The 144,179-nt window shown below is 45.5% G+C and overlaps 1 long non-coding RNA gene across 2 annotated transcripts; it reads right to left on the bottom strand.

The window, feature by feature from the left end:
• Positions 1–51,001: 51,001 nt before the first annotated feature.
• LOC140699434 (uncharacterized) lies at positions 51,002–115,783 on the bottom strand. 2 transcript variants are annotated; one of them, XR_012077597.1, is made up of 4 exons: positions 115,489–115,783; positions 79,217–79,274; positions 53,621–53,705; positions 51,002–51,286 (listed from the first exon to the last, which is right to left on the bottom strand). It is a non-coding gene; the product is annotated as an uncharacterized lncRNA (long non-coding RNA). The 2 variants fall into 2 exon arrangements; XR_012077596.1 differs by lacking the exon at positions 79,217–79,274.
• Between the last annotated feature and the right edge of the window lie 28,396 nt (positions 115,784–144,179).

Below are 144,179 nucleotides of genomic sequence, written 5' to 3'. Positions count from 1 at the left end.
TCTCAATGTCTGAAAGTGTGGGAGCCGCCATCTTGCAACCATGAGGACAAACTCCAGTGGAGCTAAGGCAAGTGGGACGGAAGGACAGCGATGAGGGGGAGAGGTTGATGAGGCTGTGGAGCAGCTGGACTGTTCGTGAGTGACTCCCTCGGGACCTCTGATGGGTGAGAAAAATATATTGCTGTGTATTTAAGTCACATTTCTTGAGCTTTCTCCTCCATGCAGCCAAGCACAATCTCTAAATGATACTTGGCAGTTGCTATTTCTTCAGGCTGGCAAAACAAGCCCTCGGAAACTTCCTGTGGGACTGACTCAGGTAAGCAGCAGAACACACGCGGAGACAAACCACCCAGGCTCTGATATATCAGGACCTCAGCACCTTTCCCGTATCTGTCATCCGGGTACTTAAGCTTTGTATTTACAGAGGCTGCCTTCCTTATTATTAAATCAGAGCTTCCGGGGAAATGGAGTTAAATTAAGGGAGATCAGAGGAAAGATAGCCACGGCTACTATATAAATACCTGTCTGCATCGTATGAGATACTGGAGGTGATCAACTCCAAGAACAAAGGCAGTGCCTGAGTGAAAACACTGCCCACTGGAGCTGGCTGCAGCCACCCCGCTGAGTGCAGGAAGTCAGTATGGGCCCCAGTAAGCCCCCAGTAATAATGGTAATAAGATTTTAAAAGCTTCGTCTCTAATAACGCAGCCTTTGTTGAATTCTCATCCCCTGAAGAAATAGCCAAGAGTACTGGGCTCATCCAAAGAGACGTAGTGGAAAGTTGGGGGAAGGGCAGGCACGTCTGAGTAAGGTTGGGATGGGGACTCCTTGACCCAGTGGGAGGGCTAAGAAAGAACCTTCTATTGACCCCTGAAGGTCAAGCCACTGGCCCACAGCTCTGGGCAGGGTGGCTTGGAGGCCGCCTCTCCAGCAGAAGAGTGGAGCAAAATGAGTCGCAAATGAGCTAATCACCATTAATGTCTCGGCTGAAACTGCCAGTCTGACATCCCTCCTAATGGCTGACAAATGTCAGGGTGACTCGTGTGCTTTTTTTGTTAATTGAATTGGTTAATTAGGTCCCAGAGGCCTAGCTGCTAATTATGAGCTACAGCCGAATATGAGTTAAAAAAAAAAAGACGCAGGGAAGTTAAAACAAAAGAGAAAACACACACACACACAATTCCTTTGTATTCGTTACAGTCTGTACGCTTACCTTCTCTTAATTTTGGACCTGCCACATGTTACTACTTTCTTGATGTGTTCAAAAAAATTTTAAAAAGAGAGCAAGAAAAACTCGAATTCTGCCTTTTTCCATGAGGAGCATCTGCTCAATCAGTGCCTCGTTCATTAATTTTCTGCCAATTAGCAAGAAAAAAAAGGCAGACAGGCAAGGGGTAGAAAAAAGTCCAGATTTCCAGCCTAATGCGCTACCTTGTGAAGATGAAGTTTTCAGAAGCTACACATCGCCTCCCGTTTGGGTAAGGAGGGGGCAGCGGTCTACCAGACCCAGTGGAGACTTGTCGACACTTAAGAAAACTTTTTCCAGAATTTGGTAGAACAGGCCCCAGACGCAGAGCCATCTACACTATCCCGTCGAGAAACATCCTTCCTTAAAGGTGAATAAAATGCCTTCCAGCTCATGGAGGGCTCTAGAAATTGATCATAGAAGTGAGTGTCCCCGAGAAGTAGCTCTCTTCTCTCACCCGCAAGCTCCTGGCATTGTCTTTAGTTTTTGCTTCCATTTTGGGGAGAACATCGGATGAAGTTGAAAGTTCCAGCTACCTAACTCCAGTCCACGCTGCTCCTGGGAGCAGGCAAACCCCCACGTATCTGAAATGCTGGTGGGCGTCCTTTGGCTGGTGGGGGAGGAGGGCCGAGCAGGGGCAGGGAGGCACACTGAGGTGGGAGGGGGAGGAAAGGAGAGGAAATCAAAGAACACTTGTGGCAGAATCAGATTTTTCTAGCCCCTGAGGCTCAGGCAGAGATATCTGGACAGGGGTAAGCTGCCCAGGAGGGTGCTCCTTACCCTAAATCTTGGACTGGCAGAGCCTGGGATTCTGGAAACATGTGGCCAGAAGCACAGGGACTTGAAGGATGTGTGTAACCAGATACCACGTGGAGCCATCCTCCCCTGGCAGATTTAGGTGCATTTGATTCACACTCCCGATCTTGCAATCTGCTCTCCCAACTCAGCCACCAAGTCCAGGTGCTCCTCTCAGTTTCTTCCAATCCCAGCTGTGGCCTGTAAAGTTCTGTGCCTCTGCTCCCGGGGGTGATGCCTCAGGATGACCCCTTTTGGCTCCTTGATGTTTCCAAGGCCTCCAATCAGAAAGATTCCAACTTTCCTGAAGACTAAAGGGTGGCGGGGAGAGGCGCCCCACACACAGCCTTCTGCCTGGCTCTCCCTCCAACACCTCAGCACCCATCATCACCCCTCTCCCACCCTCTTCTAAGGTTGTTCGGAATTTAGACCGCCTCGCCCACTGGGGCTGACAGTCACCGAGCCACGTGCATGAAAAGCTCGAAGTTAAAAGGAAAGCTGCAGATTTTACAGTGATTCCACTCGAGTCTCTGCATTTTACTAGCAGGTGTGTGCGCACGTGTGTCCACCAGCATGACAACAGCGTTGACTGTTTGCGCTCATCCTGAGCAAAGTATCTCTGAAGGGTCTGCAGGAAACCATGGAAACAATCTCTGGGGACACTTGGTGAGGCTGACTATGCTGGAGGACACAACAGTGCACCTGTAGCGTAGCACCCTGCTTGGCTGTGTGTGGCTCTACACCCTGATGGTCAGGGTCCAAATCCTGGCTTTGACACTTGCTCCTTGCGTGACCCTAGCCCAGCTACTTCAACATCCTTGAGACGCACATTTTCAGCTCTGAAATGCAGATAATAAGATTACCCGTTTCCTGGGGAGATGGGGAGCTGGTGGGAGTAAGGAGGGAAGGTGTGTGAGCAGTGAGCACAGCGCCTGGTGTGCACCATGCCCATGGCAAACACCAGCTCCTGCACTGGCTTTCCTCTCCTCCTCTATTCTCGTAACATCTGGCATACACAGAACATGAGTGACACCTGGAACTTGTCATCAGTATCTTTAACTTGCTTTGCTGATGTTTAAATTATTCTCCAGTTTCTTTTATATGTCTGGTAGCGTGGTTTCTGCTGTTCTTTCTCTAAGAGATAGAACTGTAATGGCTCAAAAACCCAGAGATAGCAAAATTCTCTTCAGGCTTGCCTTGGGAACCGCTTGGCCCCCAGAGGTCTCACGCAAAACTCAAAGGAGAGGTGTGGGATGGAGAAAGGGGTTGTTGTTCTGTTTCACAAAATGTTGAATGGTATGTCCCGTCACACCACTCACACCATCTAGAACTTCCTACAGGACCCCTCCTAGGAAGGACAGAAGAGGAGCCCTTTAAGTCTCAGTTCTCAGAGCAGGGAGCTAGGGTTTCTTTGGGTGTCCCTATTCTTTTCTGCTAGAGAAACTCCGCACGTTTCTTTTGTTTCACCATCAGCTGGAAGGAAGATCATTTGACCACCCTTGCACTTTGCATTTGACCACCACATTTGCAGGGTGAGCAAATGTGGGGGCGGGGGGAGCAGGACAGAGGAGGTTCTGGGGCCCAGGACTTTCAGGACTCAAAGGAGGCACGTCCCAGGAAAACCAGATGAGTTGGTCACCCTGCTGGAAGGCGGGTTTTTAATTGTTTGTTTAGGAGAGTCATCCCAGCTGGGGGAGGCACTAATCCCAACCCACCCCCCAGCAAGTTAACAAACTCAGTAAAATTCCCGGGCCTCTACGTGCATCAACAGAGGCTAAATGTGTGCATGTGGCTTGGGCATTGGTGCTGATGGCGGAAGTTGTCGAAACACAGCATTGCTCAGTTACATAGCACCCAGACTATGGGACTAATGCCCTTGGACACTGAAGTCCCGTGTGGGAACTTGAGAAAATAAAGTCGAGTTAACCAAGCTGCCCCCCCTCAACAGGTTACATTATGGAATACAGAGAGAGAGAGAGGAGATGTTTAAGTGACCATAAAACAAAACCAAAAAACCCCACAGGAGCTGGTGGACATTGCCCACCAGAGGCACGAGCTGAGGAACGTCCACCACGCTCTCCTGACCTGACACCAGCACCTGGAAGGCCTGTCCTGCTCAGCTGAGGGGACTGGCTTGGAATTAGGTGGTTCAGTGTACCTCCTCCAGATCTGCAAAGGATACAGCCAAAAAAGAAAAAAGAAAAAGAAAAAAAGGAGGGTTACATCTTTCCACAGAAGGAAAGAGAGAAAAGAAAACTTAGGGAAGGAGAACTAACGTGCATTGAGCACCTAAAATATGTCGGTCCATGGGGTCAAGCAGTATTTCCATCTAACTCTCAGAGAATCTTGAGAGATTGTTGTTATGATTCAGATTTCACGGCTGAGGAGCCAGAGCTCAGGAAGGAAAGCAAGTGTTCACTCAGCTAAGAAGTGGCAGACCTGGGAATAATAATAATAATAATAATAATAATAATAATAATAATAATAATAATTTTAATAATTTTAATAAAGATAACCAACATAATGGAGCAACAGTTAATATGTATTAAGTGTTTCTTAGGTCCAGGTGCTAGGCTACATATACTCTTTCGTGTTTAATCCCATTTACTTATTTTTATACTTTATTGAAATATAGTTGATTTACAATGTGTTAGGTTCTGGTGTATAGCACAGTGATTCAGTTATATATATATACACACACTCTTATTCATATTCTTTTTCATTATAGGCTTTTAAAAGCTATTAAATACAGTTCCCAGTGCTATATAGTAGGACCTTGTTGTTTATCTATTTTATATCTGCTAGTTTGTATCTTGAAATCCCAAACTCCTAATTTATCCCTCCTTTTGCCCTTTCCCCTTTGCTAACCATAAGTTTGTTTTCTACGTCTGTGAGTCTGTTTCTGTTTTGTCAGTAAGTTCATTCATGTCGCTTTTTAGATTCCATATATATAAGTGATATCATATCATATTTGTCTTTGTCTGACTTAATTCACTTAGTGTGATAATCTCTAGGTCCATCCATGTTGCTGCAAATGGTGTTGCTTCATTCTTTTCTTATGACTGAGTAATATTTCATTGTATATGTGTATGCCACATCTTCTTTATCCAGGCATCTGTCCATGGACATTTAGGTTGCTTCCATGTCTTGGCTATTGTAAATAGTGCTGCTATGAACATTGGGGTGCATGTATCTTTTCAAGCTAGCATTTTCTCTGTATATATGCCCAGCAGTGGGATTGCTGGATCATAGGGTAAATCTATTTTCAGTTTTTTGAGGGATCTTCATACTGTTCTCCACAATGTCTGCACCAAACTACATTCCCATCAACAGTGTAGGAAGGTTCCCTCTTCTCCACACCCTGTCCAGCATTTATTGTTTGTGGACTTTTTAATGATGGCCATACTGACTAGTGCGAGGTGATACCTCATTGTAGTTTTGTTAATCCCATTTAGTCTTGAAATAGCCTTTCAGGTTGGTACCACTATTAAGCCCATTTATCATATGGGTAAACTGAGGATTGGAGAGCTCATATCAACTGCTGGGGGATATCCAGCCAGCAAGTGGCAGAGCTGCAGTTTGAATCTATGTCTGTCCGGCTCCATAAACCATTGCATAAAACACTTGTCCCTTTATAGCTCACAAAAATACTTTTGTACATGTTATCACATTCGACCATTGACACTGATATTTTCTAGATTTAAAAAGTGAGGGCCAAGAGAGTTTCTGACTTGTCCCAACTCATACAGCATTTAAGTGTGGGAGCCTGGCAGAAAACTGACACCAAGTCCCAGTACCCCAGGAGAACCGTGACCCTGTGTGTCCGCTGGGAAAAAGCTATTCTTGCAAAATGCTAGCTTTCTCCTCTCGGCTGCAACAGGAAGTTTCCTCCGTAGCCAGATCGACCCCATAGGGGATCATGGAGTGACTCAGAAAGGGAATGAAGATGGTCGTACTAAGGAAGCAAAGCCAGACAGAGCCTCTGCCGAGGGCAGCCTCCTCCCCCAGACCATGCAGAAAGGCCTGGATCTTGCCCGCACGTGGAATATTGACCCGGTGGTGTCGATGCACCACCTGCAGGGCTGCCTTTGCTTACTGATAACCAATGGCGGTGCCTGAAGTTCAAACACCGCTGGGTGGCTTTCATGTTTGTAAACAGTATTGATGCGCATAAGTAAGGACCCGTCAGACTGCAGGATTAGACAAGGAAGCAGGCAGAGCATTTGGGAGATTAAATCTGGAAGCAGCTAATTAAAACCAGAGCTGGGAACGGAGCCGTAAAGGGTGCCAGTTAATGTCGGCGCCTTCCGATCCCAGACACTGCAGCACCCCATCTCAGCCTTTCCCAAGCTGGTGGCCAGTGAGGCTGCTGCCTTCTCCTCAGGATAAAACTGGTCCAACGCTGCCCTTCATTTATCCCAGACGGAGCCTCGTGGGCCAGCCTCGGTGCAGGAGCGCTGACAGAGCTGTGCTGTCTGAGAAGCCTGGGTGGTCTGAGGTTGAAGACAGACATCTGGCATCACCATTTTGACCCAGCATATTCTGGTGCAGCCTAGGAAACAATGCTTAAAATTTCAATAAAAAAAAAGGCATAATATTAACAAGAAATGTGGAAACAGCAACACTTCCTCTTTGAGCCCAAGAATCTCAGTTTTGAGGACAAGATTGGGCTCAGTGAGGCGGCAAGGCTGAAGGCCACTTGTCATTACTTTTTTAAAAAGATTATTATTTTTAATTGAATTATTTCAATTCAATTACTCAATTATCGTTTTTAGTTGATATAAAATATTATTTAAGTTACAGGTGTACAATATAGTGATTCATAATTTTTAAAGATAATACTCCTTGTTTGTAGTTACGATGAAACACTGGCTACATTCCCCATATTGTGCAACATATCCTTGTAGCTTATTTTATACATAAGAGTTTGTACCACTGAATCCCTTCCCCCCATATTGTTCCTCCTCCTCGTTACTTTTTAATTAAAAAAAAAAAGTGTTTCTGCATTATGATGGCTCAACAGCAAAGAGCCACACTGAAATGACCCCTAACTCAAAGCAGCCCCGTCCAAAGTCCCATGTCACCGTCGGTCAGCCTAGGGGTGTGATGGCAGCTGCCGGCTGTACTTGGGATAGAGAACCCCTTGCCCAGCTGATTGCTCAGGGAAACACCTTAAAGGCTGCAATGATAGGGAGCTAATGCATGTTTGTGTTGGTGCCATGGACTTTCCTCTTCATCATCCTTAGCATGGCCAAAAAAAAAAAATAATGGCCAACATTTATTCAGCATTCACTGTGTGCCAGGCACGATCTTAAGCACGTTACATGCGTGAGCTTGTTTAATTTCCATAACGAGCCTGCGAGAGGAAGCTGAGGCACCAATCATTGATGTTATTGGCACAGTGACTCTGTTTCCCAATCTTGGAGGAAGGGCAAATCATGTTAGTCCCATTTTCGAGATGAAGAACAGAAGCCTAAGGAGTAAAATGACTTGCTCACAGGGAGAGGCAGACACCTAGCAGAAAGCTCTTTGGGGGGCTCCTAGATGCCCTGCTTTGGAAGAAGTGGGATGGCCATGCTTTGCTCCTAGACATCATTTGCCGTCATCACGGGTCAGCCACGACCCAGCAGGCTTCCAGAAGCATTGTATTGGACTTAGGGAAGGATGAGATACTCTCCAACACGGGGCTGTCATGAAGAACAGTGCAGTCAAGTCTCTGAAAGAGCCAAATGCTATAAAAATGCGTTGGGCTATTATTCTGATTAGAGGAGCTTTTTCCTAAGACAGACCCCAAGGCTGCTTTTTTCTTAGCTGGTCCCAGCAAAGATACCCTCTGCTGGCTTAAGTGGCGGGGGATCTGCCTTGTGCAAAAGCACCTAGGATTTGTGGGAGTGAGGGCGGGACGGAGGGAGCAGGCCTGTGAGTGAGCAGGATCATGTTCCTGGTTTTAGGTTAGCTCCAGCACTGGAATGCTTAACTCATGTGGTTTTTTCAAGATTAATCATAAGTTACAACAAGCTCCTCCCCCGCGGGGTATTTCATTTGCATCACTTTCTCTCCCAGAGGGCTGAAGGAAGGAAGAATATCCGCTGCACAGCTTTGGAAATTAGCTGCTTGTCACTCACTCGCTTGGAATGGGATTTGGATCCCATGGCCTTCGCTCCAGAGCTCTGGACGGGCTCCCCATTAAGCAAGACACGTACAACTGGAAAAGACACTGCTGCCAAGGCACTCAGAGTGAGGAGAGCCAGTTGCGGGCAGCTCAGCGGTAACGTGAGCCCCGGCTTCTAAGTGCTATCATTTATCTGCTGGTCCCCCAGCACCTTCTAAACTAGGCATTTGGCCCTCCATGTGCGTTTGAGGACCAGGAGGAAGCCAGCATGCCCCCTTCTCTGAGGAAATGAAAGTACATGGTTAAATCTTGGGGGGGAGGGGCTTCAGATGAGATACTCAGGGTTCTCAGCAGTCCAGGTAGGGCAGCTGACTGGAACGTGATCTGGCTGGAAGGCTGCTGCCTTTTGGGAGGGGGACCCACTGTTTAATTCTGTATTATACAAACTGGCCAAGTGAACCCAGACTTGGTGGAGTCAGTGTCACGGGCACTGGATCTGGGGAGTGGTGCATGTTCCCCAGGCACCAGGTCCACACTGTCTGAAGGAAGACCTGGGCCAGAACCTGGGAGTAGTGGGTCATCAAGGCCCAAGGTATGAGACTCAGTGTTCCAGATTCAGCGTGGTGGGAAACCTGGAAAGGAAATCCAAGGAGGCAGACAGAAGTGTGTCCCATGGGCACGGATTGGGGCAGATGCGGCAAGAGCAGGTTAAGGCTGGGTTCCCCTGCGGCAGGTCTAGGGTAGCACCACTCATAGCAGACCACACCTTCTGGCCAGTCCAAGGCTGAATACTCTGCCTGACTTGGGAGGACTCACTCAGAAATGGAACTGGTGTCAGAATCTGGAGAGATGAATCTGCTCAGATGCCCCCAAGGCCTGTCAACATTCCAAGTGCCACTTCTTAGGGTGCTAATTAAGGTGTCACTGCCAAGTGATGAGACAGAAGTCTATCGAACCAAGTGGCTTCCCCAGGAAGCAATACGTTCAACCGTGTAGCTGGAAGGAGATCTACTTGCTTCACCAAGGCTGACCACTCTAGAAAACTGTTCATTATTTTATCCCTTACTGTTCCAACTTGGGGATTCCCTTTGCTCAGCTAGACTTAGTCCTGAATAATTTTTGACCATTTACAAACTACAAAGCCACCAGAAAATTCTTCATCAGAAAGCTGTAACAGTTTCTGATTGTCAAACATGAAAGCATTTGAGGGGCGAGGGTGTATCTCAGTGGTAGAGCACATGCCTTGCATGCCTGAGGTCCTGGGTTCAATCCCCAGTGCCTCCATTTAAAAAATAAATAACTTAATTACCACCACCCAAAAAAGATGAAAAAATAATAAATAATAAATAAATAAAAATGTAAAAAAATAAAATAGTTGGATAGAACAATTTGAAAAAATGAAAGCATTTGGTGTGAGCCTGTGAATCAAGACCAAGGTTTCCTCTCATGACCTGGCCCCAGCCTTCCTTCTTCTAGCATCTCCTGCCCTACACATGAGCAGAATCAGGACTCAGACACACAAGGTGGGTTCCCACCTTGCTGGTGATAGACCCCATCTGGAGTATCTCTTTTTCCCCACCTCTACTTTTCATTAGCTACTACCTCCATGATCTTAAGAAACTGAGCAGTGTCTTAGGTGTATTTATTAGGGTGGCCATAACAAAGTATCCTGAAGTAGTTGACTTTTAAACAACAAAAAGACATCTGTCTCACACTTCTGGAGGCTAGAAGTCAGAAACAAGGTGTTGACAGGGTTGGTTTCTTCTGAGGCTGTGAGGGGAAGAGCCATTCCAGGCCTCTCTCCTTGGCATGTAGATGTCCATCTTCATGTTCACGTGCCATTCTTCCCAAATGCATGTCTCAATCCAAAGTTCCCCTTTTTATAAGCACACCAGTCATATTGGGTTAGAAGTCACCCTGATTGTCTCATTTTAGCCTGATTCCCTCTATAAAGACCTTATCTCTGAATAAGGTCACATTTTGAGGTGCTTGGGAGCAGGACTTCAACGTGTGAATTTGGCAGGGGGGTGGGAGGGACAATTCAACTCATCGCAAGAGGCATCGATGGTTAAAAGTACACTGCTTTAGTCCATGATCAGAATTACCTGATTTTGTGCTCAGAGAGGGCTAATTAGGGCTACATGAAGAAGAGCAATGTGTGCTAAAATAGAAGCGGAGGCCGCCATTTTCAGGTCATGCAAACTACCTTCTTCAAAGAGAGCAAACTTTTCATGGAGGACAGAAAGTATAGATCTGGTGCATGGTAGAAAATACACCGTATCAGTTAGAATAGGCTAGGTTTTGCTGTGGAAACATACAGCCCCACAATCTCAATGGCTTATTGCCACAAAGGTTTGCTTCTTGCTCAGGCTACATGTCCACTGTAGGACATCTTCTGCTCCATGCTGTCCTCTCCACGGGACCCAGCTGATGCACAGCCTGCAGTGGGAACTTGGCCAACTTTATGGCAGAAGGAAAAGACATGTGGCAAGCCACACAGAGGTCTTAGAGCTTCTTCATGGACAGAGCTCACTTTTCACTGGCCCAGTGAAATCACCTGGCCGAGCTTAAAGTTCAGGTAGGAATGTATACTCTTCCCGCAGGGAGAGACATCGACTGTGGGCAATCTCAGTCCAATCCAGCATGAATATAAACACTATAACATATTGCTGAGAGAACCAGCTTTATGTGACGTTGGGTGGTCATTTTATTTCTCTAGCCCTCAGCTCTTTCATTCAGTAAGTGGGAATTGTAATACTTACCCCCTCTTCCTTACAGGGCCATTGAGAAAATAAACCATAAGGCTAAATATGAACCTGCTTGGTGAATGATTCTTAAAGTGCCCCAGGGACAAAGGGCATAAATTTACCATATTTTGTATGTAAAGTAAATTGCAGTTCATGTCAACTGCAAAGACAAGTGGCCAGGGATAAACCAGGTCTTTCCCCTGAGCTCTTGGAAGCGGGGGGCAGCCTGGTGTGGTCAGCTGGTTCAGCAAGGCAGTGCCCACACACGTGGCCTAGACAGTTTGCAGGACTGGGGAGGGACGGGTCATCCTGCTGAGATGAGTTCACTCACTACAACGGACTCTTTCCTTTAAACAGCTTCCCTCCCACCCCGCACCTCCCTGGTTACCTGGTTAGTGAAGGTCCAAGCACTGATCCACATTAAAGGGATGCAGATGTAATAGGGTTGCTACCTGCATTTTGTAACTGAGGGAAACAGGCTCAGTGGTATTAAGCAACGTGTTCAAGGTCACACAAAAAGGAAACACTTAGCATCTCCTTTAAACACTTTACATACATTGATATTTAATCCTTGCAACAACTATATGAGGCAAGTGTTTTAACTATCCCCATCTCACAGGTGAAGAAATGGAGGCACAAAGAGGTGAAATAATTTTCCCACCATCATACAACTCATAAGTGGTCAGTGTTGGGGGAGCCCGGGGGTTGGGTGCCTTCAGTTGCACATTTTTCTCCCAATACTTTAACATCTCTGAAATTGGGGTGTGTTTTATTTTATTTTATTTTTTATTGGAGTGTGGTTGCTTCACAATGTAAGTTTCAGGTGTACAGCAAAGCAATTCAGGTATACATATACATACATATATATTTTTTCAGATTCTTTTCCATTATGGCTTATTATAAGAAATTGAATATAGTTCCCTGTGATATACAGTAGGTCCTGGTTTATCTATTTTATATATATGGGATGTGTTTTTAACTGATGGCACATCATAGTTGAGGAGTCAGCATTTTTCTTTCTTAGTGGTATATAAAATGTTCGTGCATCTTAAAACTGATGACATCTTACTTATAATCAATGAAATATGAGACCTGATTTCTTCTCCATCCACCTCTCTCCATTTCCCTTCATCAATTTTGAGATTTTAAAATGACTCTTCCCCTGGATGGAGGAGAAACTAGACATAGATTCTGTCATCATGGCTTCTCCATCCCTCTAGCCCTCTGGGTGAAAACGCAGGAGATGCTGACAAAAGGTGGCAGTCAGGGTGCAAGGCAGTAAGTGTGGCTGTGGACTGGTCCTGGGAAGAGAGGGTGTCTGGGAGTGGGGGGCACCGTTCCAGCTGGCATTTTCAGGGGATCAGAGCCCTGGCCGGTGAGCTCAGCACACAGCGTCCATCTGTGGACCCCAGTGCTGCGAGCAAACCCATTCCCTGATGTGCAGAGATGAAGCCAGGAAACACAAGTAGGAACTCAGGGGCAACTGCAGAAGGCACGTCTAATGCACTGCAGTTACTGAACAAGACACGAATCTGTGTCCATTTCTTGGGGGGTAAATACAACCACATGTGCCTAAAACTCTCACATCATTTAGTCTGAGCTGACATGAATCCCTTTGGAAATGTTAGCATTTGGTTAGGTAAACGTTTCCCTTCTCCCTCCCCTCCTCACCTCCCTCGTTCTCCATCAATATCTTGCAGATGTTGGAACAAGCCGATGACGGACTCCTTTCCCACATGGAATGCTGGCCTGGGGAAGGATGCCGCAGAGCTTTCTGGCCGCCTGCGACCCTCGGCTATGACGGGCCTCCTACATTCTCTTACTTGTGCACCAAGCCTTGGGCCGCTTGCTGCCAAGTATTAAGTGCTTGTTCCACAAACCTGGTGTAGATTATCACTTCGCTGTATAGATGTATCTAATAGAATTAAATAGTTGGCTCCTGACCAGTAACAGATGTGCTACATATAATGCAATAATAATGAGATTGAAACCACCATGTAATATCGAGGGAAGAGTGCAGGGGCGACTTGCATTTCTCTAGTTTGGAAGCCAGCTTGAGGGAAAAGGAAACTTGAGAGGGTGGCCATTTATTTGCGCCGAATGAACTGTATCTGTGAGTTTCAGCTCCTCACGAGATGCCTTTCACAGCCATGCACATACCCAGGTCGTGAGAGGCACACAAGGTGGGAACGGGGATGGTTTGTGCTAGAGGTGGGCTCATCCAGCTCAGTGACCACTTGCCCTCCCCCCAACCTGGTGCTGCCTGGCTTTGGGGGGTTGTAATGAGATCATAATGGGATACACTCTTGTAGGCTGCTTCAGGGGGCGGGTAACCCTTGAAACTTGAGCTCAGAGGTCAACTCCGTGGGCAGGGGGAAGACAAAAGTGTAGACAAGGAAAAAGGGAAATCAGGCTGCTGCTGGGCAGCACCCGCTCCTCGGCCCAGTGTTCCCAGGCGGGGATCCCAGTGCTCTCTCCTGATAGATGTGCAGTTCCAGAACTTACCTCAGAATTAGAACGAGCTGGAGACATCTGCTTTCCAGGAGTTCACAACTCTGGTTCCTGGGACTGCTGAACAGGAGACACAGAAGGGAGTACACCTGCATGAAGGGGTAGCCGAGCTTGACCCTGGAGGTCAGAGGGCAGCCAGAGTGTGGAATACCTGCTGTATAGCAGTGCCTAATCTGAATTCAGAGCAAGTGCTTTTTTCTGAGTGCTTTGATCTGCTGCTATACCGCCTGCCTGTCTTCTTTCCCTATTACCCTCCTTTTCTCTATTCTTCAATATTAATATCAGTTAGTTATTGCTGAGTAACAAACAACCCCAAAACTTAAAGTATCTGCTTTTTTTTTCTCACAAGTCTATGGGTCAGATTGGCTGATCTGAGGGGCCTCAACCTTCGACTGGTTATTTGGCTGGGCTTGCTCATGTGTCTGCAGTTGGCTGGCAGACTGGCAGGGGACTGGTTGGTCCAGGCTGGACTTAAGTCCTCCTAGCTCTTACACCTCCAACAGGCTAGCTCTATGATGTTCACCAGGCAGTGTCAGAATTGTAAAGGTGCCCAGCTACACAAGGGGGTTAGCAGAATAGTCATGCACTTTCAAACTTCCATGTGCACCACATTTGCTAACTTCCCATTGGCCAAGCAAGTCTCACGGCTTGGCCAGAATCTGCATGGCAAGGGATTACAAAGTTACAAGGCAAAGGACATGGATTAAGGGAGGCCATTCATGGTACCAGCCAATTAAATTTTTTCAAGTCCACAGATTAGGAACAGTCAACGAAACAGGTGAATGACATGCCCTGGAGATTCAAGTCCTCCAGTCCATCCAAAGAAATGGTCAAGAGGCAGTTAGGCCAGTTTCTGCTGTCTCCACCTGGACTCCCATCTTCTATCTTCCTACACACTGACACTTTGGGATGGCCTGCTTCTTCCCCCACCCCCATACAGATACACACTCAGAACAGACCCAGATCCAGTTTCTGAGGATGCTTCCCACCACAATCCCCAGTCCCTAAAAGAATGAGTAAGACACATGGTTTAGGTGTGAGAGCACAGCACACAGTCCCAGAGAGATCAGGTAGCAGGAGAGGAAGGGTCGAGGAGAAAGACAGACTTGATACTAAGAGGAGACCTAATAGTAACACAGGGCTCCCTCAGGCCCTGGGCTCAGAGGTACAACCAAGGCCAAGACAAGATAGCAGTAAGCAGGCTCACTTTGTCAGGTGGACAAAATCAAGGGTAGCAGAGTCAAGGACCCCTAACAGCATCAAAAGGATCAGGCTAGAAAAGCAAAAGGAAATCTGCTTGGCACGTAATAATAATTGCTCCATGGATATCTGTGGGCTGATTGGCTAGGAAACTGTCTAAGAAACCAACAGAATCTCAAACAAAGTTTTAGGAACAAGGAGAGTCATTGAAGCCTACTTGTAAGGGTGGAAACCCACCAAACGTTCAACAATAGGGTATGATTAAATAATTTATGGCGCCTCTATATACTGGCAGTCATTTAAAATGATGTTTTAAATTAAACTTTTACAACTAGAGGAGAGGTTCACCATGTAATTCGAAGTGAAAAAGCAGGTTGCAAAACTCTACGCAATATGATCCCAAGGAGGCATAAAATAAGTGTGGTTTTAATGGCGGTTTATGGGGGCTTTTTGTATCTTTGCACTTTTTATATTTTCCAGGTTTTCCATAATGAGGCTATATTTTCTTTATGTCGATAAAAATAAGTGAAGTTCTGAAAAGAACTTAGATCTTTATTTTGAAACAGGACCAAGCTGTTAAGTTCTTGTTGTTGTTACATCAGATGCCCTTATACCCTCTCATACATACCCCTGTATTTTCACTGGTACCGCTGACCACCCATTATATGAAGCTGGTGGTCTCTCTTCTCTCTTCTCCAATGGAATGCAGACTGCAAGATTTTATTCACCGATGTGTCCCCAACACTCAGCACAGCCTTATAGAGAGCAGGCTCTCAGGAAATATTTGTTGAGTGAATGAATGAAAGGATGGATGAAACCACTCAGAGGGAATTCCCTTTCCCTTCTACTGCGTCATCTAGGATGTTCTGTTAACCTCTTCTTAGACTGATCTAGAAGAATAACCACCATTCATAGCATTGTTACTATGATAAAACATTCAGTTGACCCTTGAACAACACGGGCGTTAGGAACATTGACCTCCCCCACACCCTGCTGCCCTGTGCTGTTGAAAATCCACCTGTAACTTTTGACTCCCCTGAACCTTAACTACTAATAGCCTACTGTTGACTAGAAACCTTACCAATAATGTGAACAGTTGATTCACCCATATTTTGTATGTTATTTGTGTATCTATATATATTTTATGCATTCATGACATACCTAACTTTTTCTGAATTTTTTGATATTTCTAGGCTACACAGTTCATCTGAATTTGTTTCAAATTGTTGCAAGTCTCCAAAAATTTTCCTGATTAAGTTTATAGAAAAAAATCCACATAGAAGTGGACCCACACAGTTTAAACCCATGTTACTCAAGGGTCCACCGTATTCCTGTTCCAAAGAACCAACACACACACACACACACACACACACACCAGGAACACAGCCTGCTTCTGCTTCTTAGTGGAAGGAAGAGTCAATGTGATCTTTTGTCCTGTGAAAGATTTAAATATGAGTGGCTTCTGGTGACAGATCAATAATCTGCCTCTGCACTAAGGGAAGGTCTTGTCTCCTCCCAGCCACAATGATTGGTCAACAAGGTGAGCCTGTAACGTAAGCTGGGCCAATCAGGTCCTTCCCTAGGATTTAAAAAATAGAAACTGGGAGGGAGTCCTCGTCTGCCTCCTATCTCATCATGGACAGGTTGTGAAAAGGGGGTTGCTGAAGGCTGAGAAAGAAAGAGGGAATGGCCTATTGGAGGTGAGAAGAAGGCCAAGCAGAGAGCAACAGACACTACCAGTGATGGGGAGGAAAGGGGAAGAGGCTGTGAGATAGCTCAGTTGTCCCCAAGCTCCTCTTTCCGTTTTCTGAGCTGCTCTCTTAACTGCTTCCTTCTTTTTACCATTCGGGAAACTGAGCAGGGAGACTGAAGATACACACTCAAGGTTAAGATTAAGCTCATGAAGGAGCCTGGAGCCCAAGTCCCTGACCCCCATAGAGCTCTCCTAAGGACACCCACATGCTCCCCAGGGATGGAGTACAGGAACCCACCGAGGGTGGAGAAGGTGGAAGCAGGGGATGCTCTGTGCCTCTGATTGTGCTCCCTTCGCTGGCCATGCTCCGCGCATGCCCCAGCTCCCCACCTGCTGCCTGCCTGGCTCAGCGGCAACCCAGTTGATGCTTCATTAACCAGATCCACCTGTGGGCACTTTATTTAATTATCGCAATTGGAATGGAGTCAAGATACTGGAGTTAATGTCCTTCCGCTTTCTGAGAGCTAATTATCACCTGTAGCTTGGCCCCAGGCACATTCGGAGAGGGTCACCCACAGCACCGAAATTGTGTTGACTGAGTCGAGAGCGTTCTCTCTCATTCTGGTAGGAGAGGTGAGTTAAACATGACAGGAGGTCAGAAAGCATCTGGTCCCGTGCCTGCCTCCAGAGATTAGAGCCTTGTGCCCCAGGTCGTCCATTTCCATCACCAGCCTGGGCATAAGGAAGTACCCAGAATCCTGGGGCATGCAGACCACAACAGCTTCCTCTCATGGACACTCACTGTGCGCCCAGCCCTCCTGAGCTATTATTGCAAGCTCTCCCAACAGCTCTGAGAGTATCTGTACCTGCCCTTCTGTCTGGGAAGTGTCTGTTGGCTCAAAGAGGTGAAGTGATTTACCTGGAGTTTCATGGGTAGGCAGCTGAGCTAGGATTCAAACTTCAGTCTGGTTAACATTGCAGCCAAATCTTGCCCCCTCTGCCTCATGGTAGGTAATTGATTACCTCCTGTGTGCCAAGCACCATCATCAGTTTGGAAAATAGAAAGATATGTTGACTTTTTATATGTCCCTTTATTTCAAGGAGCTCACATAAGTCTTTTTTTTTTTTTGAGTATTAATTAGACCCTCCTGATACCGTATTAGCAAGATGCCACAAAGACCTCCTCCCCTCCTTAAACGTACGATCTTTGTGAATTACCTGGCCACCCCATCATGGATCATGGGGCATGGAACTCATCCCATCTTCCCTGTTTCATGGGCTCACCAGGGGCTCAAGTCAGAAAACACATGGAAAAACTCTTGTTTACCAGCACACGGCTTTGTTTGTTGTAGGAACTATTATTATTGGATGGGATCCAAGACTGACTTTGCTCCTCAAGGAATCAGAGCCTTGACTGTAGCGTAATTCACAAGCAGGAGATCTCGGCTTATAAAATAGGGCCCAGAAGTGGGAATGAGGTGCCTACTTAGGAATTATTTCTTCTGCCTTGTGCAGATCCAATGGTAAGCAGAAGGAGTCCCTCTGGGCCTTTAAAATGACCTACTGGCTAATAAATAATGAACAAAAATCGTAATTTACTTACAGACTTTCTGGAACTGGAGTTTAAGATGATTTCCTACTGTCTTTGCCTAGAAGATTGTTCCAGGGGAAACTTCCGGTCTCGTTAAACAACAGTAGAATGTGTCATTACGGTTATTTCCTCCTCCATTTGTCATATATCAGGAGGATATTTTTAGGGGGTGCCCTACAGGCAAGAAATAGGATTGCCTTTATTAAACCAACTTGTCGGCTCACCTTATAGAGACAGAGCTACAGACACCAGTTCCTGTTTTTCTGAAAAAGCTCTTGACATAAACACCCAAGGAGGTTTCCCAGAGTTAGAGGCTAACTCTCATACCCAGGGTGAGCAACTTGCCCCAGCTTGTCTGGGCCGTTCCTGGTTTTAGCACTGGGAATCCTGCTTCCCGGGAGCCTCCCCCCGAATCCTGGCACACTGGGACCATTGGTTATCCTACCCACACTTCCCACTTCTCCTCTGGGGCAGACAGCACAGGGGGGCTGAGTTGGCTCTGGTACCCAGCGAGAGCCTCATCCCTTCTGTAGCATGTGGGCCAGGTGTTTAACTTCTCTGAGCCTTAGCTTCTCCATCTGTAAATGGGGAGAACAGCAAAACCTGCCTCATAGATCACTGTGAGGAGAAAACGAACATATCTGGAAAGCTCTCCATACAGTACAGGCACATGGAACCAAATAATGCTTAGTTACTGTCATTGCTTGGTGTTGGCCACAGGAGCTTCCACTCAAGTCAAGGAGGCAGGACAAATACCTTTCAAGGTAGTTTCGTTCCTTCTTCCTCTTCCTTTGGCATCTCTCTTCCTGGTTTTACCTCCTTCATGACTCCCAGCTCCCCAGCTCCGCCCCACTGTTTCTTGTTCCCTCATCCAAGGATGCTCGATGCTGTGGCTTTCACAGCGCATTATTCATTTCCTGGCAGGGAACGCTGTGCTCATAAGAATTAACATTTGGGTTTTATTTACTGGCTTACAAAGTGCCAGAATTGCATGGGGGATTCAGTTGCACAAACTCTCTTGATGGGAAATCAATGACAAATTGAGAAGAAGGGGGTTGGAGGATCAAACAGCAAACCCTTCACAATCCTTGCTTGAAAACTCAGTCCTGGCTGATTTATTGCCAATCCCAAAGTGGCGTGGGGGAGGGACAAGGTCTCTCTCTAGAGTCCCCTCACTGACCACCAAATCGAACAATTAGACCCGTTCCCAGTCTTATATGAAATTAGTCACAGGATATTTCATTTTAAATCCAATGGAATGTTCTCCCAAATCGGACAAGACTCTTTCAATGTTTATGGCTGTTGTGTTGGAATTCTCTTCGGCTCCAGGAGGGATTTGAAAATTAAATACATTTCCTTTTGGTGACCTGGGGCCAAGCTGGAGGGAGAGGGGGCCCCAGGCTCGGGCCAGCAGTAACTTGTCAGGCTTGTTCCAAGAAGTCACTCCCATTGGCCAGTCTTCCTGAGCACCTGCAGCCCACCGCAGGGCCCAGCCAGGCACCTCATCCCTGCTGGCCTTCCTTCCATCACCCGGTCCACTGGTGTACCACGGGAAACTGGAGACACAACACAAATGTTACACAAAATTAAAAAGGTGGTGTGAGCTCAAGCAAAGCATTTGGCAGAGAACGTGGAAAGCTCACATGGGGCTGCTTCTCACATCAGAACTTTCCATTTGCCTGCATAATAGGTAAAAATATAGAATTTTTATCAAAGTAACAGTGCTTGGAGGGGGCAGAATTTTATCTGATTTGGTAGGTGGCCAGTTCACTGGTTCTTAACACAGATGAAGAGATGAAAAGAGAGACAGTCCTAGAGAAATGATGGTGAGATGAGATTAGGAAGAGAGTACGAGACTTATGGGCAATTGCCCAAAACTAATACTCTGTTCTCCAAAGCCTGCCATGGCTTCCCTGGAGATAGATGAAGTCTTAAAGATTTGATTTTCCCATTTTATAATTTCAAGTGGGCTCTGCTTTGATTACTTCTGCTTCTTCCCTTATGTACTTTTAATCTGTGGATCATAGGACCACCTCAGATGAGAAACAATTCAGCTAGAGGCACAGACTGTGAAGCCGAACAACTTCTTGAATTGGAATCTAGCTTCAGTTACTTACTAGCTGGGCGTCCCTGGGCAAGTTACTTAACGTCTCTGTGTCTCAGTTTCCTCAACCATAAAATGTATACACTGGTAGGACCCACCTTGTAGGTTTTTGAGAAGAATAAATAAAAGTGTGTAGACTACTCAGACATGGCCCTGATGCACAGCAAGCTCTGGAAAATGCTTTCTGTTATCAAACCTGACTTAATCCAAAAGGTTACCATCACCCCAATTTGTGTTTCTAATAGGCCTCCATCCACATGAGGATGAGAGCTCCTGGGAGCACTGAGCAGGGCTGTCAGATGAGCAGAGGCTGGGCTTAGGTGAGTATGTTTCCTCTGGGAAAGATCAAAGCCCGCATGAAGCCAATTGGAGGTATAATCATTGAAATCAGTTCCTGGTTCTCTTTTATTAAGTGTGTCTGTTAGGATGTCTTAGGCTACAAATAACAGAAAACTCCATTCAAATGAGCCTGACCATTAAGGAATGTATTACATTTCAAGTGCAGGAAGTTAAGAGGCACCTAGATGTCCAAGTCAGTTCTGGCCAATCAGCTAGATCATCAAGGACCCATGTTCTTTCTGTCTTTCCATCTGGCATCCATGGAGTTGGCGCATCCTAAGGCAAGGCTCTCATCATGATTACAATATGGCTGGCAATGGCCATCGGGTGAAGTGCTTCTCTGCCATATCCCATCAGGAAATAACATAGGGAGACACTCTCTGGAAGCCCTGCCTTCCACTTCTTCTCATATTGCATTGTCTTCAATTGAGTCATGTGTTCAATGTCATTGGCTAGAAGGATGAGACTCCCCAAAGCTGTGGTCAAATCACAAAGAACACTGCTGTTACTCAGGGGAGGAGCAAATAGACACTGGGGAGTCAGCCTCATGGTCCACGATTCTGCAATTTAGGTGCCACCACATTAGATGGTAATTGATGTTCAAGGTTGCATGACTTTCCAGGAGGTCCAGGAAGTTCCATGATGGCAGTTAATTCCATAGAACACTCTGAGTGATGGAATTGCTGGGAATGGAGTTCTGAGATTTTTAAAGACATATAATGGTGAACATGAGATCCACTGCATGTCCTCTCCACACCAAAGACCTCAGCTTTGACCTAAATATTGTCTGGGATTAGGAAGAATATTTCAACACCCTCCCCCAGTTGCTCCTGCGCAATGACCACTGAGAACAGGGATGACTTCTGCCTCATTCACCATTGTATCCATGCTGCCTGGCAAATAGTAAGAATCTGTATTTATTGACAACATGGATTCTTCCCCAAAGTTGGACTCGGTCCTTTTTATTAACTTGCATTCAGGCTCTTTTCCCTTCCTGCCCTCTTTGCCCTAAATGTCCTCTCTCCTTTTCTCTACTTCAGTGGCCTTGAAATGATCACTTCCTCTAGGAATAATAATAGCTTTCATTCGTTTATTGAGCACTTACTGTATGTCCTGCCCAGTACTAAGCACTTCACAAATATTACCTCATTGAATGTTCACAGCATTTTACAAGGTAGGTTTATAGCTGAATAAAATGCCTTATAAAAGGCCACATAATCTATGAACAGAAACAGAACAGAGATTCAAGCCCAGAGGGGTGCTGAAGCCTGACATCCTAACCACCCCCTGGATGTCTTCTCATTCTTCCCATAGAACACTCTTCTAGTGCTGCCCTCTTGGCCGATGCTCTCCTGTGGTTTTCAAGGTTGTGTTTTTATACCACTGGCCCCCCTACACTCGTCCTAGCAGTGATCCCTGTCTTGAGTAGATGTCATTTGAATTAAATTGCATCCAGAACCTCTGGATGGCCCAACGGCAGCCAATGTGTGCAAATTGCTGAGGCTCGCCCTGGTCCAGCCTGTGTGTATTCTATGTCTTGGCCAAGCCAGCTTGAAGCAGGCCACTGCCTCAGATAATCACTCTAGAGTGGAGCATGAAGTCAGCCATGGGGCCCGAGGCCGACTGTCTTGGCTTGGTTCTCTTCAACACAAGCAAGCTCAGGGACCCTGGCTCTGCTGTAGACCACTCTGCCTCATGCTATCCATTAGTCTTTGTCTTTGTAAACAGAGCTCTTCCAGGCTAGAGAGGAGCCCCCAGGCTTTCTGAGAGCACCAGGGCACTGGACTCATCCTCCTCCATTAAAAGAACCGTGAAAACTTTTGACCTCCAGCTGGAGGCACAGGAACAGAACAATTTACAACTCCTTATTATAGGTTGTGTCTCACAGGGCAGGTTTTAAAAGCTTTGGTCTGGGCCACACATATACGCACAATCTGCTCCACACAGCCCTGACCACTTGTCCCCAGAGCCCAGCCAACTTTAGGGCAAGCATGTGGCCACTGGTTTATTGGGCCAGCCCCTGGAGAAGCTAGCAGAATTGTGGACTGGCTGAGTCTTCTGGAAACCAAAAGCAATTGCTGACATCTGGGCACCCTTGTATTGGGTTCCAAGTTCTGGGTCATTCCACAGTCATGGGAGAGAAAAGACGACAGTGAGGGCAAGGACAGAGAGAAAGCCTCCTCTCTTCTTGCTGGTCCTAAAGATTTATAAGGCTGAACTCCCTCTGTCACCAAACCAGAGTACCCAGTAGGTGAATTGAGTTCTACCACTGAGATTGTGAAGCTTGATCTAGCTCTATCTGGTAGATCTCTAAGCCACTTGCTGCCACCTTCTCTACTTGTTGTCCTCTCTGATCTCATCCTTTGTCCTTTCCCCTTAGTAGTGTGTGGGCAAAAAGACCAAGGGAGCAACACCCCATTCTCTTCTTGGCTCAGCACCCAGGTTTTCCGTTCCTATGCTAGATCTCCAGGCCTTAGGTAAATAAAGACATTAGGAGACTCAAGATACAAAGGCCAAAATTTCTGACAGAGGTCAGGGAAGCATCCTGTGTAGTCTTTGTGTGAGATAAAAAGGCAAAAGAATGTTTTCGTTCATCCCTTAGGCTCAATATATAGCAAGTTGGGAAGATAGAAAGATTTAGTTGATGAAAAAACACAAAAGAAAATGGTTTGAATAAATCCAAGCTGCTGAGTGATCACAATAAATGTGAATGGATCAAAGCCATTATATTAAAGGATCAAGACTTTCAAATTAGATTTTAAAAATATCCCAAACTGGCTTTTTGGTACTTAGGAACAATATCTAAAATATAATGACACAAGAAGGTTAAAAATTAAGGGGTGATAAAACAGGCTCCCAAAACAATGGGGAAGTAGGGTTGGAAAACAAAGAGTGGGTGCCAGGCCTGTCCCCAGTCTCCAAGAAACAATATATTTCTCAGATTGCTACAATGACTCATCCATTCATTCTAACAGTTGGATGGTTTTCCAAGGGAAGGGTGAAAGCAAGTAAGACAAAGGGTATGCGGGTTCTTTCATCAATGAGTCCAAAGGGTATGCTGGTCATTTCATCGAAGAGTCATTGTAGGAATCTGAGAGAATACAGAGGAAAGCTCTACCAAGTCAAGCAGCTCTGGGCCCTCTCTGCAGCCTACACATTGACCTTGAAGTCCAGAATGGATTCCCACAGATAGCACAGTCAACAAAGACAACCAGAAATGGGAGAAGGAAAGAAGCCAGGGGTGGAGGTCAAGCACAGCGGATACTGACCCAGTCACTTCCGCTCTGAAAAATCCACATTTTCCAGGACGTCTGAGGCGCCCAGCCTCACCCAACCTACCCAGGCTGCACTGCCAGCCTGGTCAGGAGTTGTATGTGTGGCTCCAGGCTGCAGGCCACTTCTCTATCAAGCCATGGGTGAGTCCTCCATGTGTCCTGGGCACAGAAACTTGGCCCGAGGGGCTGCCAGGCCTGGGGGAGGGGAGTCATGAGATGTGACCCAGCCTTTTGGCAGTTCTTCCCACCCTCTCTACGTCTACACAGAACGGAGGAATGGGCTGACTCTTCAATAAATCAAAACCGGTTTCATTCCTTAAAATTGAAATTTCACAGGTCATCAGCCTACCCCGTGGCCCACTGCCCTTGGAGAGAATGGAAAAATAATTGGAATCATATGAGCCAGTTTGATTAGAAAAGTGAATGTGGTTTGGAGCAAAGGCCTGGAGAGTCTCTGTCCTTGGTGACTAACTTGACCTCGTCTTCCCTAAGCCTAAGCTTTTTTGAGATAAAGCTGCCGTCTTGCCCAGGGACATTATCCCAATTTAAGAGGCAAGAGGTCACCTACTTCCCCAGAGGCCAAGACTGTTCATCACCAGAGCAGACAGTTGAAAAGTGAGACACTCAGCCACATAAGCCACAAAACAGCATGTTTCCAAATCTTTGACAGACAGCTGCCCCCCACCCCTTGCCCCCACCCTCACCCTCACCCCACAGAAGTGACCAGTTGTTTGGGTAGATGCAACTGTAGACAACACAATTTGATCAACCCCAAGGATCAGAGTTTGTTATGAAAAAATATTTCATGTTTACAAAGTACCTCCAGAAATGATGATATGAGAAAAAAGGGAGAGGCTCTGTAAGGGTTTCTTGTTATGCTTCTCTGAACATTTTCTGGGCGATTTGACATGTGGCTCCTAATGTAGCAGTGACTGTGTCGAATCAGGTCTGGATGGCGGGAGCAATTCATTTGCTATGTTCCACTTAACAGTAAATCAAGGACTTAAAACTCCTCAAAATCCATTCTCTGACTAGTTCTTGTACTCTTTTCTTGAACATCCTAAGCTAACGTGCAAAGAAATGTTTACCAGTAGTTAGTGACTGAACCTGGCTCTCCCTTAAATGGATTTCCACCCAGAAGTTTTAGAAATAAGTTATGCTTTGGAAGTTGAGTGACCCTTTAACTTAAGGGGTCTTTTCTAAGTTCTAAAACATTCTCCTCTGCTGCGACTCAGCTAGGAACAAGTGCCCCCATCTCTTGTAAACCTCGAAATCTATCCATATTGTCCTCAGGGCTTGACCGGCAATCTTCCTTCCGGGCCAAGAAAAGGTTCTTCTATGAGACGCTGCGTCTGGTCACACAAAAACAAAGAAATCAAGTCAAGCATCTTCTATGAGTACTTTGCAACCCTCAAACCTCCCTGTTCCAAAACGTAGAGTGGGGAATTGCCTCCAGTTGCCTGAGCTTTCCCCAATAACCTGTTTTGATCCCAGAAGCCAACCCTATAGCCATCTTGAATGCAGACCAGCAATGACCTCCAATAATGCGAACATAAACAGCCATGAGTCAGGAGTGGCTTAAGCCATACATGCATGCAAAATAGAGCTGGTCAATGCTGAAGGGTTTTTATTTTTTAAAAATACCTCTTGTTAAGCATGTTTTTTCCAAGACCTTCAGCTATCTGTTGCTCTTTTTTTTTTTTTTTTCCAGGCTTAGTGAGGTGAACTACCTTTCCCCCATGGACCTCCCCTGCAAATTGCTTTTCAATAATCCCAGCACAACCTGCTGGCAGCCGTATCTACATAACAATGCAGCTCACAAATGCATCACCTGCAATTATAACTCAAGCTTTGATGTAAGCCCAATTTAAAGATAGAGAATCTGGGTCTAATTAAGGCAGCTCAGACTCAGACTGATAAGGGCCACCTTCATTACAGCTCGAGTGAGCTGAAAGCAGTCCCCAAGACTCAGGAATCGGCTGGGAATATTGCCCCAGCATTTCAAAAGCGCACGATGTTACGAAACAGGCTTCTTCTGGTCGCTGTGTTTCCTTTCATGGACTCATTAGCAGAATTTTCCCTTCCTATTTTTGTTTACCCCTGCGAAAAAAAATTGCTCAGTGTTTGAAAGAGACAATGAGACAAAAGGTGGTCCCAGATTGGAAGGTGTTTACCTGGGGTCAATCCAATGATGTCACCCCTACTTAAAACCCTCCAGCGGCCTCCCATTGCTTTAGAATGAAAGACCTGTCGGTCCATCTTATCTCGTTGCCTGTTCCCCTTGGTTTTGGGGTTCAGCCTGCAGGCCTTATTTCTGTTCCTTGACCCCGTGGAACTATTCCTGCCTCTCAGGATTTGTATTTGCTGTTCCCTCTGCCTGGGATCTTGTTCTCTCTGCTCTTGGAATAGCTGGCTCCTTCCCATTGACTGTCTCAGACCCAGCACCACCTCCTAGGAGAGATTTCCTTGACCACTCTATTTCTTCCTGCATCATTCCTTTGGGCCATCTTTTCATTTCCATTCAAAATTGTGGATAGTGGCTCTTTCTCCATGGGAAGTTCCTTGGTATCTGATATGGCACTAGTAGGCACTCAACTGAAAATTTATAAAATGTATAAGATGACAAAAAAAAAAAGCCAATGGTAGTTAGTTAACAGACTGATACATTATACAAAGCTACTGTTCCCACAGCTGCACAGATTGTAGGGATCCGCAGGGAGGGGGCCCAGATGCCACTTGCCATGCTAAAACTCCCTGTCCAAGGTCATAAATGAGTGTCCCCAGCCTCTGCTAGGACACCTCTGGTGACATATATTGTTGGCCATGGGAGCCCGTTTACCACAAAGCTGTTCTGAATCTCCACGAAAAAAAAAACACTGGATAGATGTCTCTCAAAAGCATTCATTGAGTGGTAGCTTACCTGAACCAACTCTCGCAGGCAGTGAGCAGGATCCTGGGAGGGTCGTCATTTTGGTTCCTGGTTCCTTCCACCCAAAGGGCCTTGAGACCACATTTGGAATTGTAATGAAGAATATGGAGCTGCCCCACATTTACTACATACCACGAACCATGCACCGTGTTAAACTGGACATGTCTCATGTCATTCAATCCTCACCACAACCCTGAGATTGTATTATTCCCAATTTGCAATCAGGGAAATCATGCTCAGAGAGGTTAAGTCACTTGCTCTAAGCCACACAGCCAGCTCATGGGTAGTCTAAGTACAGTTCTGACTCTACTTCCTAACTCACTCACCCCTATTTTGTCCCGTGCTTAGTCTGAAGGCCTCGGAAGCCAGGCCTGGATCTCCGTAGTATCAGAAGGAAGATTCCAGAGCCGGAGTGGATGTTTCTGCAAATCTGTGGGCATACAATTAATTTGCAGGCACGAGGCGGTTCCCTGCCCTCCCTCCCAGTGCTGTGCACGCTAATGAACTAAGTCTGAGAGCAGAGGCAACCATTAAGAAGAGCCAACTGGGCCCCAGCTCAGCCTGGGGAGCCCACGGCTGCCCCCGCCGGCACACCGTGTAAATGGTTTCACACTTCGGCGGCCCCATAAATTGGGTGTTTCTCTGCTTAAAAATCACTAGGATAAAATGTTTCCTTCTCTATAGTCAGGGCATGTTCTTGGCCCTTCAGGGAGCCTTTGAACGGGGCTGGTTTTGTATTTAAGAGTAAAGCGTCGCTATCAAGAATTTTTAATACATTCTCCAGCAATTGAGAGATGACACTTGCCTCGGGACCTCCTGAAAGAGATGCCTCTGAAGGGATTTAGAGGCATCCCAGGGAGGAGGAAGGCGGTGTTTCCGGCTCTTGGCTTGAGGAGAGGCAACTCTGGGGTGCGGAGTGATGTCAGAGGTGGGGGAGGCGTGCCTGGTGTTCAGAAAAGTAGGAGGAGGGCAGGGAGCAGGGCAGCAGGGCTCCGAGGGGAGCTCCCGGGGTCCCCGAGGGACAGGAAGCCCAGCTGGGGAAGGCCGGGTGGTCAGCTGACCAGAGGGCCCCTAGGGCACGTTTCGTGGGTGCAGGGAGCAGAGAGCAGAGATGGTGCCGCTTCTGTTCACCTCTGGGACCTAACTGCTCTCAGCACTTCCTTCCTGCCTTCGAGAATGGTTCTCTTGGTCCTGAACCAACGACACGGCATGAACTCCACGGCAACACCAGGATTTCTACCCTGTAGAACTTAGGGGCAGTTGGGCATGTCTGGGATAGGGGAGCATTGTTTTTCTCCAGAGCGTGTATTGAGGTTGGGGAGACAGGCTGGATTTAGTCTTGGGTTCACCAGGGCCACCAGGGGTCAACTCCCCCCTGAAGCATCTTCTTCATGGCCCTCAATGGGAGGGGCCCAACATGGTTGTTCCTGCCAAATTGTCACCTCTTGGTGAGGGCAGCAGGGAAGACAGGGAGAGAGACAGAGAGACAGAAAAAGAGAGAGGGAGCGAGAGGTGTCTGGAGAAATCCATGGCATTTACAGGAAACGTCTAGATGTTCAGTCCTGCCAGGAACTCTGAGACTAACCCACCTGTGTGTAGCTGGGAAAAGCAATCAAATAGCCAGTCAGTTAATGGGGAAGACCCAGACCCAGTCATGATACCCGTCTTTCTGATAATCTAATCAATGCCGTCAAGGTGACTGATGCTCCTTCCCTAAAGGGCTATGGAAAGCAGCAAACTTTGTGGTGTCTCTGTTTCTGGAAGTTTCCCTAGCTATTGTCTTCAGGCGAAGCACAGCATTTCCCCCACACCGAAAGTAAGGACAACTACCCCCTTTATTTTTTAAGAGCACGACTTACAAAAGAGAGGGGTAAAGCCTGTCAAAGTGTCACTGCCCACTTCTGCTCCTTGCTCTCTCTCTAGTCCAAGAAAGAAGCTTCTGGAACCGCTCTAGCTGTCTGCACACTCAGCACAGTTACTTCTCTGATTACAGGTCTCGTGCAGTGATCTGAACCTAAAATAATAGGATCTGATCTGAGGTTAATCATTGAATTGACTGTAATCTTTATTAAGAAGAAAATCGTAGTAATTTCGTATTTCAATAGAGAGTTTTTGAAGAAGATATGACCCATGATGGTTTGAGAAGATGGCAAAATCTAATAAAAAGGCAAAGCTTCAACTACTCACAGTGAATTTTCCAAATGTGCAGCTCAGACATTCGCATGAAAAGTAAAACTTTAATAACACACAGGTGAATAATTATAAGTAAATAAATGAGGGGAAGCAGGTGAAATCATCCGTATCCCAAAGATGGTGGACACTGAGTTGGCACAGGGGCAGGGCTGTGCCTACTCCTACAAAACTGAGCAAACGAGACAACGACCCGCATGGCTGAACCCCACCCGCCCCAGCATTCAGGTAACTGGAGCTACAAAGTGCATTCCCCTAAACAGGCCAGAGGGCTTTGTTCTTGTAGGATCCTAATCTGCCTGACTCCCAGTTACCACCAACTGGCAGAACAATGGGCCAGGACCCCTCCCCCGCAGTCCCCAGGCAGAGGTGGGGGCGGGGGGAGGCGGCCTCAGAAGGTTATTGAGCTTCCTGCCTTCGGTGCACTGGAAAATCTCGTCGGGATTTCTAACGCCTCCTCTCTGAAGAGCGTTAGCTGAGTCTGCAGGTGTATTCAATATTTTGAAATTATGACCAAGTCAATGTCACTGTCCCAGCGTCTTTTCATGTGGAAAACTTACGGATTTGCATCCCATGAAATTCTCCCACCCCAGCCACAGCGTGAAAAATGGAGCCCATAAGGTCTGCTTCATGTTCAAAACCTGCTCTGCACAGGCCACAGTCTGCCCCGGGGAGGGGGTGCTGTGCTGGGAGGGGAGCAGGTGTGTCTCCCTCCCAGTGGTCCCACAGCACTCCTGCTGAGTGTGTGGTGTCGTGGAGACCCCTCAGTCCTGTGCTGGGCAGAAGATTTATTGTGTTTGGTGACATTGAGCACTAGCTGTGTTCACTGAGAACTTGAATTTGAACCAGCTGTCACCTGTCCTGACCCTGAAGTGGTCCTCCACCATGTGACTGCTACTCTGCCCTGAGCTCACTGCTCTGACTGCAAATCTGGGCCTCAGTTTCCCCAACTGTCAAGTACATGGAGAGGCATGGTTTCCATGGCAACCCCAGCATTTCTCTTCTAGCAGACTGTTTTGCTTGCCTAGGGCTGCTGTAACAGATTACCACAAACTGGGTGGCTTGATACAACAGAAATGTATTCTGGAAGCCAGAAGTCCTAAATCAAGGTGTTGGGATGGCAGTGCTCCCTCCGAAGGCCCTCGGGGAGAATCTTCCCTGCTCGTGGTGATTGCGGGAGTCCTCGGCTTGTAACGGCATCACGCCCGCCACTGCTTCTGTCCTTACATGTTCTTCCTCGTTGTGTGTCGATGTGTCTGTCTAGATTTTCCTCTTCTTATAAGGACACCAGTCACTAGATTAGGATTCCCTTAATCCAGTACAACCTCATCATAACTTGATTATATCTGCAAAGACCCTATTTCCAAATAAGGTTATATTCAGAGTTGTTATGGGTTAGGAGCATATCTTTTGGGGGAATACTATTCAATTCAGTACAAAGACTGTACGTTTTCCTTCTATTGCATTGAATTGTGGATTTTGAAGCAGAATTTGGCATTTGTGTTGGCTTCAAGAAGACCTCAAGTAATGTTAAGCACATGCACTTTGTCTTTTAAGCCAAAGGGAAAAGTTAAGCCACCTCTGCAGAGATTCAGGACTTCTGTGCCCCAAACCAGAGGTAGACAAAATCCCCCTTCATCTTTTTTCTAGAATCTTCTTCATTCCCCTGCTTTACACGATGGGAAACCACTTGAGTTTGCATAGCTACAATCAGAGCAGCAGCGTCCCCTAGTGGCCCGGGGCACTGTGCTTCCCGACTTAGCCTCATGCTGGCTGTGTAACCTAGTGCACATTACTTCATCCCGTAAAACTGGGGAGGGTGAAGATACAACAGCCCTTGCCTCATAGTGCTGTGGTGAGGATCAAATGAGGTCATAAACAATAAATGCTCGTGTTGTTGTGCCTGGAACTCAGTAAAGGTCGGACAAAGCTTAATAATTGTCATTAGCAGACACACCCATTGCTGGGTGTGGGGTGGCCTGGGGACCCCAAGCCCCACGCTGGGCAGAAGGTTCTGTTTGTCTCTGTGTTTCAGGGAGGGCACACTGTTGGATCTGGGAGCATGGGTTAGTAGATTTCTACAAAGTTGCAAAGTCAGATTAATGTTATGATCCAAAGACCCATCTAAGAGATTGGGCAGGACCTGCTACCAATGAGATTCTGAACACTTAATGACATTTAATGATCCCCTACCATGTGTCACAGCAGGTACCAAGTGATTTACCTTCCTCACCTTTGTACACGGTGAACCTAAAAGGGAGGGCCTGTTTATGTGCCCATTCTACAGATGAGGAAACTGAGGCCCAGAGCATTTCTGTAACTTGCTTAGGTTACACAGCAGAACTTGGAGCACTAGGCTCTGAATGAACGCAACACTAACTCTTCACCCCTAAGTTCTGCTGTGAGATTCCCCACCCCAGGATCATCTCGTGCAGAAGAACTGGGTCTGCACTGGAGAAATTCTGCCTTAGGGCTCAGGAGATGAGCTGATCATGTTGGGAACATGGGATCCCTGGCCGGACAGACACACACCTGAAGGAGACAGGCCGTTGCCCAGGCTGGCTAGTTTGGCTCACTCCTAGCTGGCGGCTTGCTCTCCAGCCTCTGGGTTAATGGGCCCCACTCTCTATTTTCCCTTTTCCACTCTTCTCAGCCATGGGGGAACCACAATCATTTCCAGACCCTCCTCACATTGCAGGCTCAGGAACACCTGGCAGCAAACAAAAAACCCCCCACCCAAATGAGAGTGACAGCTCCCCTCCTGGAGGCCGGGTCTCTCCTGTTCCCAGGCAGAGACATGCAGAGGTGTAAGCTGAGCCCCCCAGGGTCACAGTTGGCCGCTGGGTAACCCCGGGCCTCATGCCTCACTACCCCCAGCTCTTGCTCTGTGCAAACCTTTGGCCCCGCTGGAGCTAATGGCCCGAGTACCCATCGGGGCCTGGCAGCCAACTCAGGGCTGGACACTGCCACCGCCACTGGGTCATCACCCTCCTCTGTGTGGCTGTCACAGAGCCAAGGAGGTGGGCACTGGCGAGAGGGGGCTGCTGGGCTCCAGCTTCACCCCCAGCCCAGAGACCCCACCACTCCTGGCTGCACACTCTCTCAGCCCCACCGTGCTCCCACATTCTCTTCCTTCCTGCCGGGGTGGAGGCTTGGACTTAACTCTACTCAAATGCTCAGGGTCTCCTGAAGCAGGAAGTTCATTACCAAGGCAACAGGGAGGCACGCCTTCAATCAAGAGGCTGGGCTTCTGCCCAACTTGGTAGCTGTTTTCCTGCTGACTGCGCAAGTGATTAAGCCTTCCTCAAGCATCAGTTTCCTCATCTATTAAATGGGTATAATACGTTCCTCATTGTGTGAGAAGCAAAGGAAAGCAAAGAACTAAAGCACTCAGCACAAAGCCTGCCAGTGCAGCCATGTAATTTGCATCACCCTCAATAGAAGCGGGGTGTTCGTGAACCTGGAAAGAGTATTCAGTGGCAATTTGGGGGAGGGGGATGGAAAACGGCTGGGCCAAGGATTCATGGCTGAAGGATGGTTTCCCATGACTTTCCCCTTCCTGGTCCGGGCTTTGCAGGAATGAGGAGAAAATGACGGGGCGTCCAGACCAGGAAAGGGAGTTGGAGATGATGGGTTTTAGAAGAAAAGAGAAACTGAACTTCCCCAAGGCCTGGCTGGTGCCAGAAGCTGAGCTAGAAACTTAAGATGCTGTTTCAGTAGGCCCTAGCCCAGCCCAGAAAAGCAGGTAAAGTGTTTCCCGTCTTGCAGAAGAGGAAGCTGACATTTGGTGACAGTAAGAGATGTGCCCCAAGTCCCGCAGCTGGCTGTGGTTGTGTTGAGATTTGAACCCAGCTCTGGCCAACCCTCTTAACATGAATGGGAGTTTCACACCATGAGGTGGGCACAAAGCTGGTTGGGAGAAAAGCTACCTCTCTGACCTAAACATTGATCAAGACCAGAACTGGAAAGTATCTTCATCGATGAGTCCCATACTTCTTTTGCAGACGAAGAAACCAGGCTCAGAGAGGTTAAGTAACTGACCCAAAGACACACAGTGGGCTGGTGACAGAATGAGGACTAGAGCTCACAGCTGCAACATCGTGCTGAGTCACTTCAGAGTGGCTTCTGAACTCCTACAGCGCAGAAACACAGACCTGGATTCGGAAGAAAAAGAAGTCTTTAAAATGTATAGGAAGAAAATTCTAAGGGTCTGTCGGTGAGAAGTTTGGGTGAACTGTCCTTTCCAGGCTTCTTTTTCATCCCACATTGGAGGGCGCGCCCTCCCTGTGCTCTCTGTGAGTTTCACAGCCCATGCTGACAATGAAGATGATTTCCTCGTTTCAGTCCTTCTGAGGAGAAAGGATCAAACACCTCACTTTTGAGATTTGTGAACTACTGTCGAAAGGGTAATAGACCCCTGAAAATGTAATTTTTCAAGACATATTTGTGTCTTGAAAATATAGCTTGTGTCAAGAGGCCGCATCATTTGAAAGAACATTCTTGCCAATCTTGAAAGGATTTTGGTGGCTGTTGTTGAGAGCTGTGCCCCACAAAAGGGGTTGGGTTAAATGCGTGTTATTACACTAACCTGAGAGCCCAGCCCTGGTCTGCTTAGCTGCCTTCAATCTGAATTATTATCATCACAATGACAGTGATTGTCTTCGCGACAATGCCTACTTATTGAGTGCTTATCTGTGTATCAGCTATTGTACCAAGTATGTTACAAGATTTCATCTCTCACATGCACCCTCCGCACGCTCCCCCCTGCCAGATGGGGAGTAGAGTTAATATGACCACATTACAGATGGGAAAATTGAGGATCAGAGACGTCAAGTGATTTGTCCCAGGACACACAGAAGTTTAGGAGCCAGATTTCAAACCTGGGACATGTGCCTTCACGCTGTATCCCTAACCATGAAGTCGTTGATGAAAAGATCTCATAGTTCCATGGAAGCATCAGATGTTGACATACCCACCTATTTTCCTATCTCTTACCAGCTCCTTTTCTCAGTCAGTTATGGTCAGTTCTCCTCTCACCCAGGAAATCTAGCCTATCAGAAAGCCTTCATATATTCAGTTAACAAACATCCCCGCTCACTGATGGTCTAACTAGGAGGCAGCCACCGTCCTGTGCTCTGGGGACCCAAGGGAAAGAAGACAATGTTCTGCTTTCAAGGAGCCCATGTCTACTGGATGCGGGAAGCCAGAAACAGGGAAATGACCCCAAATTAGAGCAGAATGAAGGGTGGCAGGATAAAGTGGGGAGCAGCCCCCCGAGAATGTGGCACTGAAGCCCCACCCCTAGGAAACGTGAAGGATGAAGAGGAGTTTGCCAGACACAGAGGGAGGTGCAGGGAAAAGCATTTCATGAGAAAGGCACAGCACAGACAACAGTGCAGAGGTGTGAGAGGATGGGGCAGACTCGAAACCACGAGAAGAGCTGCCGGCGTTGCAGGCATCATGTGACCCGCCACCCCAGAGCTGTCCTGAATCCTCACCTCCTTGTTCCTAATCCCTTCCTTCGATTCCTGGGTATCTCTAGGCTACTGACTCTTCCATAGATTTGAATATGTTCTGCTCAACTGCTTCTCACTGATCAAGATTCTGACTCATGGCATCTCTTGACTTTTATGCTATCAGATTCTAAACTTTGTAAGGCCAGGATGGCTTTTCCATCTATCTTAGGATCCCTGCTCCCAGCACTGTCCTGAACATGTAGTAGAGGCTTAAAATTAATGGCGGCGAAGAGGTCCTGTCCTGTCTGGTTTCTGCTTGGTCCTCTGCAGATGATGCCCATGTGTCCAGTGCACACTCGGGACCGACCCCAAACTCTGCTTCCCGAGCCCACTGTGGCCTAGGTGCTTCCTGCCACCCTCCCGCCCCATCCTTGCCTTGGGCTCGCAGCTTCCAGGCGTACTGTCTCTGCAGCCTGGGCTTCATGAGCCAGTGCCTCTTGAATGGGAAGGAATGACCACTCCAACCACCCTGTGGTCCGGGGTGGCCTTGTCTTGAGGGGTCCAGAGCCCTTGACACAGTATGCGATTTTTCGCTGTGCGTGCATATGTTTATGGAAGCGGTTCAGTATTGTGGTTCAGGGGTCAGGCTCTGGAGCTTGATTACCTGGGCTCAAACTCTAACTTTGCCCCTCACTGTGACAGCTTGATTGGGCTCTCCAAAAAGATATGCTGATGTCCTAACACTCTGCCCCTTGGAATGTGACCTTAGAAATGAAGTCCATGTAGATGTAATTAGTTAAGATTAGTCAATATGACCGGCGACCTTACAAGATTAGGAAAAAGACACAGAAAGAGACATATGGAGAAGAAAGCCAGGGGACAACAGAGGCAGAAGCCAAAGCTATTCAGCTGTAAACCAAGAAACAACAAGAACTGCCAGCAACACCGGAAGCAGAGAGAGAGGCAGGGAACAGTCTCCCTCGCAGCCTTTTCTTAAAGCTCTGCCCTCCTGCCGACACTTTGATCGTGAACTTCTCGTCTCCAAAGCTGTGAGAGAATAAATTTCTGTTGTTTCAAGTCACTTGGGTGTATTTTGTTATTTGCAGCTCTAGGAGGCTGATACACTAAGTGGCCAAGTTAATTTAACTTCCTGTGCCTCAGGATTTGCATTTGGCAACAATAAGTAGTATGTACTTTTAAGGGTTGATAAATTGAGAGTTCAAAATTTGCAGATACTAACTACTATATATAAAATAGATAAATAACAAGTTTTTACTGTATAGCACAGGGAACTATATTCAATATCTTGTAGTAACTTGTAATGAAAAAGAATATGAAAAGGAATATATGTATGTATATGTATGACTGAAACATTATGCTGTATACCAGAAATGGACACAACATTGTAAACTGACTCTACTTTAGTAAGAAAAGAATGCAAAACAAAACAAAACAAACAAAAAAAGATGTGGTATATATATACAATGGAATATTACTCAGCCATAAAAAAGAACAAAGTAATGCCATCTGCTGCAACATGGATGGACCTAGAGATTATATTAAGTGAAGCAAGTCAGACAAAGACATATCATATGATATGACTTACAAGTGGAATCTAAAAAAATGATACAAATGAAATTTTTACAAAATGGAAACAGACTCACAGACATAGAAAACAAACTTATGGTTACCAGGAGGAAAGGGGTGGGTGGAGGGATAAACTGGGAATTTGGGATTAGCAGACAAACTAGTATATATGAAATAGGTAAAAAACAAGGTCCTAATGCATAACACAGGGAATTTTATTCAATATCTTGTAATAACCTATAATGAAAAAAATACATATGTGTGACTGAATCACTATGTTGTACACCAGAAACTAACACAACATTGCAAATCAACTACACTTCAATAAAATTAAAAAAAAAAATCACTGCCCTCGGTCTTTCCACCCAGGTGACTGCAGCAGAGCCCTGGGTCCCTCCCCCCTCCTCCAGCGCCCTCCACCCCATCATTTGTGTGTGGTGTCCTGCCCTGCCCCAGAGGGAAGAGGCTGGAGTCCCTGTGCACACCTCTGCGCCAGAGCGACACTGCTGTTTGTGGTTCACACGTATTGCCTCACTGCCTGCTGACAGCCACGCTGAGAGGCGAGAAAAATCAGCTGCATTTTACAGTTGAAGAAACCAAAGCATCACTCTGTCTTGCTCCCTCCTGCTGGAGATGCCCTATCACCCACGGCTGCCGGGTATACATTTCAGGAGACCACAAACCTGCACTGACTTGAGCAGGTGGCTGAGTAGAGTTGGGGATCCCAAAGCCACAAAACCTTGGGGACAAATTCTCAATGAAGGTCACAGCCTGGCCCCAGAGAGGAGGTAACCTGGTGTTAAATAGAGAGTCCAAAGGGTTCAGGAGGCAGAATTAGACAGGAATCACCCCTCGACTTTTTGTGTGATGATGGAAAATGATGTCACAATCCGCCCAGTTACAGGCTGTTTCTGCTGATTCTTGCTGTTCCCTTGGACTTCTCCATTTCCATCCCTGGCCACTCAGCAGATGAGGCCAATGAATGGGTGAGTTCCGTGCTAGGAGAAGGCAGACACCCTGTCGCCCAGGGTACTTCCTTTTTGGCCACCGCTGCTAAAATTGTCCAGCCCAGGTCATTGCCCAAGTCTGAAAATTTACTCCGCCCTGTTCCTCAAAGCAGCAACTCCTTTCTCACATCCATGAGATAATCTTGGCTTCCCTTTATTTGGGCCGAACATTGTCCTTTAATATATGACCTTCCTCGAGCCATCCAGGAAAAAGCTAGGAACAAACCTTAAATGCACAGAATGAAACTGACCATTAGCTTAAAGTCTTCAAGAGATTGGCGGGGCATGGGCTTTCTCGGACGGCAGAGGCACTCCTGAAGGAGACAGACGGAGTGCAGGCCGCACAATATAAGTGGAAGCATCTCAGCCAAGTGGTGATCCCTTCACCCCGAAGCCCAGGGAAGGTGAGAAGCCACTTCTTCATGCTTAGAGCTTGGCGAGAACGGTGGATTCCTTCTCTAAACTGCTTCCATCCTTTGGACTGATTTTGTGGCTTGGTTCAGTTCCCCAAGAGTCAAAACCTTCTTTTCCAAACGTTGTATTAAAAACAACACCCTTTCTCTGTATTGTCTTAATGATCTGAGTGAGGAAAGGCCCCAACTCATTGAATATACTTACACACATACCAGTGTCTGCACATGTGGATCGGAATGCATCAGAACAAAGATGTGACTGAGCTTTTTAAATATTGGTAAGGATGCTGTCTTATTCTTGAGATGGAAGAAGGGATCTGAGTATGAATCACCCAACCTGGGTTGAAGTCACACCACGTGTGCCTCTCCTTTGTCTCTGTACCTGCCTCGACCTGTGTCAATTTGGGCCAAATCTTGATGAGCCTAGGATTTGGATCTGACAGTTTGGGCACCTTTTCTGGAAACAAAAGAGTCTTGAGAGGAGGTGTTTCAGGAGATGGAATTTCTGCTCCACCTCCGAGGTAACTTTCCTGGGCTATTTTAGCATTTCCTTCCCAGTTGTGAGACAAGATGCCAGTTGTGAGAACAGACCCATCCGCGTCTGGAAAGCATGCTGGCATCAGTGCTCTCCTCGTGGTGGCTGGAGGACAGGTGGTAGAGGCCACATTCAGCTTCCCCAGGTGGCCCAAGGATCCAGGTAGTCAGGCCCGGCGCAGGCCAAGTGGTTGGTGAAGAGGGCAGCAGGCAATGCCGGATAGGTTCCAGCAGCTCTGAGTGCTGAGTGCCCGAGGGCTCTGGTTCGGCTTGGCTGGATGTTTTAAAAAAAAAAAAAAATTCCTGGAAATGTTGGATCCTTTTCTTAGTGTGGCTCCCCAAGTAGCTCCCAACTCAAGTTTGGGGCTGTGGGTCTTTCCTTACAGCTATAGTCTGAGTGTTTGTGTCCCGCTAAAATTCACATGTTGAAATCCTAACCTCCAAAGGTGACGATGTGAGGAGGAGTGGCCTTTGGGAGGTGGTTAAGTCATGAGGGTAGAAGTCTCATGAATGGGGCTAGTGGCTTACAAAAGGGACTCCAGAGAGATCCCTCAGCCCCTTTTGCCATGTGAGGACACAAGAAGTCTGCAACCCCGAAGAGGGCCCTCACCCCCCCACACACTGGTGTTACTGAGTCTAAGCCCTTACTGCTTGCCCCACAACAGGCCAGTAAACTGAGGGAAGAGTTGTTGGGACAAGGAATAGTGACTTTATTTGGAAAGTCAGCAGACTGAGAAGATCTGTACTAGTGTCCCAAAGAACCATCTTGCCTGAGTTGTAATTCAGGCTTCTTATATACTAAAAAGGGAGGGAGTAAATTCAAGCATATCCTGGTTCCGGTCAGCCTCCGGAGGGGCTGTGTTAATTTCTTCCTTCCTGCAGCCATTCCCAGGTGGGCCTGGTCACCATGCGTCCTGTGAGCTAAACAAAGGTATTTTAGCTTAATGCTCATTACCTGGGAGGCGAGGTTCCCAGAGATGGGCCATTAAGTATAATTTAAGCTTCTAGGCAAGATCCCTTTAGTGATTAACAAGCAATCAAATACAAAGGTTAAAGTGAAAGAAACGGACCTAATACGGAGTCAGATTTATTCTTCCCTATGACACTGGCTCTCTGATCTCCAGCTTCCAGCCTCCAAAACTGCAAGAAATAAATTTCTGTTGTTTGCGAGCCACCCAGTCTGGTATTTTGTTACAGCAGCCTGAACGGACTATGTACCGTAATAGCCCACCAAGCTATCACCTCACACTGTGGGCTGGCCACCCATTCAGAGTGTGGGTCCCTCTAACAACCTTCACGTGTACCTGGAACTTAAAACAAAAAACAAACAAACAAACAAAAACCCAAGAGCATTTACACTAAACTTCGAGGAGCCTGAAGAACAGAGTTCTATCCAACAGCTCTCCCATCTCTGGTGGACTCAACAGCTGTACCAGAAAACACAGGCTTCCCACCCAACGTTTAAAAAGCGTGCTTCCAAGTGACAAAAAATAAAAGGGCCTGACATCAGTCACTTCCCAAATGGGAGGTTTTATTCCCCCCTAACTTCATTCTGGATGCTCAGAAATAGAGTGAGGTTGACATTTCTTCTTGAGGACAAAGCAGCCACAGCCACGTCTCCACAGCTCCATCACCGGCCTCCCCAAATGCACCGTCTAAATATTCATCATAGCATGACACGGGGTCCATGTGGCTTCATTCGTTTTCTTGATTTGATGTGAGAAGAGGGCCCGCAAATACTGTAAATATTTACAGACAACTCAGATCAGAGAGTCTAGCTTTGGCTCCAAATGACTCATCCCACATCTCTCCCACAGGGTAGACGAGCACCAGTGCACACAGACGGAGTGAAAACCCCCAGGAAAGTGCTGGGGCTGCCTCTGCAGACCGGGACAGCCGCTCCTAGGAGGCACAGCTCAACCAGAGGTGCCCCGAGCTTTGTATTTCCATAATGGAAGCACCTTTAATTATTCATCAGCATGAGGGTTTCACACTATTTATAGTATTAAAGTTAATCATTTATTTAGCACAGTTTCTCCAAAAGAGTTCAAGATAACCTTTATAATGCTCATTAAGCAGCGACTTGTAATAATTAGGACTTGTTCCTTTTCTGTCTTCCTGGCTGGACCGTAGACGTCCCAAGGGCAGGGCTGGTATCTGGTGTGTGCTTTATCCTGCGCTTAGAACACAGCCATTTACATAGTAGGGCGTAATGCATATTTATAAATTGAACACATCCACTTAGACTTTTGCTTTTCATTTGGCTTTCAAAGATGCACAGAAAAGATATTACTTTGAGGTTTAAGCTCAACTAGGTTAAGCTCCTAAATCTGAGATATTACCTTAAGTCCCCCTGAATGGAAGACTCTGGGGTCTTCTAAAGAGTCCTGAGTGGAGAGTTAGGAGGCTGGTGTCCTTTCTGCCACTAACCTGCTGTGTGACTTAGAAGAAGGACTTACTTAGACCATCGATCAAGGGTTCTTTGCTTGGGGTCTCTGGGTCCCCTAGAGACCCATGGATGGGCTTCAAGGGATATGAAACCCTGAAATTGTACGTGCAGATGAACGTGACCCAAATCTGATGAGAGAGAGTCCAGCTTCAACGAGATTCTCTAAGGACTCCATAATTAAAATGAAGAATCACCTTCTGTTTCCTTAACATTTGAGGATGGTGGTGAGATAGATTAAATCAGTCCTGCTTGACATAAATCGAGGTTGCTTGTACCATGTACCCCCACTCCTAGCCCTGGACACCCCGTCCAGCCGATACCCCTGCCTGAAGTTTGTTCCCCTCCTGATCTATTAGAACATCCTCCCATCCTCACTCCATGCCCCTAAACCAACAAGTGGTTTTGCTGGCCAGGACTGAGGACCCAGGGGTAGGCTCGTCACCGTGGACGCGTTCAGCTCTATGTTCAAGTCTGTGCCCAGTCTTTCCCTTCTCGTCTTTAACAGAGTGTGTGATGCTGTATAAACCTTTTTGATACATCTCTTCCACCTGGACCTGCCTGCAATGCTGGCTTTGTGGAATGTTTTTGTGAAAAGAAACATGAGTGTCTCTTTAGGATGTGAGGCGAGTGAGTACAGGGTCTACTACCTTGTTCCATGGAAAGCAGCAATAAATAGACTCAAGCCTGGGTCCTCGTAGCCCAGAATTCTAGCCAGGAATTAGGTGGAGAGGGAACTAGTTAGCCCCATTACTAGCAGCTTTTAGGGACTGTGTACACCATTGATTTGGTGAAAGCAGAATTTGTCTTGACCCTTCTGCCTGTCATTTCAATCCTTAGCACACTAGCTTTCAAGTTCAAGACCCATTTGAAAATGCAAATTTTTAAAATTGGTGCAGCCACTATGGAGGACAGTATGGAGGTTCTTTAAAAAACTAAAAATAGATTTGCCATATAATCCAGCAATCCCACTTGTGGGCATATATCTGGAGAAAACCATAATTCAAAAAGACAAATGCACCCCAATGTTCATAGCAACACTGTTTACAATAGTCAAGACATGGAAGCAACCTAAATGTCCATCAATGGATGACTGGATAAAGAAGATATATATATATATATATATATATATATATATATATATACACACACACAATGAAGTATTACTCAGCCATAAAGAAGAATGAAATAATGCCATTTGCAGCAACATGGATGGACCTAGAGATTATCATATTGAGTGAAGTAAGACAGACAGAGAAAGAAAAATATTATATAATATCACTTACATGTGGAATCTAAAAAAATGATACAAATTTTATTTACAAACCAAAAATAGACTCATGGACATAGAAAATAAACTATAGTTACCAAAGGGGAAAGGGTGGGGGAGGGATAAATTAGGAGTTTGTGATTAACAGATACCACACATTACTATATATAAAACAGATTAACAAGGTCCTACAGTATAGCATAGGGAACCATATTAAATTTCTTGTAACAACATATAATGGAAGAGAATCTGAAAAAAATACAAAGTATGTATATGCATAACTGAATTTCTTTGCTGTACACCTGAAACTAACATTGTAAATCAACTACACTTCAATAAAAAATTAAATAAAAATGCAATAACTACAAGAGATGGTGGGATTTGGGATTGGTATTGTATTTTAAGGTTATCAGCTAACATCTTAATTGTCACTTTAGCAAGTCCAGAAAAATCTGCTACTTACAGGAAGCTGAGTCATTTGACTTCTGTGAGCTTTTGTTTTCTCATCTCTAAAATGAAATGGTTGGACTATATTAAGCAAATAAGTTTTCAACTCCAGTATAACTCTGGTTGCTTGGACACATGCTTTGCAAACTTTATTGTGAATATGGTTCATCTAAGGATCATATTAAATGCAAATTTCAACTCAGTAGTCCTGGGGTGGGACTTTAGACTCCAAGTTTCTGTCAAACTCTCAGGTGATGTCAATGCTGCTGGTCCGTGGAGCACACCTTGGGGCAAAGTTCTAAGCCACAGCATTGGAAGGATTTTGAGGGTAGTCCAGATCCATGAGGAAAGAGGAGCAGGACTGATCAGTGATGCCCGCCCAGGAAATGAGGAAGGTGTAAAATGGCTGTAAAATGACAATACTCAGACCAGATGGTTCTTGAGGAAACTTCAAAATGCAACCAGTCATTCGCAAAGTTGTCCTCATGACCAGCAGCATCAGCATTGCCTAGGAACTTGTTAGAGGTGCCGATTGTTGGAGGCCACCCCATACCTGCTGAATCAGAATTGGGCTCCAGCAATCTGTGGGTTTAACATGGAATTTTGTTCAAGCCTCATCTGGCCCAATTCCCACATTCTAAGTGATTCTGGTACACACTCAAATGTGAGAACCATTGATCCAACCATTGATTCTGTAGCAAGTTGTCTACAGAATTGACGACTATCAGCAAAGGTCAGGACTGAGCACAGGTTCTACATGAGAGATGGGGTGTCTCAAAGGGTGAAAGGGGTCCAGATGATAGAGCTGAGATGAAACCAAAATACTCCTCCCTACGTACCCTGTTATTCAACTGTGGAACTCACTAAAAACTCATTCAATATTAAGAGTACTTTTCAGTCTTTGGGCTTTCTCAATTAAGTTTTTCTTCTGAGCCATAAAATGTATATCTGGTTCATGTTTTTAAAACTGATCAGAATTTAACGCAGTAGCATGTTCTACTTGTCATTCCACAGCCTTGGGAATTGGGCCAGAAGAGCCTTGAACAAAATTCCATTTAGTTCACAGCTGGCACGTGAGCTGTGTCGAGCTCGACCAACTGTTTTTTTCCTAGCTGGACTATATCCATATTGCTGAGACATTTTAAACAACAGGCCCCAGAGAAAGTTGGATGCTAAAACCTCAGGGTCAAAGTAGAGTCTTAGCCCAAGGGAGGCTAACGCTGATAGTCCAACTGCCAGTGTCTCCTTCAAAATGAAGGAAAAATCATCTACAGATCAAAAAGTGGGGAAAAGTTCCCTCCTCTGCACCATTGCCACAACTCTGGGAGAAGTACTAAAAATCAAGCAAAAGGACACTCAGGTGTGAAACAGATTATGGTGCATAGCTGGAGGCAAAGACGTTGCCATTCTATCCAATTACATCAATTTAATTGGGTGTTAAAAATATCTTAGGTCCCAACAGTAGTTCCCCGGCCAGATGGCAGTCTATCATGGTATGAAGCAGCACCTTCCTTTGCTAGGAATTGCGGTTTGGGGCTGAGGGGAGAAAGCCCGACACTTTGCTTAGAGTGGCCCAAAGTGGGCGCCATTTTGACCTTGAGGATGAACGTGCTGTCTGTTTTGGGTGTTGAAGACTTCAGAGCTCTTCTCCAGGGCTTGTGAGAGCACAGTGTGAAGGAGGGTCCTGCAGATTCTTCCAGTCTGTGGACTACTAAAAGTAGCCCTATATTCAGACTCTCCCACTCATGTCTTACAAGTCTAAAATCAACCCCCTAAATATGTAAAAAAAAAAAAAATTGGGTACAAACTGAATGTCCAACTTTAGGAGAAAGTTTGAGAAACTTATGCTACATCAATATCATGGCAATAATTGCAGCCAGTATGAAATATTCATGAACAACTGCTAATGACATGGGGCTTTGCTTCTGATATAATGCTAAATTAACAATGTGGGATATGAAATTATAGCATGGTAAGTTCTCATTAATGTCTGAAAGGCATAGAAATGTAACCACAATTTAAAAGTGATTTCCTTTTAGTGATAGATTGATAGGCAATGGCTTTTCTTCATCCTGTTTTACTGCATTTTCTAAAATTCCCACAACTCTATGTATTACTTTTATAGGCAGAAATAATTTTTAAAAATTGCTCCTCCTCAAATGTGCTGCTGTTATATGAGTGGTCTGTCCTCTGTACCTGGCTTTCACATGTTTTTTTTTCAGTCCCTTTGTTCCAAGCCATTCGCTTCCCCTGGCATACTCTGCTTGCTCCTCTCTGCTTATCCAGACCTTCCCCATCCTTCAGCTGTTGGGTTTCCTGTTCCTCCACGGAAGCTGCATGGACCATTCCAGTCGTAGACCATCCCCCTCTGAACACCTGTACCGCAGTTTCATCCACACCATTGTAAAGCCGGGGAATGTTAGGGATCTTTTATTGTCAGCCTGCTCTCTCCATGCCTAGACCACATCCCAGACCAATTACCCCAAATCTCTGGGGTGGGGCCCAGACATTCGTATTTTTTGACAGCTTACTAGATGATTTCCAATGTATAGCTGGGACGGAGAATCACTGATCTAAAGTCAAAAGTCACCTTCTAGATATACAGCAAGTATTTGTTCCAGATTTTCTGGGTCAATTCTAATGCAAGTATCTGTCAACCTGATCCCACATGAACCATGGAAGCTTCTCAGAAACCTTGATGTTCCAGTCCTTACCTATTATTATTATTATTATTATTATAACTGTATTAACTACCTCACTGAGATACTCCTGGACACGAAACCCACATCACATTTTTTGGTTGGTTCAGATATATTTGGTTTAAGTTCCCGGAGAACTGTCAGATTTAACAAATCAAAATACAGGATGCCCAATTAAATTTGCATTTCAGATAAACAGTGAGTAATTTTTAAAGGGTGAGTATATCCCAAATATATCGTAGGACATACTTACCCTTAAAATGTATTCATTGCTTATCAGAAATGCAAACTTAACTGGGAATCTGTATTTTTGTCTGCCAGCCCTTGCTTCAGGAAATAGAATTTCTGCATTTGAGGACTTTTATTTCCAATTGGGCCAACATGGAGCCTTCCTATAATCAGGGCTGAACCCCTAGTATGGCCGAGTTCCTGACCGCAGCACAGATTAACTCCAGAGTCAACTGGGAGAAAGGCCCTGCTTTCCAGGCTCTGTCACTGACGGGGCTTGTCAGTAACATTTTACTGGCAGAAGTATAAAGGAGGCCAGAAGTATAATTACGACTCCATCCAGAGTTTGAGAATCACTAGTCTGTACTGGGCAGTGGCTCCAAGCACAAGGTTCCTGAGTGAGATAGTTTTGGGCGGGGATCTCATCTCGCCCTGCTAACGCGTGGTTCTAGACAAGCTGATGAATTACCTGGAACTTCCATTTTTTCATCCATAGGCTGGGGATAGTTGCGCATGTCTACCTAATTGATTAGCCTTAGGATTAAATAAAATCATGTTTTAACGTTCTTAGCATAGTGCTTGGGTCATTATCTTTATTAATATAAAGGGAATACATATTTTTTCAAATTCAGCCAACAAGCAAACAAACATATTGACTGCTGCCTCCAACCCCAACTTCCCTGCTGGTCCTTATCCTGCCTCCTCTGTAAGCAGACAGTAAGGGGCAGGAGAAAAACCTGCTGTGGGAAAAGAGGGTGAGATTCTTGGAGAATGTGCGACTGGAGACTGTTTAAATAAGGCAGACATTGGTTGGTAGAATTTTATGTAAATTACAACCACGTGTCCGGCCTTCGTAGGAAGATTTTGTGCACCTGCGTGTGGTCCGCCAGCGCGTTCACGTGGAGATGAGTGGCCAGGGTCACGGCTAACACTGGGGTCTTTGATCGGCCCCGAGTGCTGGCACCAGGGGCCAACACAACCCTTGTGTGTCGCTTTGTCAAATTCCGGCAGGTCAGAAAACCTATTTCTCTCTCAGCGGTTGTTTCTACCCTGGGGCCATTCAGGATCACCTCGTCTGATGCTGCCCACAGCCACCCCTTCTGGAACAGCCAGACACTAACCGGACCTGATTTTTCGGTTTTTCAAAAACAAGTTTGAAAAATATCACCTGGGACAGTGGGTAAAAGAATGCCAGCCTGCCTGCTCCCCGGCAGCCCACAAAGAGACGTGTCAGCCACCCGTCACTGTCAACTTTCTGCTCAGATGGTGACAAGCTGCCGCGTGAAGAGAAGTCCACATGGCCGTCCTGGGCACTGGGCACGCCGTCCCGCACAGATCCCAGGAGAGGACAGCAGTCAGGGCTGGAAGGGGAGGAGGGCTTCAGGGAGCCAGGGACCCGGCAGCTTCAGGTCATCCCTCTAAGTCCGTCTTCTGCTCCAAGAAAGGTACACTTCAGGGAGCTCTCTAGATGTGTTTCGGGGAGGGGATAGGGAGGGGGAGGTGATGAGGAGGAGAAGGAGGCGTGCCCCATCCCCACATGGGCAAACCACTCAGCCTTTCTGAGTACTGATATCTTCCTCTGTGAAACTGGGATGGGCTCCTCCTTGCTCTGTGAAGCACTGAAGATATTCTGGGTATCACCAGGATTACATCTCTGTCTCCACTGGGACAATGCATCCATCCAGACGTGGAAAGAGCCAAGGCTACAACGAACTCTGTGATGTTGACTCGCCTCGCTCAGCGGCAACCAGGAAGGCAGCTGACGAGTCCGTGATAAACAATTGCCAACGACCTGCATCCCCACAGGGTACTTGAGTTCTTTCCCAGTATCTGTTCTGTTTCAGGAAAGGTGAGGCGGTGAGCAGTGGGGAAAGGAGAAAGCCAGGGGCTTTCAGGCGGTCAGGCGAAGGAGAGCGTTGGGCCAGCAGGATGAGTGAGGCATGGGAAGCCATCCCGTTCGCTAAGCCCATCTCCCAGATGGGGTTGACCCCTTGGGTCTTCTCACTTGATGGGCACTCAAATGAGGTGACAACACACCACAGAGGGCTGGGCTTGTGGTTTCCCATCTGGTCTCGTTTGGCTTTTGGGGTCTGGCGCCTCTGACAGACACATGGAGAACAGCCTTGTCATCCTGAATCAGACAGTCGGCCTCCGTGTGTGTGAATACGTGTGAGATTTCACACATGTTCGCTGGAGGAAAGAGGCCATGGAGAGGGAGAGGAGGCATATTTACATTCTTTGCAAATGTTTGGATTTTTAAAGGGAAAAAAATTGACATTTCACCGGCCATGTTGTAAACCAAGGTCAGCGCTCCCTCTGCGTGGTGTTGCAGAAGCAGGAACAAGCAGGAGAAAAAACTGATTCTGTAGCCGTCTTCAAGAGGGCCACTGCGAAATCAGCTAAGAGGCACTCGTGAAAGAGCTGGAATGTGTTAGAGTTGACCGAATACCTCCACCACTGACTCCATTTAGTAGCACCGACAACTCTGTGGGATGACGGTTTTATCCCCACTCATCAGGGTTGAAACTGAGACTCAGAAACTCAAATATTCCCAGTTCCCAAAGCTAAGCGGGCATAGAGCTAGGACTTCTGAGTCCAAGTCCCTCATCCTAAGACTGAGTCGGAGGCCCACACAGCAGAGCGGGGAAGCTTGCCGGCTCTGGCGCCCAGTTGTCCAGGCTCCCTTCCCAGCACTGATGTTTGTTTTGCTGACCTTAGGGAAAGATACTTCAGTTCTTTGACTCTCAACTTCCTCTTCTGCAAAATGGGGATGACAAAAATAGGACCTACTCTGCAAGGCTGTCATGAAGATTTAATGAAACGATACAAGTGAAGCCCTTAGTCCAATGGCAGACACTCGACATAGGTCAGCTCCCTCAACATGGGAATTATTAAGAACAAATGCATTCAAACTCTTCATATTTTCCATTCTATTCAGATTTCCTGGTACATCTTGTCTTTCAATCCTCTTTGTAATAGAACCCAATAGTCACTGTACTTATTAAAATGTCTCTCCAGATCAATACCTCCGTTTCTTACAGGTGGGAAATCAGGGCCAGATCTGCTTTATTGCAACGATGTAAAAACCTCTTCCAATGCATCTTCCACAGCTCGTAGGAAATCAACAATGGTCTATAAACTCCTCCAGACCTGCCCAAGTTCCAGGTTAAGTGAAAGAAGAAGTTAGGCTCTTCCCAGGGACAATGCAGATACTTTCTTGGGGGATGGAATAAAACATTATTTAAAATAATTTCATTATGGGGGAGGGGAGGAAGGTGTAAAACTAAGTCTGGACAGGAACAAGGGAACATCCACTGTGACTAGTGGTTAAGCCTGGAGGGTATGGGCAAGGAGTAAGGGTGGTAACTTGTAGTATTTGTACATTTCAGTAGTGTTTGAATTTCTTACCACGGATATGTATTATTTTATAATAAGACATTAAAAGATGGCTTTCTTCCTAGGCTGGCTAGAGGGTGCATCCTGCAGGAACTGGCTCTAGGCCCTTCTCAACAGGGAAACTCAAAATTTTTCCTTAAGACAAAGCTCAGGTTATTAACAGGACAGATCCTAAGAGTTCTCATCACAAGGGGAAAAAAATATTTTTTCTTTTCTTTTTTTTGTATCTATAGGAGAATGATAGATATTAACTAAATTTATTGTGGTCATCATTTCACAATATATGTTAGTCAAGTCATTCTGCTATACACCTTGAACTTGAACAATGCTGTATGTCAATTACATCTCAATAAAACAGGAGGGGAAAAAAAATACCCAGCTTAACCGCAAATGCCTCTAGGAAGCCGTTCCAGGTGGAATTCATTATCTCTTCTGTGATCCAACAGCACTTTGTGCCACCAGTGTTATAGCACTTCATTAATTCAGCCTTTCATTTGTTCTTCTGTGTAACAGATGCACGAGGAATGAGGCCCTGGGGAGGCTCTGGGGAGCCAAGATCAGCAAGACATGCAAGGTGCCTGCTTGCTGGATCACCTCTGGAGGGGGAGACGGACAGTGATGCACCCAGTCCTGGATTCATTAGCTGTCCTTATGCCGTGGGTTCTGATGAAGATGGGCCAAGGGCCAAGGGAGCATGCACTCAAAACATCTGGTATTGCCTGATAAGTCTGGGAAGTTTTCTCTGTGCAAGAGACTTTTCAGCTAGGAGCTAAGAGATGAGAAGCATTAACTGGGTGAAAGGGGAGGGAGGAAGACCAGTTGAATTTTGGGCTGAGCACCCAGGCAGGCACTGCAATGAGAGGGAACAGAGCTCATCAATAAAATGATGGAGGAAGGGCTAAGACAAGATCAAAGAAACAGGCAGGGGCCAGATCGTGTGAGGCTTTGCAGAATACGGGATGTTAAATCTTACCCTAAGAACAATTAACAGCCTCTGAGAAATTTATCCCAAGGACTCCACTGCTTTTCTTCTGTCTTTGTTCACTCCGCTGTGGCACGCCAGCTCCTAGCTGTTAGCACCTGGCTGTCAATGGAATCCTGATCATCATTGCTTGGATGGCTGAACTAGATCACCCTAAAGAGGCAGAGTCTGCAAGCAAAGAACACAATCTCTCTCTTCTACCCTTTGTCTCCCCCAGTCCAAGCCTGTGAGCTAGGAAGTATAAAATCCACAGGAGGAACGTTTAACAATTAGAGTCCAGTTTAGCAACTGGTACCAGATCTCATCTATCCTCATCCTGAGCGATAAGACAAACCAAAATTGGAGATTCAAGAGGGATAAGCATTTGCCAAAGCCTGGATGGCAAAGCCACAACTGCTCTGACTGTGTCTTGGCCAGTTGTCAATGGCTGATTCCTCCATCCCCTGCCTAAAATACGGATTTATAGGCTTAATTATGTGAACTTGCTTTCCTCTGGCTCCAAGAGAGTAGGTGTGGAGGCATTTTTAATGCTGCACAAAAATGAAAGGATGCTGAAACCATCGTCACCTCAAACCGAATGTCAGAGCAGTTGGATTCCTCAGCGGCAACCGAATACTTTTTATAGAAAGGGAAGTCAATTGAGAAATCATAAAAAATTAGAGTTGGGAAGGACCTCTGAGCTCACGAGGGTCAGGTCCCAGGAGCTGCTGTAGAATTGTTCCCTGCAGTGAAGGGTCTAATGTTTTGTCCACTCAAGTTTTAAATATCTCTGCCAATAGCTCGCCCCTGGGGACGCCTCTCCACAGGGCAATAGATCTTGCTGTCAGGGCTTTTTTCCTGCTATTCAATCTCACTTTTCCTTTCCTCCACTTCATCCCATTTGTCTTTGGCAATGATTTAGACAACAGGGTGCTGACGTTTGAAAACAAAAAGCCCTGTCTTTGCCTTCAACTTCGTTTTCCAGGCCTTTCTACCTATGGAAACTTTAAGATCTGGGAGGCAGAAAGAAAGAGCCAGAGGATAGGGAGGGAAGTCAGCAAACAAGCTCATGTTCATTCCGGAAGAGGCCATTTCCTAGGGCCAAACCCGCGTGAGCCCCCAGGTGGACAGGAGGGATCACTGATGCCCCCGGATATGCGGGATACCCAGGCCTGACTCTCAAAGGCAGAAGGGACAGTCACTGGGTTTTCTGGACGGCCCAAAGTTTAACAGCCTCCTGGTGTGACGGCAGGGACAGAAGGTGGCAGCAGAGCATCAGGCTCTGTGGGTTGAGCCTGGATAATACAGCAAGTCCCAACTTCTCAGCATCCAAACTCAGAGAGCACGTTTCACCGGGCCGTCCGGCAAAGCTGCGCTTAGGCCGAGAGCGAGCAGCGAATCGAGGCTCTGGCCAGTCTTTTAAGACAAATCCCAAAGAGTCAGGATTCTGTGAGTGCAGCTCGTTTTCTCCCAAAGTCCATTTTCTCTCTGCAGCCAGAATTTAATCCCGAGAATAACTTCAATCCCAAACAGGGATGTTGGTCCAAGCTGATGGAAGCGCGTAAACTTGCCATCTGGTGGTCCGCTGCGGTGGCGGGCAAATTTTTGTGTTTAAAGAAACTTGGGGCTAATGCATTTTTTGCCTTTATTCTTTCTGGCCCCAAGCTATTTGCTTCTGCATTTGTCTCTGTTTTTCCTGTTGGCCTTCGCTAGATCGCTGACTTATTTGGTCGTGTTTGCATGCAGCCATCTAGGCGAGAGTAAGCGGTTCTGACTTCGGGCTGGCCTCCTGCTGGGGAACCAATTAAACGTACTACCCACCAGGGAGAGTGTGATATTTTTTATTACTTTCTAATTTCGGGCCCTGAAATGGCTTCAGTGATCAGAACATTCTTCTGCTTAAGAACCTAAAGGAGCCGGTGGGATGATGCTTTAGATTTGTACTGCATTCTTAACAGTCCACGCTCGCCAGGTGTACTCCAGGGATTTCCATGCGGCCTCCAGTTCTTGACGTGGGGAAAACGCAGGACAAAGAAAACCACAGCGAAACTTTCTCCCTACTTTACCTCCCCGTACCGGGAGCTGCCATCTACTTCGGGAAGGGCTTTCTCTGAGAAGCCAGGGAACAGAAGAAAAAAAAAAAAAAGAATTAGAACAAAACAAAAACAACTTCCTTGGATTCTAAAATCTATTTAAACGACGGTAGTAAATCCTGCCTCTTTCTCATTACTGACGGCCTGATAGTATGGCCTCCGAAATGCTCATTAAGGCTAAAGGAAGAGCTGTGTTTTATTTCTAAATACATTCACCGGAACCCCCACCCGAGGTTCTCGCTGCTCTTCGACTCATGCCTCTTTCTCCTTTTTAAAGAGTCAGCACAAAACGAAAAGGAAAGGTGGTGAAAAAGAGGTGGGGGTGGGCGTCCAAAGAGGTTCTACTGAGGAAGAAAGAAATAGAAGTCCAATTCTCTCTGAATGTCTGAATGTCTATTTATTTATCTTTGCAACGAGGAAGGATGCCTGAAAACCCAGGATCGCTCTTGGATAAAATCAAGTACTAACAACCCAGCAAAACAGCTCAAAGCCCAGATGAAGAGCTGTTCCAAGTCCTTCCCACGTGCCATAGGGGTCTTGGCTGAGGGATTTTCTCCGCCCCCCCTTTTTTTCTTTTTTCTCCTTTCCTTGGCTTTCTTGCTTAGCCAGGAGGTAATTCTGAATGTTTCTCTGAAGTATCTCCCTGATATTCTGAGGCCTTCCCTCTCGAGCAAACCCTCCCCTGAAAACCGGGGCCTATTTCAGTCTGCATGAACTGTTGCTCAGTGTTGTGTCTCTTCCTAGTGAATGGCTTCTTTTAGCAACACTAACAACAAAAACTGACATATGTAACTATGCTCAGTGACAACTTTTGTAAAATGTGATTCAAAAATTAATGTTTATAATTTTATAAGCTGGCGCCCCTATTTGCTATTATAGGATGCTCTGTTGAAGCCATCTTTCCTACTTTTAAGTACAATTCCCATGAGAGGAAAAATGTTTATCTTTATTGTTTATAGCCCCATTAAGTACCACTTTATCATGTGATTTAAAATTCAACACTGTAACTTAGCAGTATTTATTTATTTAAAGAAAGGGTAAGTGTTTCTTCAGAGTTTGTCTAAATTTAAACTCACAAACCAAACCACTCTTCCTTCCTTCATTCTTTTTTTTTTTCTTTCCTTCCTTCCATTTTAAAACCCAGTAACTAAATTTTGTTGGGTCTAAAAGTTCCATAACAACTCAAATTCTCTTTAGGAATAAATAGTCGTTGATTACTTGAAATGACCAACCTCTTTGATGGGTCTTTAGGGAGAATGAGCTATATGACTTTGACCTAAACAAACAAACAAACAATGTTCCAGATCAAAATATAGTCCAGGTCTACACTGGCAAAGAGAATTGAACGAATTACACAATGAACAGAAGCAGCAATGTATGAATGAAGGGACACACGGGCAGACATGAAGCAGAATCAAAATACTCCAAGCATCTAGTTAACTCAGTTCTCCACGAAATTCTTGCCTATAACTGAGCAAACAGGCACTGGACAACCTCCTGCAAGACAACAGATTGTCAGCCTCTGGGAAGTAGCACTATTTCAATCAACCAATTTGGCAGGTTGTGTTTTACAGTTTCTAAAATTAACATAGAATCCAAACAAAAACATGGCCGGTGTGGAACAAAAGGCAAAGGACACTGTCGCCTGGTTGCTTCGAATCTGTTTCTTATCAGAATTAGCTGCCTTGTGTGTCTGACTCCCATTTTTGAATGCACACCGTTAATTAACCAACTGGTCATTATGGGCTGGTCATGACCAACCTTCCCCGGATTCTCGTTTTAAATACAGGATTTGATAGGAGTCTCAAAGCTGGGAGCGGAGCGGGTGGGTGGAGGAGGCAGAAGGGGCGTAGAATTCACAAATAGGACTCAGTATTGCTTCCAGTTAGTCTCCTTGCTACAGCAAAGACAGCGCAGGGTGACTGTGCCAGTTTTTTCCTTTGCATTGAGCAAAGCTCAGTTTTTTCCCGGGCTTGGCCAGGAATGTTCATCACAATATCTGCATGAATTATAAAGCTGACTTCTAACCTGCTGTCTGGCGCCCTGCCCTTTCTGTTTGCCCAGAGTGCATCGATGTTTAACTCATCACGCCCCTCGAGTTTGTCTCCTTTTTCAACCCATTCTCATTTGGAGGGTAAACAGGAATGGAAAGAGAGTTTCTTTGTTAAGTCACTTCGATTTTACAGTTTGGGTGAACAGATCCAAGAAACTCAGAAGAGAATACTGGCAGAAGAAGTGGGGAGGGAAGGAAGGAGGAGAGGGGAGAAAGCAAGGCAGATGATTAAAAAAAAAAAAAGCCAGAGAATAGTTAACAATGATGCTTTTTCCCAGAGAGACTTCTGGACACTTACCTAAACTGAAACCATCACTGGGGCATCCTTGTGGCAGACACTTCCTGGGGGCGTGCTAGCTTCAGGAAACACATCCCATGAAGACCTTTGCGGGAAGCAAGTTCAACGTCAAAAGGAGCCACGGCAGATGCTTAAAATTCTATCTTTCACACCCTGCCTGCCCATTAAACATTCTTATTAAAAATTTCCTCCATCATCCTTACCGTATACAATTTTCCAAGGCAAAGAATGACTTTTTAGGGTCTCTGTGTGCCCATAAAATTCTGTCTCAGAGATTTTATTAATAATCATAAAAACATCAGTATTCATCAGGATCGCTTCGGAAAGGGAGAGGCAGTTTTTCCTAAAAGTGTGTTCAAATTGTCTGAGACCGAGGTTGACATGAAAAGGGGGTTAACTCGAGAAGGATGATTGATCGACCTCTCCACTTCCCTGGTCACCACTGGGGACAGTCTGGCCAGAAGCACGCACAAGCCCGCTGGGTTGACCACAGGCACCCACAGAAGGAGGCATTCCAACCTTCTCAGCTGCAGGTCCCGTATTTATCCACGACACAGAGGGCAGGGGAGGGACTAGGGGGTCAGCGCTACCTAATTTTTCATGGCATGAGGACTTTGAGATGTCCAGGTGAAGTGCTGTGACTATTTGACTAATCCCCAGCCAGCTCTAAGTACTGGCCGAACAGCCCTGGCTTGTTGATTGTCAGTTAAGAGCAACCAACTCAGCAAACAGTGAAATGATGTCTGCAAAGGAATTTGGAGGGTGGTCTTCTTGGCTCACCTTTCAGAGGAGGTTGACTGTGTGATCACGATCCTTCTTTCCCTAAACTCCCTATTTCTTTTCACATTGTACCTGAAGCCCCGCAGTCAGGCAGAACTTTGATCATAGAAATTTGAGACGCTAATGACCAAAAATTCTCCTGGGGCTTGGAGGAGAGGGGCGGACTGCACAATGCAATGGCCCCACCAATAGGAGAGTTCCTGAGAAGCCGTCAGATGAGCTCATGCTCCATCAGTAGCCGTGAACCTGGGGTGGCTGCGAGGGCTTGGGTTCTGGAATCAGACAGATTGAACTGTATCAATTCTGTCACTTCCAGTTACTAGACTTCCCTGCACCTCAGTTTCCTCCTGTACAAAAATTAGGATGATAATACCTTCTTTAATGGGTGGTGGGGTTTTCAGGAGCCCATGCCTGAAAGGCATCTGTCACAAGTCCTGGTGTCTAGTTGGCCCTCATGTTGTGCTATTGTCTTCTCCCAATCACAGCCAAGAAGCGTTCTGTGATTACTTGCTATGACAAAAATGGTTCTCTCCATTGGCTGAGCAGCAATATAAACCGGGAAAACACGTATTCCCAGGAACTTTCAAGGATGGGACCCAGAAATCTTCCCCAAGTGAATCTAATGAAGCCACGTGACCTGGGACCTTAGACCAATACTCTGTTCCATTACTACAAGGATGATGGAGAAGCATTAAGTGCAGTCCTTGTCCCCAAGGAGTTTATGGTCTGGTTGTGAAGACCAGTACACATAAACTATCAGCACAAACTCTTCATGAACAGTGTGAGACAGAGCAGAACTGAGGAGTAATTTGAGTGGCATCGTCAACATGCCTTCCATAGGAAGGAGAATGCCATTAATTGGAGGACACCAAGAAGACCTAAGAATAGTGGGATGTCTGTGGTGGTCGTTTACAATGGAGAGTCACAAAAGTTGATTGTGAAATTTGCCATGCATGCACATGTCTGTTTTTAGTGGGCAAAGGTTTGGTTTGATTACCTTCTCAAAGTGGTCTATGACCTCCCCAAATTTTATACTGTGATTCTGGTGGATGACACAATTGAATACTTACCATATGTCGGGACTGTGCCAAACACTTTACTTACATTATCCCATGTAATTCTCACAATACTCTTGTGAGGTAGGTACTGTTACATGATGAGGAAATGGAAGACTGGAGATATTAAATACCTCATGCATGGTTTCTCAATGTTTTAGACTGTGTTTATGCTCCCCTCCAAATTCATTTGTTGAAATCCTAACCCCAGGGTGATGGTTTTTTGGAAGTGGAGCCTTTGGGAGGTAATTAGGTTTGGATGAGGCCATGAGGGTGGTGCCCTCATGACAGGATTAGTTACATTTATAAGAAGAGGAAGACAGATCTCTCTCTCCCTCAACCTCTCCCTCTCTCTTTCTCTGCCCTCTGCCCCACGTGCACACATGGAGGAAAGTCCACGTGAGGGCCCAACAAGAAGGCAGCCATCTGTAAGCCGGGAAGAGAGTCCGCACCAGAGCCTGAATCTGCCTGCACCTTGACCCCAGACTTCCAGCCTCCAGAGCTATGAGAAATAACTGTATATTGTTTAAGTCCTCCTTCTCCCCTGGCCAGTTCCATGGGATTTTGTTACAGCAGCCCGAGCTGACTGAGACACTCAGATGATGAGAGACAGAGCTGATACACCTTTGGCTCCAGGGCTCATGCTCTTTCTGACTCTACTCTAATTCAACATACTTTGTTTTGACACTTTGCTCCATTTCTTGACCCATCAAAGTCTTATGGCTCAGACTTGGAGGAGGACAGTAGGAAGGACCAAGAGCCCCTCTTACTCCTCTCTGAGGAAACATGGTCAGACCAGGTGCACTCAGTTCTTGACTTGGGATTCGTTCTTTCATCCATGGACAGAGAGAGGTGGGAGCTGGGATGAGAGGGTGAGGACAAGAGGAGAGCAGAGCAGAGGGCTGTTTCACACAAGCCAGCCTCAGGAAAGGGGGAAAACACATCAAACATTGGGACTACCTTCTCACTGGGAAGAGGGAGGACTGAGAACACTCAAACGGTAGGCATCCCCTGGTGCACCAATCACTGGCCTCAATTTGGTTTAAGCCAATTGTCCTTGACTCAGTTGAAGACAGGCTTCTCAATCTTGCCACTATTGACATTTGGGGCCTGATAATTTTTTGTGGGCCCTCCCTGTGCACCGTGGGATGCTTAGCAAACTCCTTGGCTTCTGCCCGCCCGATGCCAGGGGCCCCCTTCCCCTAGTTGTGACAACCAAGAATTTCTCCAGACACTGCCAGATGTCCCCTAGGAGTAAAAGTGCCCCCCATTTGAGAGCCACTGGCTTAATCTAAATGAAATATGTTCTTAAAACTTACACAATCCTTCTCTCAGCAAAAGTTTCCACATTATCCTGTGTCCCTTGGGCCATGACCACAGGGTGAGGTAAGCAAATAATACATTCATTCGAAAAGTAATTATTGTACAACTCTGATTGTAAAGCAAAGTGTTTCCCCAAAATCTATTCCATAGAATGTGAGTCCTTACAAAGCTTCTCATTCCTGACACTTTCTCACTTTATTTTGAACTTGAAGGAAGTGTTTGGGGGAAGACATTAGCCCCAAGTGACCTCAAGGCTTACAGATGGCACCTGATAACCCAGGGGAAGAAAGAGCAGCAAAAATACTTAACACAGATTTGGTTGTTATTTTAGAAGATATGACTTCATCATTAAAAATACTGAAGGTATTTTAAGAAGGCCTTTTAAAGTTCACTTTACAAAAAAAAAAAAAAAAGAAAAGCATATCGTTAGTGGTGATCTTGTGGTGATCATAAGTATCTACCCACAGGACACATGAGAAAACCTCCTGGGGCTTCAACTAAAATTTTCAGGAACAGCATCTTAGATGGATTCAAAGTGCCCTCTCTTGAACAATTTGAAATGAAGGTGATGTGTGATGGAGAACTGTTTGGTGGATTCAAAAATGGCTTCGGTGACAAGGAAGGCAAACAAGAAATGTGCAGAGGAAGAGTCTGAACACAATTATTTCATGACCTAAACTTTTTTTTAAAAAGATTGGGGGAAATTATATTTCTAAATGCATACACTATTTTATATGACATGTCATACATGCAAATAAATTGATCCATTAAGTATGGAAGTAAACATCTTATTATTTCATTAAAGTTTCTATATTCAGGTTGGTTTTCTCTTTGGACAGGGAGGCATTGCCTTGAATTAAGGTTTGCCCTATCCTCAGGCAGCATATGCCCAGCTGAAGCACCTACCGTTTTCAAGACTCTGTGAGAGTCAGTGTGGGTAACACTCAGAGCATGTGTTTCTGGCCCTCGGAAAGCTTACGATCTCTGTGGGGAGATCAGACGCAACCAGGAGAAGCAACTTTCACATAATTCAGTGTGCTTTGGCTCCAGGTAAGAGGCTCAGGTGATGTGCCGAGAGGAGGAGGCAGGAGCACCTTTGAGGGATGCCTCCAGATGACCTTCTTGAAACTAGATGTGTCATGCCCTACTGAAGATGAAAGATCAACATCCCTGATGTGGTTTCCACGGCCAGGAAGTTGTAGACATCTCCCTCCTGCCAGCCCCGTGTCTAGCTTCAACTCTCCTCCTGCTCATCCCTGTCTCTGAGTATCCCTTGGACACCTTCAACCCACCTCTGCCAGCTTTAACTCTCCTGCTACCCAGCCCCTCCATGGACTATGCCTCACCTTCCCACCTGCTCTTCTTCCTGCCTGTCTCTGCCTTTGCAATTTGCTCTCTCCTCTCCTCTCCCCTTGCAAACGCCCTCTCATTCTTTGTATGTTAGCTCAATCCTCACTTTGCATGGGAAGCCTTCCTGGACCCCGACTTAAGGTCAGGTTCCTTGGCTTCGGCTCTCACAAAACTGGTTCTTTCCTTTAAAGTAATCTCTCCGTTTGTGCTTACGGACTGATTAGTGTCATTGTTGATTGATGCATGTCTCTCCTTTAATGCTATAAGCCTTTTCCACTCATCACTGTATCCTCAGGGCCTGGCCCCAAAGTAGATACTCAATAAATAGTTGTTGAGTGAATCAATGATTAACTGAATGTGTATTTTCTACAATCTTTAGCTTTAGGCCTGTTATTACTGCCATTATTATATGCAAGAGCTAAGATCCAATGGCATTACTATACATCAAGTACTTTGTGTGTTTTGTCTCATTTAATCCTCACAAAATCCTATGATGTAGATTCCATTGTTTATATCACCCTTGTTTTCTCTATGAGGAATCTGGGGCTCAGAAGAGATGTCAAGTAATTCAGTCAAGGTTGCAGGCACAGCGAGTGTTTAGAGGAGTTGGAATTTGATCCCTGGTCTGTCTGGCTTCAGAACATTATCACTTGTATTATAATTATGCTGCATTGTGTTACAGTACATTATGTGTTACATTATATTACATCTCCTCTATGATACTCATATGAAGTCTACCCACATGACCTGGTGTGAGATCTAATACTTCTAAGAAGCTCTCAGCCACGCCTCTCACCTCTGCTTCCTGACTACTTTTAGCTGGTTCCCCAGCATTTGGTAATTGATGTCCTGGCTGGTGGAGTCACTCTTATTATTTGTAAACATATCTAATATATCCTTCTTACTTTACTCCCTTATTGAGACTGGATTAGAGGACCCCCCAACCAGGGGCAGAAAATGTATCTTTTGTTTTATAGGACTCAAGACATGTGGCAAGTGCTGGACATGCTCTGGGGACTCACCTTTTAATCCTTTATTGGTTGATGACATCACAATGACATCACATGACACCACAACTTAGGGTCCAGAACTGAGGCACAAACCAGGGCTAGATTTCACACACCTTTGATGCTATTGTCCTCTCCAGAATTTAATCAACATCTTATATGGGTAATATTTATTTTAAAAATTTCATGCTTTTCATACAATCCATCAGTGAATACTTCTTGGGAGCGGGGATTGCTGGCCAGATTCATGCACCTCCCTCATCCAACCCCACCTATTGTCTTGTGGAGAGACACTGGTCCAGTTGCTCCTCACGCCTGCCCTCAGTCTTGGGTGTCTGAGTGGCTTCCTTAACTGACTCAGACCACCAGACAACTCTGTAGGAGGCCGCTCCGTCACATGTTGTGACCGCTAAAAGCACCAAGTCACCACAACACATTTGCTTTTCAATCCCACCCTCAGATGCCTGGGAAGCCCAGGAAAAGGCACCTGCAGAACGACAGAGGTTTCACAGGAGATCAAAATAGAAGCGGAACTTTTTAATTGTGAAACAATGAATCAAGAGAGGAAGAATCAAATGAGAAATGGTAAATATTCCATAAAGAGCAGGATTAGAGTTCTCAGGCAGGGAATACCCACAGCTGTCTTTATACCATCTTAAATCAGGCAGAAGCTCTAATGATGAGAATAAAATGAAATAATGGATGCATTATTTCTAGCGGGACTTGCATTGCTATTTGGCCTAATTATTCGTGATATTTCACCCATATAAGCTGCTTCAGAGGAAAGAAATAACAGTTTGTCTCCTTGAAAACAAAGAACAAAGGGCCTAGGTTCTCTCTAGAAGCTCGCCTATCATTAGGAGGAGAAAGAATCTGTCCATTAGCAGGAAATCCCCCCTAGAGATCTTGAATATCTCCCCAAATAATCCCTCAATGAACTGCAAATGCCCACAGGGATGGAGATTCAGAAGCCACAGGCCTTGCTGCAGAGGTAACAGAGAAGATGCAGTTTAGGGACCATGCAAGCCAAGGAAATATTTTCTCCCTACTTGTTCTGTGGTGACCTGTGTGCGTGTATGTGCACGCACGTGTGTGTGTGCGCACACCAGGGCGTGCATGTGTGCTGTAACTACAAAATGGAAAAAAAGGGGGCATAGCCCCAGGTTTGCTTCTTTTAATGCCTTCTAGTGTAAAGGACTGGACTTGGCTGAGAAGAATAGAAAATCCGAGCTAACAATGGCCCGAACAAGACCGACATTTATTTCTCTCACAGGGAAGTCGGCCTGAGCGGTCCAGGCTGGGACAGGCACCTGCAGTCAGCAGGATCTCAGACTCCAGCATTATCTTAGATCTACCATCCCCTACGTGTGGCTTCTACTGGTTCAGGATGGCTGCTTCATCTCTAAACATCATGTCCACACCATAAAAGGGAGGGAGATAATATTACTCCTCGCTATAAAGACTCATCCCTGGAACTTTTACACACACACTCCTGTTTATATCCCGTTGGCTGGACCTAAGTCATGTGACTCACCTAACCATGAGGGCAGCTAGGAAGCAGTCTTTATTTTGGGAGGCCATGTACCCAGCTGAACATCAAAGCGTTCTATTGCTATGGAAGAAAGGGAAAAGAGACATTGGGGAACAGCTGGCAGTATCTGCAACATTCTGCAAGGCATCATAGCTTCGGGGTTTTGTTTCCAGGCCACACCACCCCTTTCTAGCCACAGGAACTGATTCATGTAACCGTGTTCCTAGTGGGAACCCAGACTACCTGGTTGCTGTGAATAGCACCAAGAGTTTATAGAAAACTCAAGTTGGATCAATATTTTCTCTCCCAGGAATCTGGAATTAGGATACAGTGATTATTATTAGTCTTTCAAACTGAACCCATTGTGGGTACCATGGAGTGCTTGTCCTTTGCCAAGTTCGTCTAGAGGCAGACAGCTGGTCTGCAGAATCCCCGAGAGAAGCAGGGACAAGACACATTCTTCTCCCTCAGGACTGTGACCTTTGAGGCTTGTAAATCCATTAAGTTGATTCACTTTTAGAGTCTAAAAGGGTTCTTCCCTTGCAACACATTGTCATTAGTTCCTGGACCGCTGGGGACACCACACAGACCACAGCACTACAGAGGAGGGACTATTTTTGGAAATATTGGATAGCAAGGGTTGGGGGGTGGCTGGGAGAGATATTTTGGTTGGGGAGAGCCATCCAATGGCCTTCAGATCACCTTTTGATGCAAAGTAACCTGTTTGGCTTAGCTAGAGGGCCAGACCTGGGGACTCCCAATAGTGTCACTAGGCTGGTGGTAAACAAATCTTGTCCTTACGATCATATCTCATATGTAAACAATTCTCATCCAGAGACTGAGGCGCCGGGACTAGGAGTACTAGATGTCATCCCTGTAGCGAGGGCTTTCTCTCTGCATCCTTCAAATATTTCGCACTTGGAGAAGGCACCCAATGAATGCCTCTGGTTAACAACTTGTCTGTCTAAACCAGGCCCTCGAGCACAATAATCCAGCTTGATCTTTTGCCTCTCTGAGCCTCAGTATTCTCTTTTGTAAAATGACGGGGTGGTATTAGAACTTCCTTCCAACTTGGAGATTTTATGAGTCTCCACTCAAGAAAGGGTAGGATCACCCCATGGTTTCTGAAGGCAGAAGGAGAGAATTCAAATGTTGGCTCTGCCACTTACTAGCTATTTACATAAGAGAGAAAAAATTTACATACTAACTATTTACATACGAGGGAGCTATTTACAACCCTAAATCTCAGTTTCTAATCTGTAAATGAGGAATGGTGACAGCACCTACTGGTGGAGGTTTCCCAGGGGTTTAGCACAGTGTGCTGCAGTGCTGGGTGTTGGTCATCACAGCACCGATGACCTGAGGTGTCCCTGAAACGCATCCATCCTGCAGATGATCACACCCCCCAACACCACGTGACACGCACACAGACTGACTTGTCATCTTTGATAAATGTTGCTTATGTTAATTAACCCTGTATGAGGGAAAAGCTAAAGCAAAGGGATGGAGGGAGTGGGAGTGAGGGTGCTCGAGCTGTGAAAAATTCCTGAGTTATTTTCCAAATAATCTGGCTTGACAAGAGAAAGTGGGAAAAATCCCTTTCTAAGCACATGTCCTGTTAATTTTCAAACTCAAGTGTGTATTTCCATGGAAATTTAATCCATATGTTTCTGATTCTTTTGTGTTTAAACTATCAAAGCATTGTTTGAAAATAATCATTTAATGTTCAATAAACAGCCTTTCGTGTTGATTTTCCCATGCAGCCACCTGGGTGATAGTTGCCTGAAAGGCAAATGGCCCTAGTGGAGACTCAAGGGTCTCCTGCCCACAGGAAGACTGACCAACCAAACTTATGACTCTCTCCTCCTGGCTAGAGATGATTAGCTGGCCCGTTGCCATCTATGGACATACTGGCCACCTCTGAATGCAGCCTGACTTAAAAAGATGACCTTATCTCTCACCAAAAAAAAAAGAGCCAGTCTCTCACTTTGGAATTTGAACAAAGTGAGACAGAATGAAGGTGCAGGTGAGCTACGGATCCTGGAGCTGCACAACTATATAAATACTGGACTAGGCCATGGTGGGCTGTTTTAATGCATTCCTCTAGTAGTAGACCCTTGAGTTTATTTGAGAGGTGATCCCAGAAAATACTGGTCAGGGAAAGGGAAAGACAGAGGAAAAGGAGCAATAAAGTCAAGCACATTCCCAAATGGAGTTTCATCTTGCTGGGAACTCAGAAAGCCAGGGTAGAAAGTGTGTCTCAGAGTTATCTCAGCCAGGGGTGAGGGAGCTGGGGGATTTATCCTCCAACTCCTGTCAGTTATTGCTTGAGGACTGCTCCCAGGGCTGTAGGTTCCCTAGGACTTCTGGTCTGCCCTGTAACAGAGAGGAATATGGACTGTTGCCCATGTGGAAGTGATAAATGTCGAGGGCATTTGTGCAGGGCAGACAGCAGCACTCATAGGCTTCTATGCAAGCTCAAGTTATGATGGTCAGACAGAGATAAGATGCAGATGACAGATAACAAAACAGATGCAGAGAGCAACTGAGTGAGAGAGAGCAAGAGAGCACTTAAGCTTCTGGAGGTGCCTTACCTAATAGTTCAACTTCTCCTAGATTTCCATGAAGATGGTATTTCTCCTATTAGCTGCTCCCATTTTCTTGAGCTGCTTTGAGTGGATTTCTGTTTCTTGTACAAGAAAGAGAGGCTCACCCTTTCCCTGCACCAGCAGCAATGGCAGAGACACAGAATCTCAGAGAATATACCCTAGCTCTCCCCTCATTCCCCTACATCAGTTAAGAATTATGTTGGTTGCAAGCAACCCAAACTGATGAACTTAACAACAAAAAAGTGAATCAACAGGAAAAACCTGAGATACCCAGGGATGCATATGGAAGCCACAAAATCCAGCAGGGGACAGACAGGAACCAGGTGTAAGGTCTCCGTGGTAGGAACCTCCTGATCATCTCACCTAGGTGTTGCCACTGTGAAGGAGCACCAGCAGTTTCTTTCATCATTGCCAGACAGTCAAGATTCAGAGGCGAGGACTCAGTTAGCCATACTTAGGTCATACAGCTACTGCTTGGCTGCCCTGGGCAGTAAGAGAAAATGCTTGTTGAGGACTCTGCAGGGTGAGTGAGAATTCTCAGAAGAAAATGCTGTTAAGAAGGAGGAATGAATACAGGGTAGGAGGGAAATACACACACAGACACACAGGCACGCGTGCGCACACACACACACACACAAACACTATACTTCAGGAAGCCTACTATTTAATGAGAGAATTAGAGATTATAAGATGTAAGAAATGCTAGAGTGGAAGTATATACATACAAAATCTCCTGGGAATCCAAAGGAAGGAGTAGCTGAGGCCAAGAGGAAGGCAAAAAGGGTTTGCTGGGATCCATATTCAACCAACACTCAATAGGTAATTACTATATGCCAGGCACTGTGTCTACCATGATATTTAAGCAGAATCTAGAAAGATGACAAAGACTGCTTACAAGCGGAACCTAAATGTGAAAGAGGGCATTACAGGTAGAAAGAAGAACGTGTGTAAAATTATGGAGGTGTGAAACAGCAAGGACATGGGGCACAGGATGCGGGGGAGGTTTATGGAGGAGAGAGTGGGGAAGCAGGCAAGGTCTCAGGCCAGGACATCACGAAGGGCTGTCTGCGCCAAATTCTTGGGACTGGACACGTACAAAGACAATGGTCTGACATTAAAGATATCTAACGTATCATGGGGCAGAGCTCTTGAGAGGTCCCTCTGGAAGACTGTGGTGGCTGGATTCTGAGCACACTGTGGGAGGGGCAATACAACTGCAGCCAGAAGGTTAATTATATGCCTCGTGCACTGTGCCAGTGGGCACGTGATGAGGGTTGATTTAGCTCATGGCTCAGAGCGGGAGAGGTGGCAATTATGAGAGAGATTTGAAGGGTAGAATTTTCAGGATTGGGTCATTAGCTTTGGGAAGTGGAGAGAGAAAAGAGATAGTATTAATGGAGAACACTTACAGGGTTACATATAGGGTGCAACTCAGCAGCAATGCACGCCTGTTCCTGACCTCCCAGTGTGGAAATGGAAGGTCTAGTCCACTGTTTCCTCCAGAAATGCAGTGGTCATCCACAGAGCTCCAATTTGGTTCTCAGAGCTCAGCAAGGACTGGGGCAGGACCCAATGGGTCTGGCTGTGGAACTGCCCATCCTCTTTGTGCCCTGCTTTCCAAACTCCTTAACTTTCCCTTCAAGACTTTCCAAGACTTGCCAATCTGATGCATCAGCTTTATCTCCCCACCTCTGTCCTATACATACATTGTACTCCAAACTAGACTCATTGCTTCTCCACCTCCATACCTTTATTCAGGCCATTCCAACCACCCAGAAAGCCTTCCATATCCTCCAAGCTCCGGCTCCATCTCCCTCCTCCATAAAGCCAGGAAATAAAAGGTATCCAGGAAACACAACCTTAGCTCTTCTTCTGAGTAGGCTGGGAAGTATGGTGAAACAAGAAAGACTCTCTGTTCCTCAGATAGTCTCCTACCTCCAGGGGCCTAGGAAGTAGGAAGCTGGAGACCTAGGAGGTCGTACGTGCCAGGAAAGCTTCTATTCAAAGCGCCAGGACAGAGGACCTGATCACCCCTCTGCCTGGCCCTGCTGGCATAAGAGGACATCCAACGGAATGGATCTTGGCTTCCAGGTGGGAAGTAGGCATCCTAACTTTGCCAAGATTTCACAAAACGGTGGATGGGCGAAGGAGATACTTCCCTATAGGAAACTCAAGGTGCTGTAGGCAATCGGGAAAGAAATGTCTCCTGCGATGACGAATGGGCCAGAGGTTAGTTCTGACCAGAAGACTTCAAGGGGCCAGTGTCTACCACCGTTCTTGTCTCATTGTGAAAGCAATGCCTGACTGCTGCCTCTGAGGCCCCTTTCTGGACTGGGACGGAGGCTAGGAGGGAGATTTTTCTGGCATGTTTCCAGCCTGGCTGTGGGCAGCAGACTTGATCGGCTTATACTGATTGGGATCTTTCCTCGGGCGATCACACAGATGACTTTTTTCTTTCCAGTACAGGATACTCAGGGTAAGAGGGAAATGGAATTCAATATAGAGGTTAAGGTCACATAGTCGAGAGTCCTGGTTTTGTCTTCCACCACCTAGTTCTATGGCTTAAGGCAGGTTTTGGTTTCCTCCTGTGTAAAACAGGCATGCCAGGTCACTCACCTGATTTGCCAGGGTAGAAATAAGTCAGAGCCGTAAATGTGGTTGAAAAAAAAAATCATGCCAGTAGATCTGGCCATCACCATTAGAGGCACCTCGCTGGCAATTATCCAAATTTGTATGTGATTATAATTAACCTCTCACTGCAATTCTCTTGCAAGAAGCACGTGTGTGCATGTATGTATATATACAAGTACACACACATTTTATATCCATATACGTGTACACGTGTACATAGGCGCTTTTGCATAACCACTGATGTCCTTAGGTTTCAAGTGAACAATAGCCAGCCCTCCAGATATCTCCCTGGGGGCACGATCTATTGAGGAGAAAGGCTGAGAGTTTTATCACTCCTCCTGTAGCAACCTAAATTTCTTTGGGTCTCTCCCAAGTCAAGTAAAATTGTCAGAGTGAAATGCAGTCTCAGCATTTCAGTTTCTACAAGGACATGTGCCAACATGATATGGATCACTAACCCAGGGGAGTTTTCAAACCAATAATGCAAATGAAAATAAAGTGAGTTTGGGCAAGCAGCCTGCTATGTTAATACTATGTTCGGTGTTATGAGCTACCTTTCCCTGAAAATTATTGCCCCTAGAGGTACTTGCTGGAAAACCCCAAATCGCTCTCCTAAGCTGGAGATTTCACTCCTTGAGCTTGAAATCTACCAGATGCCGACATGTTCAGTGGGGTTTCTTCCAACCTTCATTTGAATGTTAATTGCAGTCCTTGTTTTTATCTCACGTGCCCCTCCACATTTCCATGATTTCTATTCTACTTCCCTGGCATAGATTTGAATGTCCTGGGTAGAAACAGTTGTTCTCTGTCATTGCTTTCTAAACATGTTGGAACACTTTCCAAATTGTAAAAATCTCATCTCACTCCTAACTCCAGTGCACTTTTCTGGTTGCAACAGTTACAAAGCAGGTTTGGGGAAGAGATGTGGGCAAAGACAAATAATTAGCTCTTCAATGCATTTGATTGAAAAGTCAACATAAGAGGGAAGTTCTCTTGGCCTGAAAAGTGAAAAATAATTAATTTTATGTTGTAAAAGATGCGGGGATGCCACGAGCGGTTGTGAGTTCCAGCTCGCTGGGCTGGCTCACCCCTTGCTTAGATGGAGATCACTGTCTAGGCACTGTTCCCATGTAAGTGGGGTAGGGTTGGGGGACATAAATTCAAGGCCTCAGAGACCCTGGGCAAGGTGTGTGCTCTTCTGACCATAGTCAGAAGAGAGAAACTTCCTAAGCCCTTCAGCAGACTGGGAGGAAACCTAAGATGAGTGGACTCTATCTGGCAGGTCACATCAGAGGAGCTTAAGGTCTGTGCATCCTCACAATGTATGGGTATGGCATGCCAATATCCCACAGGGGCAAGACCATCAAAGGTCCACGAAATCAACATAGACATTGTGGCCCATGCAACACAGTCTGGTGCAGAGTTTTGGGGTAGCTACCTTTTCTGGAATTACCCTACCCTGATTCCTTACCAACTATAGAAACTTTGGCAATTCCTTGATCCTCAGCTTTACAATGGGGCTGATACTAGCAACTACACATGAGAGATGCTTAGAACAATTCCTGATACCGAATAATTGTTCAACAGGTGGCAGCTACTCCCATTTTCTGTGAGGCAGTAAACAAACTGCAGAAATTTATTCTTAAGAGAAAATCAAAACAGGATGATGAAGAGGCTGGTCTTCTGATGAGATCCACCAGCCCTGCATCGGTTTATCTGCTGCTCCTTCCCTACTCCTATGTACAATGGTTCTCATTCTACGCCTTTTATCAGTTGTGTGAATAAAAAAGACAAGTCAGCTTTTTCTGAGACTGAATTCAACTGACTGATCATGTGTGACAATAGCCCATGGATGTATTAAATATAAACGAAGAGATGTTTTCTTCACTCAATACCCATCATTTAATGTGATCCTATATGTGTCCAGCACTTGCCGGCTATTAGCTCATTTCATCCTTTAAAAACTTTACAGGATAAGTATTACTATTATTCCTTATAGGAAGAAGAAAGGAGAGGAGGAAAGGAAAGAAAAGGGAAGGGAAGGGAAGAAATAAAGACCTGTACTGTCTTATTTTGTTAGCTGCCACAAACCCCAGGTTATACAGAGGTTCCATGTGGCATCAGTTCTGAGTGGGCTAGTAAGAAAGAGTTGACCACCCAAAGAAAACCATAATGAGAGATAAGGCTTCCTCCTCCCTCTTCAAGAGCCAGTCAAGTGGTACCTTTTGGGTAAGCATTCCCTGACTCTCTCTCTAAAACACACATTCTCTGTCCTCTCTACTCCCATGTGCCTGGTCCATGCTTCCCACGATGCTGATGACGAGGTTGTATTGAAACTTCTCCTGGGAGAACCGTGAGCTTCTCTTCAAGAGCATCCCAGCATCTTGACAACACAGCATGTGAAAGGTGCTCAATATTAAACTGAATGAAGAAAATGTTCTTCTATACAAACATGGGTGTCCAAACAAAACAAAACATGGCTAAGTCTCAAGCCTTCTTTGTTCTCTTCACTTGGAATCCTAAAATAAGTAGTGGCTGGGTCTTTTGAAGGCAAAGAATCTACGGTCCAGGTGGTAAGAAGTTAGAAGAAAGTTTAGAAGTAGATGAAGATGCCCACATGATGCTGGAAGTGCTAGCTTATGCCAATTAGACAAGGAAAGAAATGGGGCTTATGACTGGAAAAGAGGAGGCAAAGGGTTATTTGCAGATATTATGATTTTTGTGATTGCCTACATTAAAAAATCCCAAAGCAACCACAAACTATTAGAACTAATATGAGAGTGTGTTAGGATTGGATAGGAAATCAGTCTCCTAAAATTGGTAGCATGTCTACTTATCAGCAATAACCAACTAAAGAAATATAACAGGAGAAATAAAAAGGAAGATGAAGAGAAGGAAAAGAAGGAGAAGAAAATGGCAGACACATGAGGGAGAAAACAAAATCTGTTTCTTGTCAAACTCTTCATTGTCTTTGAAATTGCATGGAGGGATATTGAAATTGGCCCAATGCAAGCACAGGGCCCCTTGGCCATACTTCATCTTAAAACAAGAAAGCCTCTCCTACCCAGAAGGAGCTGTATAACATTCTTCAAGGTCAGTTGACACAGAGGGGAGTGGACATGCAGTAAGTAGGGACTGAACTAGATGGTGTTTCTGATCCCCTCTGATCCCAAGACCAGATTAGGGAAAAACACCCTGGCATGTTCAAAAGGATGAACATATACACACATCATTTTCTGGTTTGGGGGCTGTTTTACACAACCTCCAAGATGGCCTCCATCAATCCCAGCCTCCTGGTATTGCTCCCCTTGTCTAGTCCCCTTTCCTGGACTGTGGACTGGATTTATTGACTTATCTCTAACAAACAGAACATAGCAGAAGTGATGAGATGTCACTTCCAAGATTAGGTTATAAAAAGACTACAATTTCTGTCTTGCAATATCCTCTTTTACTCTCACATTTGCTAGCTCTAAGAGAAGCCAGCTTCCAGGCTATAAAGTGTCCTGTGGAGAGGTCTGCATGGCAAAAAAAACCAACCAACCAACCCAGGCTTCTATAGCCAGCAAGGGACTGAGACCCTCAGTCCAACAGCCCATGAGAAACTGAACCCAGTCAACATCTACATGAGTGAGCTTAGAAGCAGACGATCCCCAGTCAGGTCTTCAGATGAGAGTTCAGCCTTGGCTGACAGCTTGACCCCAACCACATGAGAAACCATAATTTGAAGGCACCTAGCTAAGCTGCAGAGATTGTAAGATAATAAATATTTGCTGTTTTAAGTTGTTGAATTTTGAGGTAACTTGTTACACAGCACTAGATACTTAATACAGGGGACTTTTTGTATGTATCTCACACTCGGAATTTGTCCTTCTAGTCAACAGCTTTTTTTTTTTTCCACAAAGATTACTAAAGTTTAAAATTCTTAGAGTTTAAAACTCTTCTTATGACAGTCATCATTTCTTCGGATTTGGGGCCCTACCCTCCTCTTATATATCAGTTGGCTGGAAGTAGGAAGAAGGTGTTGCAGAGTCTGGCTTAACCTTGAGGGGTGCACACTTGTCTTGGATTGATCTCCATTTGGAAAACTAGCTGGTCAGCTGGCCCATTTCTCGGCCACACAGACAAGTGTTAACCAGCATCACCACTGAAATTAACCATGACTCTGGGGCAGAACTGGGAAGGCAGGTCATGGCCAGACTTTGGTCATGGTTTTAGTGTTCACCATCATTTCACTCAATGGTACTGAGGTTCCACTGACTACTCGATGCTAATGCAAGCATTTGGCCAAGCTGAATATTTGAGTTCTACAGTACTCGCTCAGGCTGCGTTATGTCGTACTGTTTTCTCAGCCTGTAATATTCTTTCCCTTACTTCTTCACATGACTTAATGCTTGTTCTTCATCTTTCATCTTAGGTACCACTTCCTCTGTGATGTGCTTCTCGACCACTTAGCCCAAGACTGGGGGGTCAGGTACTCATCCTATATTCTCCAACAAGGCTCTGTACTTCCCCAATCACAATACTTCTCATGTTATATTATATTATCTGGTGATGGATCTCTTTCCCTCACCGAACTTAAGCTGCAAGACAAGGTATCTTGTCTCTTTTAATCACTGCTGCATCCTCAATGCCTAACACTGTCTTTAGCACTCAGTAATTCAATAATAAATGTTTGTTGAATGAAGGAATGCTTTGGAATCTTTAGGCCAAACATTTGCTTCCAAAACGTACCCACACATCTTACCATCAAAACCTCAGAGAGAAACAACCTGGATAAAGAATGTAGGCAATAAAAGGAAGCTGGAGTGCAAAAGCACATACAGATTCCAAGGAAAGCGGAAGAATGAGACAGCTGTCTACATAATAGAAGCTGTCAGACACACTGTGGACACAATTCACTGGTTAATTCAGGTGAGAGTGCTCAGTTGGCCTAAATTGTCTGGATAATTCTTCATTTTGTTTTGGTCCATAAACTCTTTTATCTCCTTTACAGTTGGGTAGTTGGCAGAGCCCATCACTCCCACCAAAGAATGTGGATGGGTTCCAAAGTACTGACCTCCCTTTCATCTGGTTTCATCCCTTTTAGTTCCATTTCATTTCTTTTGGTCCCAGTTGGTTCACTGGGTTAAGGGCTTCAGAACTGTTTAAGAATGACTTTCTGTTTCGACCAATCTTACAACTGAACCTCAGTGAGCTTTAGTGCTTGGTGTTTGCTTTGTACATTATTTTGACTTGGAGAAAGTTGATGTCAAACCTTTAAAATATGATGGGAGGAAAGATTTTAAAATATTTTCAGAAAAATCCTTATTGATGTCTTAAATCTTCTTGTCTTTTGCAATTAACCTTAAGCCATGTGACAGTACAAAATAGCTACCAGAAAGACTGCCATCCCCTAGTCTGTGTCTACAGAGAGAAATCCTTTTGAGCCAAAATCAGTCCATTTACATGACTGATTGATCCAATCAGTAAGAGTAATAATAGGTGGATATCATCTGTATCAATGAGCTTTTGCTGCATAACAAACCAGCCCAAAAGCTAGTGGCTCAAAACAACCTTATATTTAGCTCAGAATTCTTTGGGTTGGCTGGGTGGTCTTCTGCTCTGAGCTGGCTCCATTCATCTCTGTGGCTGGTCACTCCCCTGCATCCGGTAGTTGCCTGATAGGAGGGCTGGTAGCTGGATGATTAGGAGTGACCTCTCCTACATGTCCAGCAGATGACAGGCTGTCTGCTGGGTCATCTCGGTTGTCCATGTGGCCTCTCATCCTCCAGTGGACTATGCAGGCTCATTTGCATACCAGTTTCAGGGATCCAAGCCCAACAAAAGAGAGAAAACTCCAACAGGCAAGCCATTTTCAAATCTTTGCCTGTTTCATATTGGCCAACGACCCAAGTCGTCTGGCTAACCGAGATTGGAGAAGTAGAGAAATAGACTACCTCTTAATGGGACATCACAAGGAAGAGGATGTAGAAAGGGAAAGAATTTACAGCTACTTTGACAACCTATCATAGTAGCATTTCCATACGACTTACCTTGTTTGGGTTTCACGGCAGCCCATTGAAGGGGCATTCTTTTCTATTTTATAGATGAAGCCACTGAGGCACAGAGAGGAGGAGCAACACGCTCACAGTTGTACCACTAACATGTGGCAGAGCTGGGATTTGAACTAGGTTCTGCCTTGCTCTGAAGCCTGCATTTCTAACCATCTGCCCTGTGTCTAACTTAAGCACTGACTGATTGCTAGCAGGTCACTACTCTGAATTCAGGGCTATTTTTACCCCCATGCATATAGGCAGCAGCTTCAGTCTGTGTTTATCAAATATCTTCAAAATATTTTGCAAAGATTATTTTCATTACCAGCTCAATAAAACCTCAAGCCCCAGATGTGGTTAGTCAGGCTCTCTCCTCCTGAACTTTCAAGCCCTGAGGCAATTTATGGTAATGCAATCTCAACTCCTCCAACTCCTCAGTGACAGGCCTTCCTGCTTGTAAACAGAGAGAATCGTCTATTTTGAAGCCATGAAATTCCACTGCAGGTTCAACTCTTGGAAGAGAGAGACTTAGAACCTCCAGGCCCATCCCCAGCCCCAGCTTTTCTTTCAAGACAAAGGCGGGGCTGAGGTCACGCCCAGGGATGTTGCCTCTTCGCATAGATAAGAAGTTGTCAGGAGAGCCCTTCAAGTTTCAGACAAATGACGAACCATACAAAAACGAAACCAGAAACACAGCGAGCAGTGCCTCAGAGCTGGTCTCGGCCCAGTCCCTGCAAAGGTGAATTTTCTCCATTTCTCACTTCTGCTCCTCCTCCCTCGCATGACCCTCCCTACCTCGCAGCCTCCCCTGGCTGCCCTCCCGCCCCAACCCTCTTCACTGAGGCTCTCCTGCTTCTTCCTCCTTCCATTTCCACTTCTGAGAATCCAAACATCCTTTCCTCTCCATCCCTTGCCTTCCTTTGGCAGCCGAATGCCATTTAAGCAGTAGAAATAGACCCCCAAGATGCCTTGGGGTGCAATTTGAAAGGATGGAGGACCCGTGAGGTGAATTAAATGCACTTGATGAATCTGGTCACTGTTTATTTTGAGGGAATAGAAACACATTATTTTTACTTACATATATTCTAACTCTCCTCTGAAGTTTCCCATTGAGTAAGAATGAATTTATCTTCATTTGACAATTTTATGACCCAAATCAGCCCGCTCTGTCCATTTATCTGATTTAAAATGCAACCAAAGGACTGGCCTGCTTTTACAGAAATCCAAGCTTGGCCGACAGGACTTGCCATGAACGTAGATTTTTCATAATACGCGAGTTTCCCCGCGTGGGTCTCAGGGCCTCCTGGTTAAGCTTACCTCTTGAATGACCATTATTCAGCAATAGCAAATGATTCAGTAATGAAAACAAGTGCTTGATTTTTTTTTCTTTTTAGATTTATTAAAGTTCCTCAGAGGCTGTTTTTATAAAACCCAGCCCTTAGAGTGGCTGACCTTAAAAATGTGTTTATCTAAGCTATATTCCCCAAAACGTTGACCAACATGATAAATAATTTATTTAATGTTTCCTTAAATATTATTTTGTTTGGTTTAAACCCAAAGTAGAAACTTCTTCTCCCCAAAAAGGAACACTGTCTCATTTTTTGGTATACAATGGAAACGTCTGGGGACAAATAAAAGAAATATAATCTTTTTCACAAATTTTGGTTTACTAGGTGAATGCTGGTTAATCCGGGGGCCGTGGAATAAACGCTGTGAGGTTTAAGTGTTAAATTAGAACTTTGGTTCATGGCTACATGCTTATTTTGAGCACTTCTTAATACTGGTAGGAAAATAAATATCCACAAATAAACACAGCAAGTAGAGCACATAGGAATAATCGATAGAAAAATGCCCCCACCCAAGCCATGAGCAACACAAGAGCTGTGTTCGTGCTGACAAAAGTCTTTTTTTCCGGGAGTTTCGGTGAATCCACAGCTTCGTTATATTGGAACCATCCTTTAGGAGAACTTGCTAAAGGTCCCCACTTCTTCTGTAGAATTGTCCCTCAATCCACAGGACTAGGAACCCCAGAATTCCTATCCCCGGGCCACAGAGGCAGGCCCTGACGTAGGCTAGACAACCAGATTCCACTCTCTGGGATGGAAGCAAATGAAAGGCTGCCCAGGAAGGCGCCTGAAGACAGAAGAGAAAAAAGAGGCCACTTGGAGAAAGCCGACCTGCGCCGTGGAGATAGTGATTTACAACGATACTACATAGGTTCCTGAATCCAGCCAGGACTCACCATAAACGCCCCGTCTTGCTGTAAGCTGGCTGGAATCGGTGTAGGCACGTCACCTCGAATAACCCAGAGAGTCCTGACTAATCCAGTGAGTCAAGGATGAGACACGGTGGCCCTCGGGGGATATTTATTTGTTTGTGTCTCCCTAGCTTTCTGTTGGTAACTGAGACTTATGCCTATACCCTAAATCCTAGCAGCAGAGCTGCATGTAATTCTGTTTACCCCCCTTTTTGGGGTGAGGAGAGCAGTGAAAGGACCCCTATAGGAACAGGAAATCAAGGCACCTAGTTGGAGCCTTTCAGGGAAGAGCGTGATGAATTATCCTTTAACGAGCCAGTCCCTGAAAGCACTTTGGCTGATTTGAGAACATGTCTTTGGATTAACAGTAAACATGGGTGTATGCCCAACCACCTGGGAATTCTTACACTTTAAATACAATTATGAAACCAGTCTGGGAAGGCTTATTTTGGGTCCAGCTGGAGACCTACCTGGCGCCTTACAATGGTCACCCTTCAATGATGCCTATACTCTGTGCGCCGGGTGCAGTGCTTGCTGTGTACAGGCCTGCCGCAATCCTGGGCGGTGGACGCCAGAAATATCCCATTTCACAGATAAGGAAGAGACACTCAGAGGGGTTCAGAAATCTGCACAAGGGCACCAATTAATAAGTTAGGAAAGGCTGGATGAAACCCAGGTCTATGGTTTTCCATCCCCTCTAATCCCTGGCCACAAGGCTGAGCAGGTGAAAAGCAGAAGGGAGCAGCCACAGAGCATCCCAGCTCGGCCGCACGAGGCCCAGGAGGGGCCCCTGAGAAGAGTCACCGCGAACAAAGGACAGTGGACCTGGATGGAGTTAACTGTTTCAGGCTGACATCCTGGCTCCGCCACCATCTCCCAAGGTGCTTTTGGGCACATCTTTTTAGCCCTCTAAGCCTCAGTTTTCACCACCATGAAGCTGGCTGATAACACTATAGTAGATGGTCCCCGAACACAGCTGCCTCATCTGTGCAGACACACGCCACTCCTTGGGTCAAAAAGAGAAGACGTCGATTTCCCTCTCCTCGAATAGGGGCTGGCCTTAACATCTGTTTGGGCCAACAGAATGGGGAGGAAGTGACGATCTGTAGCTTCTGAGCCCAAGCCATAAGCTTCTGCTACTTCTCTCTTGGAGCCCAGGCTGCAGGCTGTAAGGAAGTCCAGGCGAGGCTGGAAAGGAATGAGGGGCCCTGGGGGCGGAGTGGCTGTCATAAATGATCCAGCCATGACCAAGCTCCCAGCAAAATGCAGCCTCGTGAAAAACTCTAAGCAAGACCAGCACAAGAATTGGCCCAGCTGAACCCCAGCCATGGCACAGAATTGTGAGAAATAATAAATATTGCCATTTTAAGCCATTACATTTTGGGAGGATTTGTAATGAAGCGACAGATAACTGACAAACCTACCTCTGGGTGGCTGGGAGGACTAAACAGGCTACTGTGTTTAAAAGCAAAAACACTAGCATTTGAGCACTCAGAGCACGTTGGCTGGGCAAGTACTTTGCCCAACACTGTTCAAGGCAATGGGGATGCTGAGGAGACAAATTCCTGCCCTCCTGGCGCTGACAATGTAAGAGGAGGAACAATGAAGGTGCCTAATTAAGTGATCTTCTGTCCGGTACTGATTACTGCTGTGGGAGATGCTGCGTAGCGCCTCTGCACTGTGTGCATGCTGCTGGTCACCCGTGGCTCTCCTACCCTCGGTCCATGCCTTCAGACATGTCGGAACAAGAAGCAGGGTAGAAGGTACAGCCTGAGACAGAGGCCTGTGTTGGATGGTGTGGTCAGAGTGGACCCCACTGTGTGGGAGAGCTGAGCAGGCATCTGAGTAATACGAGGAAGGACCCTTCCCCAGGACGCCCATGATTCCTAGCACTTGCCCCATTTCCATAGCATGTTTTAATTATTTGTTTTCATCTAGCTATCCTCACCATCTGAGAACTCTCGTGGGCAGAGGAGGCATTTCTCATTCAGATCCTCTATGGTTTGGGCAGCAATGGACACCCAGTAGGTGCTCATGGTAAGTTCATTGACTGACTATATGAACACATGTCACCCAGCACTCAACAATGGGGTTAAAGTCCCTGAGCTAAGCAGCAGCTACCCTCCGCAGGAGACAGGCAGAGCACAGTCCTGCCTTCTGCTTCACGAACGTTTGCTGGAGACTCATCTGTCATGTGACCCTCATGTCACGTGACCCCCACACTCAGCCCGAGGAAGCCCTGCTTCCTGGGTCCCAACCACCCTCCACCCACACACCCAGGGGTTGAATCTTTTATGGGCATCCTCAGAAGGGAACTACCTACACCTTCCCTGGGCTGAACAAAGCTCACAGAGGTGCAGGGAGCGAGAGCCCTAGGGCTGCAGAAACCCCGGGGGGCCTGGGCTGTGTCTCCTTCACTGCAAGTCCCAGAGAAGACTGGGTGGGAAGGAAGTTTGCAGAGCAGAGGTTCCTGCCCAGCAGCCCGACCCCCAGCTGGCCTCCCACTGCAAACAACATTGCAGTTTGGAAAACATCACATCCGATTTCAAAGAAAACGCATCAGCTGTGCACAGACACAGGCCAACAGGGTGTGCACACTTCCTGCTCTGCCTTTGCCACCAAACCTTTCTTTATTCTCCGAGGACGAGAGAGCAGTTGGAGGACTTGTCCTTTGAGCAGGTCCACATTCCACAAAGGGGCCCTGGCTGCTGGCAGCCCTGGGAGAGAAAGCCCGCCACGAGCCTTCCCCATGGAGTGCTCTCTCTTTCTCTGTCTCTCTCTCTCTCTCCTCCTCTCCCTGCCTCTCCTCCAGCTGCTCCTGGTTCAAGCCGCTGCCTGCCCCGGCTAATAATGCCTTGTCACGCAGCGACAGAATTATGGTCTCACACTGGTTTCACATGTCACAAATAATTGCGTTCCTTGCGCATCATATTGAAGTTGTCAGGACTCTCTTACGCCTGTAATTTGTGTGAGTTGATCATACTTTGGTAAATCAGCAGGTCATGACCCGTGCCCTTTCGCCCCAGTGGCTGGCTGAGAACGACCTACAAATCTCGTGACAGGGACAACAGAGAGGGTATGAACTGTTCAATTGCTCGTGTCTATCAGCTGCCATGGAGAAGTGTTCTTTCCTTTCGCCGTCACTTTAGAGGGGCTAACGCGGCACCCCGTGTCATCCTGTCTTAATTTCTACACATCTGGTTTTTTTCCCCTCCAGATATTTTCTAAGCACTTTTGGATATTTCTAATTTTTTTTTTCTTTACCGCAAGACCTTTCAGTGCCAAACGCAAGTGTCTTTCTTCCATGTGTTTTAGATAAAATCCTCCAGCATCTGTGATAAAGTGGGGAGACCTCACTCCGAGTCCAGTGCAACTGAATGGCGTTCCCCTCTTGCGCTAGCAATGGTTAAAGCCCTCTGGCAGCTTTATGAGCTCTTTCGCTAACACTTTATTGGGTAACACGTTCACAAATAGCGTTCCAGAGCCTTTGTTTTCATTAAGGTACAACATGTACCATCAAGTTGCATTTAATTCACTGCCTCATGTTTTATACACAGTATCGCTGACCGAGGCCTTCAGGATCTAATACTGCAGAGAGCATAGTGAAGTTCAGACTGCTTTTATTACCCGAGATCTTGAATAACTGGCTTCTAAAAAAAAAAAAAATCAGTGGAAAAGAAGCAAGATGACCAAATTCTGGCCAGACTGATGCTCTGAAGATACACTGGAGTGAGGTCAAGAATAAAATGTTTTTATGTAGGTCTGTCTCCAGGGAAGATGTTGGAAATTGCAGGTGCCCAGAGAGTCGGTAGCCCCCTCCTTGGTTTGAGGAAGGGAGGACGGTAGGGATGGGGACATGGATGGCCACTCTGGTGGCCTCTGTCTTTGGCCAGCTACCCTACTCCTGCAGAGAAGCACCGGTGGGGTGCAATTCCAAAGGCAGATGGCAATGTCTGACTCCTGATCCTTAGATGCCAAGGAGTGGGGACCATGCTGTTTGTTGGTACAATAGCGGGTGTAAGGGCATCAGGTGAAACGGAAACCAAACGAACCAAGCGCTCTCTCTACACAGCACAAGACATGTGCATTTAAGTTCTGAAGGCATCAGCTGAGGGAACGCGAACCAAGGATGATTAATAGCACACACAAACAACACAGAGTCGCTATGGGGGGCAAAACGCCAAGGTCCTCCACTGGTTTGGCTCCTTTACCCCTCACCTCCGCTTTCTGGTTCGTAGGCACAGACCAGTGACGCTCCTTAGCCCTGGACATTTCAATTTTGATGCAGTTGACAAACAGCTAACCACCACGTTGGGTGGGAACCGGGGCAGGAATGAGGGGAGGAAAGTGTAACATCACGTCACAACCGTAAGCCTCCAAAGGCCCCACCTACATGGCAGGTTCAGTGCAAGTGTGGATGGTCATGGGCCCTAGGCTTACCGCTCAGCTCTCGTTGCTCAAAGTGTTGAGTGGAGAAAGCAGACAACAGGGGTTCAAATCACAACACCACCTCTGACCAGCCTGCTGACCTTGGCAAGTTACCTCAGTTCTCTGGGTCTCAGTTTCCTCATCTGTAAAGTACTTGGTTCTTAGTAGGTATTGAGTGTATCTTAATTTGTCTCAGTCTAAATTCTCATTTATGAGCAAAGGAGTTTAATGGCTAACTTAAGCAGAAAAGGAATTTATCAGGACAATGGGCGGTTCAGAGTCTACAGGAAGACCAACTAGAGAGCTAAGATGGACAGTGAGTTGGAACCAAGAGAGGTCAGAGAGCAAAGAACACAGCTGAAGTCATGCCTTGGGCATTGTCTGGTTATGATGCCACCCCTGGCATCACCACCGTTGGCCATTTGGTGCCACCACCCAACTCCAGACCTCTTTATGAGCCTCTGCTTTGCTTCCTCCAGATTCAAAGTCTGAGGCTGCACCTCTGAATGATCAACCCCAGGTCACATGCCCACATCTGAGCTGCTGGAGGACAGGAAGAGAGAATATACTTAGAAACTGTGGCAGATGCTCACCGTGGTTCATGGAAATTCTTAGCTAGGTTTTCTCTTCATCCTCATTCTCTATGTGGAGCTAGGAGAGAGCAGAGTTCAGACTTCAGATTTTATTCACAGCCACTTTAATATATTACTTTTTTTTGGCTGCCTTTTCAACAAAGGGTCAGGGCAGGGGGACCTGCATCCAAGCCGCCTGATTGGCTTGTTCTAGGCACTTGGAGTACAAGTGACAATGTTTGGAATGAAAACCCACCCCTCTTCAATTCCATTAAATTGTTTCCTTGCTCATGGAGAGACTATGGAAAAGCTCCAGATGGAAGAGTGGAAATATGGCTTCCCGCAGGAGCAGTGAACACTGGCTACCAAGTGCAAAGTCATTTTTGACTTCTGTGTCTGTCACTGGTGCAGCAGAACTTTAAAGAAGTGCCTTGACTGGCCAAGCCTGATGGCAACTCAGCCAAGTCCGCAGATAAGAGAGAATGAAAACATAAGTATCTGAAAGAGCCAGTTTCCCACTGCATTATTGAGCGGTTCAATTCCAGGCACTAAACTAAGAGCTCTTGTGGCATTCTTTTACTTAACAGTCAAAATACACCCATGAGATATTGGTTACTATCCCCATCTTACAAATGGGGAAATCAAGGTCCAGAGGTTAAGAGTATAGGAATAACAGACGTGGCAAAAACCTGAGCCTCAGAGCTTTGCCTTCAAAGCAGAAAATGCCCACAGATGTCTCTGGGTGGCGGTGTATAAAAGGGACACAGGCATCTCACAGGCACAAAATCATGGATGCTTAAGAAATGCCCAATGATCTCATAATCTCAAGACTGGGATTGTTTGGGTGGAGGGATCAAGAGACAAAAAGCTGAGGGATATTTCATGATCTGGAAACTTTCAGTTTCCTTTAATATGAAAATACTCAACATAAAGTATTAAAGATGTAAGGATTCAGAGGTTGCACGAGGCCAAAGAAGATTAAGAGCTTCTTTCCCCAAATAAAGTACATGGTGTATCCATTATGGAGCCTGGAGATTTCCCCTCCCCACCCCCACCCTTTCCACTTAATAGAGAAAATGCTGAAAACTTTGAAGAAATGCATTCTTTGTTCTTTAAGTTCCATGATTAATTAGGTATAAGCCATGTTTCAAAACGTTTCGTCATTTACTTGTAATTCTCCCCAGAGCGTGTATAGTAACTTGGCTCTGAACACGTAGATTACATTGCAAATGCTACTCATATGCTGGAACTTTTCATGTTTCCTTCTCTTCCCTTCTCTGCTCTCCCCCATCATATGGGAGTCCAAGAACAAACTTGGACTCTAATCCCAAAGCACACCTTACTCTGTATGGCTCTTCCCAGCCTTTCAGTAACCCCTAGAGAGGGAACTGCAATTGGAAACAGCAGAGAGGGGGGAACACAGCCTTGCACCCACACATGTATGGAAGCTCCGGATCTGCGCCCACCCCGAGTCCAGCAAAGATACGCGTTTGCTGGATATCTTTAGCAATCCTTGGCTTGTAGGAGCATCTCCCTCATCTCTGCCTTCATCTTCACATGAGCTTCTCCGAGTGTATGTGTCTGTCTCTATGGCCAAATTTGCTCTTCTTGTAAGGACACAATTATATTAGAGTAGGTTCACCCTACTGACATCACCTTAACTTGGTCATCTAGAAAGACTATTTCCAAATAAGGTCACAATCACAAGTACCGAAGGTTAGGACCTCAACATTTTTTTCAGGTGGACACAATTCAACCCACAACACATAATGTGACTCACTAACAGTGAATGGGTAATAACTCTAAGGCTATGTTTGGAGTCAGGGGTAAGTCAGAGCCTTATAGGTTCATTTTGCTCCTAATTAAAGCAGGGACAGAGCCCTAAGGATTCTGGGAGGGTCTTACCATAGTTAACACCCAAGCATGTCTTTTTTTATCAAACTTAGTTAGGCTCGTGGTTCTCAAGCCAGATTGCCATGGTAGAATCCTAAAGACAAAAACAAACAAAATGAAACAAAAGCAACAATGTTGGTGGTGGAGAAAGACAGAGTTGTCTGTCTCCTTAGGTGCGCCTGGGGCTGAGAACCACTGTAACAGACTAAACATACAGATGACCCGTGTGCTTCTCCCTGGTCTCGCCCAAGAGGTCTTTCTTGTTTGGGGGGCTTACAATGTACTCAGGATGTTTAAATGGCTGTTAAAGAATCAAACTGATCTCTCCCATACAATGCTACGAAGAATACAGAATGTTAAAAGTTTTCCAGATGGGTGAGATTAAGGAGACATATATTCTCCTAAAATACATAGCCATTGCCTTATTGTTGGACTCCTTTTGGGAGGACCAACCCTAGCCCAAACCGTGTGGGCTAAGTTTTCAGTCTCACGGAGCTGAGCTGGTATATGAGGGGAATGCAGACACGTGGAGACAAGAGAGCTGCCCATGGGCCAGACTTTTGGTAGAAACGGTAGTTAGAATGCTGGGAACGATGAATAACAATTAAGGAGGAAACACACGAGTATATGGAGCGTCTGGTGGCTGTGAGAGCAAGGACCTTATTGCTACTGAATTTTTATGCCAATTTCCTAGCTGACAATTGCTATCTTGAATATTCCAGCTACTCAAAAGACTACATTCTTCCTTGTGTCTTAGAAACAGGAACGCAAGGAAGATTCTTTGCAAATTAAATGCATCTGTATTTGGGATGTTTTATTCAAGGGCCTAGAAAAACCAAAGATGCCTCGATTGGCCTTTCAATTTTTAGTGAACTGAAGTTCAGATGCCTGAGAAAACAGCAAAATATCAGGCACGTAGGTCCCATAAAAGGACTGGGAAATTACTCATTCGGATCAAATTCAGTTCTCTTATTTCAGAGGGAACTGGGGGAGGAAGCACAGAAGAAAGTGGGATCGGAGATTAGGACTAACGGCATGATTATTTGCAGAGCCTACAGACTTCAGGGGTATAAGTGATAACCTACAGCTCTGTCGCCTTCACTACAACGTATATAATAGCACGAATAATAATTTATCAGTTGCCACAAGTCTGCCTTCAGTTGGTTACCCCGCTAATAGCAAAGCCAGTCCTGCAGAAGAAGGAAGAAGTCACCATCATTGCCGGGGTCACGTGAGTGACACTGGCGAATTTAGGGTCCAAGGAGCCCTCTTCTGCCAAGAAGTTGATCTCCAGTCTTTATTTGGGTGCAAACCAAAGTAGAATAATGGGAAAGGAGGTCCTTCATGTAAAAGAAACTCAAAAGCTTTACAGACTGAATTAGGTGTAATCCTTATGGGATCCCTCACAGCTCATAAATAACTTTTAATGAGATTTCCAGCAAGTAAAATAGCACGTGGGGGAAAAGTATTCTTTTTTATTTTTGTTATTTTGTTTTCAATAAAGCACATACTTCATATCGTTGCTTTCCCAACCCATAACCGAAAGAAGGGAAACCATTGCAATAAGAAGAGATTAGTACTGAAAATATTTAATTAACTGATAGGGACAGGAAACGCTTGAATATGTCATTGAAAATTCTTGACATTGACCACTAATCTATGGAAACTTATAGAGCTGAGTCTGAAGCATGTTCCGGAGTTAAGCAGAGAAATAAATCAAGGTTTGCAAATGTCATTTAAGTTTTCACCTGTCCCACGATTCAAAATTATTGGCTTCCCAATGAAAAGCATATGTTGTGTCCCTTGCCTGGGGAGTTGTAATGAAGTGAGGCAGACACTCTCCAGCTCTCCCTCCCATCGCGCCCCTCTTGATTTCCCATCGAGTGAAAATAATTACTGTATCCTTAAGGGAGCGCTTCCCTGGCTTCCCTGCGTCTGGTCTCCCGATAAGCACTGCCATGCTGGCTCCTCCAGCCCTGCCCCTCTTCCTTGAGGGACCACGGTTTGATTTATGAGAAAATAGTTGGCAAATTGTGATGTCCATCTTGATGGATGACATCATTTGGACCATTTTGCTGATCATGTATGACTACCTTTTTTTTTTGTTTAGCCTGGTTGCAATTGATCCGCAGCTCCAACAGCCGAGGAAGGAAAAGAAAAATAGCAATTGCCTTTTCTTGGAGAGGTCAACAAGCAGAAGGAGCTCTGGCTTTTTGTTCCCTTGAAACTCACAAGTCACGTTCAAGCCCTTGACAAAGAGCTCTTATAGATGTGGTCTTAGATAGTCCAAACGAGGACTCATAGAAGTAGGTGAGACAGGTATGGTTCCCCTCATTTGGAAGATGAAAAAAGTGAAATTCAGAGAGGCTGAGTGCTTTGCCCAAAGAAACACAGCTAGACAAGATCAAGGGTTCAAATCTTGGTCTTTTGTCTCCAGAGCAAGTGCTCCTTTCTCTTTCCATTGCTCCGCAATGAAACAGGGGTGTACATTTAATGGCAAAATCAAACTCTCTCTGTATTAAGCTGTTCCGTTCCACCTTCCCTTGCCCTACTTATTACAGTAACTTTCTAGCTTGTCTCTGGGCCTCTAGCATCTTCCTTCCCATCTCTCCTCCTAGCTGTCAGGAGCATTATAATGCTGCGAAAACACATCCATTTATGCTACTGCACCATTTAACAACCTTCTGCCCGTTCTCCACCACTTGCTTCTGCAAACTTTCCATCTCATCCCCTCAAACAGGAAAGTTATGGAGGTGTGGGGTGGAGTCCAAAACTGTCTCCTATGAATTACTTGGAAGTCTCATGATTTACCTTAAAATTTAATATGAACTTCTAATTCTGTTCAATATAGCCTTCTTTCCCCTCTTTTAGAAACAATGATTTTTCTCTAAAACTTTTGAGTACAAGAGGAGTACCCTGGAGAGCTGCTTCATGTTTACCCTATGGCTTCATGCACCCCTAATTTAAGGAGCTAAGTCCCAAAGTCCAGGACTTTGGCAGAGACAATAAAGCCCTTGTCCAGCTGGCCCTGCCTTCCTCCCCACCTCATTTCTGCCACTCACCCCCCAATCCCTTACACGAGAGCCAACCTGATTTTCCATGCCAACGTGTCTTTGCTGTTCCCTCAACCTGTAGGTCTCTTTTCCCTTTACAGCAAAACCCCATTCACGGTAGCAGTCAACCCTTTGGATCCTGATCATTTCTGGGCATGTCTGTCTTTCCCCACTGAACTCATTGCGGTCACGCATCACCTACCACTGCTCAGGATACCTGGCACACATGAGACACCAGATCAGTGCTTGTAAAATGAACGGAATATACTAATACATTGCCTCCAGGAGACTGGCTTTGAGAAGGTAGCCTAATCTCAGTTGTTTATACTGTACATTTTGTAAGAGCTTCCACACATTAAAACAACAACAACAGCCCGAGCGTGCCTCTTTTGTGGATGCCAGGTACGTGGTCTCAGCAGTCTTCCTGTTTATGCCACAAAGCGGGCAGGGCAACCCCTACTTACCTCATCCCCTTACCGAAGCTAAGAATGGTGCTCCTCATTTTAAAGGGTTAAAAAAAATCAAAAGAATAATACGTTGTGACGCATGAAAAGTATATGAAACTCACATTTCAACGTCGATAAATAAAGTTCCATTGGAGCACAGCCCTGCCCCTGTGTTTATAGATTGCCTGTCGCTGTTTTTGCACAACAATGGCTTTGCTGAGTTAGCTGAGACAGAGACCATTCAGCCCACCAACCCGCAATACTGACTCTTCCCAGAAGAAGTCTGCTGACCCCTGGCCTGTTTTCAAATCCCAGCTCTGCCACTTACGAGCTCAATGACCTTGGGAAGGTTAGTTAATTCTTCTATGTCACAGTTTCCTCTACTGTGAAATGGAGATGATAGTAACGTCTGCCTCACAGGGCTTTGTGAGGTTAATAAAGTGCTTGGTAGCCCAGCAAAGGTTAGCTAACATCACCAGCTCCCTTCCCAGAGGGCTGAAATTGGCCACGCAGTCGAGTCGGGTGAGAAAGGGATGCTAGTGCCAGCTGTGTGGAGAGTTCCAACCTGATGTCATTGGAGAGGCTGAGACGCAAGATGTGAGCCAAACTGAGTTGAAGGAGAAAACCATGAACCAAGATGCAGATCCTCAGAAGGGTCCCAGCGAACACCTTTCCAGGGGCGCCTGGACAGGACCAAGGCTGGGGTCACAAAGTCAAGAGTTCCAAATTGGATTTAGATGGGACCAACACAGAAGCCAGTAAGAAACAAGCAAAAGTTTCTGGAAGACTCTCCAGGTCCCTGACAGCACCCCGTGTAAGGGCTGACTTAAAGGGACAGGTGTGTGATTCCCATCTGCTGACGAGGAGACAGAAGTTCTGAGTGGTTAAACGGCTTGCCTAAGGTAGTACAGCTTGAAAATGACTAACTCCAAACACGAGATGCCCAGACCAGGACTTCTCCCCTGGCTCCACCCTGACAACTTTCCCACCCAGTGTTTCAGGTTCAGATCCTCTGTTGCCTGTTATGAACATGGTTGAGTCTAAGGGAGACAGAACATCTTTGTTGTTGTGCTGTTTTGTCTTTTTTCCAAGAACAGAAAGTGGTAAAAATTTTTAAATCATCAGGAAGAATTCAATGTGTTTCTCCCTGTCCGCACTCAGTCTCTGTTGCTGGGTCCAGGAGCCACTCCTTCAGCGGGCTCAGGTTTTCAGCGAGGCCTCTGACGGGCCCTCTAGCCTACAGGCACGTTCCTCTCACATAGTTCAATGACAACCCTGCAAATGGCAAATTGTTTACGATCGGAGAGGAGCAAGGATCCAAGATGCATGGAAAGAAGTTGGGGAATAAGCAGGCTAAGAAAAGCAACAAGTAATTTAAGGATCTGGGCCAAACATAAACCTATAGACTTCAATAGACACTTGATAAAAACGTCTTTATAATGTCTACATGTCTTCGAAAGAAGACTCCAGCTCCAAGGCTCCTCTTGTTTATTATTTGTTAACAAATGTGCTTGCCGGAGAAGACTGGGTTCAGGAAGACATTCTCCAAGGGCAGGGTGAAGACAATTCTGCGTTAGAGCCTAGCAACACACAGTGTTTTTGCTGCTCCGTCGAAAGTGGGGATTCTTGTTTATTTAACGATTTTTCTTCTTTGGACAATGTATTTAAACAAGTGTCTTCTTTTGGTCCAGTGTTTCTTCAAATTTATTTATAGAAGAACTTTTCCTTCTCTTCTAATCTGTTTTTCATATTTTGGTGAAAGGGATAATATATAAAATTTTACAAGGGTTTAGCTTTCTTTACATTTCCTCAGTGTGGACATCTGGTGTTCTCATTAAGCAAGTGATGTCCATTCATAGACTCACTCCATCCTTAATTCATGCTAAAGAGCAGTGCAGTAATTTGAAGAATACACTGTCTTCCGACGTCTTTTGGAAAAGTTCTCTTTTTTTAAAAAAAAAATCTATCTAGCTTCTTCAGTTAGTTTTATTCTGCTCATATTGTTAATTTCCAGAGTCTCCCCTTTCAGTCTCTTTTTGCAAATGGTAAAATACATAGCATTATTATTTTCTGGATTTTGCCAAAAGCATGCTTTTTAAGGCTGTGAGTGCCTCACGAGGACCCATCTAAATTTTAGGCTTTCGGGCTCAGGAAAGAGGCAGAGCAAGTAAGCAGACTGCACACAACGCCTTCTTCGTGACACATTACGATGACCCTCGAAATACTATATCCCTGCTGAGAGCACCTCAGATTTGGTCGGACTTTGGAAAGCCTGAATTAGTGTTTATAATCTCCTGAAAGTGACATAAACCTGGCTCAGTTCCTGCGATGTCATCAATACATTTAATTATGTGAGAGAAAGGTTTGGATAAGGTGCATGGAAAATATGCGCGCATGCACGCACACACACACGTACACACGCACTCAAGTGCACGTTCACACGTATGCAAAATGCAATGGTTCAACCCTGGGCCAATTTCAGAATCTTCACCTAAAGAAGTCTTGTCTATAAACTCTTTCTGATGCTCTTATTATTGTTGTGGTAATCATACTAGTTTAAAATAGAAATGGTAGTTTGGGCAGCAAATATTGTTGCTCCTGATTTGATTTGGTTGGGGATGTTCCCCTCAATTAAGGCTTTGGGTAATTTGCATCTTTCTAATATTACTGATACAATAAGCTTCTCCTTAAAAGTTCTCTATGCTTAGACAATCCCTTATGTATAGAAATCCATTTAAATTGACAAGCTGATGAATGACCTGCCCAAGTAATACAGATGACCGTGGGTAAACATATTGGGTGCAAGGTATTTTAATGATGTCTAAACAGTTGGATGTTGGTATACTTAGCTGGGAAAGATCTGTGGAAATTAAAACTGCTTGTTTTCTTCAAGTTTATCCTCAGTAATTTATGAGTTTGAATGTGGTCTGCAAGTTTGTATTTCCTGTGGTTTGCCCTCCTTTGGAGTTGAGTTGGGGCTCTGCTCCATTAGGCTGGCAAATGAGTAGCTTTAAATTTAAGCGGTTCCTGGAAGTGGTATTCCCTAATAACCACTAGGTCCACAGAATCAGAGTGAATCACACATTCCCTTGAAACCTCACGTAGCACCTGGTGCTCTGGTCCTAGGAATAGTCTTTAGAAAAGCAAATGATCTGGTAGCCCAACCAGAAATTGTGATGTAGCGTCAAACACATAGCATCACTTATGTTGTACCTTAGCCCAAAGTGTGTGATTGAATCCATCAAGCCTTTAGTTATAACATCCAGCTGATAAGAGAAACGGGACAGAGGAACATGCTAATCACCACCACAAGGAAGCAACCAGACAAACGCAGGCAGTAGGACATTCCACAGGACCTCTGGCCTGACCTCTTCAACAAGTCAGCAACACGGAAAAGGGACATCTAAGAGATTACAAGAGATTGGAAAGCCATAGGAACTAAGTGCAATGTAGAGCACGGGGACTCTGCCTGTCCTGGAGTGAAAGCTCAGAGAGTTTATGCTAGAAGGGACCTTTACTATCACTGAGTCCAAGCTGCCCATTACACAGAAGAGCAAACAGAGATCTGAGTCTCCCAATTGGTCTCCTTTCCTCTAGCCTCCCCAGCGCTCCATTTAACCTGCCTACAACAGACCACAGCATCACCTGGAAGATGAATGGTGACCAACAGTCTCTCTTTCAAAAGCTGTCAATGGCTCCCTCTTGTCCATAGGCTAGGGTAGCCGCCTCTCTATGCCCCAGCCCAGGCCACATCCCAGTGGGTCAGCTCCTTCTCCCTTCAAGGCTGCCTGGCTGCCAGGCTACCACCTCGGCCCTACTGCTGGTTCCTGTAGAAGCATCAGTGTGAATTCTGATGTTCCCAGCCCTGGCTTATCTCAGATCCTGATGGAATCTGATTTGAGGCTGTCGGTGCCCACTGAAGACAGCCAGAGTACGCACCCATTCTGCTGATGCAGGGGTGAAGCCAACTGCACCAATGACCCATTCCCTCAAGTTTGCTGGAACCCGTAGTACCAATGCCGCTGAGGTCTTGGGTATTTGGTGCCCTTTCTATGTTAGCGTCCACAGAACCCCTGTGCCAGAAAACAAGGATAAAATTTTGAAGATGGAATGAAAAGACTGTCTAAATGAGAGTATCCTACCCCATCCCCAGCACTGGCCCACTGGGCCCAACTCATGGCTCTCAGTATCTCTTTCTTGGGACAAGCTTATAACCAGGCAGCTCCTCAGTTCCTCATAAAACCAGACGTTAGGTGGGAATAGCCCACAGCCTCCAACAGGCCCAGATGCTCCTGAATCCTAGAGCAAATATATTCTGATATATTCCATTCCATAGCATGAGCCAGGAACAAGTTCGCTGACAAGGATATGACTAAACTATATGTATTCGGGACAGGGTGGTAAAGGAAGTTCTTTCTTCAAGACCACACTTCTTAATTTTTTCACTAGCATTTTGGATGGGTGTGCGTTTGTAGCAGGTAGCAGGTGTCAAAGGTGTAAGAGAACAGTGTGGGCCAAAGCTTGAGGTCAAGAAGCTTCTTTCAAGTAGATTAATTCTATTTTGCAGCTCTGGGAAAGCCATCTCCTCCCATTTTCAGGAAAGAGTTTAAGGGTTCTGCATAGGTGTAGCTTGATAAATGCTCTTTTGCATTTTACAAGTGAGAAAAAATGCCTAGTAGGGAGAGTAAGAAACCCTCCCAGACTTTCTAGAACCCAGGCCTCCGGCCTCGCTTGCCACCATCCCTACTTCCTGCTCTTATTCTCTGTTAAGAATGATATCTCAGCAACGAAACATCGAAGCTAGGCAGACCCACCGCCACCACGGGCAGTTCTGAGCAATACACTTTGTTGCGTAGCATGCTTTCCAGATGATGTTACAAAAATCAGAGTTTGGCAAAAAGCCCTTCTTTTCAGATACTTTATGTGGAAAAAGAAAAAAAGAAGAGGGAAAATATATCCAGATCTTTTTCGAAAATTACTTCCAATCAGCTGGAAGGTATTCGGTGAACTTTGTTTTACAGCGTTTTGTGGCCAGTTACAAATTTGGGTCATGCCCTGCAATCAATCTCTGCCGGGAACTTTCACTGAGGCCAGCAGGGGAATTAGAAATAAAATGTTCAAGGCAGGATCGAGATTGTGCAGATGAGCCGGAGAAACTTGTGACTGGCTTTCTGGATGTGTGATGAAAGGACAGCTAGGGAAGTCCGGTCCAAGCCCAGAACCAGGTTCTCATCCAATGTCACTCAAAATTAAACTTGCAGTGCGTTTCCCTCCATCTCTCAGGGCACAAAGGCTTTACTGACTTAAGAACCGAGATGGAATCATCTCTCCGTGATTATTTTATTGGCTGCAAGATCCATGAAATAATGGTTACAACGTGAAACTGTACTGTGTCTGAGAAAATCGGGGGAACAGCCAAGTCCAAAGAACGTTCTATGTCTTATCGGCAAGTATCCGCCCTCTACGCCTGGGAAGCTTAGCATATTTCTAAAGGAATGAGTGCAACTCCCTATAAAATCTGGTGAGTGAAAGGGACTCTCCTTAATAAACACTCTTCTTTGTAGAGAATCTGGCTATGAGCTAAGTACTTTGCGTTAAATATCTTGTTTAATTCTTACAAGAACCCTACATATTAGATACTATAATTATCCTTATTTTATAAATAAAGGAACTGAAGCTCAGAGAGGTTAAGTAGCTTGCCAACGTTACACCAGTTACGCAATAGAGCTGGGATTTGAACCTGCTCAGTGTGGTTTCCAACCCTGTCCATGTCAGTGCTCAGAACTGTCCCCAGCTCTGAGACAGGTGGGGGAGATGCTAGTCAGACATTGGAGGACCGAGGAAAGGTTCCACCCAGAGAGCGACATAGTGGAGCTTGAGAAATTCAGAACCGGGGTCCTGCTAGGAGCCCCTGTAACATAAGCAAAGGGGAAGGCAGTTGGGCCCCATCTGGACAAAGAGTGAAGGCAGGAATTCGGCCAGAAGTAGGCTGATTCAGAATAGAGGAGGGGAGGGGAGGGCAAATGACCACGGGTGCCCAAGGAGGCCAAAGATGTCAGAGTCAGGGAGCAGGGGGTGATCTTGCTACAGAGAAATCCAGCTTGAAAAGAATCACGTCTTCCTCCTCGGACTCTCAGGCTGCCTGGCAAGGCTGTGGTAGGAACCCGAACAACTGAACGATTACGCCCTGAGCCCTTTGTTACTCATGGTGATGGCTGTTGCTGTACTGACTGGTGTATCATTTTGGATCCGCTGAGGAACAGACCCCAAGACAGGACTAGACGTGTGAGGGCTTTATTGGGGTGATGCCTGTGAGGGGAGCAGGGCTGTGGGGGAGCCTCCAGACTTCAGGGCCAGTCTGACCTCCATGGAGACGAGACGGAAGGAAGGAGGACTGGGTGGGAAGAGTCTCAGACAGCAGCACAGGTCTGAGAACGGTGTGGCCAGGCTGATGGGGACTTCTTGAAGCAGAGGTGCCTGCTGGAAGAGTCTCGGGTCTCTAGGAAGTGGGTCTCTGAGGGCACCCGCACTCGGCCGGCCAGTGGCTGGGAGCAGCCCACAGGAGGCGTGGCCTCGGCACCAGTACAGTGGCAGACCCAGCGAGATGGCAGTGGCCATCACTCAGAGTGCTCCCCACGACATGCTGAGTGGTGGCTTTTCACGGCCACCACAATGGGCTCTCCTCTTGATAGCTCTGAAACAGGGCAGGGCCGCTCATGGGGAACCACTGGGCTGTCAGGTGGAGGGGTTAACACCGCACACCCCACAGAGTCTCCATGCAGATGAAGTGGGGAGACGTGTGGCAACGTCCAGCACAGTGCGGACGCCCGTGTGATCCTAAGAGAACGCCGGTTATTTTATTAAGCAGTTTGGGAGAGGGGAGAGGTCTTCCTGAGGAGCTGCACTCTGTCGCAGTTCCATCCTGGGGGGACCAGTCACGGTCTTCCAAGGAGATTCCTGCAGCATCTAGAAACTCCCTCTCACTCCCCTCCCTCCCCCCTCCTCTCCACCCCAACCCAGCCAAGGGGAGAGCCCCGCTGAGTTACCTGACACCACGCAGATCCCAGCTAGAGAAATCAATTCCCCTTTGGCCTGACCTGAGCCTTCTGATCAGAAAGTCAAGCCCCCCTCACATTGGGGCAGAATTCCTCTTCTGAATGTAAGTTGAATTCACTCAGTCTTTTTGAGATAAAGACCAGCTTCTGAACAAAAAAAGTTCTGGATTATGGAATGAAGGCTGACTGCTAGCCAGTGAGATGTGAGATTTGGGGCTCCACCAATGGGGTACGGGAGGTCCGAGGCCGACACTGTGGATTAGCAAGCTAAAGAAAATAGTGTTGTGTTCTGCGGATGCCCTTGGGTAGGTAAGGCCATTCTTGCCCTCCCTGGTGACCATTTCATTTAATTATTTTAACGCAGAGTTTTATGGACTGTATTTGCCAGACCTTGTGTTTGCTGGGGGCACCTCAAGTTTCAGACATTTACAGGAATTGACTCTAGTTAAGATTCTTTTTGATGCAAATGCATTCAGTTTGGGGCCCAGAGGGTGAGATGGAAGAAGAAAGGAGCCCCAGCCAGAGAGGCAATGAAAACACCCTTCTTCCAGAAGACATTGAGAACATATTAGGAAAAGACTTCAAAACGAGAAAGGCATCTATCCACAGAGATCCTCTCAAGTTGGAGGGTTCTGTCATTGAAACACGGTAGCCCCTTTTTATATAGCATTTGAAGATAAGCATTCAGGGAAGTGAGGGGCAGAGAGCCCGGCATTGGCTTCCTGTCCTCCACTGAGTAAGAGCCCAATTGTTTGGCATTTGAGAATGAGTAATATTTAAAGATTTAGGGAAAATTAGTCAAATGCACCTTGATTATAAACACATGTACCCATTTCACTTGGTTATTTTAAAATGTGGGTTTTAACCAGCTGCCATTAATAGCAAGTGGGCTGCTTGTCTGTTTTTCCCTCTTCTAGCCATAGACACGGCAGAAGGAAAGAACGATTTAGCCATTTTGGACCTCTTTCCAGAGCAAGAAGAATTGTTGAATATAAATTGTATCTTCCTATCTCATGCAACAAATGAAACCTTCTAAATTAAATAGAAGGAAAATTAACCATCAGGATTAGGTAAAAAGCACGACATTTCCTTGGGGCTCGAGTTACAAAGATATGTTTTTGTAAAAGAAAGAAAGGTCAGTTACCACTATTAAACTTGTATATTGTTTTATACTAAGTCCTTTCAGTGGCCTCTCTGAGGGACCGTTTAGTTTGTATTACACTCTAATAAACTCCAGGTGCACAGGACAAACTGAATAATCAGAACCCGATGGCCCAAACTAGTTAAAAATAATGTGGTACATTCCTGGTCCTCTGCATTTAATTTATTGTTAATCATTGTTATTACTTACATTTATGGGGTAGTTTTTCCAGATTTATTAGGCACTACGTTTAACAGTGTTATCGCTTGTAACTGACCATCAGTGGAATCGAAAACATATTTTTGTAAAGACTCTTACCCTAATTAGTAAGTTGTTTCCCTTTGAGACTAAACAGACCCCCAAAATGACGGTGTTATTTTCCCCTTGAGTCAGGGGGAAACTCTGGTATAAAAACCCACTTTTGCTAAAACCACCTGTTGCATGATAAGGGAAGGGGTATCGTTCCTGACACACAGAGGTGACCTTTCCATCCAAAGCAGGAAAATGAGGGACTTTGTACTGCACATCAGGGGTAGTCTCCTGCCCCAGTGGAACAGGCAACCTCCCATGGGTGTGACTTCTAGGACCCCAAGGAAGGACAGGTGGGGAATCTATATCTCCACCTGCCTGGAGGTCTATTATCCAGAAGCAAACCTTTGGATAAATGGGAGAAGTTAATGCTTTGATTAAAATTCACATTCAGGTATAAATGACTGATGTTCTCTTGACCTTTCCTAAGAGTTGTTTTGGAAAGGGGATGGGAGAGAGCACCAAATACCAAAAAGAGAAATATCAGAAAAAGGAGGAACAGAACAAGAGCCTTCTTGTCTTTTCTTGTCCCTAATTTCATGGGTCCTAGTCTTGCCAGAGAACAGCATCTTCCATTTGGAACGGGGGAAGCAAGGAGCCTAGCACAGATTTGCCCGCACGGGCTGGGTCATTCATCTGGCTCCGTACATCACATGCCAGTGAACCTGAGCAAGATCCAGGCTCAGAGCTCAGGAGGTGGACCCCAGTGCACACTCCAGCCCTTGGTGAGCTCTGGCTGCTTGGCATGCCCCTGTGAGGCATGTGGATAATTGCCCACTGGATGCCTGAATGAATGCCAATCCCTATCAGATCCTTTCACTTGTGTAGGAGCCCGCAGGGTCTAAGAAAAGGCCGTTAGATGGGAGGCAAGAATCCTGGGCTCTTCCCCATTCTGCTGAGTGACCTTGCATGAGTGTCTGGCTCTCTTGGGAAACTCAGTTTGCTCTTCTGTGAAATGAGACGGTGTGGTGATCGACTGATGGCATGGAGGTCCCAAATTCTTCACACATACAATCCCTGTTCTACAAGTCCATGTTCTTTGTTGAGTGAGTCTCTAATGCCTCTCACCTAAGAGACAGAGTCCACTTTCCTACTCCTGGAATCTGGGCTGGTCCTGTGACTTGAGCAGCCGGTAGAATGCAGCAGAAGTGAAGGTGTCAGTTCTAAGGGAGTTCTTGGCATTTCTGCTTACCCTCTAACCTAGCCTTCTGGGGGAGGAAAGACCAGGGAGTCAAGCTGAATCACCCTGGTCTCCCAAAGCCAAAGTCAGCCTTGGCCAGCCAACAGCCACCAATCCCCAGATATGTGAATGAGTCCAGCCAAGATCAACAGGGCTGCTGACCCCAGACAGGAGAGTGCTAAATGCTTGTTATCAGGTACCAGTGAATTTTGTGGCTGTTTGTCATACAGCATTTATGTGACAGTACAGAACTGATACAGGTGGTGCCATCAGATGGTCTCTAAGGTCCATCCCTGCTCCAAATTCTACCAGCACTTAGAAGCTAATCCAGTATATGGACAAATATCTTGCTCCTCCAGGAGATACTGGTGGATCTCTTTACCGCCCCAGGCCTATTTTAAATAGAGAATGATAATCCTTGCTCCTCCCTGTGGACCTCCTAGGCTGGGCCCCTCACAGGGGTATTTTTAAGGGCAATTTGAATATTCAATATGGGATCACTTTGAACCATTGAAAAGGCAGACTCTATTATTAGTTCATTCTGGGCCATAATAATGCTACAGCTTCTTAGGGATCTCATTAGGAAGCCCCCTAAGGTGTCATCACTTAGAAGACAAGCAAAAGAATCAAGGAGATGTTGTTTAAAAATCCCATTTTGGTCTCTTACAAGGTACCCACATTAAACACTTTAAATCAGTGTTTTTGTTTCAGAGCTAACATACAGCAGTCCCTTTTGATGCCTCAGAGGGCATTTCCTCACTAATTTCATGTTTTTGATCCAAATCAGTTTGACCCATGGTTTAGCTACATGGAGCTAAAGCAGAATTTAAGATAAATTGAAGGGGCAGTGAAATAGAAGAGACAGGGAAAAAGAGAGGTTACTCCATTCATTCATCTATTCGTTCAATAAATACCTAACAAATGTTGATTACATCATAGGGGATACTTGTGAGAGGAGAGGAAGATGCTAAACTGTTAATTATAAGAATGTTAGGAGCCAAATCATTCATTTGAAACTCAGCAAATAAAAAGAACACGTCGAGCATTTATCTTGCCTTTCCAATACAAACTGTATCTCTGGGTAGCTAAGTAGGAGTGGAGGGCAAGTTTATCTTCTTAGAAATATTCTAGTTAATAAACAAAGAAAACAATGAATTAGAATGTCACCATTTTGCAACCCTTACAATGAATTAATGAGTTTATGTTCAGTGTCAAAGACCACTAACATCAGACAGAGACAACCAGATACTGTATGACTCTTAAGGGAAGAAGACATCATTTCCTATGAAGTAGTCTTATAAAAGAAAAGAAAAAAGAAAAAAAAATGAACCTGAACCCAATCAAGCCTTAAGAGTCAACTCTCAATTTATAGGCGATTCAGAGGACAGATGAACATGTTCAATTACACCAATGGGCTGCAGTCAGCAAAATCTAGACTGTGGGAAACTCTGCAGCACAACAACACACATGCACACAAACTGAGTTTATTCACAAGTAAATTGCAAGGGGGAGAAATGAGATGGGGGAGGAACCTACAGATATACAAAAACTTAAAAGACATATCAAAAATGACACAAAACTGAAGGAGAGGATCTAGGGATGCACATTCAGGCAATAACACAAAGAAGGAGGAAGGTAATAAACAAAGACGAGATGAACAGAAACATCAGGAAAGTGATGACGTTTGGAGGAAAGCACGTTCTGCACAGCATTTGGGTTGACAGGCAAAACTCTGTTTCTTGACCCGAGAATGGTATCTGTGTTGTTCTGCTTATAATAACCCATGAAGGTACACTTTTCATGTCTTTTTTGTGTCTGTATTAAATTTTACAGGAAAAAAATTTAAAAACACTTAGTTACATGCATTTTAAAATATCACAATTGATATAAATGTTTCTAAGGAGAGGTTTCAGGGACTGAAAGACTTTCTCTAGTCTGACAGACAGCTAAGCAAGGAGACAAAAGAAGTCCTCCTGGCAGAGAAGATAGCATGAGCAAAGGCCCTGGGGCAGGAAGAGGGTGTTGATAAAAACTGTACCTGCCATAGAACTTGGAGATAAATGGTAGGTCTTTTGGTAGATGTTTATTACACAGGTGAAAAACTGGGGCTGGGGTTCATTCACTAGGTGTATATATTTTTATTGCTGCTGTAACAGTTTACGACAAACTTAGTCACTTTAAAACAACATAAATTTATTATCTTATGGATCTGCAGGTTAGAGGTTCAACACAAGTCTCACGGGATTAAAATCAAGGTATCAGCAGGGCTGAGTTCTTTTCTAGAATTCAGGGGAATATCCATTTGCTTGCCTTTTCTAGCTTCTAGGGACCCACACACTCCTTGGCCTGAGACCCTGTTCTTCTGTCTTCAAAGCCAGCAAAGGAGGACTGAGTCCTTCTCATGTGGCATCAGAGGAGAGGACCTTCTCCTCTGTCTCCCTCTTTCACATCTGAAGACATTTGTGATTACATTGGGCCTGTCCCAATAAGTCAGGATAATTCTCCCTGATTTAAGATTAGCTGACTAGCAAACTTAATTTCATCTGGAAATTTAAGTCCCCTTTGCTACATCACATATATTCACAGATTCTGGGCATTAGGACTTGGACATTGGTTGGGGGTGTGTGGTTACTTTGCCTACCACACTGAGCAAATGTTTACTGAGAAACTACTATGTGCCAAACTCTCCCTGGGTGCTTGAGATGTAGAAGAGGATGAATGGATAAGGTCCTCGCTTAGAGAGCTTGCAGCTCAGAGCAGGAAGGCAGCATAGAAAGAGGCAAACAAATACACAAACAGTCCCCATTGGTTTGAAATAAAAACAGGAAGAAGAGGGATAAAACCAGTCATACCACTGCCTTCAAAGAGACTCTTTGTTAACTTTCTACTTCCCAACAACTGGAACTAAACCCTAGTGTCTCCATTTATCTGACCTACAGCATTACTCTGTTTCTAGTTTGTTTTTTATATTAGAAAAGAAAACCCCCAAAAATTGAAAGTTAAATTTTTTTAAAGTCCCCGTGTGCTCATCTCTGGAATTCAATTTGGACCGATTTTTAAAACATATTCTAAAACATTCCTAATATAAAACTTTTCTGCTTCCGGTTTCCAATGGAACTTTATTATTCGAGGGCAGACTTTGAAACATGTCACTCTTTGCCAGCATGCCTTAGGGTACAAGTACAATAAATAAAGGGTATATTGAAATAGAATATTTTAAATAACTAGCAGCAGCATTAAAACATCAAATTAAATGAACAGAAAACAAACAGATTCTAGTTTCCTTGTATAATCAAATATTCTTCATCAAGAGATCTCAAGTGGATTGTAATACCAGCGATGCCAGCTGCAACTTCCCGGTTAAGTACTCATCCTACTGGGATGGGATAAAAGTAGTGGAGGAAAGGAGAAAAACCACCTCTGCCCCACCAGACACCCCAAACTGACCTTGGTTTGTCCAAGGTTTTACAAGATCTCTGACGGTGAAGGTGGATCTTCAATCCAAATTCTAAATCAAGATTTATGGGGTGAGAACAGTCAACAATCATCATGTTTTCTGGCCTCTTTTAAGAAGAGAAATGCCTCCCACTCAGTGTCTAGAGTTCAGAGACTCACCCGGCGGCCCAAGGTCTCGATGGTGCTCTTGGTATTTCGGGTGGGATGGTTCATCTACACATGCCGGGATCTTTAGCATTCCTGCCCCCCTCCCCACAATCACACACACTAAATATCAGGCACTGGGTCAAACAAAAATGTCTCCAAACATTTCCAAATTCTCTGCTGGGATGGGAGGTACTACCCTATTTCCAACAAAAAGCCTTCCCAGCAGCCTCTGTCCATAAGGAATTCTCCTTGTCCCTACAGCACCCACCATATGCTCTGCTCATGAAAGACTGTGCATAATCACCACTGTGGACTGTCAACGTGGTGTAGATGCCCCCGGCTGCCTGTGGTGGGATGCCTGTTGAGTTCTATGAGAAAACTCATGGCCCAGCCCTGAAGATGGAGTGGAATCTTAGCCAGTGGTCCAAAGGAAACTGAGGCATGGGATGCTTAGGAGCACAGGCCAGGAGTCAAGGGACCAGGGTTATTTATTTATTTATTTATTTGAAGGAGAGTCAGTTTACAGCATTGTGTCAATTTCTGGTGTACAGCATAATAGTTCAGTCATATATATACATACATATATTCATTTTCATATTCTTTTTCATTATAGTTTCCTACACGATTTTGAATATAGTTCCCTGTGCTATACAATATAAATTTGTTGTTTATCTATTTTATATTTGGAATCTGCAAATCTTGAGCTCCCAATTTATCCCTTCCCAACCTCTTTCCCCTGGTAACTGTAAGTTTGTTTTCTATGTCTGCGGGTCTGTTTTGTAAATAAGTTCATTTGTGTCTTTTCTTTTTTTTAAGATTCCACATATAAGTGGTATCATATGGTATTTTTCTTTCCCTTTCTGGCTTGCTTTCCTTAGAATGACAATCTCCAGGTCCATCCATGTTGCTGCAAATGACATTATTTCATTCTTTTTATGGCTGAGTAGTATTCCACTGTCTATATATACCACAACTTCTTTATCCAGTCATCTGTTGATGGACGTTTAGGTTGTTTCCATGTCTTGGCTGCTGTAAATAGAGCTTCTATGAACATTAGGGTACATGTATCTTTTTGAATTAGAATTCCCTCCAGATACATGCCCAGGAATGGGATTGCTGGATCATATGGTAAGTCTACTTTTAGTTTTTTAAGGAATCTCTATACAAAGGATCAGAGTTTAAATCCAGAATCAGCCATTTCCTTCTGTGTGACCCTGAGTGATCATTTTCCCCCCACACCTCAGTTTGTCCAACTAGAAGTAGAGTAAAACTCTATTTTACCTCCCAGGCATGAGAAAACTAAATGAAATAATATATGTAAAGCACTTAGACTCATGCTTGACACTTAGCAAATACTCACTAAAGACTGATTATCACTGTTTTTATTGCCAGTGATGATAAACATGAAATGGTGCTTCAAAAGTGACATCTTAGGCAAGTGCCTGTTTATTCTTTATGCAGTAGGTGTTCAATATGTTTTTTTTCTTGGTCTTCCTTTCTTTCTAGGGAGGAAATCACTTCTGAGTCCCTATTCACTGTTTTTGTAGTTTATTGGAATTTTATTCCCATGCTGATAGAATATGAAACAAAAAGGACCATGTATCATTGGCCTGGGAAAAGCATCATATGATGATGGCAGGAGTGCCTGGAGGCATGACCCACACTCTGGTTCTCTGTGGTCCCCTGAATCTCTGTTAAAGGCATCACCATCCACTGTTTTGCTCAAGCCTAAAGCCTGAGACTTATTCCTGATTTTTCTCTTGCCCCTTCTCCCATCCACACACTCAATGTCTAATCTATCAGCAAGTGCTACCTCCCAAATGTATCTTGAGTTTGTCAACTTCTCTCCTGCTCCATGGCCACTACCCGGGTCCAAACCATCATTTCCCACCTAGAATTGTGCAGTATTTCTCTTGATTGATCCACTCTTGCTGCCCTATAATCCACTCTCCAGTAAAGCAACCAGAGTAATCCTTTCAAAATCAGATTAGACCCTTCATTTGCCTATTTAAAAACCTTCCAGCACCTTGTCATTGTCCTTCGAATAAAATCCCAAGGTTTGATGTCATCTAGCTCCCGTCTACCTCTCTGGACCTCATCTTGACATCCCATGTCCCCCCCATGCTTACTCTGTCCCTGCACACTGTCCCTCTCTTTGATCCTCAAACAAAACAAGCTCTTTCTCTGCTTTGGGGCTTACTGTTCCCTTTGTCTGGAACAATCTCCACCCAGATCTTTGCATGTCTGGCACTGTCATAGCACTTGGATCTCAACTCAGATGTCACTTCCTCAGAATGGCTTGTTCTCTGTTGTGTTCCCAGCTTCTCAAAGGATGCCTGGAACATAAGTCCTCCACGAATGTTTATGGACAAATGAATGAATGAAGAGCCAAACCAACTGGACATAGTTTTTTTTTTTTTCAATAGGATGACAACCATCACACCCTAAGTGAAGGGTGACAACGATTATTCTTTTTATGAGGCTTTTTATGCACTTAAGGGAGAGATCGATCCACCCCCACCCCCAAAACACCCAAACAGCTATGCCAGAGAAAACCAGAAAGCATGACTCCTCGGGAAAACAATGAGCTGAGAGTCATGCTCTTCAAGCAGATGAAGATTCACGCCAAATGCCTTAGATAGTCCTTAAAGTTAAGCAACCACACTGCTGACAATAGCCAAAGAAAATGCTACAGCTCGTACCAAAAGAGTATCTGCAGCTTGGGCTGACATTTCAACCCAAATTGGATTACTTTGTCCTTCCTGGAAATGCATGATCTGGTCACATAATGGGACACTATTCAATTAACAAGGTTCCTGGTTGTTCTGAAATGTATAGGAAAAGTGGCTGACTCGTAGAGGGAGCCCCGTGACAGGGTGGAATCTGGCTGCTGCCGCCCAAACTCACCCTAAGCTCATCTGTCCCAGAAAAGCAACTAAATGACATCCTTGACAACTGGACAGAGAAGCTTATCTCTTGGTCGATATATTATCCCTTCCAGGAGGAATTCTCCTGGGAGGTCCATGTGAGATCAGAGTGTTTCTCGCTGAATGTACATAATCAATCAATCAAGTTATTTTAATCACAATTTCAACAGGTGGCCTCCGTATAGAGGTAACAATTGCAGACATGGAAGATGGTTAGGTCAGGCTGAGAGGAAGAAATGGCGAAGGAAGTGAAGGATGCACAGGGAGATGGGCTGGAGGCAGCAGCAGAATCAGAAGAGAAAACAAAAGCAAGAGTGGAGTAGGGTAACTCAAAGCTTGACCCCATGACCCCAGCAGGTCACTGTTTTCCTAATGTCCCTCCACCTCCTCCAGCTCTAGACTCTCAGCTCTTTAAAAGCCAGACGATTCCTAATTCACTGTTCTCTCTTCTTTTGCAAAGACTAGCCCTGGGCCTAAGGAATGAATCAGAAGTCTAAAGAATGGAAATGAGAATTTAACCTTTTCTGAACTGCAGATTGCAACAGCTCGGTCAATATGCAGCAGAGAATCAAATGCATGAGAATTACCAACGTATAGGTGCCGTGTATTCTAAGACTGCTTCTATCCTACTCATCTCAGGCTGGGGGGGGGTGGGGGAACAGCCAAGGCACAGAGTGGCAGAAGGGTGATCCACTCATCCCAGTTTGCCTGAGACCGTCTTGGCTATAAAAGTAAAAGCCCCATGTCCCGGGAACCCCCTCAGTCACCCTAAACAGAGCTCTCAGCAAGTATTTGCTGAATGAAAGATGTGACTACCTCCCAGAGCTGTTGGATGATCAAAGGAATTATGTCTATAAAAATGCTTTGAGAATTCTAAGCTACATCCAATTGGAAAGTATCGCCCAATGTCAAGTGCGATTAGTGTGGGGATTTGTGCTGATTGACAAGGAGGAACAGCACCTGCATCTTATTTTGAGCGCCAAGCACACCTGTCCCCTGATCCTCAGAACCCTTGCTATAACTGGTCTGCAGACTGGCAGAGCCCAGAACAGGGGGTGGAAAAGTTGGAGGGTGCAGGCTATCATCTTGGGACTGCATGTCAAGCCCCAGCCATGTCAGGCTCTCAGCTCATCACCTGTGTTCTGATCCTTAGAGCAGACAATGAATGCACATTGCCACCAAGTCCCTCCACCACAGGGAGGCAGGTGGGGGAGTGGAGGTGACTGAGAGTTGTCCCTGACCAGTCAAGTCAAATGACCTTCTCCCAACATTCCCAAACCTCAAAACCTCAGTCCCCCCAGCCAACCACCAGGAAGACCTTTGTTGATGCCTTTTCTTTAGGTAATAGGTAGATGTGTAGACAGGAGAAGCTCCGGGGGAGTAAAATTGCTCCACGTCAAAGAACTGAGGGGTGGACAGTGGTAAGAGAGAACTGGCTTGCGTTAGGGAGGGGCCAGTGGAGCAAGGATGGCGTATAGTACAGGAGTAAAGAGCATACGTATGAAGATTTAACATGAGTAGTGGTGTCTTCATTTATCCCCTCGTTGCGCCTTTACGAAAGCCCTTCTGCACAGATTTACTCCTCGAGGTCTATGAATTGGAAATAGCTCTTCTTTTGTGAATGGGCCTCACCAGGGCTCAGTATAGCACAACATGGCCCAGTTTGATTTGGGTGACACTTTCATTACACTTGGGATGAGAGAGGGAGCTGGGATTTGTCCTTGGGTAGATGACAAGGCCGTGGCCAAAAAGGAAGAGAGATAGTCAGGACCCAAGGGTCAGGTCTGCAGCATTCATTTAAGAAGAGGAAAAGGAGTCTGTGATGGGACCTGAGGATGCTCCAAGGTCCTCAGGCAGGGCATGGAGCACAGAACATGCCATCTTGAGCACGGTCACAAATTGTCCTTTTTAGGGAACATACTGTGGGCATCTGTATGCCCACCAAATCCAGCCCTAGTTTTGTTCTCTTCTACCTGTAAACCCTCTGAACACACTAGTATAGACACAGAAGTTGCCTGAAAGCTATCAGCATGCCTAACAGCAGGGCCTCTCCTCAATAACATAATAGCTGAAATTCTGAGTGCCTTTGTGTGTCCTAACATTCCAAAGGCTCCAAGCACAAGGTCTTACTGTTTGTGACTATAACCCAACAAAGGAGGCAGATAGGATCATCCCCATTCAGCTGATGAAGAACATGAACTCCAGAGAAATCAGCCTGAAGTGACCCCCGCTGGCCTGGGCAAAGCTGATATGAATCCCAGCCTCCTGATGGTCTCTTTCTGCAAACCAGTGCCTCCAGTTTCCAGATAGACGAACAGAGACAAAAGGCATGGCCACAGGGCCTGGGAACCTGGCTTGTGCTCTTGGAGCCAACCCCGGCTTCAGATGGACTCTGATTCTGGATCTGAGTAAGGTCTGCTCCAAGCAGGCCCTGTCGGCTTGTGAACATGACCTTGGGGCTTAATTTCTCCTGGTAGTTTTATCAGAAATTTCCTTCAGCTCTTTCAACCACAGCATTTGTGAGGATGATGGTTGGAATCTAGACCTTCAGAGGGTTACTTGTGAACTGTCAGCAGGGCCCTTTGGAGCATTCTGTGAAAAGGCCCAAAATACCCTACCAAAATACCCCAAATTCCTCGGGGGCACAGGAGAATCAAAAACGGTGACAACCAGCCAACTGAGGAGGCCTGATGAAAACCGCTAGGTCATATTTCTCTATAAGCATTGTCGCCTACTTAAAAGTCTGAGTCATTTTGCTAGTCCTGGGGGGGTGGATGAGTCACACTGATGAGAAGGATACCTTTTTTTCCTTTAACCTAGTTCTCTAACCTTTTACATGAACATTCATTGGTCTGCCCTGCTCTTAAAATATCCAGATGGATTGCATAAGATCCAGCATCATGATTGTATGTACAAGGTCACTTCTTGCATTTGTGAATTTGAGTCTTTTGTTGCCCAGAACGCATGTTCTCATTTTCAAAAACTCAACCCAAGTTATAATAGCAAAAATAACTTTATATCCTCCCACAGAGCTGGAAACTTAAACTCAATTATGGAGAAATTGGGCCTCGGAATCAGAACTGAAAATGACTAGTTTAGTTTCCCAGTCCAAACTAAGCAAAGAGCTGGAGAGAAAAGAATAGGAAAAAATGAATGGGATTTAAGACTTTCTATCTCTTCCAGAAAACAAAAGTTACCCAAGTGATTTAGGCTTGGGTTGTGCTTTCTCAAGTTTTATTTTTAATTGAAGATGCCTTTTGGAATTTGTTGACACAGTTAAGAAGAGAAACCTCAAATTCTTTTCCTTTTTATCAAGCCCAAACTCCAACTAAAAGAGGAGTGAAGAAGCACCAGAGGAAGTAGAGACTTCCCTGTGCAGGTCCTCCTGAGTCACCTGACGCTTTTGACAGCAGGGCGACTCAATTTGTGATGCTGCTTGTGCTTGGGAATCTTTTGTAGCTTGATCGCCATGGACTGTTTCTGTCCCTTCAACACCAAATTCTTTGAGCCATCCAGAGTACATTCCCAGAGTTTACAATGTTGTCCAAAATTTCATAATATATTTTAAACTTATAATATGTCTTTAAAATATTTGCCCTTTGAATAAGAACAAAATAGGGTGAGGAATTGGGATAGTATCTGCATAATTCTAACTTAAAACTTTCCCATTTGGAGAGGAAAATTCATTCACTTGATCACATTAGTGAGCTACATTGATTGTATGTGTCAGCTTTTGCTGCAGTAACAAACATCTCCAGTTTCACAATGACTCAAGCAACATTTATTCCTTGTCTAGGGAGAGTAAGTTCTGTAGATTAGCTGTGGCTTTACTAAGCTCTGCTGGGCTTTGCTGCCATTAGCTTAGCTCAGCAACTGGTGTCTTCTCATTCAGGGACCCAGGTGGGAGAAGCCTCATGTCCGCAAGGTGAACAAAAGCTCAAAGAGGCAAGTGAAAACATGTGATGTCTTTTAAAGTCTCTGCTCAGAACTCACATACTGTCACTTCTGTGCATATTCATTGATCAAAGCAAGTCAAATGGCCAGGACCAAGGCCATTTTTTTTTAATATAAAGATTTACTGTAGAGACAGGAATATAGGATGTAGAGAGTGGGAGAGAGTGAATATAGTTGAGGACCATCATCCAATCTACTACAGTCTGCCCTCTCGGTCACAAATATTTACTTTCCCACCTCCCCTCCTTAAAACAGTCCAAAAGCCTCACTCAATCAAGCTTAAAAGCCAAGGACCTCATGATCTATATCAGATTTAGATGTGGCTCTTCTTGCTGTGGAGAACTATGAACTAAAAGCTACATTACTGGCACCCCTTTATCTACACACACACATGCAATACAGGGATAAAATAGCTACAGCAAACACTCCCAGATGGAACGGGAAGAATGGGAAACACCCAGCAGTCAGTGAGGGGTTGTGATGGTTAATCGGATGTGTCAACCTGGCTGGGCCATGATGCCCAAATATTTGGTCAAACATATTCTGGATATCTCTGAGAAAGTGTTTCTGGATGAGCCTGATACTTTAATCAGTGGACTTCGAGTAAAGCAAATTACCTTTCATAACACAGGTGGGCCTCATCCAAGCAGTTGAAGGTTTTAACAGAACAAAGACTGACCTCTCCCAAGCAAGAAAGAATTCTGCCAGTAGACTGCCTTTGGACTTGCACAACAACTCCTCCCTGGGTCTCCAACCTGCTGGTCTACCCTGCACACGTTGGTCTTGCTAAGGCTCACAGTTGCTTGAGCCAGTTTTGTGTGTGTGTGTTAGATTTTGGTTGTTTCTGGGAGCAGCTGCCCAGCCTGTTCCTCTCCATGGCTCCTGCCAGACTCTCTGGGAAACCTTCCTTTTTCATTACCCTCCACTGGAGAATATGCCCATCTTGGGAGCTGAGCAGCTTTCACAGCATGCTTCCATCCCATAAACTAGAGATCCAAGGGTTGTTTGACATCTTGAATAATCACTGGCTCTTTTAGTCCAGGCTGGTGGTACTTTGGGCCATTCAGCTCTCTCAGAAACTCTGTTAGGTATTTTTGGTTTGCTTAACCAGTTTGACTCCAGGAAGCTCTGTGGGCCAATAGCAGACTCACAATCTTTTTCCAGACTTGCTTCTTTCTTTAGACTTAATTACAGATGATTTGAACTGAACAGGCCTTTGTGGGACTCCCTTGGGACTCTTTAACCTGAAATATGTGTGCAAATGCAAGGACTTAAAGGAGGAACATTTAACCAATCAGTTTAGAACAAGTGCATGATGGCCAGGCTGTCACTTTGTCACTTTGATATTTTTCCTGAAGTTGTGTCCTCATTCGAAAAGATTTTGCTGGCTGGAGAGACATCCTTTAACTTTGCAAGTCTGAGAATTTCTGGATTCTCCTTTGACCCTTTCATCCCTGCAGGGAGGGAGGGCCTTATCAGAGATGCCTTCCAGGGGAGGTGGCCCTAGCTTTGTCATGAAGAATGAGTTTCAGTCACTGAATCTGCTGAATCTGGCAGGAGGGCAGGCATCTCAGCAGAGAGCCCGCCAGGGAGAAGGCATGAGTGAGTGGGCCAGGAGGGCAGCGCGACTCAAGCTGGGCACAGTGGAACCAGGAAGGCGAGGAAAGATGAGGCTGAGGGTCTGCAGGGAGTTCTGCGACATCTGGAAGAGACTTGCATGTCACACATCAGCGTGGGCACTGCATCCAGAGGGCATCTGAGGCTCATTGTGAGCAGTGATGTTGCATGGTCAGACACAGCTCAAGGCAAGGGTACAGGGTGGACCACGCCTCATCACAGCTCTACAAGACCTTATCATTCTATTTTTAAACCTTTAAAACAAGGCGCTTGGAGCTGGCTGGGAAGAACAATTTGCTGTTGCAGGCAGCAGGAAAGGACAAACTTCCATGTGAAGGCCAGTGAGCCGAGGCCCCCATGGTGGCCTCTACTCGTTTTTATGTTTTTCAAAGACTGTGCTTTCCTCTAAAATCCACCCCCCTCCTTCCTTAGGCATTTCCACGAGCCCAGAGTTCAGACCAGCAGGCACAGGCAGGCTGCTCATCATCCTACAGAATAATAAACCTCGCGATGGAATCTCCAAGCAAACTCCACAACTTTTCAGTTCTGCCTTGAGTGTCAGTAACAGACTGTTTTCTAACTCATCCTGGGGACGCAAAACCGTGTGAGGCAGTGGGATTCTCTTACTTCTTTCTTTTCTTTGTGTTTCTTCTTCCACTTCACGCCTAGAAGCCTGGAGAAGAATGCCCCAGCCTTGCTTCCCATCCCGGGTCTCAGCACAACAGAACCAGCCCAGTTGGATTCTAGCCACAAACACAGAACTGAGCACAGGGGCGAGGTCAGGTCCTGGGTCCTGTAAGCCAGGATTCTGGTCTCAGCTTTGCCATTTTCTTCCTGTGCTTCCCAAAGAAACTCTCTTAACCTCTTGTGAGGAAAATGAAGGGGTGGCTTTGTGGCCCCTGGAAATGCTGAGATTTCCAAAGTTGATTTTTTTCACCACCTTTCCAATGATGTTCACTCAGGGTCCTGAATCAACAGAGTGGCCCAGAGCTACCTATGGAGTTTGCCCCTTGCTCCAGGTTCTGCCTTGTATTTTTTTTCGTCCATGTATAGTTGATTTATAATATACTAGTTTCAGTTGTCCAACATAGTGATTCAATATTTTTACAGACTATACTTCATTTAAAGTTATTACAACATAATGGTTCTATTTCTCCTGTGCTATACAATATATCCTTGTTGTTTGTTTACTTTATACATGGTAGTCTGTATCTCTTAATCTCATACCCCCATGTTGCCCCTCCCCACTTCCCTCTTCCCTCTGGAACCACTAGCTTGTTCTCTATATGTTTATTTATTTTTGAGATTCCGCACATAAGTGATAACAGAATATTTGTCTTTCTCTGTCTGACTTATTTCACTTAGCATCGTACACTCTAGGTCCATCCACATTGTTGCAAATGGCAAGATTGCATTCTTTTTATGGCTGAGTAATATTCCATTGTGTATATTGTACAATGTATATAATGTATATTCCAGTGTGTGTGTGTGTATATATATGTGTGAGTGTGTGTGTATATATATATGTGTGTGTGTGTATACACACATACACACCACATCTTCTTTATCCATTCATCTGTTTCTGGACTCTTAGATTGCTTCCATATCTTGCCTGTTATAACTAGTGCTGCTATGAATATTGGGGTGATGGACCTTTTTGAATTAGTGTTTTTGTTTTCTTTGGCTATATCCCCAAAAGTGGAATTGCTGGATCATATAGTAGTTCTATTTTCTGCCTTGTATTTTGAAAGAACAACTCCTGATAACTCGGGATGTCAGCCTAGAGGAACAGCATGAAAACACTGGAAAGCTGGCATGACTGGAAACAACGAGATGGCAAGAACCCTAATGGGGTGTCGTATAACAACCCAGAGAACCCAATAAGAGAGTGCTTAGTGATCTTCTTTGTCAAATGCAACCTCATAGGCATATGGAAACTCTAATGGACCAACAAATATTCATCACAGAAAATAAACACCTCAGCCAAAAAAAAAAACAAAAACAAAAACAAATAGAAAGCATTAGAAGGCTTCAAAATAACAACTGCCAGACTTTCTGCAGATTTGCTATTAGCTTATTTGTAACAGTGATTACCTGTTTAGCATTTAACATAATGTGAGCTATTGTCACAACTGAAAAGAAACAATGACAATTTTCTCTTCTTTTCCCCTGGAATGACACCTGCTAATGTTGAAGAGTCAGCCTTTGGATGTCTAACAACAGCCCTGCTGCAAAAATGGAATTCACGTGCCCCCAGTTATGAAATTAAAGATTATTCCAGACTTGGTTTGTTAGGATGTGATCTTTTAGAAGAGGAAGGTATAAAAACATAATTATTAATTCAATTTAATTTTATTTACAAATAGATAATTCTGTCCTCAGAGTTTGTCTTGATGTTAGTCAAGTAATACAGTCTTGATGTCATTAACATGTTTTACCTTAGTAATTACCTTGGTCTTTGTCACACCACATGAAAAATAAAAGTAGTTATCACCAATCATGAAAAGTGAAACTTTTGGTGGAACTGCTAAATTGACTACTTTCTCTCTCATTACTGTCCCGCCCCTCCCTGCTACCCAGAAAGGAAAGAAAGTAAAAACTAGGAATAACAAAGAGTCTTAAGTTCTATCGAGAAGAATCCAGGGAACAAGGATGCTGAGTGAGATTGAGTGGCAGATGTCAGCGATTTAACTTCACTCTCTTAACTTAAAAAAAAAAACCTCATGTGTGAACTGAGGGGTGGAAAGGCAAAACGAAAAGAGATAGCAGCAAAGGAACTGCTGTGAGTTTTAGATATATATACACTCATAGTCATAAGACACTGCCAGCTTTAACAGGGAGAAGAGAAAAGTCAGTGGCACTTGGGATTATCCGTCTTGGTACCTAGAGTAATTTAGGATCCAGCCTGGTGTTTCTCTCTGGAAAAGACTGGGAAAATGAAATGAATGAGAAGCCTAGAGTTCAGTTAACCCCGCACAATGAAAAGAGATCCAGAATGAGAGTGAGAAAGAGACAAGTGTTCAAATCCCACATCGTCTACCAACTATCCATGTGGCTGAGGTTTGGGGCACAAATAAAACAAACCCACCAGCAACCTTGCAAGGGACAAGCTGGCTGGGAACAAGGCCATCTTTGACTGCCATCTGAACTCATCACCCCTCCATGGTTCTTCTAAAAGTATGTCAGCCCGCAAGCATGGGACTTCAGGATGTCTATCCGCCACAGGCTTGAACCACAGGACTCCTTGCAAATGGCAAATGCAACACTCCTTGTGGCGGGTTAAAGCACATCCTCATCCCATCGAGAGGTGGAGTCTGGATCCTCTCCCCTGAATATGGGCTGGCTTCACCGACTTGCTTCTAATGAATAGAACATGGTGAAGTGATGCCATGTGACTTCCAAGACTAGATCTTAAGAGGGGAACCAGTTTCTACAGGTTCTCTAAGATGTTTGCTTTTGGAGCCCTGCTGCCATGCTGTGAGGAAGCTGGGGCCACCTGGAGAGGCCATCTGTAGGTGCTTCAGCTGATTTCCCCAGCTGAGGGTCAACTGGCCCTCAGAATGCCCCCCTACACACGTACAGGAGGCAGCCTTCCGTCCCAGATGACTCCAGCCCAGCCACTGCAAAGGCACAAAGATGTCAGATGTTAGCTGAGCACTATGAACCTTCCAAAAGGTTAGGGGTAATCAGAATAAAAGAATCGTTTCCAGCCATGGGTTTTGGGATGATCTGTCACCCGGAAATAGATAACTAGAATAATCTCCTTGCCTCGACAAATAACCCCTTGTCTAGTATATCAGATTGTCTTTTCCAACAACATCTTCTATCCCGTGTGCTGTTCTGTGATGTAACCCTTGACACACCTCCCATCAAGAGATGGTGTCTACATCTTCCCTTGAACCTGGGCAGAACTGTGACTCACTTGTAACTGATAGAAAGCAACAGAAGTGATGCTGCAAGACTTCTGAGGCTATGTCAAAAAGGCAATGCAGTTTCCTCTTTGTCCACTGGGGCTTTGACTTTTGGAGCCCTGAGCCATCAGGAAGGAAGCCTGATTACCCTGAAGCCACCATGCCAAGTCAAGTCTTCAGATGGTGTGTTAGCCTCGGTCCTCTGAGAAGCAGACACCAAGATAGAATTAAACTGCAAGAAATTAACAGAGGAACTGTCCATGAGACAAACTGGGGAGGAAGCTAGGAGAGATTAGGAGAGCTGTCAGACCACCATGGAAACCTGACCCCAAGTATAGAAGAGAGGGCAGTAAGGAAAGAAGGAAGGAAGGAAGGGAGGGTGGGAGGGACGGAGGGAGGAAGACAGGAACGAAGGGCGCTTGGGTGGTAGCATCTGAGATTGCTACGTAGTCCAAGGACAATTTGGCAAGGCCACTGAAAAATCCTCCAGCTAAAGTCTCCCGTCAAAGGAGTCCCAATTCCCTAGAACACACCTGCCTTAACGTCCCTGTGTGTATCACAGGCTGAGAGCAGTCAGTGGGGATCACAGCGTTAGCACAAACGTGGTGATGGGTTTCAGAGCACAGCAGCTTCTGAGCTCAGATTCACTGCACTCAGCTGAAGTAAGTGCAGGCCGGTGATCAGAACCATGGTGCCCTCACAATCTGTGAGTTGCAAGTAACTGGTGCTTGGGTGTGATTATATAGATAGCAGATGGCAGAGGTCGCACACCGAGCCATTTTGAGAAGGTGTCCAACGCACTTCCCTTCTTAACATGATTTCCAGGATCAATATGTATTTCTGACATCCCCTTATGTTCCACTGGTCTGAACTGCTTTGCCCTTGGTGACCCAAAGGGACAGCTCCCCATGCGGTAGATGACGGCTGTGACACTGCTGTGGAGGGAAGAACAATCCCACCCTGGGCCCCTGCAGCCCGTGGCGGAGAGCCGATCCAGCCCCGCGAGGTGACGAGTGGCCAGCATGGCTGTGCCCATTGACCAGGCTGCACTGGGTCGCCCAAGTCAATTTCTTCTCCACGTGCTGTGGCGTCACCATGCTCGCTGGGAGTCCAGCTCCTCAAAAATGTGCTTTACCTTTTCTTGTAGATGATGAAGTGGGGGGAAAAAATAAAGATGAGACACTGAGTGGACCCAGCAATATTGGAAGCTCTTAATTTTCTTCTAAGCAGTAGAGGCTTTCTGAATCCTCTTGTAAGAATTCCAGAGCAGTAATGTGTGTAATGTGTGGCCGGGGAGCTCACATTAGTAGCTACTCACTGTGCCACTGGTACTGGGCTAAATCCCTCAGGTGAGCATTCAGTTTATTGTCCAGGCTTATTATTAGGGGAATACTGATAGTCTCCTCATGTTTCAGGGAAACCCCTTGGCATCAGGTACCAATACTGGCCTCCTTCAGTCTTGTCAGCTATGTGGGAGGAAGAGCTACTTAGCTGGAGAGGGTAGGGGAGACAGTCAGAGCATGAGTGGCTCCACCCTTTCTCCTGCCTTTGTTCCAAGCCACCTGCTTGCAGAACACTCCCCTTCAGCTCTGTCCTTCCACGTTTAACTGCTAGGTTCTACTCCTTGGGCGCCACTAAGTGAAGGCGCGCTTTGGACCTCAGGCTTGCCTGTGTCTGAGAGGGTAAGTCTGTCTCTATCTGGCTTTCACCCTTTGACAGTTCACTGATGCTGGCTTGCCTTGAGAGCCAAGTCACATCCTCCAGCCTCCCTGTGAGAGGAATAAAGATAGTGTTTTCATCTCCATCTGCCTACTCCTAAGTCTCTTTCTCTACTGGTGTCAAACTTAATTAGGGCCAAACTTCCTGTGTGGCCTTGGGCAACCTCGTAAACTCCTCTGAGCTCATCCATTCAGCAAACATTAAGCATCTATTTTATGAGATTTGTGGGAGATAGAGAAGAAACTGAATCTGTCAGCACTCTTCAAGGACGCATGCCTTGTGGGAGAGTCACACATACAAACATCAGGTTGGGGAATAAGAGTGCTAGGATGGATTAGTGATGTCTGCCCTGGGAACAGGATATGAAAGCGGTGTTTGCCATTCCTGCTGCGTGGGATTAGAAAGTTTAAATGGATTGTGTGTTTCGTGGGTTCTGTTAAATTTAGCGGCAAGACCTCCCCACCTCCTTGTTCAATGTAATTTAATTTAACAGACGTTTGTTGGTTGCTTTCTGTGTGCCAGGCATTTATATTAAAAAATTCTGTAATTTCTCTGACATGCCCATCTGGCCATTATGAACATCAATCTTGCCTCAGTTGAGAGCTGCTTTTGGAGGATTTCACTGTGAACTCCCTATCCAGGGTAAACCCCCATGTCCTACTTTAACCTCTAAAAATTCAACACAGAGACTAACATGAGCGCATGACAATATAGAACATTCATTTCTCTCTGAGACTGCTGACTCTCTTTATGAAATCTGAATTAGTTAAGATGTGGCTGAGAGGCACACTAACAATGATTCATCAAGTGTCTTCGTCACATGCCTTGCCATACACAAAGCCGTTATCAGAGACTAGGTTCTTGTCTCACACAGGAAAGAATTCAAAAGTGAGGCGTAATAAAAGGAAAGTAAGTTTATTCAGGGAGATACACACTCCATAGACAGAGTGCAGGCTGTCTCAGAAGGCAAGAGAGAGAGTGACCATGAGGTGTGGAGCTGTTAGTTTTTATGGGCTTGGTAATTCCATATGCTAATGAGTAGAAGCGTTATTCCAACTATTTGAGGGGAGGGGCAGGATTTCCAGGAATTGGGCCCCACTTACTTTTTGATCTTTTATGGTCAGCCTGGGAACTATCATGGCACCTGTGGGTGTGTCATTTAGCATGCTAATATATTACAACGAGCATATAATGAGGCTCAAGGTCCACTGGAAGTCGAATCGTCCACCATCTTGGTTCTAACCTGTCTGTCCTGTCCTCAGTGCTGTGTCACTCAGTGATTGTGCTCTTCCCACTTCCCTACTCTGTTTCATTGAATCCTCATCGCTACCCATGAGGCAACCTCTGTTGTCATTCCCATCATTGCCATTTTATCAGTGAAAAACATGAAAATTTAGAAAGATTAGGGGTCAGTCTAATTACCTAGTGTTGTAAGTGACAAGGCTAAACCTCAAACCTAGGGTGGTATGACTCCAGAGTCTGCAATCACTCCCAATAGACTACAACACAGTATTTCACTGCTGGGGGAAAAAATAAATAAATAACTCTTCTGGTCCATAACTTTCCTTCTGAAAAGTACTAAACCTCACATTCATCAAACTTCAGTCTCACCAGTTTGAGCAGGGCATTACCAGTGGGTGACCTTGGACAAGTCAGTTCCCTTGTGGCACCTGGTTTCCACATGTGTGAAATGTGAATACTCAACTTGATGGCGTAGCGTTTCTGCTGGCAAAAAACAAAACCTTATGATATATATCTCAAAATCAAGATGGTGGAGTCCTAAGAAAATTCACGTGCAATTTACCTGTGTCATATATTAATTTCATAACCCTCCCTAGTTGAGAATTAGGTTACCATTTTCTCCCAGTGCCAAATGGGGAAATGGTTCTCTTTCTAGGTCATTGAAAGTAGAGACTGAAGGAAGCGTATTTTCAAATGGCCATGCCAAGCTGCTGCCCTCATCAGCACTAATGTATTCCAAAAGCTGTATTTGGCATCTGTATGTTGAAGACCTAGAGCTAGATTACATTTCTAAGTCAAAGTGCAGTAAAGTTCCCATTCAGAAGGATCTCGTCATAATCCAGTCGTACCTTAATGGGCCTTTAAGCCTCAAACCACATTTTAACCCCTGAATTCTCGGGGAGGGCTGGGTCATATCATTTTTCAATAGAGATATTTCATGGTTTATTGTTTTTTATCCAAGAATAAGAAAAGGCACTTATGGGGGGAAAAAAAGGACTTTGGCTTAACTTGTAAAACTAAATGGATCCTGAGCTAGGAGGCTTAAAGGAGTCTTGCGTGCTAACCACCACACCGAACGAATTGCTTCCAAACAACTGGGCCCATATGAACAGCGACAGTTGTTTCTTTTACCAACAATTACAATAGTTGCTCTTCATTGAGCACAAGCATATTTCTCCTTTGTGCACAGCTAAACTGCAAGATGGACCATAACCTGGCCTTTTCAGGTTTTTGCCAAAGCACACAAGTTGATTTTGAAATGTCCCAGGGTGAAGTGACAGATCCTACAGGGCCTAATGGGAGTGCTGAGTCTTGTGGAGCTGGAAGGTTACTTTCCTCACTGTTTTGAATTTTAGAAGAAGAAAGCAAAGGGATGGCGGGGCTGAGGCAGGGGGAGAGAGAGAAAAGTGAGAAAGAAGAGAGGAAGTGGAAGGAAGTGTCGTACTCATGGGTGAAGATGAGTTGCTTAATGGGCTTTAGTCTCTCCACCTGGTCTCTTGTTTCCTTGAGTAGGTTGACAATGACTCTCTCTATTTGGACATTTCTCGATTAGGTGAAGAAGGCAGCACTAGCACACAAAGGTAGTGGGGTGATAGGTTGATGAATCCTTGACCTTGGAAAGGACATTTAGACATCTTCATTCACAGGGAAGAAAACCAAGGCAACTAAAGACCAAGAGGTGAAGAGACTGCCCTCGCCTCTCAGCTTGGAAGTGAGTGACACAACTGGTCCAAAGGTCACACCCACCCTTCCCCTGGCTGCCACTCGCTCCAGAGCATCCCCACCACAGCCCTGCAATAACGCGCTCCAGAGCCAATGTCGCTATTATAGAACCTTTAGCTCACTGTTCACACGACAAAAGTTCAGTTAGAAGAGACTTCAGATCCTAACAGTAAGGTGAAGTGAGTTGAGAACCAAGTTGCCTGCTCGTGTTCAGTAACTACCAGTTACCAGCTGGTGCCAGCAAGATACTCTTCATTAGCAGAGGAGAAGGAGGTCACCATTGCATCATTTAATCTAAATAATCAAGTCTTTTGAGCACCTGCCACATGCCGCAGGGAGAGAAGGAGACCGGAATGAAGGAAAAGAAGACCTATTTACAAGGCCCCATGATTACTGAGTAGCCAGGACTCAAACCCACAGAGTGGTGATGAGCACAGTTCACTACTATAGTACATGAGCAATGGATATTCCTAAATCCTAACAGCTACAGAGGATTCCCGACTCGTAATGGTTCGACTTACAGTTCTGCAACTTTACGATGGCGTGAAAGTGATATGCATCCAGCAGAAATCGTACTTCAGATTTTGAATGTGGACCTTTTCCTGGGCTAGCGAGACGTGGTCTGATTCTCTCTTGTGATGCTGGGCTGAAGCCTCAGCTCCCAGGCAGCCATGGGATCACAAGGGTGAACAACCGATACACCTTCAACCAGGCTGTACCCAGACAACCATTCCGGGCTTCACTTTCAGTACGGTATTCAGTATGTTACATGAGATAGTCAACACGTTATTATAAGGTAGGCTCTGTGTTAGATGGTTTTGCCCAACTGTAGGCTAATGTAAGTGTTCTGAGACCGTTTAAGTCAGGTGAGGCTTAGCTCTGGTGTTCCGTAGGTTAGGTGTACTGTATTAAATGCATTTACAACTTAATATTTTTAGCTTATGATGGGTTTATTAGGATGTAAGTCGAGGAGGATGTGCATAGAGGAAACCACAGGAAAAGCCAGAACCTCTGCTGACAAAAGACACAGTGTGCAGCCCCCAAGTCCAATGTTTAGAGATGTTTTTGTACGTTATTTGTGTGTAAGAGCAGAAATCCAAATAGAGGTCATATCTAAATGGTGGAAGTGTTAAAAAATGTCACCCCCTCTGTGATCCAATGAGCACATCTCCAGCGCCTGCTCTGCGCTGGGTTCTGGTGGGCACTGCGGGTGGAGCGGTGAACAAGGCTGGCCAGCTCCACGTCCAGGCCCTTGGGAGAAACAGACAGAGCAGTGCAGACGTGCCGAGACAGAAAACGGGGGATCAGGGAAAGGGGGATCTGGTTTAGGCCAAGAAAGGCCTTTCTAAGGAGGTGACCTTTCGTGGGGGACCAGGAGCAGGAGCAGAAGCCATTCCCAGGGAGAGGAAGGGGCAGCCCCGGAGCAGATCCAGCAGGTGGAAAGGTCTGGATGTGGGACAGGCTTGGTGTGCCCAGGGCTGCAGGAAGGGGCGTGGGGAGGAAAGGAAGGCAAGTGGTACAGGATGCGGCCGGAGCCCTGTGGGTCTGGGTGGGGGGTTTGGGTTTCTTCTGAGCACAATGGGGGCCCATTGAGGGCTTAGTAACATTCAATAGAGAGCCATACAAAGGCCTCTGGGAGGGCTCAGTGCCGCAGTAAGCCCCGCATTCAGGCCTCGCTAAGCACTCATTGCATTGTCTCCAAGGACTCCTTTCACAACAGACTCTCGGCCCCTGATTTTCTCAGCTCTTTCTCTCCAGAGCTCTCTTATGGCTTCAGAATGAACATGAACAAGGGAGAAAGAAGAAAAGCCTCCATCCCCAGGGGCCCCCTGGCCTGCCTCACTTGGTGTGCAGAGCCAGGGAGCACAGCTGGAGACTGGACACGGCGGCAGAGGGAGGATGAGAAGAGGGAGCCAGAGACAGGACCAGGCACCTCTGCAGACCCCTGACTCCTGGGGACCCCTAGAGGGATGCGGAAAGTGAGTGGCAGTGGAAGGGAAATGCAGGGACATCAGTAATGCATCTGAGATGGGCCAGTTGGCACTTGCCTCTGGAGCTGGAAAGAGTGTGGAATCCGGGATCAGGAGACCCTGGTTCAAGTCCTGACTCAGGCCGTGGGACAAAAGCAATACTTTATAGGTTGTTTGCCACAACCCCCCAGACACACCCTCCATCCTTCCCCTGTTCTACGTCTGGAGGGCTGGCTTCCCTGCCCTTGGCTTCCACTTGGGTTTGGCCAATGGAGGTAGGAGTCTGGAGGGTGTGAGGAGGGACATCCTGGTATTCATGCCCCCAGCTGTCTCACCCCCAGGCTGTGGATTGTTGGCTGATGGGTTTCTTTTCTGTAGGCCTTGGTCCCTGCCAGGCAGCCCTGGCCTAGAACCCTCTCTGGATCCTAGCAACAGCCTCTCTCCGTACCCCTGCAGGCCGAGGGGCACACACGGCTTCCTGCTGTTTCCAGCTCAGGGCACTTCCCCACCCCTACTGGTTTCCTTGCACCTGCTGGTAACTTCCATCAATAGCACCTTCATTAACCTTGACTCATTCTCCACTTTGAAAGGACCATCTAGTTCCTCCCTGCTCCCTGACTGATCCAAAGGGCAGTTCCTCCTCAGAGACTCAGTTTTTCCCATTGGCAACATCCCCACTGAGAAATTCTTACAGAAAATAAATCAAGCAAAACGCTATACAAGAAAGACCACCAGCCATTCACAATATCCAAAAGGCAGAAAAGTCCAAATGTCCATCAACAGGTGAACAGATAGACAAATTGTAGTATATACACCCAAAGGAATATTATTCAACCATAAAAAGGAATGGCATACCTGATCCATGCTACAATGGGGGTTAAGCCTTGAAAACATTATGCTAAATGAAGGAAACCAGGTAAGTACACCTATTGTATGATTCCGTTTATATGAAATATTCAAACTAGATAAATCCAGAGCCACAGAAAGCTAACTGATAGTTGCCAGGGGCTGGGGGAGGGAGGGGTGTGGAGAAACTGCTTAATGGGTAGGGAATTTCACTTTGGCGTGATGAAGATGTTTTGGAACTTGATAGAAGTAGTGGTTGCACAATGTTGTGAATGTACTAAATACCATGGAATCATTGACTTTAAAATGGTTAATGATGTTATATGAATTTCACCTGAATAAATTATTTTTAAAAAAGAAAGCCTAGAAGAAACTCCATAAAAAGTTAAATAGATACCAGAATACTTCTAATCATAATACAAAATATATGCAGCCAATACAACACACACATAGCAAGACAAGGCTTTAACATAATTAATATGAGAGCAAAATGCATGAGTCAGACAATTAGCTGATTTCATTTGGTGGCAGGGACAGGCGGGAGCCAGGCCTTTGTCTGGCATATGGAGAATGAAGGTCAGGGCTTCCCAGGCCAAGGGATGCCATAAGTAAAGTTTTGAAGGTAGAAGTGTCAGAGAATTGGGAATGGGTGTGAGCAGCCTGGCAGGAGTGGAGGGGAGGTCAGGATGGATGATGGGATGGGAAAAATTGGCCAGAGTGAGTTTATCTACATTCTCAAAGAGCAGGTGAAGTGATCCAAACTCTATCCTATGTGGGAATGGGAGATCTTACTAGGTCAGAAAGCTGGCGTGACCCAAGGGGTACTTTATGGAGATTTCTTCGGCAGCATGTGACAAACTAGGGGGGATGGGATAGGAAACAATTAGGTAGTTGTCCTACGTTGATGAAATGGCAGTGAAGGTGGCAGTGGGAATCGCTCGGGTGTGAAAACAAATTTGCCCTTTGTGGATTTATTCCAGTTTAAAAGCCAAATGGACAGGCTGATGGAGAGGCACCATGTTTATGGTGTAACACGTGTTCCCAAAATGTGTCCCCAAAAGGATTTTTCCAAATAGTTTGAAAACGTCTGCGTTAAGAGAAATCAAACAGGATCTCTTGGAGATGGTAATCTACAAGTGTGCATTAGTGAGTGTCCAGGAACAGAGTCGCCACACTGAGAGGGTGAAAAAAAGGAGGCTCTTTTGATTTGAATCACGTGGTGTATACTTACACCAAAAAAGTATTCATCAGACTTACCAGGGTGTTTGTGGGGTTTTTTGGCAACTCTAAGGAGGGAGCTGTCATTTGCAGCCACCCTTTCTCAAACGTATTTTACCTTGGGGCCTCTTTTCATGGGCACCTGCAGGACCCACGTCCCATGGGCCACACTTTCATCAACACCAGTACAGTGGCAAAGGGCTGGGCCTTGAGTCAGACCTCAGGGGCTCAAATAAATCCCAACCCTGACTCTGGCTCTGTGATCGTGGGTAAGTCACATACACCTTCTGGGTAGGTCCCAGTTTCCTACTCTGCAAAGCAGGGATCATGATGACAAGCTCTCAGGGTCACAGGGAAGTTAAAATTATGTCATGTAAATAACAGTTCAGACCAGTGCCCGGAATATGATAGGCTGGCAATTCTTTCCTTTAAGTGTCGGGAACTCCAATGCCGCTACGCTATGAAGTGTGACATCAGTGTGTGGCAGGTACTGAACAGCCAGTAATATACCAAAAGAACTTAGAAAATCTTTCCCTTCAACCACGAAAAATAAGAGAGTCAGCAAAATAGAATTTTTGGCAAAGAGAGGTGCGTGGCATCTCAGAAGGTAAGATGTGTGAACCCTTTAAAGGCTAATCACAAACTCGAATTCGTCTTTCAAATTGATGTATTTGTCATCTTTCCAGGGCAGATATTTGGAGGTTGATCATGGGGGACTCTAGGGGTGAGCCCACAGACCTCACGAGGGGGCGTTGTGAAACCTGGGTCAGCCGCCTGCAGGCCTCACACGTTTCCCAGCCAAGTTGCCTCCAAGACCCACTATGCAGCTGCTAAGAGGTCAGCTGCTATTGGAGCCTGGACCCAGGGGAAAGAGCCAACAGAGCAAAAGCAGAGAGGGTAGCAAAAAACACACAAGTAGTGGGGTTTGAAAGCAAGGCAGTGGATAAGGTATCTTCACTCTCTGAAAGTTCAATTTACACTGCTTTGCTTTTATGGAAGACCTGCTTTATATCTGTTTTCACTTTAATCAAAAAAAAAAGAGTAGTTTCTTCTTTGCTTTATGCCATTTTGGCTTATGAAGAGTTTCATAGGAACACTCTGCTTTTGGATAGTGGGGGAAATCTGTATTTCAACCTCATCCAAATCTCTCCAACAGGATCACTGTATTAGTTTCCTGTGGCTGCTGTAACAAATTATCCCAAAATGGTTGACTTAAAACAACAAAATTTATGATCTTAGTTCTAAAGGCTAGAAGTCCAAAATCACGGTGTTGGCAAGGTCACTTGCTTCTTAAGTCTCTCAGAGACAATCCTTCCTTGCCTCCTCCTAGCTTCTGAACATTGCCAACAATGCAGGCATTCCTTGGCTTCCACTGCATCAGTCCGATCTCTGCCTCTGTCATCACACGGCGTTCTCCCTGTGTAACTTCACATCTTTTCCCTCTGTGTGTGTCTAGCTCTGTGCCTTGCCTCTTCTTTCCACTCAGAGTAGATGAGGGACTCACCCTATTCCCGGGTGTCATCTTACCTAATTACACCTACCAGCAATCTTATTCCCAAATAAGATGACATCCTGAGGTTCTGGGAAGATTATGAATTCTTGGGGGATGCTAATTAACCCAGTACAATCCCTTTCAGTGTAATTATAGCAAACTCCCAATAGTATTTACTATGTATGACTCAGGCGCTGCTGCATGTGCTCCACACACACTGACTCATTTAATCCTCAGGATGATGCTAAGAGGTAGATATTATTGCAATCTCCACCCTGCAGATGAGGAAATCGGGCCACTGAGAGGTTAAGACACTTGCCCAAGGTTATACACTAACAAGTAGTAGACTGAGGATTTGAACACAGGTGGAAGCTTCCAGAGTCTGTTCTCACAATATTACACTATACATCTCTTAGAAGAGTGGGATGGTCAACTATTTAAAAACTACCTTCTTACAGAGACCAGGAAACTCATAATAAAAACAGTAGCAACCAAAAGTACAATAAAAAAAGCTAAAATGAGAGGTGCTTTAAGGGTGGGAGGTAGACTCTGTCAATATACTCTTTTTATAGAGAAGGAACATAGACTTAGAGAGGATAAGTAAATTGTCCTTGGGAACACAGCTAGTAAGCTCTAGAACAGTTATCTCAAGTACGTTCATAATTACTATTTTATGTTGGTGGCCAAATCCTCCCATCCACCTTGGGAATTGGTAGATATTTGAATACACCCATTTGCAATGGATCTGCCTAGACTGGAAGACTGACTTCCTGGGGCAACAAACATAAAGCCCTGATTTGTAGTGTTCGCTGATTTCCACAGTGTAAATATTCTCACCACGGCCGATTTCAAGCCCCACCGTGGTGTCCCTGACCCAGGCCTGGGAAGAGGTCTGGCACATTCAGCTCTCGAGAGCTTGTCATGCTGGCTCAGTCATGCCACTGCCCCAGGAATCTTCGGGAAAAGACCCTTGAAAGCAAACAGAGCCCCAGGTCTTCTTGGTCAAGACTCAGAGACAAAAATTTCTGTAGCTTTTAGAGATAGTCACAGTGAACAGGGTTGGGGGGCAATTTCCTAGGTGGGCATGGAATGAACTTGGTATAACCCCAGGAGGTCCATGACACAAGAATTAAGAGGCAATATTTGTACTTAGTCTGTGGAAGATGCGTAATGATTAACCACTATTAGGCTATTATTATGAGGTCTTTATAGCAGAACCTTGCATTTGCATGAAACCTTCCCATCGTTTATAATGTTTAAGCTTTAGGATATTCCTGGCTTCAGGATTAGATACAAAGGATTTATCCTCCCTGGACAGTTGAGGAAACTGAGGTAAAGAAGAGTAGCAACTTGCCTAAGTACATGCAGCAGAGGCAGCCTGGAACCCAGGTCATCTGAACTGAGGCTTGGAAACTGCAAAGCCAGCTTTTCTGCCAGTGGTTTGATCCAGATGAGAACATGCAGTAAGTCTGGCTTGGGAGTGTAGCCTTGCTCTGTGCACAGGTAAAGCTGGAGGTGGGCAGGGTGTGGGCTGGACAAGACTCCCCAGCCTCAGATAGAGCCAGGTCCCCAAGCCTGCAGGGTAGGTGAGGTGCTCCCCAGGCACCAAGACTTTAAGGAAAGGGGTGGATGAAAGCACTGGGTAATTGCTGATCTGAGAAGCTGGGGTCTAGACAGAGGATCTTTCTGAAAATCTGGAAAATCAAGTCCTGGGTAGAAGTCTGGATGGAAATGAATAAATATTTGTGCTCTGGTCTCCGCCTTCTGCTGCCCATCTAACCTAAACATAGCTCCTCATTTTGCTGTAGAGAAGGAAGGTGGTATGATTGCAAATGTCATGGAATTTAGGAGGTGAGGAGACTTTTTAGGATTATGACCATATCAGGAGAAACTTTTTAACCCAATCTATGCCCCCAGTGTCTCATTTCCTCCCCTCACCCACCAATATAGCAATATTGTTCAATTTTTGTAACTTTTTGTTTTGAAATGGTTACAGACTCATAGGAAGTTGTAAGAATAGTATATAGAACGGTCCCATGAACCCTTCACCCAGCTTCCCCCAGTGGTTGTATCTTATGTGACTAGCACAATATTGAAACCAGAAAATTGACATTGACATAATACTGCTAACTAAACTACAGACCTTGTTCAGTTTTTTACCAGTTTATACACACTCCTGTGCTTTGGGGGCAGAGGGTGTGGTTCAATGCAATTTGATCCCTCATATAGATTCGTATAACTGCCACCAAATGGGATCCAGACTATTTCATCACCACAAAGAAACTCCCTTGTGCTGTGCTACCCTTTATAGACTCACCCCGCCACCCCGTCCCTGTCTCCTGGCAACCACCACTCTGCGCTCTGTTTCTACTGTTTTGTCATTTTGTGTATGTTACATAAAGGGATGAAATCTTTTGATACCAGCTTTTTACACTAAACATAATGCCTTGATTCCTGCTGTTATATGTTATGAGTTAAATTGTGTCCCACTCAAACTCGTATGTTGAAGTCCTAATTCCTGCCACCTCAGAATCTGACCTTATTTGGAAACAGGATCACTGCAGATGTAATTAGGTAAGATGAGGTCATACAAGAGCAGGGTGGGCGCCTAGTCCAAAATGACTGGTGTCCTTATAAAAGGGAGAAATTTAGACACAGACACCATGTAAATATTGGAGTTATACTGTCACAAGCCAGGGAACTGCCAAAAGCTAGCCTTGATCTTGGACTTCTAGCCTCCAGAACCATAAAATAATAAATTTCTGTTGGTTAAGCCTCTCTGTTTTGTGATACTTTGTTACAGCAACTCTAGCTAACCACTACATTACTTGTCTCAGAAGTTTGTTCTCTTTTTTATTGTTGAAGAGTATTCCACTGTGTGGATAGATGAGGATGTTCAACCATCCACCCAGTGGAAGACATTTGGATTGTTTCTAGTTTTAGGCTACTACAAATAAAGCTACTATGAACACCACGTACAGGTTTTTGTCTGAACATAAGCCTTGATTTCTCTGGGATAAATATCCAAGAGTGTGATGGCTGGGTCTTAAGGCAAAAGTGTATGTTTAGTGTATAGTAAGAAACTACCAAATGGTTTTCCGTATCATTAATTTTTATGGTGCATAGATTCTTCTAGCCTCTGATAGGCACTCCTTCCTGTTTTAAAGACAGCAAAGGACTCTTAGAGGGAAGATGAGGCAGGGGGAAGATGGAGTCACAGCTAGAAAACACGCAACTATGAAAGAAACATGGCATTCAGATAACTTATGCTGCTGATAATGGCAAACTAGGTTAACTGAAAAGGGCCACAGGCAGCCTTGGTTATCTGAATGAAGTCATCAACTCAACAAACCCTGATTCAATACTTACCATGTATCAGGAGCCAACCTGGATGCCGGGAAGGCCACGCAAACTGGGATGGAGACTTGTTCCTCAAAACCTCTCCACCTGCTATAAGAGCTAGACACGTACACAGGTGGCCTTCATGCCATCCAGTGTGCCTCGGAGGGCAAGGACTTGAGGAACACACATCATCTAAAGCAGCAGGCAAACCCCAAATCACAAGCACTGAGACCTGAGCTGTACGAAATGGTTTTGCTCCCATCTTAATTTCTTCTTACTTAGTCTGCTATTGCCTAAAACATAAGTAGACGGCTTGGAGAGAGGCCTGAGATGAAAATTTAATCCTGGGCCAACCAGAAAGTGAACATGAAGCCTCAGAATCACTTGTGACAGTTTGAGCTCCTGGAAATAGAGTATGACAGGTGGATTAGTCACCAAAACAAGAAGTGTTTTATTGGATTATCTGGATCATCTCTCTGGCTGAACCCATTCACTCAGGGATGGCCCATCTCTCTTGCTCCCAAAGCCTTCTTTGGGGAGAGTGCATTCACCACCCACCAGTTTTCCTTGTCAATCTGTCACTTTTTTCTTTCCCTGCCCTTGGAAGGAACAAAGCCTGCGGAATTCAGGCTGGGCCTTGATTACGGACTTAAAGGGCAAGTCTATGGCCTTCACCATCTCTTCTCAATGGAGAGCTTTTAAGGCCCAAAAGAGGAATAACTCAGCATTTAATCTAACCAACAAAGCTCTTTTAAATAAAGTGAGTAAACCTCCATTGCCCTGCCCTTAGAAGAGGAATTTTTATTGACCATAAATGTTGTACTGCTTGACTTGTCTTGTGTGTTAGCTGAGCACAGGATGATATTTAGATATTTAACTTTTCAACATTGGTGTTCCCTGCTTTTCTAGCATCTACATGAGAGATGGGGAGCCCAGGGCTGAACCAAACAGGAGCATCATTATTGCCATGTTAGTCTGTGAAGACAGATGACAAACCAGAATGGCACAGGACGGAGACTGCTAGCTATCTGAATAGCCATTTATCTCTGAGATTTCCCTGAGCATGGGTGCCCGCCGCTGGACTGCATTTTTTGGGCTTCCCTGCATCGATGTGTGGTCCCATGACTAAGCTCCGGCCAATGGGATGTGAGCAGAAATGATGTGTACAATTTCCATGCCGTGACCTTGAAAGGAGAATGTGCTCCTCTGTCCCTTTCTACCTTGCCTCATGGAAAGTTGACATGGTAGAGAGCCACTCTGGAGCATGCATTCAAGGCCAACACCTCAGGGATGGTGGAAGAACGAGAGACTGAGGTTCGGGGTCCTTATCTCCGCAGAGCCACTTCATCAACCAAGTGATTATTTGTGAGCACTCTTGTGAAAGTGAAATTAGCTTCCATCTTTCTTGCTTAAGCCAATGTGATATTGATCATTGAAACAGCTGCTGAATTTGTATTCTGCTAATACATGGACTGAATCCCAGGAAGAGGGCCAATCGATGTATGAGATGGAAAGAATTAGGAAAACAGAGAAGCAGAAAAGGGCCTAGAATGGGAAACGCAAGTGATGGAGAATGGGGAGATCACACATGTGGATGGCATTCTAGTGTAGAAGCATGCAGTAGCCACTCAACTAACATTTGTTGATAGAATGGTCTCTCCTAGCAGTCACTGTCCATCCCTCAAATGCAGCATCCTCTTTCTTACTTCCTGGCCTTTGCACACGCTCTCCCTTTCACCTGGATCCATTCCTTACCTCCAACATCCCCAACACTTGGACCAATTCCATTCATCCTTCAGATTTCCACATGAACATTGCTTTTTTAGGGAGAGGACTTTTATAGGTGAGGCATCCCTCCTCTCTGCTCCCCTTAGCACCTCCCCTGCCTGCTCACCTGCCTGCTCATTTTTCTGGCTCCCCCTCCAGACTGAGAATTCTAGGAGGGCAGGGACCACACCTGACTGTTAGCCATGGTATCCCCAGGACCAGCCCCAGGCTGTGCACAGGATGCCCAGTGACCTGAGAATTTGGGAGGCTTTGGCCAAAATTAGACTGTCTCTCACTTCCTGTGGAGACCCAGCCAAGTGCCCACCGGCCTCTGTCCTTGCAGAGAACAACTGGGGACCCCACCTTTCAGCAGAGGCTGCTGCCCACTTGCAAAAATGATTACCTATCTCCTCTCTCGACTTCCCTCTCATTCAGCTGTAGTGGAGCTGGGGGTTTGTTTTTTCTCTCTTTCCTTCTCACTTTCCACTTGGGCTTTTATGTTTCCAATTGTCATACTGCTGCTTAGAGTCAGCACTGCCGTTCATAGCTCTCTGCCCCCCCCCCACGCCGCCTCTGTCCCACACCGCCCCCCTGCCTCTGATGAGCGCACAACACTGGGCCCCTCCGCTCCCGACGCCTGCAGCGCCAAATGAAAGCTCCTCTTTCATCGCCAGGTCCCCTTTGCCTCCGATTTTTTCATATCTTAATAAGGCTCAAATCGGTTCGAGCAATTCCTTCAAAAGCCACACAGATTATTCAAAACAACAACAATAGGGGAGGAATAAAAGCAGTTAAACTACAAAAATTATCTCGGTCTCTTGCTTTCTCTGACGATCATGCTGCATTCCAGGGGAGCAGGTAGACAAGGCTCGCTAGGAAACAGCTCAGTTTCCTCCAGCACCAGGTCACCCCGCGGCCCATGCTTCTCCCAGCAGCAAGGCGACTTGTGCAGGCTGCCAGCTCACAGGCCCATCACCCACCCAGGGCCCAGCACTCACAAGGACCTGCTCCTGGTTTCATGCTCTGCTGTCACGGTGCTGAATTCTTAATAACTTTTTAATAAGGGCCTAAGTTCCCGCTTTGCACTGGGCCCTGCAAATCAGGCAGCCTGTGCTGTCCTTCTGTTGGTATTAACAATTGGGAGTTACAGCTGCCTTCCCACAGGCCAGGGTCACAGCCTCCCAGTACCATAAGGACCTCAGAACTGCAGGCCATCAGAACCAGAAAGGGTCGTGGGACAAGGGTCCCAAAGGACAAAGGTCTAAGCTGGGTTTGAATCCTACCCTGCAGTTTACTACCCGGAGGCTAAATATCACACACTTCTGAGCCTCAGTTTCCTCATCTGTAAAAGAAAGAAGGCCATACTTTCCCTCATAAAGTTGTTGGGAGGATCAAAGGAAATAATTTATTAGAACAAGGCACCTGGAAGACACTGGGGCTTTAAATATTTGAGGTTGGAAAGCAGCCATTTGGGGGATTTCAGACGGTCTCTGCAGTTTATGAGGGAAAAAAAATAAATTTGTTTTTGGAACAGATATTCCCTTTGTTTAAGGAAGGGCCATGTCACTGAGTCATTTTGGTCCTACTGGTAAGGCCAGTTCCCCTCCTAATGCGCACTATTTACAGATGTCAACTGGAGACGCGCCAGATGAATTCTCAGATCAGAAATTCTTTCATGTAAAACTTGGAACTTCAGTGTCCAATGCCTGAAAAAAAAAATCGCTGTATACTCTTGGGAGATTAGTTTGTTGTTCTGACCAAAAATGAGCTCACAAGTGATCCAGCGCCAAGATCTACCCCCACGAGGAGGCAGACGCAGGCCTGGCCCCCAACACCGGGTGGAGGCTATGGAGCCGCTCCTGCAGGGCTAGTAGAGCTGAAGAAGCAGGTTTGATGAAGCCAGAAGGGTCTGTGATGTTTGCGAGCGGGTCAGATGGCAACCTGACAGCTTGAGTAGGCGTTTCCTCCAGGGGGACTGGAGGTTCCCACTGTCAGGTTTGCTGGCAATAGGGTCTGAATCCTGCTAAAGGCGATGAGGTAGGCTTTGGACTGGAGGGGATGAAGGTCTTCCTCTCTCTGAAAGTAGCTTGTACTCCTCGGCAGAAATGTTCTGAAAGTACCTTTGGGGGCCTCTTGCTTCATGAAGTCCCAGCAGAAGCTATGCAAGGCCAAGCTTGGCCTTTTTGTTAAATTCTGTTGTCCCCATACATTTGGTAAGGTTATACCATTTCCACTTCAGAAAAAAATCATGTTGTACAACTTAAATATATACAGTTTTTATGTGTCAGCTGTAAGTTAAAAAAGCTGGGGGTGGAATTATACCATTTCCATCCTCTGTAGCTGTGCTTTGGGGACTGAAGGAAGGAGCTCGCATCCATGTTAGGGGTGAAGATGTACAAGGGTGACAGTCAACAGCCTGGGAACCAGGGTACCAGAGATGCCAGCTGAGCTGAAGAGGAGCAATGGCGCAGAGCAAGGAGGCTGGGAGGCATGGCAAGCCACCACCTGGGTAGACTCGTGGATTGTACTCACATTCCTCAGGTTCCCAGAAATATCCCGAGAGAAGGCAACTTCCTTGAAGAATGGACTGCCTTTATCCTATGAGATGTGGGGTTGGATGACTGCTGTGTGGCCACAGATGACTGATCAGGTATAAGAACTGGTGCAGAAGAGGGGACATCAACTGGGTTCCGTGTGTAAAATGATTTAATCTGACTTGATGGCTAATATAGTAGCAACCATTATTATTTTACAGTTGAGGACAATAAGATTCAGAAAGTTGAACCAATTTTTCCAAATGTCCATGATTTGTTTGCTACATCCAATACCTAGAGAGCCTGCCTGTCCACAGCTTCAGGAAGAATGGCCCATGGCCTCATGGGACCATTTCCCCTGATCACAGCTGATCGGATCAGGAGCTATTACCTGATCCAAGTTAAGCCATTCAAATTCTCTCTCCTCCATATTTAAACACAGTGATCATTGATCTCCACTGTGTCCAAGAGCTGTGAGAAGTCAAGACTGTCACGTCTGGAATCATTGCCAAGGTCAGCTAAAGCCATGGGCAGGCAAAGCAAGGAGGCGCAGAAAGCAGGCCTGGGAGGGAAAGTCACCCGCGGGGAGGAGAGTTGAGCAAGTGTCCGGGGAGCTGTGGAAACAGGATTCCTTGGGTGCCAGAGACAGGCGGTGACTTCCCACTTGCTGTGAGGTCAAGCTGAACCTCCTACAACGGGGTCCCAGGAGCTACCCCTGAATATTTGCAATGAGACTACTGTTTTTTATCTGAACTTAACTGAAGGAGCTTCTTTTCTTTGTAACCGGTAATCCCTGGGCCAAGAGCTCTCTAGAGAGAGCGGAGACCGGCTGCCAGACCCCTAGCCCAGCGCTCCCTCTGTGGACCACAATGCCTGCTTCCTCCCTTGGGGTAAGGCAGATTTCTTTGTTACTAAGTGGGCCTGTCCGGGTATTTTTGTATTAAAAGTATAATTTTTCTTATATCCCCGCAAAGTTGTGGATGGGACACAATGCCCAGAAATGGCCCAAGACTCTATCTGAAGATCTAAGTAGGAATGGTCACATGATGCCTGAAAGCCCCTACACAGACACCTGGTGAAGGCGATGGCCATCGCCAGCTGAGGGACCAATGGAGCCATTGTCTGTGGCCTGGCAGAGCTCCCTGTCCTGGACCAGGCACTCAGCTTGCAAATCCTGACATCAGGTGATTCCCAGAAAACAGCGAGACTCCAGCCTAAGGTGGCCAAGTTCCATGTATTATTTCTCTGCTAGGAAACAAATCACTTGGCAGGCGAAGTCACTGGGGAGCTTGCCACCATCAGTGAGAAAGCTGGGACCCGTTCCGTCAGGAGCGCTCTCTACGTAATGACCCACTTAACTACTCCATTGGCCCATTGTTTTGCTGCTTTATCGGGCCCTCAGTCAAAGATAAACTTCCTCAAAATAACAACATTAGTAATAACAGCTGAATCCGTTAGTATGCATTCCTGTTAGCCACCAAAATCACCACATAAAACAGGGGGCATTGCTGCACTTTACAGATAAGCAAGCTGAGGCTCAACCTGAAGTAAGCAACAGAGCTGCGGGTCCACTCCACTCTGCCGCTAATAAAAAACGCCAGCATTGATTGAGGTCATGAACTATGCTCTGGACACTTTGTCCAAATTCCTTCATTTTCTCTTCACCAACAACCCCATAATACAATTATACTAATATATGCATAAGAAAACCAAATCAAAGGAGGCTAAGTAATTTGCCCAAATGGATGATAAGGTGAGACTTGAACTCGATTCTGCCTGGTCCCTAAATCAGAGGTTCTACCCAGGGCCCCTCGTAAGCTCTCTTCCCAGCCCTTCGCTGGCAGGGTCTGGCTGGGCCTGGCTGGGCCTGGCTGGGCCTGGCTGTTAAGGTCCAGCTAAGATGCTAACTGACGTGTGTGTTGAGGCCTTGTCCTCCCCACCCAGCCTGGGCTTCTCCTACCGCCCTTCCAGGGGTTCCTCAGACTTCACACCTGCTCCTTAAAGTGGGCAGCTCTCACCCCTGAAGCCCCACCTTCCGAGGCCCAGACAGGCGTTCTGTCATTTCCAAGATCACACAGCTGGCAAGTGGCAGAGCCGGGCCTTGAACCTGGGTGTCTCCCCAGAACCACACTGCATCTTTAAGAGATCTGCAACAGGAGTCTCTAGCAAATCAAAAAGCCCTCAGGTGAAGAGAAATGAGTCGCAAAAAGGTGGAATTTGAAAAGCAGGATAATGGGCCATACAAAAGGAAATGTCCCAATGTCCCAATGTCCCAAACCCCGTGAAGCCGCTCTGCAGCAGTCAGCAATCCCAGGGTCCTAAGGAGACCAGCCCCGTTTCCAGAAGCATCACTGACCGTGGAATCAAGCCACCTTTGTGTTGACACAACAGTATATCTGCAGCACACTGGCTGATTCTCATTTTCCACCCACTTGAGACCAAAAGGAGAAGACATTGGGTCAGTGGGCAGTTTCCCTGGACAACAGACCTAGACCCCGAGATTTGCGTGCGAGAGGTTCACTGGGGCATGCTCCCCCATCCACACCGGGAGGCGGGGAGGGAGGCGGGACTGGGCAGACGGAGAGGTTGGGCAGCTGTGCAGTCACAACAGAGGCCTCTGCTGATCGCATGAGCCGGGACAGCCCCCAGTGTTGTCCTGAATCCACGCAGGGGGCTAAGGTTTCGTACCCGACGAGGACTAGTCATCAAACCAGGGTACCACAGAGATGGGGCATACAGTCGAACAAGCAGCTGCCTTTGGCTGAGGGCAGCTCCTGCCTATGAACCTCCAATAGCCAGCACTGCCCGCAGCTGAGTGATAGATAAGCACACCAGTTCTAAAGAGGAATCCGGGGGGTGCACCCTAGCACCCTCTACATCCTCTATAAATAGGTTTTAGGATATGCCTGACTGCATGCACATGCAAGGATACACACAGACACAGACACAGACACAGACACAGACACAGACACAGACACAGACACACACACTCCCTGGTCCTGCCGGAGCTCCTGCAGCCTCACCCCATCTCCCAAGACTTCCAGAAAGCAAGAAAGCACTGTTAGCTATCACCTTCTGAAAGTAAAGAGAGAGAGGGGCTTAACTCCCCAAAACTCTTGCTTTTTTAAGAGCTAAAGTAGGAAGAATGAAAAAGCACAAGTCCCCTAAATTTGCAAAGGCTCTAGCCTGCCTCGCCATGATGATGGATTATGTTGTTACTCAATTACATAATAGATGGTTGCCTAATTTACCCAACTGTATATAGATTTTTTAAAAAATCCATTTCCCCCATAAACAAGAGCATAATTTTAACCACAAAACCACTCAAGATCTTAACCCCAAGCCACCTTATTTGCATTTTTTCCCGACAGAGCTTACATTTTTATTTCTTTAATTGGGCAATTTTGAGCACAAAGCCTGACCACCAGCCATGCTGGGTGATAACACCCTCACTCTACAGCCACATTCACCCCTCTTCCCCCATTCCCAGAATTAAAGGAATGTTTAATGGCCTCAGGCCACTTCCAGAATTAAAAGAATGTTTAAAGATTTGGGGCTCAGTCTGTTGGGTCAGAAGAGGATACAGAACGGAGAGCACATGTGCCCTGAGCCCCTTCTCGTTTTCTGGCATCTCAAATAGTCGCCACAAATGTTGGGGCTCTTAAACTTTCACACGCTTCCTTCCTGGAGTTCTGAGAGCCTCAGAGAAGCTCTAAGAACTATAGGAAAAACAAAAAGAGGACAAAAGAAAAATCAGTAGGTCAACTGCTAAAAAAAATCCTTCAAGTGTCTCCCAAATTGCAACTCTCTCCAAGTCTCTCTTTCATCTAATTGCTTCATCTTACAGGAAAAGGCACCTGTGACCCAAGGTCTCCAAGCCCTACTTGATCCACTTCCCTATTAATGTAGATGTGCTTGTCCTAACGGCAGATTTATGATCTAATAGCTTAAAAATCTTCCTACCAAGTTCTCTGATGTTCACATGTTTTGTTTTTTTTAATTGTTGTTTATTTATTTGTTTTTATTATCATTGTTATTTTTTAATCTTCCAAGCTCTCGAAGAACCCTTCTCCAAGGCAAGGTCTTTGGGGTCCTTTAATGCTTGGGTAGGTCTGCACTTCACTTGCAGCCGAGGTACCATTCAAGATCAAAGAGGCAAGGCGGGATTAATGGAAAAGAATTGCTGTTTCTTTGTAAGAATTTCTGGATGTTAACCATCTCTGACCGTGTGTCAACTGCTTCCAACTTCATTCATCAGTAGACTCTCTTGAAACCTCATGGATCCCTGGCCTATAATCTTCTTTTGTTTCTGTAATGAGATGAAGGGAAATAACTTCCACTGAAATAAGTTCCAATTAATGATGCCTCTGAGTAAATCTTTTGGATCACGATAAGTGGCTCACAGTAAGAAGCGCCAACTCCCCTGGAATATGCGTGTGTATGCTCTGTTTCATTTCTTGTTTCTTTGGGGAAGTAAGGAAAATCAACTCATATTTCAAAATTCAAAAATTGATTGTAGTTAAATACTTTGGAGGATGATCCGTGATTTGGAAGATGAGGCTGATATACCCTCAGACCTGGAAACACAATTTGGGCAGGAGGAATGGGACTCATTTTTTTCCTGTTAAATTTAAATCCTATGAAATTATCTGAAATTACCTACATAGAGAGACTTCTGCTAGGGAGTGTGGGAAGTAAGTTAGTGGGCAGGGAATGGGAGAGTAAGTTTAAATGGAAATTTTGATTTTTGAGGGCAAATAAAAGTTTTATTATGTTTGAATTTTGCAAGGGGAAAGGTTAACATTTGTTTTAAAAGTTGTTTGATGGCTTTGGATGAAAGTTTGCATGAGCTTCTAAACTAGGATATTATTGGGTCCCAAATAATAATGTGAAATTCACAGACATTTTGTATACACAGATTACGTATGAAGCTGGCATGGAGGCGTGGGTGGTACTCACTCAACCGGTTGAGCGCTAATTCTCAACCAAAGAGAGACCAGAAGAGAAACAAAAGAGAGCCCAGGGAACACCATCATTTAAAAGGAAACTAGACAAGGAAGAGCTGCTGGGACAGGCAACTGAGACGAAATAGCCATCTTTTTTAAAAGTTTTTTTAAGGTTTTTTTTTTAAGCATTGAAATACAGTTGACATACAATATTATATTAGTTTCAGATGTATAACATAGTGACTCAGCATTTATACATCGCAGATCATTCACCATGGTAAGTCTAGTAACCATCTGTCACCATACAAAGTATGGCAATATTATTGATTGTATTTCCTATGCTGTCCATTACATCCCTATGACATATTTACTTTATAACTGAAACTTTGTACCTCTTAATCCCCTCTTCACCTATTTCGCCAAATCCTCCACCCCCATCCCCTCTGGCAACCACCAGTTTGTTCTCTGTATCTATACACCTGTTTCTGTTTTGTTTTGTTGGTTTATTTGTTTTGTTTTGATTTGTTTTTTAGATTCCACATATAACTAAAATCATATGGTATTTGTCTTCCTCTTTCTGACTTATTGCACTTAGCCTAATGCCCTCTGGATCCATCCATGTTGTAGCAAATGGCAAGATTTCATTCTTTTTGTAGTTAAATAATATTCCATTTTGTGTGTGTGTGTGTGTGTGTACACATACCACATCTTCTTTTTTTTTAACATTTTTTATTGATTTATAATCATTTTACAATGTTGTGTGAAATTCCAGTGTTCAGCACAATTTTTCAGTCATTCATGGACATATACACACTCATTGCCACATTTTTTTCTCTGTGATTTATCATAACATTTTGTGTATATTTCCCTGTGCTATACAGTGTAATCTTGTTTATCTATTCTACAATTTTGAAATCCCAGTCTATCCCTTCCCACCCTCTACCCCCCTGGTAACCACAAGTCTGTATTCTCTGTCCATGAGTCTATTTCTGTCCTGTATTTACGCTTTGTTTTTGTTTGTTTGTTTGTTTTTTAGATTCCACATATGAGCGATCTCATATGGTATTTTTCTTTCTCTTTCTGGTTTACTTCACTTAGAATGACATTCTCTAGGAGCATCCATGTTGCTGCAAATGGCATTATGTTGTCAGTTTTTGTGGCTGAGTAGTATTCCATTATATAAATATACCACATCTTCTTTATCCAGTCACCTGTTGATGGACATTTAGGCTGTTTCCATGTCTTGGCTATTGTAAATAGTGCTGCTATGAACATTGGGGTGCAGGTGTCATCCTGATATACCACATCTTCTTTATCCATTCATCTATCAATTCCATATCTTGGCTATTGTGAATAATGCTACTAATGAACACAGGGGTGCATATATCTTTTCAAATTAATGTTTTTGTTTTCTTCAGGTAAATATCTAAAAGTGGAATTACTGGATCGTCTGGTAGTTCTATTTTTAATTTTTAGAGGGACCTCCACACTTTTTTCCGTAAGTGGCTGTACCAACTTATATTCCCATCAAGAGTACACAAGGGTTCCCTTTTCTCCACTTTCTCGCCAACACTTGTAATTTGTGGTCTTTTTGATAATAGCCATTCTGACAGGTGTGAGGCGATATCTCACTGTGATTTTGATTTGCATTTCCCTGATGATCAGTGATGTTGAGCACCATTTCATGTGTGGCCATCTTACAGCCTTCTTGAAGAAATGTCTATTTAGGTCCTCTGCCCATTTTTTAATCAGATTTTTTTCTGAGTTGTGTGAGTTCTTTGTATATTTTGGATATTGACCTCTGACCAGATTTATCATTTGCAAATATCCTCTCCCATTTCGTAGGTTGTCTTTTCGTTTGTTAATGGTTTTCTTTACTAAGCAAAAGCTTCTTAATTTGATGTAGTCCTATTTGTTTATTTTTGCTTTTGCTGCACTTTCCTGAGGGGACAGATCCAAAAATTTATTGCTAAAGTCATTGTGAAAGAGCACACTGCCTGTTTTCTTCTAGGAGTTTTATGGCTTCAGGTCTTAGATTTAATTATTTAATCCATTTTGAGTTTGGTTATATATATAACTTTCTAACATATATATATATATGTTAGAAAGTGGTCTACTTTGATTCTTTTGCATGTAGCTGTCCAGTTTTCCCAACACCATTCATTGAAGAAGCTGTCTTTTCCCCATCATATATTCTTGCCTCCTTTGTCATAGATTAATTGATCATATGTGCACAGGTTTATTTCTGGGCTTTTCATTCTGTTCCATTGATTTTTGAGTCTGTTTTTGTTATAGTACCATACTGTTTTGATTACTGTAGCTTTGTGGCATAGTTTAAAATCAGGGCACATGGTGCATCCAACTTGATTCTTGTTTCTCCAGATTGTTTTGGCTATTCAAGGTCTTTGCATTTCTCTACAAATTTTAACTATTTTGGTCCAGTTCTGTGGCAAATGCTATTGATATTTTGATAAGGATTTCTACATGGATGTTCATTGCATCTTTGTTTACAATAGATAGAGAAGAATGGAAACAACCAAAATAAAGAGCTAATTAAATAAATCATGTTATGTCCACATAACAGAATATGTGGCAGCCATTTAAAGTGATGTCAAAGAATATTTATATATTAAGTGAAAAAAAACAGGTTATAAATCAGTTTGAACAAAATGATCCATTTTTTGTTTATATAAAATTTATCATACACACAAAGTCAATGGCAAAAGGCTGAGGAGATATGTATCAAAATAATAGCAGTGGTTGGGATTATGGGTAATTTTAATTTTCTTCTTTATGCTTTTCTATATTTTCCAAACTTTCTACAATGAGCAGCTCTTACTTTTATAGGAAAAAAACGATGTTTAAAATTTATGCATAGCAAACTTTCAGTGAATTTAAAAATGAAAGAGGACTCACTTCTCCTCAGGTTAATTATTTTATCTATAGGCCCCACCCTACCCTGAAAACTTTTCAGGAGGTCCACAGATTTGTGATTCCACATAATTGAAAAAGTGACAGCTTTCAACATGAACATAATGACCGTGTGTCAGCACCTTCTAGGAGTCAGGCACCTTGCTGAGACATAAAGGGGCTAAAGGAACAAGACACAGACTCTGCCCTCAAGGAGCTCACATCCTTGTGGGGGAGGGCAAATGCATACAAAAACAGCACCAGTGCAGGTCAGCCCCCAGAGGCCCCCTGGGAGTACAACACTGTGGTCAGGAGGGAGGGGAAAGAGTCCAACATTGCACATGCTCCCACTGGGCACGGAGAACCAGAGCTCACTTAATCTTCTCAACAAGTCCTGGAGGATGTTCTGTCCTCTGTGCTTTGAGATGGGGAAGTAGAGGGCGGCAGACATGCAGCAGTCAGGGAAGGAAGACATGCTCCCCCAGATCTCCTCTGCTCTAGGGTTCTCTTTTCCCCTCCACGCCAGTGGGCCTTACCGGGTGAGAAATGGGCCACCACGCTCTGCAAACAGATGCTGTATGCTGAAAAGGGTTCCATGATCAAAGATTCAGGGGCAGTGATGTCAGCCCCCTCTAGGAGAGTTATTCAGCACATTAGCCCATTGGAAGCCCTGAGAAGTCCTGTGGCAGGGCACTGGCAAGAGCATTTTCCACATTTACTTGACCACAAACGGTATTTTCCAGGACGGTCTGCAATCCTCCTGGAGCCAGGGAATCTCACGCTCTGTCACAGGACTTCATTCTGCTCAGGAGAAGCGGGCGTGATAGCGAGCAGCTCAGGGGAGGGGAGCCTATGGGCCCTAAAGGGTGAGGGAGGCTTTGACAGGTGCAGGAGAGGGGGTAGTTATTACTATCCTTTGTGGGAACAGCCCGCGCGGCAGCCCGTGAAGCCCGTGAAGCCCGGGGCCCCCCGAGCCGGTGCGGAGCCAGAGAGCTTGTCCCTCCGCATCTCCTTGCGGCTGCGATGACGCTGAAACCCGGGAGGCCACAAAAAGAGCGCAAGTGACAGCCAAGCCGGTGACAAGTTAATCTCCCTGGTGGGGATTTGAGCTTGCGTGGCCCAAACAGGCACACGATTTGCCTAATTTCCCCTCAAGGGACGTGTCTTCCCTCCTCGAGAAAGTCGCTAAGGACGGCCTCACTCTCACTTGTAAACAGCCGTGGATAATATCCTCCCATGATCTCTCCTCGGCGCCGGCCTTTGGACGCTCATTTAACCTAAATCGCTGCCGGCTCCGCCGGGGTCCCCCGAGGCCCACGCCCGCCCGAGCGGCAGCCTCCCCCAGCACCCCGCCCCGCCAGACCCCCAGCCCCTCCAGGTCGTAGCCCTCCCAGCGCCCGGCGAAGGGCAGCAGAGGGGCCTCGCCCCGACGGCGCGGCCCTGGTGACGCCTCCGTGGATGCGGACTCGGGTTTTCTCAGACAAGGGCCGCCAGTTAAGCAAAATTAGGGAAGGTGCTCCCTCAGGGGCACATTGCACGTTTGGGCTTATCATCCATGCCCTTGGGAGTCAGCCCTGGGTTCGAATCCTGCCTCTAACATGGACTGGCTATGGGGCTGTTGACAAAGGACACGAACTCTCTCAGTCCAAGATCCTCAGCCATAAATGGCAATGGGACACAGGGAAGTGGCGGATGTGAAGCACCAGGGACAAAGCCGGTTACCTCACAAACAAACCAACACAGAAACCTCAGCGCCCCTCCCCACGGTCATTTGCAGTGGTCCTTCCAACACTTTCTTCCGAGGTGGCAGCAGAGCATCAGGACCCGGGAAGAGAGTGGAAAAGCCACTCCAGCCTTATGTGTAATGATTTAATTTTTACAAAATTGGATTAATGCCTTACTTGTGTAATGAAAAATTAATTGGAAAAAAACCTAAGAAATCCACTTTCCCAGCATTCTAAAGGAGAATTTCTTACGGATTAGTTTTTGATTTTTGTGCAGTGTTCCACAAATTAGCCAAATGAAACCCCAACATCTCTGGGAGAATTTCTTTCCAAGGCCTAAAACTTGTCCACACACACCTCCATGGCCTGGGCTAACATTTTCAAATGTTTGCTGAGAATGAACAAACCCAGAGGCAAGGGCACTGGTCGCCTCTGTCTGTCAGCTCAGGACTTATCAACCGCTTCTCCAAGGTTCATTTCTCCCAAACTGCCTCCTCTGAAACCACCTTTCCTCCAAGAAACTGCCCTCTCCCCTTACTGGGAATACTTCCAAGCCAAACTAGCAGAGGGGCAAGACGAAGTCTCAGGATGCGCTAGTCCTTGGCATCTGATAGAGACACGCATGCTCCCAAGGAGGAACCTAAAAAGCCAGTTGGAGCCCCACTGTACACTCTGGTCCCTCACTGCCTTGTCAAAGATCTCTTCTGTCCCCTATCGTCATCAGGAGAAAAAAGACAGAAGGCTGCTCTGGCTGGGCAGTGATCAGCCGTACAGAAGGTGCCAAGGGAGAGGAAAATATGCAGCATTAATATTTAATGCCCCTTTTCCATTTTCCCCTAATAAGCTGAGTGCTGCAGCGGGGAGAGCTGATTTATTTTGTCAGCAGTGGAAATATTTCAAGTATGATGCATGTCACTGGGTCACACAGAACCCGTCACATGAAAACACACACTGCAGAAGCATCCAAGGGAAGAACCTTCTGGACTTGATCTCAAAGCCTTTAGACTTCAGGAAGTCTTACAAATAGCACAGGATTTCTGTAACAACTGGTTGCAGGACAGGTAGTGGGGTGGGCATTAGGCGACAAGCCTGTCCCTTCAGTTGGTGTGAGACCCTGGGGACCATGGCAGAAAGAGCAAAGGCTTTGGAGGCAAACAGCCCTGGTGCCCCACCCTAATCCCCCAGCCCCTACCACTTCCCTGGGCATCAATGACTTCCTATCACAAGCTCATGCAACTCTTTGTCTGAGGGCTTCTCTGGCCACCAGGTCGTGTTCTGCCCATTAGCAGAGCAGGTTGGAAGAGCCAGGGAGTTAAGGCTTTGGAAATAGCCCTAGACAGATGTCAGACGGGATTTGGTGAATAAATAGCACAGCTTCTTCATCCTTCTGAGGTTCTTCTGAGCTCTTCATTCTTCTGGCCTCTCCACCGCCTCCCAGATGTTCCCCAGTCACACTAAACCCCAAGTGCCTACAGAAGTCATCTGCCCATTAGCACATCTTGTACTAACTCCCTTCCCCTCCCTGTCTCGCCCCACCAGTCCCTTCCCAGTTCTTTCTGGAATCACCGCCCAGGTAAACTTGCACTCAGATTGTTGACTTAGGGTCTGCAGGGCAAACTATTTCATTCTTGATTTTCTTGGGTGGAAAAATGGTGACAGCCACTACCATCCCGCCGGTGGTTTTGAGAGCCAAGTGAAATAACACATACATATGCCGGTGGGTGGTCAAATTAGGTTAAGCAGATACCAAAGATATTTCCAAGTCCTTAGCCCTGGCACTTGTGAGTGTGACCTTATTGCAAACGCCTCGCAGATGTGATTAGGTTAAGGGTCTTTGGATGAAATCATCCTGGATTTAGGGTGGGCACTACATCTGATGATTAGTGTCCTTACAAGAGAAGAGAGGAGGCGTTAAGACCCAGGGACACAGTGGAAAAGCCACATAAAGAAGGAGGTAGAGGTAGGAATGATGCTTGTACAAGCCAAAAAGGCCAAGGATTACTGGAGCCACCAGAAGCCAGAGAAGAGGCATGGAACAGGTTCTCCCCCAGAGCCTCGAGAAGGGACCAATGCTGCCGACACCTTGATTTCAGACTTCGGGCCTCGAGAACTGTGAGAAAATACATTTCTATTGCTTCTGCCACCCATTTCTGGTCATTTGTTACAGCAACCCTGGGAAGCCAATGCATCAGGTAAGGCCCAGAGAAAGCTTTGCTTGTCTCTTCTGCTCACATCCATTGGCTCAAACTCACCCACGTGGCCCCATATAACTGCCAGTCTGGGAAGCAAAGCCTTGCTGTGTGCCAGGAAAGCACGTGTATCTTGAGCCCTAAGAGTCTTTGCCAAGTTCAAAGAACCAACTGCCAAGAGGCTGGGCAGCCAGAGCAAGCCAAAGTCATGCAGCTGGATGCGTCTGGTGAGGACACAGCTGCCGCCGCTGCTGGAACCTGGAAGCTGCCACTGACCTGCTTGCCACTCCCAGCCATGGGCACAGCTGTGGACACAGCTGTCCTCTCTGGGCACCTCTGTCCTCAACGTCAGCTGCACGCCAGAAGCACCAGAAACGGCTGCCTTTATAAAACTACCGTTGCTCTCATTGCCCTGCGATTCTGGTTTAACTGGTCTGAAGTGGGGCCCGGGCTCCAGTACTTGTTAAAAGCCCCTGGGTGATTCTAAAGTGCAGGCAGGGCTGAGAACGACTGTCCAAAGCTCTTCGTATCTGGCATTTTTCAAGAGAAAATGTTTTTGTAGATTATCTCATTTGAAACTCGACCCCAGGAATGGTGCTGGACTGATAGCTTTGGCTCCATTCCACAGATGAGGAAACTAAGTCCTTGAGAGTTAGAATGACTCTTTGATGCTACAGTTACATGGAGCACAGCCGGGATGTGAACTCTGGGCTACAATGTTAAGCCTGGTGTCCCCACACCAGAAATCTTTTATAACAAGACAGTGGCTAAAAAACTTACCACATCTGCTTAAAGAGGCCCTGAACTGATAGGAAGGCATTAGTGAGACCTGAATTCAAAGTGGAATGACTGTGCCCTTCTGCCCACAACAGATCTCTGACATCTGAAGAGAGGTTTGTCCAGCCCTTCGTATGCGAGGTTGTGGAACCCTCTAGGCACTGTGCCGGGAGCCCATACTCTTTGCAAGGGCTCCCAAAGATGCATGAGATCTGAAAGAGCTTCAGTTCCAAAATACTAAATGCAAAGTGCAAACCAAAAGCAAGCAAATGCTTAATTAATATATACGAATGTCATTACTAGTATGCGTTAAAGTTTTACGGCATTTGAATGCAATTTGAGGTTAGGTTTTCTTGCTTTGCCGTGCACAATTAGCTGTGAAACCTGAGAAACCATGACTGATTACAACATAAATGAGTTACTTGGAGCCACATCGTTTCAAAAGCAAACTCATAAAAATCCTTTGAAGTTTTTTACAGCAAAAAGTATATTTTGCTGTAACGCGGGTTCTTTGACAGGATGGAAGGTGAGACCATCAAAATGAAAGCATGCCTAGGACTTAACAGAGGCTCTGGTTGGCTGTGAAGCCATGGTGCTCACCGCCCCTACCCTAAAGCACACGGTCCAAGCCCAGCGACAAGACCGAGACAGCCACGCCCATGGGTCTGGCCCTCCCTTTTCCTGAGCAGCAACCCCCTGGGACCACCACGACTCTTAGGGAGCAATAGAAAAATGTTGTGGGTAAAGAGAGGACTTTCTCATCTCTTCATCATAATTGATTCATGGAAATCTCCATTGAGCATTGAGGTTTTTTTTTTTTTAGAACATGCTAAGTTCTTAAAGTCTTCTGAAAATGAAGCAATCTTTGATTTACTCTTCCCATTGGCTCATCCCTGAATAGCCTTCCCACAGGATCCCTTGATTAGACCAAACTGGCCTCTTTCAGCCCAGACTTGGGACCATTCTGATAGGTTTCCCTTCCTTCCCCTCCTTGGAGAGACACCTTCCTCCTCTCCCTTCCTTTTCCCCTCTTGCTTATTCTTTCTTTCCTTCCTTCCTTTCTTCCTCTCATTTCCACCACACTCACCCTCTTAGTCAGATACAGTGATAGCTACTAGAAACACAGAATTTTTAAAGGCCTAGGACCTGCCTTAAGTAACTGAAATTTGGTGGGGAAGGAAGATGAGGGGAGTAAATACAGAATTCGGGGTCATGCAGATAAGCAAGTGGAGCCATAGGTAACCAGAATAGGATCTAGAAACAATAGAAGGAAAAACCAAACCTCTATTTGAAGGAATGCGTTTAGCATTTCCTGCCCAGGAATGTGATGTCATTCTGATTCCATGTTGTTTGAAGATGATATGGGGAGAAACTGGGGCAGGGCAGGCACAAAATGCCGCTGTCTGAAATACTTATGTGAGCCCTGTGGGCATTTTGTCAGGATAGAAGATATGATTTTATGATGTTACTCAATATATTTTTTATATGAACCCATTTTAAAAAATTCCTCCAAGTACTTGGACCCAAGAAAAAGCTTGTCCTTCCACAATGAATTGGCATCAATGAGAGTGAGGTCATTAAACAGATTTTCCTTTTTGCCTTAGCTGCCAGGAAGCTCAGAGATAAATTCCATACCTATTAGCAGGGATTATCTCATCCTTGGTCTCTGTTGGAAGATATTATTCATGATAAAAGCTACTGATCTCTGAATTCTTAGCATGGCCCAGCTCACTGGTTTTGCTCAGTATCCTGTCATAGGGATAAGGCTACATTATCTTTTTTAGAAAATAACACTTTTGAGGAATTTAATAACTAAACTATTAGCTCTATGAAGTCAGGAACTACATCTGTCTCATGCAGGAAAGTTTGGCAAAAGGATTCGTGCTCAACAGATATTTGTTGCATGAATAAGTGGATGAATAAATGAATTAGATAACCATGAAGAGAGAATCATTTATCTAAAAGGATATTCATGTAATACTTCTCCTTGCCACTAGTCACTTGCTGCTCCCTATCACTCAGTAATGCCAGATACGTCTTTCTCTAGCACAGCATCGATCACTTTACACCTCCCTTTTCCTCTGCCACCACATACACACACACCACTAAGCCTAAAGCTGTCCACCCTTTGCCTTCCTAGTTGAAGTAATGGACACCTATTGTTTGTGGGTTCACTCTGCGTCCCTTCCCTTTCACTGCTGATCTTCCTTAAATCCGTGCATTTTTCTGGTAGGGATATGAGGTTCAGGGTTCTATGTCCCCTGCTCTGGCGTAGCCTAAAATTCAGCCTGGTCCCTTGATAGGCTTATAACCCAATCATGACCCATCAGAGTCCTTTGGGGGAATTTACATAAACACTGGGAGACATAGGGTATCTCTCAAGCTGAGACAAGAATCGTTAAGTCTGGGATTTGGGAGAGCCATTCTCTCCAACATAGAGAGAGATTTTGCCAGAAAATAAAGCCAACATGGAGAACACAGAACAAGAGGTGGAGAACACAGAACAAGAGGTGGAGAGGAAAATATGCCCTTGAACACCTGGGTCGAGCCAGCTGATACATTTCTTGTCTTGCTTGAACTTGAGCTTGATTTGGGCATCTTATTCTTGCAACTTTAATAGTCCTGGCTGAGGATATCAAGTAAAAATTCTTAACTTCTCTCTTTCTGACCTTTAGAAAGAACTCTGCAATGTATTGTCATGGATAGGACCACAGGGTCAGTCCTCATGGTGTTGCTTCTCAAGCCATTGGGATGAAGGACATTTAAACATTTTCTTACATCAACATATATCCAAAGAAAGAGAATATTAAAGTAACTCCTACTCTTCATTAAGCAAAAGACTGAAAACCCAGTGGAAAAATGGGCAAAACATTTGAACAGCCACTTTAAAAAAAAAAAAAGATGCACCACAAAAAGGATGAACCAAAGGCCAATAAACACAAGCCAAGCAACTCAACTTCAGTAGTCACCAAAGAAATGCCAGAGACATTCACAACAAAAGACCATGCACTCCTGTTAAGATATACAAATGGGAAAGATTGGTGAAGTTAATCGCAGACTGACTTGTGGCCCTACCATGCAGCACTTGTCCACAGCTCAACCACGGGCAATACGCCACCAGGTCAACACTACCTGAACTGGTCGCTACCCTGTTCACCAAGAAAAGTCTGCTGATCACACACTGGAACACTGCATATGGTCGGGTTGCCAGAGACATTTCCAAATAGTTAGTCTCAAATTCTACATCCAGCTCATTGCAGAATGGTACTAGTTCATAGCTGACATCAGTCTGTGGACCACACTAATCTTCCAGGGTTGTGTATCCAGAGTAGGAAAACTTGGCGAGCAGAGTCCTTTGCAGAATGGAGCCTTACCCAGGTCTAGCCAGGTGGGCTGTGTGTTAACCAAGGGTTTCCCTGCTTTAAATCAATAGATAAATAAAAACCCACTTATTCCAAAATTGCCGAGAAAATTCCAAGGTGATGGCTGTGAATTTG

This window comes from Vicugna pacos, chromosome 11 (assembly GCF_048564905.1).
Source record: "Vicugna pacos chromosome 11, VicPac4, whole genome shotgun sequence".
Lineage (NCBI taxonomy): Eukaryota > Metazoa > Chordata > Mammalia > Artiodactyla > Camelidae > Vicugna > Vicugna pacos.
Note: the sequence above shows the minus strand (reverse complement) of the source record. Positions and strands in the feature narration are given on the sequence as shown.